General features: G+C 40.9%; 3 protein-coding genes across 8 annotated transcripts; 2 read left to right on the top strand and 1 right to left on the bottom strand.

Moving 5' to 3' along the window:
• Positions 1-27,560: 27,560 nt before the first annotated feature.
• On the top strand, positions 27,561-69,627 carry LOC114468709 (neuronal-specific septin-3-like). Of its 5 annotated transcripts, XM_028455748.1 has the most exons (12): positions 27,561-27,681; positions 42,976-44,238; positions 57,217-57,576; positions 61,670-61,798; positions 63,334-63,415; positions 64,643-64,780; positions 65,560-65,677; positions 66,402-66,497; positions 67,349-67,445; positions 67,824-67,875; positions 68,179-68,349; positions 69,111-69,627. In XM_028455748.1, exons 1-11 carry the CDS (start codon positions 27,627-27,629, stop codon positions 68,327-68,329), a joined length of 2,541 nt encoding a protein of 846 aa, XP_028311549.1. In that variant the 5' UTR covers positions 27,561-27,626; the 3' UTR covers positions 68,330-68,349; positions 69,111-69,627. The 5 variants fall into 5 exon arrangements, with proteins under 5 accessions (XP_028311549.1, XP_028311548.1, XP_028311550.1 ...); XM_028455747.1 differs by having other exon boundaries at positions 68,179-69,627; XM_028455750.1 differs by lacking the exons at positions 27,561-27,681; positions 42,976-44,238 and adding exons at positions 52,514-52,521; positions 53,597-53,649 and having other exon boundaries at positions 68,179-69,627.
• A 2,301-nt stretch (positions 69,628-71,928) lies between these two features.
• On the bottom strand, positions 71,929-96,380 carry fbxl16 (F-box and leucine-rich repeat protein 16). Its single transcript, XM_028455965.1, has 7 exons — positions 96,038-96,380; positions 85,722-86,442; positions 79,499-79,741; positions 78,099-78,364; positions 76,355-76,439; positions 76,068-76,131; positions 71,929-75,305 (listed from the first exon to the last, which is right to left on the bottom strand). The coding sequence occupies exons 1-7, from the start codon at positions 96,061-96,063 to the stop codon at positions 75,157-75,159; spliced, it is 1,554 nt and encodes a 517-aa protein (XP_028311766.1). The 5' UTR covers positions 96,064-96,380; the 3' UTR covers positions 71,929-75,156.
• An 8,114-nt stretch (positions 96,381-104,494) lies between these two features.
• On the top strand, positions 104,495-143,647 carry smg1 (SMG1 nonsense mediated mRNA decay associated PI3K related kinase). 2 transcript variants are annotated; one of them, XM_028454439.1, is made up of 64 exons: positions 104,495-104,729; positions 106,904-107,046; positions 107,677-107,829; positions 108,300-108,436; positions 109,185-109,243; positions 109,399-109,612; positions 109,808-109,933; positions 111,027-111,099; positions 111,240-111,337; positions 112,199-112,372; positions 112,570-112,791; positions 113,714-113,815; positions 113,950-114,228; positions 114,298-114,428; positions 115,571-115,732; positions 115,853-115,971; positions 116,692-116,779; positions 116,856-116,957; positions 117,319-117,459; positions 117,540-117,754; positions 117,825-118,024; positions 118,597-118,758; positions 118,831-118,985; positions 119,405-119,538; positions 119,608-119,919; positions 119,987-120,128; positions 120,697-120,847; positions 121,017-121,137; positions 121,645-121,890; positions 122,505-122,656; positions 123,230-123,365; positions 123,489-123,633; positions 125,416-125,554; positions 125,777-125,995; positions 126,063-126,243; positions 126,366-126,527; positions 126,620-126,834; positions 127,322-127,476; positions 128,014-128,236; positions 128,310-128,556; positions 128,945-129,174; positions 129,248-129,493; positions 129,570-129,708; positions 130,675-130,784; positions 131,188-131,409; positions 131,510-131,703; positions 131,783-131,955; positions 132,553-132,832; positions 133,027-133,299; positions 133,379-133,613; positions 134,430-134,641; positions 134,881-135,037; positions 135,239-135,428; positions 135,505-135,785; positions 135,961-136,170; positions 136,263-136,400; positions 136,992-137,144; positions 137,227-137,406; positions 137,600-137,827; positions 137,931-138,142; positions 138,413-138,513; positions 141,138-141,314; positions 141,520-141,626; positions 142,798-143,647. In XM_028454439.1, the coding sequence occupies exons 1-64, from the start codon at positions 104,653-104,655 to the stop codon at positions 142,873-142,875; spliced, it is 10,938 nt and encodes a 3,645-aa protein (XP_028310240.1). In that variant the 5' UTR covers positions 104,495-104,652; the 3' UTR covers positions 142,876-143,647. The 2 variants fall into 2 exon arrangements, with proteins under 2 accessions (XP_028310240.1, XP_028310239.1); XM_028454438.1 differs by having other exon boundaries at positions 126,617-126,834.
• The last annotated feature ends 532 nt before the right edge of the window (positions 143,648-144,179 follow it).

Raw genomic sequence — 144,179 nt, 5'->3', positions numbered from 1 at the left:
TTTTGGAAAAAAAAAAACAAATCGATACAATGAGCGAGCATATCGATAATCAATTGTGCAAAAAATATCGCGATATATCGCTGTATCGAGATATCATCACACTCCTACTACTTACTGCTGTGCTTTCCTTTTTCACTAAGCTCCAGTGAAGCTTCACGACAAAAAATATATTAATTCATTTTAAAAATGCTTTGTAAACTAATATCACACACCATGAGTGAAAATGAACATTTGTGTGAAAAGACCAAAACCAGCCACTAAACAAATGTTCCTCTCTCAGATGTTGGATGCATTAAACAGCATTTTACAGAAAACTATTGACCTTAAAGCTCGTTACTCCATCATCCTTTTAAAGAGAAACAGTTTCTCCATCAGTGGCCTTCCTCTGTGCCCTCAAGGCAAGAATGTACTGACACGCCATGATTACCTAACACACACGCCCGCACGCACACACACACACACGCACACACACACACACACACACACACACACACACACACACACACACACACACACACACACACACACACACACACACACACACACAAGGACTCAGTGTGTCTGCATTGGTCAGCTCTGTGGGGAGGGGGCTCGTCCCCTTTGATCTCGTCTTAGAGACAAACGCTTCATCCTCTTTGAGGGAAACATGAAAAGAATGAACTCACTGCAAAAGTCAACTTTATAAAGAAGAGAAAATCCTTCAAACAGTTCGAGTATTTAAAGCATTTCAATGACCTTGTGTTTGTGTAGCACAGCTAGCTTTGTTAGTGTCAAGTTTTAAAGTGTTAATTGTCATGTGAACAGTAAAGAAACAGGTGGTAGCACTTTGAAATACAGCCCTTGTCCTACAGGGTAACTCCCTCTGTCTTACAGGGTAACTACCTCTGTCTTACAGGGTAACTACCTCTGTCTTACAGGGTAACTACCTCTGTCTTACAGGGTAACTACCTCTGTCTTACAGGGTAACTACCTTTGTCTTACAGGGTAACTCTCGCTGTCGTACGGGTGACTCTCACTGTCTCACGGGGTATCTCCCGCTTTCTTAAGGGATAACTGTTTTATGGGGTATCTCCTGCTTTCTTACAGGGTAACTGTCTTACTGGGTAACTCTCGCTGTCTTACGGGTAACTCTCGTCGTCTTACCGGTAACTCTCACTGTCTTACGGGGTAACTGTCTTACAGGGTGACTCTCGCTGTCTTATGGGATAACTCTCGGTCTCTTATGGGGTAACTCCCGCTGTCTTATGGGGTAACTCTCGCTGTCTTATGGGTAACGCTCGCTGTCTTATGGGATAACTCTCGCTGTCTTACAGGGTAACTCTCGCTGTCTTACAGGGTAACTCTCGCTGTCTGATGGGGTAACTCCCGCTGTCTTATGGGGTAACTCTCGCTGTCTGATGGGTAACGCTCGCTGTCTTATGGGATAACTCTCGCTGTCTTACAGGGTAACTCTCGCTGTCTTATGGGGTAACTCTCGCTGTCTTATGGGGTAACTCTCGCTGTCTTATGGGGTAACTCTCGCTGTCTTACGGGGTAACTCTCGCTGTCTTATGTGGTAACTCTCGCTGTCTTATGGGGTAACTCTCGCTGTCTTATGGGGTAACTCTCGCTGTCTTACAGGGTAACTCTCGCTGTCTTATGGGGTAACTCTCGCTGTCTTACGGGTAACTCCCGCTGTCTTACGGGGTAACTCCCACTGTCTTACTGGGTAACTCCTGCTGTTACCCCGTAAGACAGTGGGAGTTACCCTGTAAGACACGGGCTGTATTATAAAGTGCTACCAAAAGGATATATATAAAACTGAGTGACAAAGGGCATATATAAGAAAAGAGCACAAAAAAATAATTATATATATACTGTCAGAGGTAAACGTATACAGCATGTGCAAAAGTGTTTGATATAAGTGAGATGTGAGATCATAAATTCTTCTTCTGAGAGTTAAACCTTCTGCAGATGTAGCTGTGAATGTGCTCATCCCATTAGAGTTTTCCCTCTGGGTACCAGTCCTAATATTGGGCTGCTGTGACCTGGACCATTGATCCACTTCACACTTTCTCATAGTCTGCAAGCGAGTCAACACTCCAGTTCAAATGCCAGGCCAACTGTAAGTGATTTTAGCTGTGTGCCGTGAACTCGCCTCCGCAGAGCGAGCTGCTGATGGACGACCTCCTCAGCTTTAAAGTTTAATGGAAACGAGCTGTGCAGAGATCGTTTGTCCACATCATATCTTTACTCACATGAGGATTGGTTTATGGGGGAACTGCAGAACCCACATATATTTGTTTTGTTAAAATTGGGATAGTTTTTGCGATGGCCAGAACATGACATCCTGGATGAACTGGTTAATGCTGTTAGGGACTAGTTATACAAAGAGGACCCTGTAGGAGTAATGTCCCTAAACCTGAAAGTGTCACTGAACTGAAACACACAGAGATGTGAGACTTCCTGTATCCTGTGAAAGTCATTAGTTTGGTTTCCTGACAGACAAAAGGTTGGCTCCTCCTCTGATGTTCTCTGAGAGATGGACAAAATCCTCACTTCAGCTCATTCCTCTGTGACAAACACAAGAACAACCTTACTCTGCACTTTTATGGTCACCCTACTCCTCCTGTCGCCCCTCATGGATCTTTACTTTTGGCCTCATGTTTGCGATTGATTCCTGCACTGTGTCTCCTTCAAAGATTAAAACAATAAGATTTCTAGAGAATAGTCAAGTATTGAGTCAATGGATACCCAACTGCATGTGAGTGAAATAATGCACGCTGCATTTAAAAGTCAAATTATCAAATGATTAAAATATATAATCCATTAAAATATGTTTCTGATTACTTTTCACTGCGTGTGGTTAATCAAGATGAAATGCTTTATGTCATGCAAGGTTTTGTGGTTGATGAAAATAAATACAAGGTTATTGCTACGTGTGCACCTCCTTCCTGTGTATATTCTCTCCCATCACAGTCGACTGTTTCCCATTTAGAAACTGGAAACATCAACATGTGCTGAAGTCAAAACAGAGACAGACAGAGATAGGAAACTAAATTAAACACAGAGGCAGGATGTAGAAAGCTACATCACAGGATGAAGTAGATATAAGTAAAAATGAATAAATAATGAACAATACATATTTGCAAAATAGAGTTAAACTATTTTAGGCAATCACTTCACATCGCATTCACATTCTTAAACCAGTCACTTATGGTCAAGAGCGTGAGTTTGTTTTGAAAAGTGGGGGGAACAATTACTTTTAGCAAAAGTGACTTTTGAGAAGTGCTAGGGATGATGACTATAATTGCTTTACTTTAGGTAAGGCTACTATAAAATCTGCAGTGCTTATTTCATATTGTAAGTGATTGTCATGTATTGAATAAAAACCCCTTGAGAGCTGGCCTGACACTTTTACATTAATCACACCAAGGGGCGCTGCCAGGGTTTTTGGGGCCCATTAAAAGAAACCTGAGTCCCCCACATACATTTTAATGCTGTTTTACTCAAAACCATGCATTTTTCGGCATGTATAAAGAAAAGAAAAAAAAAAATGTAAAAAAAGTGAATGTAACCATGTCGGAAATAAACTGAATAAATAAATAAATAAATAAATAAATAAATAAATATATATATATATATATATATATATATATATATATATATATATTACTATTATTGATTGGTAGGAGAAGCACTGAAATTACACAAAAAATATTTGAAATTCAATTATTTGCTGCAAGACTGATGCTCCTTCTTGGTCGTGTGGGCGTCTGTCGTTCCTCACTCAGCACCCTCTGCTCTGCCCAGGAGCAGGGCTTACAGAGCCTCTGTCCACTGCTCATTCACAGAAACTTAGAAAATAGTGAATCACTGACTTACAAACTTAAAAAAAATGGATTTTCACAAGGTTGGAATTGCTCTAAATAGCAAAATAATAATAATAATAGTACAAAACTAACAACAAAACATTAATACCTTAATGCAAATTAATGAAAATCTATCCATTTGTCAGTGTTCCACTTCCCCTTTAGGATCATGACAGACTTTCTTCAGCATTTGGAACCTTTCCGTTTTATAAGAAACGCCTTCCTATTGCTAACAGTGAATCGAGACCACAGTGAAGACTGAAATATACAAAGAGCACATTGTGCATGTGATGCATACGTGTCATCATATTTAAGTACTTAACTACTGCTTGTCTGCTTCCACAGAAGGTTATAATGACAGAGGAGAACAGATCCTCATCTGAGTGTAGCAGGAAGTGCAGGATCATCTTTGAGAAGCTTCATCTTTTTTTTGTTGTTGTTGGTCTTTCCAGATTATTGTGTTACTGTGTTAAAATGGTAGATACTGTATGTCATTATCAGAGTTCAATGGTGAAAAATTTCATGATCAAAGGATTTGAAAATTGATGAACAATAGCCTTAACTGTGCATGAATAAAGTGAAACAACCTTTACTTTATAGCCCTTATTTTACTTTTATATCCGGGCAGGGGTCACTTTAAATCCACAGTGGTCATTTGAGCATGTCCCTTTACCCTAATCCCTAACTCTAATTCTGAGTTCACACCGAATGCGTTCCGCACGTTTTGCAGGATGTAAAAATGTCCCCATTCACTTCATATGCGCGTTTCAAGCAAAGCACCGCCCACCAGCGACACATCAAACCCGGTAAGTTTCACTGCCTGATGAAGCAAGGAGCTGTGCTCCTTTTTCTCCTCTCATAAACATAAACCACCAGTGAAAAAAGCCGGTGTGATTAGCGGCTAATACTACAGAGAGAACTTTTACCTGCTACTACCACCTCCTCGCTTATTCAACTCCACGCCAAATCCTTCTTGGTCCGTTCCTGATTATAAAGGCTGTGTCATACAGCTTCACGTGGTCACACACAGCTTCTACTCCATGGTTGAATGGGTGAACAAACCGGAATCCGTGTTGACAGCCTGACATCATTGTCAACGAAGACCGTTTGGCTTTCGTCATGCGAAACAGTCGCAGGAGTTCAATAATTTCAACTCTTGCGAATGTGCGAATATGACGATAAATCAGGAGCGTGCTCGCACGGCCAACGCTCTTGACGCGCAGATCGCACCCCGCCGCCGCACAGGAAAGATTTTGTCTCTGGGCCACGTTTATCCATTGACTTTGTACGTAATCTGGTTGCACGAACATTTCGTGATGCATCTGGTGTGAACGAGTCCAAATCTAACCCTAACAATTCTCAAGGTGTTGAAACGTGGCTGCACGTACTGCTCCTTAGGGGGTTAAAGCAGAGGTATACTGTAGATGTCTGTGACAATGAAATGGTAAGAAAAACTAAATCTATCTGTTTCCATTCAGTTGAGTGATTAAATATCATGTTTAGCTTCTGCAGTAAATCCCTTGGATTATTAGGATCCCAGTGCACAGACGGAACGGACAGTGTGTGACCTGGATAATTTACTGGGACAGAGACATGCAGCCACTGGTTTGTCACATCTGATTGATTATGACCTGCAAACAGGTTCAGATAGCTGTTGTTGTCGTGGAAATGAGACAATGTGTTGTAAACCCTGAACCAGAATCAACAATTTCACATCACAAAAGCCCAACATGGCTGCTCCACATGGATTGATTTAAGGTACAGAATACTACGATAGATGGATAACTTCACCTGGTTTAGAAGAAGAAAGCATGGGAGTGGGTTTGTGTGTCATTCTAGAAACTAATACCAGCACTCTGACACTGTAAAAGGCTTTATACAGAACGCTTGGTTAAAATGAGCTCTGTAAGTGGCACACATCACTGTGATAATTGGACAGACTCAGAGAATACAAGCAGAGTAAGCGGCTGCAGCTGAATCATTAAGAGGCCTGTCCAGTATTCCTCTTCTTTACCTTTCCCACTTCACGAGCACACTGCACACATCTAACAAAGTGTTAAAACCCCTCACACGCTGCATACAATTATCTCTAACAGTTAACAGATGGGCCGCATCGCTTGAGTGTTTTCAGCCTGCATTTACAGGAGAAGTACACACACAGCAGCATGCACAGAAACCTGTGTGTGTGTGTGTGTGTGTGTGTGTGTCAGTGAGAAAACGCCACGGGCCAGAGCTGTCACGGGGAGTGAGGCTTCATGTGCTGCAGCTGACGTCTAATAAAAACCCACAAAGAAACGTGAACGCAGTAAAAAAAAATTACAGCCTAGATTTCTGCATCTTTTTAAAGTAGCATTGAAACATTTGCAGTATGAGATAAATGCAGAGTACTGTTAGTACTGCTGGAATCTACCAGAGGTGTAAAGAGTACTGATATTTCCTACTCAAGTAGAAGTACTGTTACTTGATTGAAATTGTACTCTAGTATAAGTAAGTAATTCATAAAATACTCAAGTACAAGCAAAAAGTAGCTGAATTAAATAGTACTCAAAGTAAAAGTTACTAGTTACTTTCAGCCCCACGTTTATCTTTGGTAATAAAACTTGCCACGGTTCCCTTGAATATAAAATATAATCTCTTTTTTCCTTCACTATAAAAAGCCACTGATCACATGAGGAAAGGGTTAACGATGAAATTACACGCATGAATTTTCACTTGAACATAAAAGCAAGAAAATGATGACATTGGTTATCAAACATTCATGACTGATGGAGGAGTACCAGAATAGGATGCAGCAAAATCTGCACAGCAACAGAAAAATCTGTTCATATTTATTTATTTCTTATAGAAAATCCTTCTGTAATGTGTTCATTTGATTAGTAGTGCTTGGATTATTATGTGTAACTTTAGAAAAAATCTTTCTAGTTGAAAACAGATTAAAAAGTCTTAAGTCCACATGTATAAGTCCTATTATAGACAATGGTGTGGAGAAAGAAGACACAGGAGACGAAGAGGATTAGAGGACGATGATCCGCCGTGGAGACAACTTAACAGAAAATATGGAATGATTCATTTTATTTTAAATATTATTATTCGTTCACTTATCTTCTGAAACGCTTAATCCTGTTCAGAGTGGCAGAGTTCAGCTCATGTTGTTCTGGACCCAGTCCGTCGCAGAGCACAGACAGACTGACAGACAACCACTCACATTGACTTTGGAGTGGGAGGAAACCAGAGGAAAGCCACGCAAGCATGGGGAGAACATCCAAACTCCACACAGAAAGCACCAAAATAATTATCATTATTAGTATATCTTGTTGTCATTAGTATTGTTATCAATCTAAAACAGACGTTCCTTCCCTTTTTGCTCCAAGAAGGCGTTGCTGATCATTTGCTCATTGCTGGGCTGCATTTAGTTGTCAATCTCACAGTGATTGGAAAATAGTTGACCTAGTTACTAAGTAGTTTGTTGTCACAGATCAATCAGTGGGAAGAAACCAGACTCCCACTATGGACAAAAAGGCTGAAGGACGACCCCTCTCCTAGATGGGTATCCCTCCTTCTGAAGCCCTCCCTCCAGGCTCAGACGCACCATGGCTCCATCACCTGAGAACAGGAACAGGCTGATCAAAAGTTGCCATTGCCAGATGGGGATTTGAGACTGGCCAAACCACCTGTAAATGTGGAGAAGTGGAGCATACAATTCAGCACTGCTTTATCTGCCCACCACTACCCAACCGGTGCTGCGCTAAGGATTATGCATTGTTCAAAATGCAAAGGACTGAGAAATGGGAAACTGCCATATAAACAACCAGCTTCTGAGACATGAAAATAAGAAGTGTGTGTGTGTGTGTGTGTGTGTGTGTGTGTGTGTGTGTGTGTGTGTGTGTGTGTGTGTGTGTGCGTGTGTGTGTGTGTGTGTGTGTGTGTGTGTGCGTGTGTGTGCGTGTGTGTGTGTGTGTGTGTGTGTGTGCGTGTGTGTGTGTGTGTGTGTGTGTGTGTATGTGTGTGTGTGGTTCATCAGCAGATGTTACAGTTCATACAGTCTAGACAGATTCTGGTACACTCATCCTTGATCTAACCAGCAGACACAGGAAAAGACAGATTTTATCCCTATCTGGACTGATCATTACCCGTTCCAACACATTGCTTATAAGCATAAACAATCACATTACACTGGGCAACAAACTGGTGGAGATTAGCATTGTTAGCTTTATGAATTGTGTCATCAGACCTCACTAATTCGCTACAGCCTAATGTGTGCAGTGATATTTCACTTTTACTCTCAATCCTCTTATCACAATGACATTAGGCCTATGTAACTAAATGTGAAAGCTAAAGCAGGAACACTGCCCCCTGGAGAGCAGGTGCAGTACTTCTGCTATATGAACATAGACGTTTGAGGCCCAGTGCAGACATGATGTTACTGCTGCTGTAAGAGTGTAGGTGGATGATCTCAGGTAGGATATCTTTTCCTTCTTTGATTTTAGACCCACAGCTCCACCAGCTCAACATACATGAAGCTGGTTTGTTTATGTCTGTTAGTGACCAGCTGCTCCTCCTGCTAGCTTAGCTTAGCTTAGCTTAGCTTAGCTTAGCTGCTGGTTTGTTTGTTTGTCTGTGTAAATAAACAGTGAAGCTGTACCAGACTCATTAAAACACTCATTAATAGTTGTGGATGATACACTGAGTTCACAAAATGATATTATAGACCAAGACTTTTCAAAGTGTGGGAGATTGAGCCTCTCCATTGCACACATTTCAGAGAAAACGTTGAATGTTTAACTATAGTGTGCGTTTTTAGCCTTTTACAGATTTCAAAACACCAATTTTAATAGGCCTACATTGTTTGTCTTCAGTGGTTCCGAAACTGGGAGGCACGTGGAGGTGGGGGTTATTGTTATTATTACTGTTTTAAAATAGGTGATTGCACATTTTATGTTATTTTTTAGGCTGTTGCTATTGGTCCGTACGCGGACCTCAGACAATCCTGACTATAGTTCCAGCACTTCCTGTGCGCATGCGTTACGTCCTGTGCCGAATGCTGGTAGTTCCGTCACTGCCGGACCGATGTCCTTCTAGCTATAGCTCCGTCAGTTTTGTTTTAGCCCTATCCTTATCCCTATCCCTACCCCTACCCTAACACAGGAAATACCCTAAAATGTTTCTTTTTTTTTTTTGTATATGCATTTTTAAAAGTGGAATTTGCCATGTTAAATATGTAAAAATGGAAAAAAAAATTATCTCAGAAGTGGGATTCAAACCCACATCAGCAAAAGGAAACATCCTTAAGTCTAGCGCCTCAGACCACTCGGCTATCCTAACTCAGTGTTTACACAGACACATTACGCCTATGTAGAAAAGGTCCGGCATGCACACAGGAAGTGCCGGAACAATAGTCAGATTTGTCGAGGTCCGGGTCCGGAATTATACACACTTCATATTTTTTATGATGAAGAAGAAGAATCACAATTTTGACATTTTGCAATAAAGGTAACATTTTTTACCCATTTTGTGGACATTTTGTTGCCCTTAAAATGTTTTATTCTTCAAAGTGGGGTGCAACAGAAAAAGTTTGGGAACCACTGATCTACATTGTTCACCATTTGCAACAATTTTTGGGGTGAACCCATACAGGCTGGAGGACTGTACTTGCTCAGAAGCAGAGTATACTTTAATAATCCTTCCTGCAGAGGAATTTCTTTTGTTACAGTGGCTCCAAACTACACTGTACAATCCAAGGTTAAAGTGAGCAGTCGTTCAGCTGAAGGACAAGGTCACAGACACGACGCTGATTGAGTCAAAACAATTACAACAGAAACACACACTGTTCCTTTAAACAACAGACCGATCGACATGTTTTACTGATCCATATAAGCATGAATCAAGTAGTTGGTCACATCATTGTTAGCATTAGCGATGGCTGTACCATCACATCTATTCTGGGCTTAAAGTCTACATAAAGCGCTTAGTAAGGCTGCAGATAACTACAACACATTTTATATCCATTAAATACTTTTGCGACTGTGGTGCAGAAGAAATCAGTGTTTCAGTCTCAGCGTAAATTTCCTGGCTTTGTTTCTTCCCTCTGTGTTCTTCTCTGTGCTCTGAATATTAAAAGGCATTTTGATGTAAAAGAGGTGGTTTTCAGTCTGTAAAGGGTGACATACAATCTTTTCATAAATCAAACAGCAACGAACGGCGATGAATAAAAATCCAATGTCATTCCTGAGAAACCGTAGTGAATACATATAAAATGTGGCTCTGCATTCATGCATCACCCTAAAGACCATATGAGGTCTCCATTTACATGCACATGATTCACTATGGTTTTTTCACAGTTCTATTCACAGACAGGTGTCTGATTTCCATTGGCTTTTGATGATGGCTCTGACATTTGGGGGTGTGTGAAAACACATTAAGCATTGTAAAGGCCTGGAGGAAAACCTATAGAGCACTGATGTAATTATAAAGCAGGTCATTGTGGAGCGTAGGTGCTCCTGACATGCTGAAATGTAGTGTATGTATGTGTTTCAAACAATGAAGACTCTGTTTGCAGAAAATCATTTAGTAATAGAATACGTCTGCATTTATTTTACACATCACTTTGTTTCTTCAAAGGACATTTAATAAAAAGTTCAGGTCTTCAACTCAGCACACTTTTCTAAATAAATAAATGAATGAATTAATAAATGTATCGCTGTCAGAGCTGAAGACGCTTTGTGCCGACTGAGGGGGCGATCAAAGATCAGAACTCTTTTTGGGTCTCACAGATTTGGGATCAGCGATTCCATTCTGCTTTGACCCATGCCTCTGCTCACCCAATCAGATGAGACACCATGTAGGCGACCTCAGAAAGTAGCCTGACAGGGGACAGTCTGCTCTATAGGATCAAAATCTTAGAAGAGACGCACTGATTGTTTTTTCAATTTTAAAGATTGATTTCAAGCATCTCTGTTTTCTTGGCATTTTCCTCAGTGCAGGAGAGAGAGGTTGTAATTAGGAGGGTAGAACTATGGTAAGAATAGCTTATACAGCAATTAGAGAGAAGAAAGAAAGAGTGGAGGAAAGAGACGGGAGAAAGGAGAATATACATTCACAAAAGGAGAGGCAACACCAACTACATTAACATGTATTATTTATAGATGTTTAGAAGACAAAAGTATAGATACAACATACTCACAACTTCCATGTCATCGTCCCTTACCGGTATCCTCATGAACGCGCACGCACGACTGTGGAGCCCTTCGTGACTTTTTTCTCAATTGAGAATAGTGACAAATATAGGGACTTTATCTTGTGTTATTTGAAAGTTTTCTGGTGTTTTAGAGACATAAATGCATGTATGCAAATGAATTACATCTGTTCTCCCCACCTTGGATATGTTTCTCTGGGCTTTACCATAGTCTGTAAAAAGAAGAAAGTTCTATTTGTACGGTAGCCGTACGGACAACCCCCGGTGCTATTAATATGTTTACCGAAGTACACGTATGTAACGTTTTAGGTTTAGGGTTAAGGTTAGGTTATAACCCTAACCCTAAACCTAGGGTTATCGCATCAATTTCTAGGGTTAGGTTTTCGGTTAGGTTTAGTCTTAGTCACATGACCTAAACTGGCCAATTAAGGACGCTGCATAGGAATAGAATGTTGGTATATTGATACGGCAACCGTAAGGATAGCCACTGCCTAAAAAGAATGAAAGGGACAAGCTCCCCGGTAGAATGAAGCTTTTATTCTAGAGCTCCCCCTGCTGACTGGCCGTGGGTCTTGCGTAGGTCTTGTCGTGGTTTCCCCCAGGTTATGATGTGGACGATGAAAAAGGTGTAGTGTGGAAAAAAAGGGATCGTTGACGAAACTGGCTCGCAAAATAATACGAAGTTTATTAACACAAGCAGAATCAAAAGAACAGGGCTGAGGCAGAAGCCCTATGAGAGCAGCCGGGGTCAGATTTACTCTGAATAAAACCGGCCAAAAAAGGCCTATATGACTTGAGACCAACGGGTGGGGTCTAAGACTTTAGCCTTAAGATAAAGAAAGGAAGCAACAGTTGTCCATTATGGTGGTCCTCACATGACAATGAATGAAGGCCGGAGTTAGATAATTTATGGCCTGATGAGTCACAAGGCAATATCACATGCAAACAGCAGGTCCACAAAGATAACTGTTAAGATAGTAAACCCCATATACTTAAGTCACAGAAAAAGGCTTATACTGAGCTTTTAGATGAAAAGATATATAGCATAAATGGATATCATGTTAAGCAGTTAATACACCTCATTCCCCCCTTTTCGAGGCACCAAGTCTCGAAAAAACAAAGATAACAAAGCATGTTATAAACTGTCTTAAAGGTTATGGCAACCCCTTATCATGTTTAGCCTTAATCATACTGTAAAATTTCAAACGTGAAAAGGATCCTTTCAAATATCATCCTCTGCCAATTTTAACAATCTCCAAACAATCAAAATGGGAAAGCTAGTATTATTTAATTAATGCCTTATTTTATCTGTTATTTATCAGTTTTTAACTCCAAGACTATAGGCTTACTTAACTCTGATTCAGTTGATTTGTCATTACTTGAAAAGAGAAACATAAATATCTAAATGTCTATGTGCATCTACATAAAGTATACACATTGAGAACCTCAGAAACAAACTAAAGGTTGCCCACTGTGAGGTCTGGTCGACCCATCGCACCTCACAGTAAACCGGAAAAATCACAATACCTGAGGTCCAAACATAAGCACTTTAAACTATCTAGCAAACTCTAAAATGTGTATTTGTTAAAATATCTAGTAAAAGTAAAAATCATTAATGAGGTAGAATACAGTGTAATAAGCATATTCCAATACAATAAACATCACAAACATGTAGGACACATATGAATACATTGGACAATTGTTGTTGTTGATTTTCCTTTGGCAGCATCAACTTATCATTCAGCATCACAGTTCATGACGGTTTCTTTGGGGGAATTGCCATCCATGTTTTTGTCCTTCAGTGTCCATGACTGGAGTGTCCATGTTTATTGTGTCAGTTCGTTTAGGCAGGTAGAATCATCTAGCCCCATCACTCCCACACTTGTTCTGAAAGGTAAAAAACATCTGACCAGTATCTTGCACAAACATCAAACACCACATGATAGCTAAATGAGATGTGTGATTTTCTTCATTTTTAAATAGAGTATGTTTAGATATGAGTTGAAATAAATTGTGGTTTTGTACTAACCTCTATGATCTGAACAAGCCATTGGCAGAATTTCCAACGGGAAAGATACTTATGTTCTTGGCGTAGCTGGGCTGCGTAAGTCATCAGGGCAGTAACTAAATGGGTGGGGCGTGTTACCAGGGCTTCTCCTTCCCCTACTGCACCGACTCTGGTTCCAAATCACGTCAAATTTGCAAGATGAAAGCAACCCTAAGTGCTGTATTTTAGCTTCAAGAACGTTGCTACAGTGCACGCCCACTGGGCTTTACACGTGATGTGTCCTGTCTGTTTTCCTGTTTTCACTCTCCCTCTGAAGCCAGTGCGTGGGGCAGACCCTGCATGGTCAGTATGTTTGTGCCTTTAGACTGTGGCTTCACCTCGTTGATCTTCCTTTCTGCGCTTGCTTTGTCGTGTAACCGTTGTGCCTAACGCCACGATGGGGACTTCTCCTCCTGTAATGTCTACCATTGCACTTTTACTACAGAGGACAAAAACGCGCATCAACTTTAGTCGAGCAGCCAATAATTACACCCCAAAACAGCTCATGGAGCACTCTGATTGGCTGAAAATTTACTTTCCTGGATTTATAAAGGTCTTATATCTGGCCAAGAGAAGCTGCCGAGGTCCTGTTTCCTATCAGAACACTTTGAATTACAATATGTTCATAGGTGATTATGAATTTTTTTTACCAAATTAACTAAAATCATCTTGCGTACTGCAGCTTTAATATCACTTTGTACAATTAAAGCCCCTCCCCCATTAAACTGGGGTTTCTTACTGTCACCTAATATATACCCTGCTCTTTTTTTTGTCTTTCCCTTGTCTTTTTCTAGTATGAACATCACAATACAGACGGGAAAGCCAAATATATACTGAACGGAGCATCTCTGTCAGAAACCATGAGTGTAGATGTCAAGCCTGTTGCTCATGCCAAACATTTACTTTCATAGTATGAATGAGGGTTAGACATCCTATGATTAGACCTTAGCAAAGTTATACTAAACCTACTGTAATCACAGGGTTTGTGTGTGTACGTGTTTCAGGCTTCCAGGCGTTGTAACGAAAGGACAGAAGTAGGAAAGGTAGAAGAAGTAAAGCTATATGTAAAACAGAAGAAGATCTTTCTCTTACTGCAAAGGTTTAAAGCATCCTCACTATTTAAATTCCAGAATTTATGGAGCAAAGGGAGATTTTTTTTAGCTCTATTTACTAATATAAACTTCCCTATCAAATGATTTATGAATTATTTATTCAGTATGATCACCCAATGCACAGAAACCTGCTCCATTGTTCTAACTGTGACTTGTGCTTTAAGGGATGGCTTTGTACAGTGTAAACAGCCTCTGGTAGAAAACAGAACATCATTGCACAGTGCCAAGATATCATTTTGTGAGGTAAACAACAATGAAAGGAAAACACAAGTGTGCAGACAGTTGGTGATGTCACTTTTATTCATAGGAATAGAGTTAAAAAACAAGCATGGCATGACTTAACAAGTTGACATGCTGTCTGACAATTTAGAGTAGACATGGGCCACATGTACTTAAGTCAGTCACTGCGCGCCTTCATCCCAGTTACGCACTTTGAGTGGAGCAGCCCTGAATTGTGGGCGTTCCCAGTCAAATCTGACCTAACGTGCATTCTCATCTGCTTGAGCTCTTTGCCTCCTACGCGCTTCTGAACCTGGAATAAGTGCGGCACCCTGAGAAGGTGAAACATTATATTGCACGTGAAGTTTGACTTATGCACATGGGAGTATAGAGCCCTAAGTCTTTATCGGATAAAAAAAAAAGATTTCCAGCAGCTTTAATTGAATAAAAAGCTGCTCCTTCGCTCCCTCCTTTTTCCTGCTTGCTGGTCTTTGTCTTGTTTTTGTCTGGTCTTAATCTACTGGAGCCTCTATCTGCATCCCGATCCTAAATCTAAATCATGGAATTGATTGGCTAGTCTATGTTATTTGTCAGATTTCTCAATGAGGAGGTCGGGCAATGGGAGAGCCCGTATATCCTGAGGATGTGAAAGACGTCCACAAACCAGAATGGAATTATGATAACAAATCTTCTGCTGTTTGGAACTGGCATTTTCCTGATTTATTGCAAAATTAGGATTATGTTGGCAGTATTATTGGAATCCGCTAGTCAATGATGGAAAGGGGTCGAACTCTCAGAACTCTCAGATGGATTCCGCCGTGTGAACTTTAAGAGGAGTGAAGAGTTCGTGTCAAGGGAAAAGGTCACTTTATTGGATTATCGGAATGACCAGGAACAATTGAGCTGCAGTCAATGTTGTGTCTGGCCTGTCTGAAAACAACTTCTCTTATCTCATTCGGCCCCTGAGATGAACAGCCTGTTGTCAAGGTCTGTTTTTTCTCCACACTCTTCCATGGATAGATGTTGATTCGACGCTCTGACCTTTCCCTTACTTTCCCATGAACACCTGGGATCTGGCTCGGCTAACAAACTCTCGAGGTCATCTCTACGGCAACGTCGTCCCACGTCATCAGCTTTTGAGACGGACTGTGGAGAGACTGTAGCAGAGTCTCAGAAAACAGGCTCATACCTACACGTCACTGACTCTTACATTACATACACAACGCGTTTTGTAACCGTCTCCTCTGGCCCCAACCCAACCTCCCTCCCTGCAGATGGCAGCAGGAGGAGAGCCATAAGGGCAGCGTCATCCTGTGGCTGACCTGCGAACTACCCATCCTACGACCCATCCCCTGTGCTAATGTGCTGTTGTATTGAATTGAATGTTGTGTTTGTTGGTTTTTGTCACAATGTTTGCTAAGAAGTTTTTTCATGATCCCAAACTCCGCCCCTCTCTACAAGGGCCTAGTTTGGTTTTGCCTTTTTTACCTCTTCTTCTTACCCATTGTTCCATATTTCTCATCTAAGAAACGGAGCGCCGCCCTGCTGCTGGCTGCTCCACAGTTCTCCCGTTCCTGTCCCCCCATGTTATATGAGATTGTCTTTTCATGTTTCTTGGTCGGGATGTAACTGAAACTGAATTTCCCCTCGGGGATCAATAAAGTATAGTCAATAATCAATCAATCAATAAGCATCTGCTCTTACTCTGTAGACATAAAGGACATGTCTGATAAGGTTTGATCATGCCTGGGTTTTATTATAAACATTATGACAATGTTTGGCAAAATAACGGATTATTAAATCCCAACTTTAGCTGAAATGTGTAGAATGTTGTTTTGTTTTACAAAACGTCATCCCCTTTCTGACACATTCTTCCTGCATGTTATCTAAAGCTCAGTGTCTTCTGTGGAGTCCTATCTAACTGCTTCCTTTAGCAGAAAAAGAGCAATGCTATATTTACCACATTACGCTGTATAATTTGGTGTGGGAATCACTGGTTGCTAACAGTGGAGCACAAATCCACTGAGGAATTACACTCGTTTGCAGCCTGCTTGTCGATACACAGTATGACATCATCGGTCGATTCATAAACAAACGCTCCCATCAATAATAGGAACAAACCACACAAAGACAATCACAGGACCATCTCATTGGTCAGAGACTCCAACAATCCCAACATAGGATTATAACTAGTCTGAATGACTCGTGCTATGAAATATTAATTGCTTCATCATTTGCGCCCAGTTAATCCAATACAGTAGAGATGTGCAACTGTTATCATAGGGGGCGGGGCCACAAATATGTCATTGTATCTGATCTGAGGGTCACGTGATCAATATTCATGTCAGCATTAGAATAAAATGACCAATCAGAGCATTAACAGTCAACAACAAAGGATTTTGTGTCTTTTTGTTGTTTTTATGTTTGTTTTTCCGTTGTTGTGTATTATTTTTACTAGTCATCTTGTGTGTTTTTTGTTCTCGTGTGTTGCGCAGAGTACCACGGGGTGGCTAAACAGTTTAACCCAGAGTCAAGAACCAGAAGCTCCAAACATTGCCTTAGCATTGATGAAACATGCTGTTACACTGTAAGTCTTTGTGTTTACTTCCACTAACTGTGACAGTGGATCAAAGTAATTAAGTTGAAACAGCAGTGAGTTTAGGCAAGGTTAATTAATTCATCTTTATTAGAGTAAAGAAACAAATGCTTTTCTAGGCACAGAATCTTTCACTGGTTACAGTGGAAGTGTAAAAGAAACCAAGTCATGAGATTTAATTCACCATGAAAACTGTTTTATTTCCTCAAATCAGAATTTTTTTATACAAACAAATAAGATCTAGGTTTCCTTTTTTTGATGGGATGACTTATTGTTGTATTTGGTGCTATATGAATAAATAAAGTTGAAAAAGAGAAATGTGTAAATAAGGTAACCTCTACTAATGCGTACTAAGAGGTACTGCCTGATTCAAAGCACAACCAATGTGATTGCTTTTAACTTAACAAGATGAATGGGGAATGGATGCTTTACCTCCCGTGACACATCCATCGATGCTTTATTAGACTTTGTGCATTGATCGGATGGAATAGATTAGGTTTTTAAAAGGTGTTTGGTTACAACAGCTGAGCCTCAGCAACACATCGACTAATTATGAGTGAAAGGAGGAAATAGAGGTCAAAGGTCACACACACGTTGGAGGATAACTGGAATTATAGAAAAAAGAAAATATGTGAAACCAAATAAAGGTACAGCAATCTTTGGTCTTTGCATTTTAGTTATCAAAATCCCCCAGAGATATTGTCTGATTTTCCAGACTAAGAAAGAAACACTTCTAAACTAACTTCAAATAGCACCAAACTGAAATGATACCATACGTTTAAAGTTAACATCCCACAAACTGACATCCAACCATTCCTCAATCTGCTTCGTCTTTGTTTTTAATCCACAGACATTCCTAAACCTGACTGGAGTCTGTAGCACAGCATGATGTCTGTTTGACCTGAAAACTCTGCATTGTGTTTAGAACTCACATCCTGCAGTTAGAATCCATTTCAGTTTATCTACAGAAGCTACATCTACACTCACTACAGATACAGTACATGAAGTGAAGCTAACACTACGTGAAAACCTGAAGGTTGTCCAATAAGACATACAAAAACATACAGTGTCTACGGGGGGGGCTGCACAAAAGTAAAGAAAGATATACAAAATGACACCAAAAATACCACTAAATGAAATAAAGAATGTACAAAATGACAAAAAATATGCAAAAATGACTCCAAAAACACAATATGTCAACAAAGACACAAACTAAACAACAACAAAAACGCACAAAATTAGAGATAAACTCTCAGAACAGATACAATCACACGTTTGTGTGCCCCATGATAACAGTTGTCCCTCACTGCTCTAACTGTAGAGGTTCTCGACCCCTGCTGACTTCCTGTTTTTTTATTGTAATGTGCAGACTTTACATCCTGAATATCATAAAGTAATCGTAGTTGTTGTCCGTATCATCACACTGGCAATGTTTATGGCATATGTTTACTAGTTTCACATAACTTATAAAATGTGTGTCACTTTTGTAAATGAGATTAAATAAACCCTGAGGTGTAGCTGCCCTCACCGTGTGTCATGATCGCTGAAAGAAAACTCAGGAGTGTGTGGCTCAAAGTCATACAGTAAAGTGTCTAGTGCACTAATGTTTCTCTATCTTAATGTTTCATGTCGTTATCACGACTGCTCGCCTGTCTTTGTGTCACGGTTTGGATTAGCTTTGAATCAAAAGTTTGTTTTTGTGAGTGAAAAGAAAAAAAAAACTCTTCATATCTGCCCTAGTTTTTGTATTACAGACACATCAAGTGATGCATTCAGATGTTGCTGCAGGTGGAATACAGAGGATATACTTTCACAAAGTGCTTGAAGCAGAAAACACAGCTTTAGTTTTTGACATTTGGAGAAATCCTTTGTGTGCAACAAACAGAGCGTACGCACACGTTCTCTGTGTGTTTTTCAGTGCACGACTCGAGACCTGCTTTAAGTCCTGGAAAAGCCTTTTCAGTTTCAGTTTAGACTGTATGAGCCCTGAGTTAGTGAATTACTCTGAACACCATTAAGACCAGTGTGTGATCACTGCAGGGGAGAAGGACTCACAGGAATGGGAGTATAAATAGGAAGAGCTCCAGGCTCTTTGCTGATGTAATTCCAAAGTAATGTTGTGCATAAATGATTCTCCTTCACTGCATGCTAAGATGCTATGCTAGTCTTTGAATGTCTCCTTGTATGAAACCTGCGATTAGGTGAAGAGTTGTTAGAAGGAGAGAAAGAGAGAGAGAACAGAGTACGGTTCTTTCAATACTTCATTTCCCTCCATCATTGTCCTGAACCAGGTCAGCTGCCTCATTCACCCATTCTGCCTGTTCAGCTGTCCTGCATCATGAAAGGAAAGCATGACGATGGCAGGAGAAAGACAGAGTGACAAAGAGATAAAAAAGGGTTTGAAGACACAAATCTTTTGAGGAGGAGAACGATGGCAGGGACTCACACACTCACTGATGTTCTTTCTAATGTTCCTCATGTGTGGGCTGATCCCAGATCTACCTCTAAAGCTTCAAAACCCTGAACAAGTATTCAATTCCCTGGAGGTGGAGGGTTTGGGGTCCCAGGTTGTCCCTGGGAGTCAAATCTTGATCCTTCTTAGTACAAGTCAATATACTGTAACATCTGTTCCCTGCTGCTGGATTACATAGTGACGTACTGTAAAGATTTTTCTCATGGGATGTTTGAGTGTATTTTTTCCACTGACTGGCTCTTTGCTGCTTATGTAATGTCAAACGTGATAACACCCCCTCCCCTCTGGGACAGAGGGAAACACATGGACCTGCTTTCATGGGTCGTCCTATAATGAGGCTCCTTAGAATGCAGTGGACTTCAATAATATCTAATCACTGCTACATCCAAATAAATCTACAGTGACATGAGCAGGTGGATTAGATATGAAAATAAATCCAAATATATGTGTATGTAACTAAACACATTGATTGTAATGGCATATGTGGGGAAATCCGTGGTTAAATTTAACTTCAACCAAGTCAGTGCAATTGATTTACTATTAAAAAAAACACACAAGAAAAAAACATATTTTGTTAAGCAAAAACATTAATTGAGGTCATTGAATGCAACTGACTGTAGCATTAAAGGCAGTGAGAGCATCTGGAAACAGATTATTATTGTTAAATGTTGTTGTTGGAGCACAGGCTTAGTGATGCCTTCCCTGCAGGACTTTTTCTATTCTGAAAATATGCCTGTGGTGAGAAAAATTTGACGCTGGATTCCAGAACCATCTTGGAGTACTGGTTTATTGTGGATCAAACACAATCACTCTCTGCAGTCATGTTTCCTCTGACATTGGTTCTTAACTCCATCCCAGGCTAAAAGAACGACTGGCTGTGCTCTGATGTGGAGGCAACAGAAGATGTTACTCTGTAATGACTGAAGCACGCACACACACACACACACACACACGCACACACAGAGAATGGCTGTGAGTTTTTAACCACATCTCTACTAATGATTAAAACATTAAAGATGTCAAACTCAAGTGGAGATTGTCTCTAAATGTCACTGATATCAGAGCATTAGTTATTCTACAAGACAATGAACTACTTTTTAAATTGTTATTGAACCGTGTTTCAAACCAGGTGATAAATCTGGTTATTTATTTGACCTCTATTGAACCAAGTCAATCATTGAGAACCAATTCTCATTTGCATTGATGACCTGGCTCAGTGGCATTAACCAGAGTAATGATGCACGCAGTATTAGTATCAGGACCACAACCTCATCAAAGAGTGAAATCTCCTACAACAAGGTTTTTAAATGATGCAGTCTGCAGGAACTAAGTGTTTTATAGGAGGAGCTTTGTCAGCCTTTGGTCACAGGGAGACATCTAGTGGCCTCTCACAGGTATTACACCCAAAGACCTGGAACTCTACAAGAATGGGCCAAGTTCCCACTCATCTGTGCTAACAACACATCTGATAATAACAGATTTTCTAGCAACAGAACAAAGCTGCTCCTCTGTATTCTCCTAGAGTTCATTCAGCATGTTGAAGAAGTAACAGTAACCTCATCAACGCTCTGCACAAGACCTGAGTATGAGGTCGTACTGACTTCTCATTTGTTGGAGCTGAGAAACATCTACAAAGTTCAGAAGCAAACATGCTCACATCTAGGGTGACCGTATTTTGACTTGGGCTGACCTCATCATACTCAAAGTCCTCAACGTTGTCTTGAATCTACCTTGCAATGGCAAAATACAATAGCTTATAGTAGATAGATAAATAACAAAGGTTTAAAAAAAAAAGTCTGAAATCAGTGGTGGCTCAAGTTAATCACTTTCATTATCCATTAAAATAATCTGTCCTTGAAAAATCATATATAATCCTTCAATCATATAAAATCTCTCAATCATTGAAACAATGAGAACATTCTTCTCCTAGAAATTAAAACTATATATAAAAAACTCAAAGCTTATAGTACATTATAGAATAAATAAATGTATACTTCTGTAAATAATCACATGGTCTCATGCTGACGCTTTATTCTGTCTGATGTCTGTGGAGACAGGGAGGTGATGAGGTCTGGACCAGAAACTGGAAGGTCAGCTCATGGTTTTCATGTCCACTCTCCATGTGCTGAAATAATTAAAAATATATACCGTCATTACATTGTACATCTTTAGCAAAAGGAAAACTAAAAGTGAATTTCAGTTTCTTACTTCAGCGTTTGACTAAAATGTGATTCCCAACATAAAGTGTTGTATTATGTATTAAAATGTTTTGGTTTTTTTGATTGAACATTTAAAATTTTGGTTAAAGCCAACAAAGACACAAATCTTCCTTCATACTTACCACCACTTAATTGTAGCCATCCATCCTCTCAGTAGACAGGAGGGCGGGCTCCAGGTTAAACATAGAACCAGGTGCTGTTAGAAGATGGTTTAGTATCTAAAGACAGCCTGAAATGTTCACAGAGTCTATCAGAGGTAATGTTCTGCAGGTGAGGATCTCAGAGTCTGGTGCATTATGCTGGTTTTGTTGTGTTCACTGCATCTTGTCCTTTCAGAGCTGGAAACACTTGTCCCTGTGATGTAATAAGTTCAGGTAAAACTGTGGAGTATCTCTTTACTAAGAGCTCGTCTCTGTGCACGGACACATAACATACACAACATCTGATCGCTTTTTAACATTTCTACACACAGAAAGCAGACAGCAGTGGTTTTCAGTCAATTCCAGCTTGTTCACTGGGAGACTTTATCTGTCCCAGTCCATCCATCCCATTTATCTGAATTACTGAGGAATGCAGAGCCTCACTTCTTTGGCCCCAACAATTCAGCACAGACATCAAGTAGTGAGCAGGAGGATTCCTCTGGGCGAGTTAGAGCAGGAGCAGACACACACACACACACACGCACACACACACACACACGAACACACACACACACAAAGCTGCTAACATTAATCCTCCTGTTCAAAGCTGCAGGGCTAAGCTAATAGCTAATGAGAGCTCTGATACAATAAAGCCTGGGAAAGCAAGGAACAGAAAAGGTTGAAAAAAAAAACACCAGAGAGTGGATTTTCAAACAGTTTCTATGAGTGCAGTGACTGCAGGTCTATAGACATGCATAGGTCCCTCATATTTCCTGCTCCAAGTTGTTTCCACACTCACTTCATAGAGAGTCAAATAAAAAGTGCTGATTAGCATGGTTTTTTATAGTACAGGCACTTCTGGCTGCAAAACAACGGATACACACACTACTGACATGTCTGTTCTATTATTTTATTGATATGGTTAAATATAATCATAAAATTATGGAAATATTTGAATGTTCGGTTTTCAAAGCTTCTTACTGTGTGTGTGTGTGTACATCTCGGCTACATATAGACCCTTTCCAAAAAATGAGAATATCATGGAAAAGTTGTTTAATTTCCATTATTCCATTCAAAAAGTAAAACTTTCATAGATTATAGATTCACTGCCCAAAATTTAAACGATTTCAAGCATTTATTTGTTTATTTTTACATAATTTGGGCTTCCAGCTCATAAAACCTACGAAAACAGGAATTCCAAAAATTTGAATAATGAGAAGAAATCACCATTCTCAGTTTTTGCAGAAAAAAAGAAGAGAAGAAGGACTGGACTGTTGGCCAGTGGTCCATGGTCCTCTTTTCCAATGAAAGTAAAGTGTGCCTTTCATTCCAGAATCAAGGTCCAAGGGTTTGGAGGACGACGGGTGAGGAACAGAACCCAAGCTGCTTTTAGGCCCTGTGTGAAATATCCACAGTCAGTCATGATTTGGGGTGCAATGTTTTGTTCTGTTCCTCACCAGTCTTTCCTCCTTAATTATAGAAATTAAACAACTTTTCCATGATATTCACATTTTTTGGAAAGGGTTTGTATGTCCCAAATGAGCATGTTTCTTCAACTTGTCACGAGTGGGTGTGGTGGAGGAGGACCCAGGTGCAGAGAGAGATTTAGGTTCGAAATGAGAATCCATGATTTATTGTAAAAAAACAAAACAAAAAAACAACAACCCCAAAACAAAACCCAAGGTACAAAATAAAGATCAGACACAGGGAAACTGCACATAGGGAGAAATACCACAGGATAGAAGAGCTAAACTCGATACAACAGTGAAACAGCAACCATTCAGTGTCCAAACACTCAGCTACATAGTGAGGGAGGCTTCATTAGGAATGGGTCACACCTGAGTGGAAACTAGGAAGCTAATAATCACTCATGACCCAAACGCACTGACATGGGAGGTGGAGACATGAGCAGGAAGACCTGGAAACACAAAGACACAAGAGTTAACAGAGAATGTAAGTATGTGCAGAGTTAAAGTCAAATAAAAGCTTGGTTATTTATAAACTGCATTTTATTTTTTGTGTCTTTTTTCCCTTCAAAAAATATTGGCCCGTATCATTATCGTGAGCCCGGTATTGCATTTGTTGCAGGAGACGTACAAATAGAATAAGTAACTGGACTCTCAGAGTCTGGATATGTCTTTATAAATGTTTGTCTTTTAGCCTGTGATAGACTGGAATCCTATTCAGGCTGTACAGTTTTTATTTATCGTAGCCTTTCCACCTAAACATGGACACCTGACTTATTTTGACACAGGAGGCAAATGTGGAGAGTTCATTGAGGTCAAAGCAGCTGATATTAACAGCTAAAGGCTGAGGAAATCTACACATACCAACATGAGAGCATCATTCCTCCTGGTGAGTAACGGCAGAAGGAGCGTCATGATTTGTAGCCGCTCTGCTGCCTCAGGACCTGCACAGGATGGAGGGAATAATTCATCAAAGAATACAACTTGAGTGTCAGCATTTAGGATAAGGAGAGGTTTGCTGCTGCAGCTGCATGCAAAAATGATTTCATGTTTTATTGTATATGTACATGTCTGATAAATCAGAGTTTATATAGCAGGATCAAAGACATTGGACTATATTTAAGGCATCACTTGAACTGACATCTAAATATGTTTCTTCAACTCCTGAAGTGAGAAACATGTGCTGCATGTAACTTTTAATCCAGAGTATATCAACTTTATGTCATAACTGGGTAGTCAACATTAAAGTAAGATAATTATTGAAAAAAAATATATTAAAAAAAGACTGCCTTGGCCTGTTAAAAACACTGCAGTGCATCAATCTAAAACAGAGTTTCTCAAAATGGGGGTACATGTACACCTAGGGGTACATGTTGGTACTACATATGGTACTTGAGAGAGAGAGAGGAAAATTAACAAATGAAAGCATGAAAAATAGGGAGTTTATAATGTTTGTTTCATTAAAAATGATAATCATAATAATGATGGAAATTATATTGATAAGAACATTAACAAAAAACACAAGGGTCAGTCTTGGTCCCACACCAGGTATGATAAAAACTCTCTAAATAATCTATTCCTGAAGCACTAAATACTGTTTCATTTCATTTATTCACAAAATTAGATTTAAAATGTGTGTTGTTACTCATTTATTCCTGATTATGCCCAATAGTTGTTTTTTGAGTAAAATGTTGTAGTCGGACAAAGGGGGTACTTGGATTCAGAATGAAGAGAAAGGGGGTACTTGAGCCAAAAAAGTGTGAGAACCACTGATCAAAAACATGTCCTTAAAACACTTCTTATATTATTCATTTCATTCAAACCCTTGGGAATATTTAAAGAGAAAGAATAATGTTAAACTTGTAGGAAGCTCAAGGTTCAAGATCTTGTGAAATGGTTCTCAGATGAAGCCCAAAAAGACTCACGAATGAAAATGAAAATAGAACAAAAGTAACTTTAAATATAAACCTTCTCCACTTAAAGATAAAAGAACATGGATGTGATTGTGTTGGGATGAATATGAGCCTGGAGGGACACACCTCAGTCTGTCACATGTTCAGCAAGACTGATAAGCAGGTGGAGCCTTTGGAATCCTCCTTAGATGAATGATGTTCAGCAGCAACTCAAAACTCTTTGATTGATAGTATTAGTGCAAATGAAGCCTTGACCTGCTCATAAACTGGGGTTTGGTTTCCTTTGAGGATAAGAACGTTTAAGAAGTAAACAGGTCACACATCAAACCAGTGGAGTTTTACTGTAAACACATTTAGCATGTTTACAGGTGAAAGCAAATACTTCATTCACAGCCAACGCAGAAAAACATCATCATAAAGCTACTAGAATGATAATGAAAAGGTTGTACGGTGTTACTATCTTACTTTATGATCTTACATTTACTTCTTCCAAGGTTTGATGTCTCTTAAAACATCAGTAGAAGCTGCCCCAGGCTTTTGGACTACAGTGATGGTCTTCATTAAACATCTACATCTGGTCCAGAACAAAGAGGTCACAGCACATTAGTCCAGTTTGGTTCCCAGTAGAGACGTTAAAGTTTATTGGATACCATTCAATAACAGATTACTCAATGAGGATTGAATATTTAAAGATGCATAAACTAATATGCTTTACATTTTAGGAGACTACATCTGTAACAGATTTAGTCGACTAAAACTAGACTGTAACTGAAATAGTCCTGATGATGAAATTCTGGCTAAAATTCCATTTTAGTTAAAGACTATGACTAAAACTAAATCAAAGTTGGCTGTTTACTAGTAGTACTAGTAAAGCAATTAGATTTGCTAATAGTTGTAGTAAACCTAATGCAAATGAAGTAGGGATTATAACCAAATCCAGCTTCCTGTTTGTTTGCAATATTTTTGAAAGCCAATAACCCTGTCCCAATACTCGCACTTCCACCCTCGTGCCCCTCATTTGTGCGTTCCCGATGCTGGGTGCAAGTGAGTAGGTTGTACCAATTCTTCAATTGCACAAGTCGATGACTTAAACCTCATTGTCCCAATTCTGCAATTTTTGCGTGCTTGTAACCTGCACACTCAAACCCTTACTTGCACTTCTAACAAGTGCACACTTCGTAGAGGAGCGTAGGGTGTAGTGTGGGTATTGGGACAGGGCCAATGATGAGCCTGAATTTGCTTTCCCCGCCCCCTTATATGGCTGACTAGTTGTTCCAGTGACACTTTTTGCTTCACTAGTAAAGAGTACTTATGCACTAGTAAACCAAAGTTAAATACATGTACTCTAAATGTGAGAACTAGTAGAGCTCAAACAGGCTTCTAACAGAATGTGTATTTGAATCATTCTGATCTAAATCTGATGTCATACCTGCAGCTAGCTCGTGATTCATCGCCATGATTAACTTCTGAAATGTAAAGAAATATAGGGAGTCAGTCTTTGAAAGGAATGTTTAAAGTGCCATAAATCAGTCTCTAGTTTAAAATAGTTTATTTATCAATGGATTGTGTAGTACAGAAAGATACTAATGACTAGACAACAATAAATTATAGGTACATTTGTTACTGTACTTAGCTTTTTCTGGTGTCTGTATACTTGAATATTTATTTTTTGGCAACTTTTACTTTTTACTCCTTACTTTTTTAAACAAATATCTGTACTTTCTACTCCTTACATGACCTTCAAAGATGATGTCACAATGTAAAAGCATGCCAACATTTTCAAGTTTTTGGGATTCTGGGTTTTATTGAGCATTTGCACTTTTTTTTTCTTGATGCATTTTATTTACAAATTGTATTTTTATGAGTGCTACATTCTCCAGATGTTCAAAGGTAACATATTGATCTTTTTAAGTTCCTTTAAAAAAAAAAAAATGGAATTTGCTGGTTTAAAAATCCTGTCTTATCATTGATGGGACATTTGTTTAACTTTTCTTTTTCTCTTTTTTTTTTAAATTTTTTTTTTTTTTTTATTACATTTAAGCATGTATTTTCTTACTTTTACTCAAGTAAAAGAGCACTTTCAATAATTTTACCATAGTAATTTTTTTACTTTTACTTGAATAGTGAAGACTAGTATTTTTATCACCTCTGATGAATGGATCACATTCGGTCTGATTAGTGCTGCTGTCTCCGGCCTCACTGGGTCCGCGCACCGCTGCTTAGTAAGGGCCAAGAGAAAGCAGTGGGCGGGGTCGCTGCTGGTTTCTTTCCAGGTGTTGCAGGGCCCCGCCCCCGGCTATCCGCCCCCGGCTGTCCGCCCCCTGTCCCCGGCTGAGGCTGAGGCTGAGCGGGGGATGGGCTTCACTCACACTCGGAGCTGCACCGGAGACCCGCCAGGATGTCGGAGCTGCCCGTCAACGACCACCTGGAAGGCATTTTATCTGATTTTGAAGGTCAGTGGACTCACCATGTTGGACTACAGACGGCTACGGACGGACAGACGAATGCATTCAGACTTTAACAACAAAAGTATTTCAAATATGTTCATTTTAAAAAAGGCATTTCCCTTGGGTTAAACCATTTTAATCTTTTTTTCTGGATGTAAAAACAACTAAAAGTAAGTGTTTATTGTAACTTACCTGTAAAACCGTTCAGTGTTTGCAGTAATGAGTTATTAAAGGAAACACACAGGGCAGTAACATGAGGAGGTGGGAGACATAAAAGCAGAAACTAATATTAAAACCAATTAGAAACCACTTTAAAAAAAACAAAATGAGGAAAATTGGAAAAACTCCCTCAATCCCAATTAAACTACTTTAAATCATTTAAGTAAAGCAAGTCCAAAAAGCTGTGGAATCCTATTTAAATCCTCTCCAAACAGCAGCAGCAGCACATGGAGACATCAAGACTTACATTCATAGCTTTGCTGTGGTTTATTTGTGTTGTTTTATTTGAAAGTTCACACACAGATGGAACAACAGAGCAAAGCTAAGGTGAACTACTGACAGTGTCTGACCACTGACCATCACTGACCACTGGAGCTAGTTTGGATCCTTCAGTCTGTGCATTAAAGTCAGTAACAGTGAAGTGTTAGTATCAGTGATGATGTCTGTTTTTACACACATTACACACACATCATTACATGCACAGCAGCTGCAGACATCAGCACTAAATGATTGCTTTGATTGGCTAATGAAGTGCCCTTAAAGTCAGTGTTGGCTGCTCATGTGACATGTTGGAACTGTGACTTATAGACAGAAGCTTAATGTGTGCACAGAGAACAAGGTGCTTACCGTACTGTGTGTGGGTGGTAAAGATCATGGACCTAACTACGGTAACTAACCAACAACTAACCAACTACTTCATATTTGTCAGAATCTGTCATCATGTCCAGTCTACGCATGGATCCAGTAAATAGTCGTGTGTGTGTGTGTGTGTGTGTGTGTGTGTGTGTGTGTGTGTGTGTGTGTGTGTGTCACTGAGGAAGTGTTTCCTCCCAAAACACAAACAGGAAGGTACGATAGTAAAACCAAAGGCACAAAGTCTTTCTCCAACGCGTAAACAATCACAAACTGACCCACACTTGTTTTCAAAACCATCCATAGTCTACAATTTAGATATTAGTGTGTTTTTGTCTATTTTGCTCTGATTTTGAGTGTTTGGGGGTCACAGAAAATTAGACTGAGGGCCACATGTGGCCCCCGGACCACCAGTTGTTTATTACTGATCAAGATGTCCTGCTGAAGGTCCAACGTTATGAGTAGTAAGAATTGAACATGCACTTTTTGTTACAACAGAGGCTAATCCTAGTAATCAGATCATCTGAGAAGCTGCACCCACCAACACTATGGATTTTAATTTCTGCCAGATAATCTAAGAAATGTTTCTTAAAACAACAACTTTTGTAAAACATTATTAGATTGAGTTATTAGTTTAATCTTCAGCAAACGTTCTTCCAGTTTTCATTTTCCCTTCTTGTTCTAAGATGCTCCATCCTGTGACGAACCATATGTAGATACTCGCCAAAAAAGACAGAAAATGTGGAATTCTGAACCTTTTTTGTCCTTTATTTAAAATCAGCCTCCAACATGACACAGAGAAACATCACATGCATGTTTTGGGACAATGTCACACATTTACAACACATGCTATTTTTCACTGGAAAAAATGTAATTGTCAAATGAATTTGACAATAACTAAGGCTCATTGTGCTGGCGGCATCGATGAGGGGTGATCTGGGGTACTTGGCCGCGGCGCTCGTGGGGAGACTTGCAGCGTCCTCTTGGAGCCCTGCTTCTGTTCCGGTTCCTTCTGGCTTGGGGTTCAATTCCTGCTGGCTCTGGGCCCACTGGCGGGTGCTCACTGGCTGCCTGTTCGGCGCGGCTCTGGCCGTCTGCAGGGCGTGGGCCTTTGCTCCTTCGCTGGGATCTCGGGCGGGGGGCCCTTTGGGCCCTGCCCTTAGGGGGTTTGGTGTTAAAGCGTGGGTGGGGGTAGAGGGGTGTTGGCAGGGGGCCTTTGGGATTGGGGTCGGTGGCGGGTTGCGCTGGGTCCTCGCCTCCTTGGGGCTTTCTCAGGTGTGTATGTGGGGGCGGTGGATGCCTCTCGGCTTGGTATCCGGGGGGGGGGGGCCTGCGGCTCCTTGGCCCCAACTCTTTCTGCTGGCCTGGCTACATCCTGGGCCCGTGGCGGCGCTTGGGTTCACAGGAGCAGTTCTTGCACAAACATTGGTCATGGATGAACTAGCATGTCTTGTACTGTGGGATAAACTCGTACTGGGCTTAACCTTAGACACGTTGATCCCAAATACCATTTTTAGGTTTAACCTGTCACACCTTCCCTCTGTTCACGGCCACCACCATTATACTTAAGCTCCACTCTTGCCACAACACAATAAGCACAATATGCACAACTATAACATCACATCTCACTCTCACTATAAAGCTGTTAACTGTTCCCCACCCTTTCCATTTCATACCCTTAGTCCCTCTTCCCAGTAAGTGAAGCAGATGGGCAAATACTGTATGTCAAATGTCACACTACATAATCACATGGCTTTGTGGGATTTCATGCAAAACCTGAGGGTAATTCACAGGTTGAAGACATTTCACTGTAAATGAAATGTACTGCTAAATACTGTATCTCTCTGACATGGATTAAACCCTCACTTTAATACACTTATTTAATAGTGTTTTTCCTGTAATATGGAGTGTCTACAGTTGTAACAAACGAACTCTAATTTCTTCTAATAACCTTCCTAGCTTTAATTAAGCATTTGAGCCACATTAATATAAAATTAATAACTAGTTGAATCTATTAACCCCATTCAACGTTTTCTATTATTGTTTCAGGATGTTTAATAGCAGTAAAGTCATCTAAACGGGGAAAGGTGATGAAACGGAAACAAAACAGAAATGGATAAACTAAAACAGAATCAGAGAAGTTTAGTAAAGCAGAATGTGTGTGTTGATCACACTCCTAACATGTTCTCTGAGGTTTCTGCACAGATAGTGTTAGATCAGCTTAGACTCAGTACTTAGTCCCTATGCTAGATGAGAACTTTTCAGACTGCACTAATGCCACTCTGTAAATTTTCAAAATAAAGGCTTGAATGTATGACTGGCTCCCATCAGGTGGACAATGGTATCTTTTAACAGAATGAATGAATGAATGAGCTGGCTGTCTTCCAAAGACAGGAAGGCTATGTTCAGACTGTGGAGACAGAATTCCTGCTCTGAGGATCCCAGTCCTTCACAGAAGTGGAGCTGACTTTTAGCCACTCGGTGTTAAAGAGGTTAGATGATTCAACACTTGGATTTCAATCTAAACTTTGTCCGATTTAACTGGCTCTTTTATTTCTGTGGGCTCATCATGGCAATTTGAGCAATTTTTACAAAATTATTTAGAATTAAAAATGATTGGAGGTTATCTCTTGAATTTGGTCTGATGTTTTTTGGCTGCATTTACACAGTTGGTGGGTGAGTTTAGTACTAAACAATGGCCTCCACTGAAAATGGATGGAAATCAGATTTCACTTCTTGAAATGTAAGTAGTAATGTTTAATGTTTTAAGTTATTTTGTTTTTTGTGAAGGACTGGTGCCTGGTCCAGGGTGTAGCCCTGCCTAGCACCCAAGAGATAGATAGATAGACTTTATCTGTCCTGAAGCAGAAATTATTTTTTTGACACGGCCACAACAGCAACACATTCAGCACAATAAAACACATTCAGCACAGTAAAACACATACAATTGGCTAGGGATGTCACGATACAACTTTTTCACTTCCGATATGATACCGATATTGCAGCCTTGCGTATCGCCAAAAAGCTTGATCAAGTGATGTTACTCAAACAGAGAACAACAGTCATCAACAGTAGGTTACTTTGTTGGAGTGTGAACCACAGTCACCTATGGATAGAAATGCTGGAGTGGAAAATTTTATCTGAGTGCTTATTTCAGTGATTTTAGATGCAGTCTGATAAAATTCGATATTTGTTTTCTGGCTGATATCGGACCGACATCAATATTGGATCGGAACACCTCTATTATTGGCTTAACACAATGAGGATCAATGACAGCTGAGATTGTCACCAGAAGACCTGAAAAAGAGAAGGCGGGTCTGAAAATGGATGAATGAATTTTAGTTAGTTTTAGCAGCAGCATGTTTTGGGGCAATATCAAACGTTTCCACAGTAGTAGTAGCCTTAGGGTTTCACTAACAGACAGAAACATACTAAACAAAGTGAACTTGAGTTCATTAGTGATTGTGTATCTGTTCAGCCTGAATAAACTGGGTTAGAGTGCTGAGCCAATGAACAGAATACAAGAGAAGAGCAACAAGATGATGACACTACAACAGCCAAGAGGCCAACGTTTATTTCTTTATTATAGTAAATTGATCTATGAGACTGCGAAACAGATGAACAAAGTTTTGTTTTTTTATTGCCATGTATGTTTGCATATACAGGGGAATATTTGTTTTAGTGGATTGATTTCCATTTCTATGTTGAAGCAGGGGTTAGGCATCAGATTTCTCATGATTTCTTTTCCTTCTTTGAGTCCTTGGTTTGAGGAAGATTTAGCAGTTGGTGAAGATCTGGCAGATGTTTGAGCTAAAGGACAAACCCTGGTCCTGGGCTGTGATGTGGAAGCTACAGGCTTGGGAGGACCTCCAGCTGCAGGCAGAGTTTCACAAATTCTTGCCATTTCTCTCTGATGGATTGAACTGAACTCCAGGGAATGGTCTTTGACTTGGAAAAGCTGTTGTCATCTTTGCCTGACTTCTTCCGTTTCAATGTTACAAGATGGCTTTTCTGTCACTATCAAATGTTTCTACAGTCACATACTTTGCAGTATATAAATTACTTTGATTATAAATAGTGCCTTTAGTTTTGAACATCGAAACCCTTTAGAGACAAATTACCTCAGATGTAATTGCTTTTTTGTTTTTAAGTTTATGAGCCATCATCTACTTCTGGTTCAGGCCCCCAGCATGTCAAAGGGAAGGGAGGTGGACTTGGGCTCTAGTCATATTGGGATATGTTTATCCAGCTTCGTAGCATAGGGCTTTGCTTCTTCTTGATCTTGAATTTATGAACAGAAAAAGCTCTCTGGTTTCTTGACTGGTTTTCCTCACAGTGAACATGGAGCTTCTGTTGGCAACAGGAAATTAACTTTGGGATGCTGAGCCACGCTGTTGATGATGCTGCGATCAATGAGCCTTTTCACCTTCCATCCTTAAATCAACAGCTGAGATACAACTAACATAAAGAAGTTCAGTGTGTGTTTCACTAAAGCTTTGTATTTGATTCACTCGGCAAACAATGTACAACGTTTGACACATCGGTGAGAAAATCCAGAGCTCACCTGTGTACTGTTGTTCTTGGTAACTTACCCTGCTAACTTTATATTTCATCCATCTATCCTGTTTCTACAACAGCCCAGGTCCATTTTGTGCAGGACTCTCTCAGTCTGTCACATGGAGCTTGATGGTGCTTATGCTGTTGCAGCATCCTTGTAGTTCTCAGTTGTAATGCATGGGTGGCCTCTTCGTGCAGATATATTGATTATGTCATTTGTCACTAGGTGGCAGTAATTAGTACAATAAGGTTGGGATCTGTTACTTTATGGATTGCTTGTTTGTCTGAGGACGCGATCTCTCATGGCTGAATATTTAGCTGTAAAATGTGAGAAGGCTGCTCAGCTTTGTTCACCACGTTTCGTCGGCAGTTTCAACAAAAATTCTCGACTGAGAGTTTGTTGATGTGTTAGTTCCCTGTGAGCCTAAGGGGAGGGTCCCTTAGCATTCTGGGTGGTGGATTTTTGGAACATTCATGTCAAGTCTGTAACTGCTTTTGTACTGTTATCTTCCTCACCGAAAAGGAACGCAAACTCTGTTTCTGTGTCTAATGTCCCTCGGGCAGCAGGTGCTCTGAAGCTGCAGACATGTGAGCACAGTGATGTCACAGGTTTTGTTCTCTCAGCATGTGCAAGCGCTCACTTGGTTATGAGTCGGAGCACTGTGTTATTTTCAGAATGACGACATTACAAACAGCTGTTTGGAATGTGTCTTCCAGATGTGCGTTTTAAAGCCTGTGTGTGTCTGTCTGTGTGTGTCTGCAGTCTGTCACAGGGTCAACATGATTGACCCAGAGACAGATAATAACCCACTCCTGATAACGAGTCATTAATGAACTCGTCGTGCACGTCTTCTGTGTTTAGCTGAAGCTCCTGAAGGCAGCACGTCACTTGGTTTACATCTTCAAACCACAAACCTTTCATTGGATCCAGGAAACTTGTGTAAACAACTCCTTCTCTGATCCTAAGGCTTCACCTCTTCATGTGTCCAAAATTACCATGTGTCTAATTGTCAGTATGTCCAAAAGTCCATGAGGAAGAACCAGGTTCCTCCCAATGATTTCCTGTCACAGTTGTTGTGTGAATGGGTGAATGAGGCTGATATTGTACATTATGTTTCACACTTTGCCTTTTTTTCCTTTCATTGTTCTTAGTTTCATGGTAATATCTTTTTCACGGTCCGAATTTCCCGTATTAGAACTAGTTTTTTCCTGGTTCGTATCATGATGTGTTCACCCTCCTTCTTTAATGATGCATGTCTCATGTGCATGTGGACCGTTGCTTTTTTGTTGTTTAACTTGCCTCGAGCTTCAGCTCTATAACTTTGATATCACCTATGATGTGTACATTTCACAGAAAACCTCCTCAGTTTTTTTCCCACACTCTGGTGAACAAACAGTAGGTCAATCATTTTACTGTGGATATTGTAATAAATAGTATTTGTAGTTTGTTCTTTGTGTAACGTGTGGTAAATTAGGCAGATTGTGTCCCTTTTAGAGTGGTATTAGTTTGTTCCTGCACACTCTGGACATGTAGCACATTATCCTAAAAGCTCTGTAATAGGTCCCATTGTTAAAGCAGAACTAAGTAACTTTTTCACCTTAATAAATCCTTCTCATAGTCCCTGTGAGGGTAATACAAGTGTTTATGGGGTGATTGGGGGGTCTTTCATCTCTCCCTGCTGTCTCTGGCCAGAAAACAGCACTTGCAACTTTCCCTGCCTCCGACCCGGTGGCAAGACATACTGCTTTACAGCAGCCTAATGCAAACACTGTTGTCACGGCAACAGGCACACGCACACACTCACAACCCAGTGCTCCGTCAGGCAGCACACACACAAATATCCATCCATCCATCAATCCTTCCATTTTTAGAGCTGCTTTGTCAGCAAACAAACACATCACACACATTTCCACACTCCCTTACGTATTACTCCCACATCATTCTTTTATTTTACTTGTCTCTCTTCCTCATACTGTTCGCGTGGGACTATATGTGTGAAAGCACCCTTAGTGTCACTGTTGTATTAGGATTTTTCAGTGATCGGTTGCTACCGTCTTGGGAGAGCAAAGGTGCTCATGTAGCTGTGGGGTGGGGCAGGCGGCGGGGGGTGTGGAGTGTTTACGACAGTGACATAACCAAAAGCGACCTTTAGGGGGAGCGCTAAGCGCAAGTTACTTAGTTCTGCTTTAAAGCTTTGCAGGGATGTGTCCTGAGACCTTATAAAGACCTTATCAATGGTTGATGGGAGTGATCTCTAGTGGAGATATAGACAGACCTGATCATCTATTTTCTGAAAATCAGGATATAAAATGATAACACTGACTTTAAAGTTATAAAACACCAATAATGGAAATGATCTGTCCTGAACACTGTATCCCATTGTGTTCTGTAGAGATTTTTTGACCGTTCAGTCTCGTAAGAATCAGATTTCAGAGTCAAGAATGTTCTCAGACTGTGGGATGGTAAGAGTGCTGATAAGTGTAAGTGTGTAGCGGTCCTCATGCTGTTACGTAGCCCCTAAACGTGTGTGGAATGTAATGGTGGAGGTGGTGGGGTCTCTGACATGCCCAGACTAAGATCCTGTCCCGTGTCTTTACTGGATCACTGGTCACTAATACCAGAAGGACAAAGTCATTAATGAGCCAAAGCTTTGCAGGTCGTCCCCTTTTCTGGTAAACCTTAATGTGTGAACATTTACAGATTGCTTTTAATTAGATTTTTAAACTATTTTCCTTGCTAGTATAGCCTTTGATTTGATGGTTAAAAATATGAATATACTTATTGTTCCTATTGCTAGATTTATTGCGAACTAACTTTATTGGTGTAGGAGCAGTTGCAGCAGAATGCCAAAGAAAACATTGATCAGAACAACAATCACCTGCATTGTAAAGACAGAAATAGGAAACGTAGTTTGTCTGCTTTCTGCATGTTTTCAGAGTAAAAGTTCATGCCTTTATCTGGAAAGTGGTTTGTGACCACGCTCCAATGAGAGATGTTATAAAGTGAACAGGAATGTGTTGCTGCAGGTTATGCTACAATCACACCTCGTAACACCAAACATTTGTCGTCCAAATGCTGATCTGTAGGTTTTATGGCCCCTTAATACTCAGGAAGCTCACCTAGATCAAAACTAGAACGAGAACAGGATTTGTCAGTTGAGTCGTTGTCCGCTCAGTAATTAATGTTTTTTTTTTTTCCAATATTGCACTGTATTTTGGAACTAAGGTTAATCATATTGGCTTTAACATTGTGCAGATTATTGTACGTAATCAGCCCTTTGGCAAAAAGGCTTTTCTGCAAGAATATATCAGAACCCAAATGTCTGTTTGCTGTTGGCAGCAAAAAAAGGCAAATTTTAATTAAAAAATGTCAGCAGGAAGATCCTCCTGGATTATAAACCTCCATGGGGAATCAGAGAGCGATTTGACAATGAAGGAATCAAAGAAATAATAAAAATCCAGCATTGAAGCGTGGCGATCACTGAGGTCATTGACACGTTGACATCTATCCATAGGAGGGGCAGTTGTTATTAAATGCATGTGAAACACACACACCAGGGTCCATCATTGTGTACGTCACACACAGACTCTGGTCTTTTAGCAGACAAGGCATTGTGTATTTGGAGAGAATTAGTAAAGGCACAACTGCAAAGATGAATGTACACAGCATGTACAGCATGTTGAAAATTTTTTGTTTTCACTATTGGAGAGAGCACAGTTGACCGAGTCAAATTCCTCGTGTGTACAACATACACTTGGCGAATAAAGATGATTCTGATTCTGATTCTGATTCTGATACATGAGGCGTACCATAAGTCTCTGGTCTTTGGAGAGAGCAGACGTGTTTTCATTCGCTCCGATAACACGACCTTGGCTACAGCTGGCTACAGCTGAACAGCCTGAAAAATTGGGCCCAAGACTGAAGGAAAATGGTGAAAAAACCGCAGGGAGGCCCTTCAGAACCCAATTCGGGTTTGGAAGAGGTCAAGGAGATGATAACGCGAGGGTCTACGAAACCTATCTGCCGAGATAAAGTTGTTGGAAAAGACGCTGGAAAACTCACTGGAAAACCTACAAAGCGAAGCAAAGGTACTGAAAGAAAAGAATGAAAGAAATGCTGAAGAGATAAAATTGTTGAACGCCTGGAATAAAAGGAAAGAGAGAAAGATGTCATCATCACAGGCCTAAAGATAAAACCCAGGAGTTACGCGAGTGACGAAGAAACAAAATCGATTGAACAACAGGTCATTGACTACCTGGAGTCGAAGGACATTGTCCTGAACCCTGACAACATCAACTCCTGCCATCTCCTGCCAAAGAAAAATGATAACAGAGCTGTAAAAATAACCTTCACGAATATGAAATTCAAAGGAGAACTACTGAAGCAAGGAAGAAAGCTGAAGGAAACGAAGGTTTTTATTAATGAAAGCCTGACAAAAAAAAATGCAAGCATCGCATGGAAGGCACGCCAAATAAAAAAAGGAGGAAAGATTTTAAAGACGTGGACAAGGAACTGCAGAATTTACATCACACCACTGGGAGAAGAGAACGGAAAACCAATCCTCATCAAAACGATGGAAGACTTGGGAAAATACGAAGGATCCACCTAAACAACAACATTACTGATGGTAATCATGGATATGGACCCAGATCTATATAAACACTGGAAACAAAACTCAGACTGTGATTATTTTACGGAGACTGAATTAAATATGGAAACTAAGAGTAAAAAAGGTCCGTCATTTATTCATTTCAATTGCTAGGTGGTGGGGTGATTAAGGATTACATTAAATTTAAATTCAAAGTGTTTATTGTCATATGTGCAGTTAGAAACACGTTTTCCTGTACAATGAAATTAATACCTTGCTTATGAACTAAGATATAATAATGTGTTTATACAAGTTAAATCTAACAGTGGAAAATACAACACTGCCAATAGAACTAACAACAGCTGGATTAATCTTGATGTAGAGACAAAACAAGCTGCAAACTTGTGTGTCCAAAAGAGACATTCCCGAGTGGTGACACTATGGATGAAAAGGGAAAAAAACTTCCAAACACCTTCGAAAGAGGAACTTTTCTTGCACTGGAGGAATGCTAACAACGTCTGGCAGGGAACAAGGCCAACATGAACAACGATAGAGAGGAGGAGGAAAAAAAAAAGTCGTCAACACTGACTACAGATGAGAATACACAAAAAAGGACTGTTCAGAACAACTCAAGAATGTTTGACCAGAGACCCATGTAAATTTGCGATGGTAAAACAGGGGACAGGACCCAGATAAGCAAACTGCTTCTCTCGTCTCCTTTTTCGGCATGTACAAAAAAAAAAAAAAAGTGAATGTAACCATGTCGGAAATAAACTGAATAAAATAAAAAATAAAATGTATACGCACACATGCACGCCCACATAGACACAGACACGCATGCACACAGAGCAGAGACGGCGAGGTGAAGCTGCCCTGTCACACTAATTATTTAGTTTGACAGGGTGTTAGCAATTACCTGATACCAGGACTCCTTATCTCAAGCATAAAGGGCAGGTTTATACTTGTAGCCTCAGTGAACCTCGCCAAGTCTCTACCTGAACACACACACACACACACGCACGCGCGCGCGCACTCCCAGCCTCCCTGGAGCCTGCAGGGTTTGTGAGCTATTAGACTCTGCTCGGAACTGAGTGGGTAAATGATTTAAGAGCCACGGCCCCTAATGACTATTTTAGGTTTGTTCTTTTAAACTCAGTGCAACACACAAAGCTTTTCATAACTAAGGATTGGTTGAAGTGCATCAGATTCATGTTTAAACTTGTTTAAAAGTAGCACCAAACTATACATCTCATGTAGCATGGCAATATTAACATTTCAGTCAGATTCAGTCTACAGATGAAAGTGTGAGCAACATTGCTTGGAATTTTCCCTTTTCTCAGGTTGAGCTTACATTAGTTACATTAGTGTCATCCATGTTCTTACAGAGTGATAAAGTATTATTTACAATGACTTGAGTAGTTGGTTGATTTTTTTTGTGCATGTAGTGAATGTGTGTTTGGTAAACCGTACACCGGATAAGTTTGGAAAAATAATCTAACTCTATAGTAACGCAGCACAAATGACTGAGCTGATGGAGGAGTTATGAAGTTGACCTACAGTGATGAACATATCTGTTTGCTAAGTTTACAGGTATGAACAAACTGCTTTCACACATGAGTCAGTAAGAGAGAGATACATTAGATGTCGCATGTACAGGCAGCTTTGAGGCTTCAGAGCAGAAACATGGCAACTCTGACAGTTGACAGAGATCAGACTTCCACACACATAAAAACCAGTGAGCATTCTTAATATAACCTCTAACAATAATTAAATAGGTTACAGAATAAACCATTTTAGTGTCTCAAACTGCAGACGCGTCCCGACCTGTGCTCAGTGATACGACGACCACACACATTCATACTTCATACACTGAGGCAGGTCTCCCATGTTACCAAAAATCAACTCTACAATTCCATACAAGAACAGAACAAACAATTGATTTAATTAGTGTTTTCTCTTTTCATCATCATGGATTAAAGACAAAGGGCAGCGCAAAGACAAGAAAAGATGAGACTAAATCCGTAATTACAGAAATCATGGAATTCGCTTCCTGAAGTGGAAATTTCAATATGACACAGAATGAAGTCTCACATGCATGTCTTTGCACAATATCATACAAATATACTGGAGTCTTTTTTTTCCTGTCAATGGGTTAGCAAAAAGACGAAAAAGGTTCATTCACAAAGAACGTGCTATAGTGTTCTACCAGAACTCAGGAAAATTGAATAATTCACCCTGTTTAAGGTAGGGGTGGGAACCTCTGGGTACCATACGATACACAATACAAAGCTCACGATAATGATTATGTCATGATATGAGGACACTGCGATTATCGATATATTGGTCAGAAATCAATCTACGATAATCTATGATATAACAGAAGAAAAAAAAGATTCAGTGAAAAAATAGATTTTTTATTTTATATGTCTGAAAGACAATAAATTGAAAAAGTGTCCTATGAACAGTGACACTATTTTAGTGCAACATTTCTGTAATCAAGTGTCAACATACCAATGTAAACCAATAAGTATTTCCAATAGTGCTTTCTGTCAACAAAAAATAGGGTCTTTCTTACCAGTGACACTATTATAGTGTAATATTCCAGTAAACAATATATTGGTTCCTTCAAAAGTGACATTTCTGTGAATCCAAAAAATAAATAAAAAAAATAGATAATCGATACTTAGTGCGATATATCGCCGTATCAAGATATCGTCACACTCGTAGTTTAAAGCCGCACTCTAAACTCACCTGTTTATCCCACCTGAATGCACCTGCTGTCTTCATTTATCTTTTTTTATTTTGATCCTTATTGTTGTGTGTCAATGCCAGAGTAAAGGCCAGTCAATGTTTCCTCCATGTGTGCATCTCTGTGATGACTATAGCTACATGTAAATATATAGATATAGAGTCAATAATACATTACACTGGATGCTGAGGCTTTTAGTTTTTAAAAGAGGGATTGGGCACAGAATGCTTTAATATGGATACATCACGTAGAAAGAACAAATTTGGCAACGAAGCAATATGATGTTTGTGTTTTTATGCGTACACATTTTGAACTTTCACTGTCTGTAGGAAAGAATGAAGTACTGATGACTCGCATTAGTTCATCTTAGAAGAACAGCTCAACCATTTTGTTGACTTTTTTAAAACTTGACTCCAGCACCCAGTCGCTCACAGTGGATCACATTACTGTACTTGGCTTTTGTAACACACGAGTCCATTCCTCATGGTTCCCCGTCTCAATCCACCCATTGTGTTCACAGCTCTCTGTGTGTGTGTGTGTCTGTGTGTGTGTTCGTTCTCATCAAGCATGTAGGGTCACAGTGTGATGTTCCCATCTTTTGTCTTTGTGGAGTGTTTCCATCACCCTCGGCCTCTGCACTGAGCTGACACATTTGTCAGGAGGAGATTTACTATTATCACCTTTCATGGTTAGTGTAGCAGTGGCGTTTTAGCCTTTAGCAATCCTGCTGCATTCCAGGGGTTTTTATATCAGGTTGCTACTTACCTGTCTGAACTGCTGCAGCAGATAGAGGCTACGAGTTTACACGGAAAACCGAAAGGGAAAATGAAGTTCACATTTTGAAACGGAAACAGCAATCTGACCTGTTTTTTCTTTTCTTCCTCATTTGATTTAAAATGACACGGAAATACCTCACATGCATGTTTTGGGACAATATCACACTTTTACACACTAATGTTCACTGGAAAACTGGTGATTGAATGTCTAGAAAGTGATAAACAGACAAACATGTGCAATTCCACCATAATCTAACATAATGTAATGTAACAGTTTGTCTAGTGATCATGTTATCCTGTGACTGAAAATGAATGCAGAGCTTCATCTAAAGTGGCTCAGAAACAAAGGTTTAGCTGATATTGTATTAGCTGAACTGGTGGTCGGTTACAATTACACCGGTTACAATTTACTCAAGTGAAAGTAGAAGTAGTCATCCCAAATGCCTACTTCAGTAAGAGTAAAAAAGTACTCAGTGGAAAAAGTACTCAAGTACTGAGTAACATCTTATTTTATCAAAAGACATCAAAATCACAACATCTATTCTTAGAACTTATACATTCAAACTAGTGCTGGGCCAAAAATTGATTTTATCGAATTTGTAGATAAAAGCAATTTTTATTTTGCAAATTCGAGTCTGTTTTCCCCACCACAGTTTTTCTGACTTTTTTGCGTTCCGATGTAAGCCAGCCCCTTCTATGTTTACATTTGTTTACCCTTTGAGTAGGCTATATGTGTGCCACAGACATGTTTAATTTTTTATTTGTACTATGCTGAGATGCTAAGGGAAGAGTTTATTATTTTTTTATTGTAATGTTATATGTTATAAAATATGAAGTTATCTGATTTCTTAATCAGAAAGTTTATTGTTACTGTTGCACTTTTGCTTAAACCTGGGTTAAAGCTTGAAATAGTTGAATGACAGAGCCTCATTTACTTTTTATTTTGGGATTGTTCTCTGCATTTTAACTCTTGAGGACAATCACAGCAATAAAGTTGCACTTTTGACAATATATCTGATGTCTGCTGTCATTTTTAAGTGCATAAAAAAATTTAATCGAAAGTCAAATTAAAAAAAATAATCTCTCTATCTCTCTTCTGCACCCCTCTCTTTACCATCCCATCCCCTCTTCAAGCCTTCCCTTGCTCTTGATGCTGAACCTCATTTTCCTATTGACTTTATATCAGTATTAATTTTAAATAGATAAATGAACTGAAAAACCAAAAATAACTGCTAAAATGTAAGAGTGACTTAAATTCAGGCTTTCCAGGGTGACCTGCATTTTCTGCGGCAAAAGAGTCACTTTGTGAAGTGTCGGTTAATTTTCAACAGGAGTTGATTCTCAGTAGCCAAAAATGGTACTGTTATAGGTAAATGAAATTTACTCAAGTAAAAATAGAAGTATGCCTCAATAAATTTACTTTCACGAGTACATTTTTTTCAAAAAGTTACTCAACTACATGTAACGGAGTAAATGTAACTCGTTACTGCCCACCATCTTTTTTTCTTACTTCATTGCAAAGGGAGATATTTTTTGTTTAGATACGGTACATTAGATTCAAGTTCTACATAGAACTTAACCTCAGGAGGTTCTCATCACTTATTTTCACATAAAGATGACTACCACGACTGTTTTGGGTGTTTGAACCCTTAAAAAAGCAGTGTTTTTATTTCCAGGTGGATGTTTAGGCCTTTCATAGTGTTTCAATTTTAATTATTGATGCATGGATGGGTTTGTTTTTCTAACAAACATTTCTCTTTCCTCTTTCTGTCTACAGCACTGAAAAGATCGTTTGACATCGACGATGATGACAATGACATCCCAGCGTCCCCTGTGCCCACCCCCATCTCCCCCTCCTCCTGCCACTTTATCCACAGCCAAAGTCCAGCCAATGAAGATCATGGAAAAGTGTCTCATTCCTTCACCTTCAACAACAACCACAAGCGCCTGGGCTCTGCAGTCTTCCCCCACAGCCGCACGGGTTCTAGTCCCAGCCCAGTGCTCAAGTCCCGCTCTGTGGTCGGCAGTTTGTCTTTCAACAGAGGAAGCGTGAATAAGCCGCTGGTCCATAACAACGGCTCCTCCGTGAGCCGAGCCTCGTCTTTCCAAAGCAGGTTAAAGCCCAACACCTGCACCCTGCTGTCTGCCGCAGGCAGCGACGACGACAGCCTTCACAGCTCCACTTCCAGCCTGGAGTACTCAGGGGTGAGTGCTTACACCATGCACCTGAAGATGGCCTCTTATCACAACCCTGCAGCACAGCCTCAGCTCCAGCAGCTGCAGGCAGACACAAACCTGAAGAGGAGCCCAGTCCATGGTCTGAGGGGGCTGAACCACGGGGGAAGAAGTCCTGATGGAGGGGCTTTCATGGGGATTCAAAGAGATGCTAATGGAGACAGGTTCTCTCCAGGCTTTAAGTATGCTGATGCTAATGCTAACTGGAATGACCATTTTACCAACGAGAGCTACAGTGGCCAAAGAAACGTGAGACCCTCCCTTCCCAAGGCTAAAGACACTCCACGTCTCAACAAGTTCCCTCTGGACTTGGACAGCTTGGTGAACAATATCTCAACCAACAATGAAGATGTGACCAGGTGCTCCAACCACCTGAGTGAGCCTCAATCCTCTCCAACCAGCCCCTCAGCTTCCCTCAGCAGCCTGGACAGTTCTTCAGACACACTGTCCCATCTCTACTCCCACATCCCTCCATGTTCTCCCACTCACTCTCACAACAATGGATCCTTTTCTCCTGCTCAGAACTTCCATCTTGACATTCTGCCGGGGCCTCAGGTGGCCCACGTGAGCCACGCCCAACCCAGTGCCTCCAGCCCGTCCAGCACCTCCAGCACCTCCAGCCCCAGAGCTGTGGGGCTTTCAGAAGATGGGGAAGACATCGGCAGAGACAGTGTAGGTTTAATCCTACAGAGGATTGCTTCGTTCTCCTGGCCTGCTCCAGCTGGTGGGGCCCAACCAGCACCACATGTTCCCTGTCACACTGAACCAGTGGCTGACTGGAAACGGGAGAAGACAGTGAGAGACGGTGAGTGGATTGTTTACAGTTTATTGCTCAACGTATCACTCAATATAGACATGGGTGACAAGCGAAGCCCAAAGCAATCGCACAAAATGACTCCAAGAACACACACACTGAAAATACACAAAACTAAGACTACAAATATACACACATTTTTTTATTATTTATTAATTTTTTTCCCTTTATTTGAGATGGACATCACAATTACTATAGTTACCCTGATGTATTGTTTTGAGTGTGTTAGCACATGTGCTAATTTACAACACCTGTCCACAAGAGGCTTTTGAAAAAGATTAAAAGTAACAGAAAATAATAATAAAGTAAATATCCACTGCACAAAACATTACAAAAAGAAAAGCAATATTCAAATTTAAAAACTGTCATTGGTTATAGGGCAGAGGCAACATGGGCAAGCGCGAAAACGGGTAAAACTATTGATGTCAACACTGTTGTTTCAATTTCTAGCCATTTTGTATAGACCACAACAAAAACCACAGAAAATGACTAACGTTCAATGTTAAGATTAGTGTTGACAGGATTTACATTCAGAGAGTCGAGTTTACGTCCTTTCTGACTTTGAGTTCTAGCGACACGAGTTGTAAAGTGTTTTCTGAATGTTGGGATTGGAAACTTTCAGCACTTGTTTGTCCGTCTACATATGTTCTACTCATGGGATGAGACACCAGGATGTTTACATGGAATTCTTTTCAAGTGCAAATTAAAAGCAGCCTTTGGATCAGAGGACAAACAAGGTGAAACACCCTCTTTAACACCTGTTGGGACTTTCCCCTGTCTTCTCCAATCACCTCACAGGATTAATTACCTTCCTGGAATTTCTGACTCCCATGATGAATAAAAACACAAACAATTTTTATATCCCCTTTCCATATTTCTTCAGTTTATTATATGTCACTGATTCCAACACTTGGAGCCGAATGTTTTGCATTTCTTTCTCCTGTTTTAATGACTAAAATCACTCCAAAAATGAATTAATGTCATTAACTCGTGAAAAGTGAATTAAAGTGTCATCAGGAAACGTGTGCAGACATGCAGAATCGTTGTACTAGTGATGTCTAATCATGAGCTGCTTTAAGAGCTAACGCTGTGCGCGCTCAATGCTGACTTCAGTTTGTGTTGTATTAGTGCACAGCTAATGAAGGGGGAGGAGCTAGCTTCTGTTTCTGGTGATGAGTTTCACTGTGTTTTATTCATCTTCCACTTAACTTTTGATTGACGTCATAAACTAGGTACATGTCAATGCTTTATTTTGAAACAATGATTAATATTTGTGGATACTTGGCTGTAAAGGTTGATTTACATGACTCAGCTCTTAGAAAAGTCAATGTAGAGTGGACAGAGTGTGGGCAGCCCTGGTTTACGACCACAGAGGAAGCTGTGGAAATTCACAGTATGCTTTTTTTTTTTCCTTGTCTGTACATGCTGTCATATAAATAAAATAAATGAATTTATTGCATAATTGTGACCATCACCAGTCCTCCCTAAGGAAGGGTAAGAAACACTTTATTAAAGGGAAGACATAAAAAGAGTTATTCCTGAGTGAGGGGGTGGGGGTGGGGGGCATATTCACAGTGTGCTGACTTGAGCTTTGCATAGTGACCTAAACAGACCATCATGCATGCATCACAGCCGTAGACACTTTAGGCATCCAGGCTTTCTCATTCCCAGAGCACGTTTGTTGTTTTTTCACGTCAGCTTTCATCTCATTCACAAACTTTGAATTGACTTTGCACAACTTTGAACTTGAGTGGTGTGTAGTTTTTCTCTGGCTTTAGATTGTGTCGGAAATGTCAGCATTTCTGTTTAAATGAAATACGAATAGAATGAGGCATTCTAGGCTGATGTTTTTTTTCTCAGACTTTTTTTTTTAGAACATATACAGTATTTGTGTGTTGCTTCTCTCCAGTTTCTTCTACATTTCTGAAATTAAATGATGCATGTAAAGTTCTATTTGACCGCCCGTTTCTCTCACTCTTCTACACATTGCTCATCATTTGTGCAGTTTGGTTTAAATCTTGCCTCACGAAAGTATTGAAGTCCTTTGACCTATGGTGCTGCCATTAGACCTATGGCTCTGTTAGCCATCGTGATAGCCTTAAGCTAGCTTAGTTCCTGCATACAAAGTCATGTTCAACAATGTGTGGGTCTCATAGTGACGTGTGCATGCTAATACCCTCTGCTGTGTCGTCAGGTGAAAGAGATGTGAGCGCAGATGCAAAAGTGACCATTTTTAAAAATAAAATTTCTAGAACATGACAAATTCTTTTTTTTGGTTTCTGGTGGTTGAGGACCATTGGTGTAAATGACGAGTCACATCTATGAGGTGTTGAATCAGGTTTCAGGTGTTGTCTACTTTTATAATGAAGGGTTGGGTTTCTGTCATGGCTTCGGTCTGACCGACTCTTCCTCCAACAACATTCCTTGTTGCAGACCTACGGACCTGAACTTTCCCAGTGTGGGTGTGTCCACACCTCTACAGCCTGTGAATAGACGCAACTCTCTGATCAAGTTGGGACGTCTTGGTGCAGCTTAAGTCTCACATTTCTGTCTGTGTACATGTTGTAAATTACAGGCTGATGCACACTAATGGATGTTTACAGTGCTGATCCATCTCCGCACCGTGAGGGTCTGTGGCCCATAAAAAAATGACTGAAAAGTAGCGAAAAACCCAAACAGGATGGATGTGCGTCTCTGTGTTGCTAATGATTGATATCATTGGATTCTCTGAGCTCTGACGTACGCTACCATGAATGTAACCCATGGATCCACTGATCCAGGCACTGAACCATCATTGGGTCTGTGGCTCAGGTAGGAGGGGGCTCACCTTCTGATATAGAGGTTGTGGGTTGGATTCCTGTGGAAGTGTTCTATTAGCTTGTTGCATGGCAGCGGTGTTGAAATTGTGAGACACTATTCTAGAGGACCAACTGGGATTGGAATGGAGTGGAATCAATGTGTGGGACCAGTTTGATGATGCTGACTCTCTGCTGGGGCCTAATTTCTTAACATTTCTACTCCAAACATCCAAACGTTGATGTGCTGCGCTGCATTTTATTCAAAGGTCACAGGAATTTGTTGTTTTAAAGCTGACGAATGAACAAAGGAAACTGGTTTTGAACTTTTTAAAGGGAAATCCCTTTCTTCTTCTGTTTAGCCTGCCAGTTTTTTCCTCCCCATTAGCTGAGATTGGAAGCCTGTTTCCTGCTCAGTTGTTTGGTTCAAGGCCCTGAAAATGTGTTTCCTGCTGCAGATAAGATTAGCTCACTCCGACTGTTAAAGCTTTGTTCACAAACAACCCAAACAGACTCAGCTTTGGAGTCACAGGGACGGACACATGAAGGGAGAGCATGAGCCGTCTCATCACGTTCACAAACATCACAGCAAAACAAAGTCCAGCTCTGAAAGTCTTTTAGACACAAATTAATAAACATCTGTCTCGTGTGCGTCAAGCTTGAAATAGAAAGAGAAGGTCTGTCCTTTGAAAAAGAAGCAGTGGCCATTCATGGTAAAGCTCTTCTAATGAAGAACATGTGATTGCGGAGAACAAAAACTTTTTTCTTAGTGGCACCGTGGGTAGGGTTTGCTTGTTCTCCATCCAGTCACATACTAACCAAACCAAAGAAGTTCTGTGTGATTTAAGGCTGCAATCCTGACCAGTGTTGGTCAGTAACACATTACTAGGTAATCAGCTTACTTTGGCGGTAACGCAGTAATCTAACGCGTTATTTTTTTCAAATCCAGTAATCAGATTATAGTTACTTAGTGACTCATTTATAGTTACTTAGCCGACTATGCGTTACTTGATCGCCATGTTTTGCTGTCAGAATAAAGCGTTATTTACACTTTCACTGTAAATTTAACACCAAGACCAGTACCGTGTCTCATTCAGATGACGTCACACTAATATGCGACGTCATCTTAATGAGACTGTCTACCGCAAGCTGCTAACTTAGCAAAACAAATGCAGCATGGAGCCGTCAGAAAAGTACGCTTTCACGAGTTGGAAATGCAACCATTTCGCGTTTGTTGGCACTAGTGGAAAGAATATTGTTGTCCTTGACTATCTGATAAATGATTTGAGGAGCTTCTTTCAATGAGGTACAATCACTGTTTCACCTGTCACAATGTTCCGTAAATCGTGAACAGTAGGAGCAAAGAGCAAACTCTGATTTCTGTGCGGTTGCCACGTCATATGTTTTGTTACTATTATGGCACTACAAGGGAAATTTAAAAGAAAAAAACAGCAGAGATTTTTATTTGTTTTTTGAGTGTAAGATAAAACAAGATAAAGCAAGATTTTGCTGTACACTGTGCTTTATAGCTGCATATTTATTTAATTTTATTTAATTGTGGATCTGTGGCTCCTACTGTGTATATTATTTGTCTATATTTTTTATTTAGTAGGACACAAAGCAAAAAACTAATTTTTGTATAGAATTTTGCAAATGTACCATTGTTAACGTAAAAATAAAGTTCTTATTGCCATACATTTGTGTGCTTCTTTAAAAATACAAGTACTTTGTAATCAGTCGTTAGATTACATTTGAAATAAAGTAACGAAAGTAATAATCTGATTACTTTTTGAACAATTAATCTGTAATCTGATTACTTATCCAGAGTAACTTGACCATCACTGATCCTGACTAAGCATTAGTCAACAATTCACCTTACTAACCAGGGTTAATTTGGTCGACTAAAGGTTTTCTTCATAGATTTCGTCAACTAATTCTTTGTGATTAGTTGACAAAATTCTTTGTCAACTAAGTGATATCAGATATATTTATATTTTGTCGACTAATAAAAACACAACTATAGTTTCATCACATGGCATGAAATCTAATCAGAACTCATGTGAACATGTGATCTCACACATTGATCGCATCAAATCTATTGTATGTTTATTACAAACATTAATACCTTTCAATATCAGGTTGATCCAGAGATTTAAAAAAAAAAAATTGGCACATTCTGATTTTTTTCAATAAACTTCAATAAACTTTTTTTGCCCCATTTTTTTAAAAAGTCGTCCCCTGAGAGTTTTTCTTTTTTCAAAGGGGGGAGCAGCAGAAAAAGTTTGGGAACCACTGGTTTGATCATGGAAATTGAATCTTTAAAAAATGCATAATGCTTCATATTTTAGTCGACTATATCTTTAACAGATTTAGTTTACTAAAACTAGACTATAACTGAACTAGTCCTGATGACTAAATTTGAACTAAAACTAAGTTGCATTTTAGTCAAAAGGCTATGACTAAAATTAAAACAAAGTTTGCTCTTAAAATTAACACTGTTAATCTATTTGTTTGATGTATAATAAGTAAAATGTGTTTTTAAAAGATAGATAAACATCATTAAAGAATAAACCTTCACGTGTCAATAAGCCTTTCATGCACTTTCTTACTTATTTTGTAATTACTTAAATGAACAGAAGGAGGAGACAAACTTCCATTTACAGGTTTTTGGTCCCTTTGGAGCAGAAAGTTGTACAACTGTGAGCTGTTTGAATAATAAATGTTTTGCAGGTTATTATTAGCTGGGGGATGAATGTGTGTGGCTGCACGTGTTGGAGTTGTCTTTGGTTTTGTGCTCAAGGCCATACAGTACTGTACTTAAGTCCGCATAAACAGGAAGCTGTAAAGCTGAAGTAGCACTCTGAAGCTTTAGAGCCTGACTCATCTTTAATAAACCCTCTGTCTGAGTGAGTGGGTTACGTCCACTGTGTTCAAGACAAAGTGGCTCTGCTCTAAAACAGCAGTGACTGGCTGAAAAACACTTTCCAAAAATTTACATAAAAATGGAAAAACATGTATTTTATTGTTTTCCAGGGTCCCCACGGTCATGAAATTCCTGGAAAAGTTATGGAATTTGAAAAAAAACGATTTTCTAGGCTTGAAAAGTCATGGAATAATGAACTGTTTTGGAAATATAGCCTAATTTATTTAATGTTTAAAATCCAACCTTTGCTATTACTATGACACGTTAAGCAAGTCCCTTAACCCTAACACATCGCTTTGTATAAAAGTGTCTGCTTGTCGAAATTGTCATCTTATAATTAAACATGGTAACACTTAGTTGTTGTTTAATGTTACATTCAATAGCTGATGCATCGTTATTTGAAAAATATTGCAAAATGGGTGTCAAAGGAAATTGCGCCATGTACGATGCTATATGATAGATAAGTGATGGGTCTGCAACTTGCATTCCCTGTGAAACATTTTTGCTCCTAACCATGGCACACTGTCAGACCTCTGTTACATTAGTACGGACAGTCCGCGCTCTCTCCATTGTGGGCGGGGTCCGCCCGAGTATGTTTGAGCCTTAAGATGGGAGCATTAGATTGTCCAAAAGCTTTGAGGTTGGCCTTTAGTGGAGAGGAGGAGCTCAGCCCAACTTTGGAAAACAAATATTTTAGTTCGTCACTTTTTACTATTAATGTCCACAAGGTGTTTGAGGACATCCAAACACAGTATTATTAAAAACATTGTTTTATTCTATGCAGTCGACTTTGAGCAAAATTCATACTTCTTTAAAGGTAGGGTAGGCGATTTTCAAAAGCTAGCATGATTTTGATTGTAGCCTCCCTGATGGCTCCGCCTTTACCCCCTCGCCCCTCCCCCCGTGCTCCATCTCACTCACATGCATGCACAACAGCTGCTGCAGAAGAGTACCTCAGCTCATCCCTTGTATTGTGTAGAAACTTGGTTGTCTCAGGTCTCATTCAGCAGTAAGTAAACAGTAAACTTAACCATAATATATGTTAAAAACGTGACCAAAAACTGTTTTAACTCTGTCAGCGGTGACGCGTTTTCAGTGTGAGCTTGTGCATGCGAGGGGTCGAGAACGAGCAGGGAGACGTGATTGGTTAAAAAAAAGCGATTAATTTTTTTCCATTGGTTGAAGTTATTATAGGTTTACAGCTGCTACAGTTGATGGATTTTTTTTTTTGTTCCTTTTTCAGAGCACATAAGATCTTAATTTCTGTCAGGACATAAAGAAAATTTTAACCAAAAACTTAAAAAGTGTATCGGGAGGAAATCGCCTACCTTAGCTTTGAGAAGCTGTAAATGTTAGCGGGTGGTAGTGATATTCACCTGTATCTGATATCTCAGGTTAACAGGAGGCTGAAGGAACAGTAAAAGTCTCCGTGAATGGCGGCTCGGAGCCTCCCAGGTCAAAGGTTATCAGCTCGGAGTCTGTCTGTCTCCTCTGTCCTTAAAGGGACACCCAGCCCTTTAAATGCCTTTAAAGGTTCTAGATGTTTCCTTTGGGCAGCTCAGAGCTAGAACCTTCAAATAGTACCTCATGTTTAAGTACAATCTCACTACAGCAAGTGTGTGGCCACAGGTACACAATCGCCCGAGGAGGGAGATGAACTAAATGTAATGAGCACATCATCAGGTCGTTCCAAATCTAATAACATACTTCGACATGTTTCAGCGGAAGCTTCCACTCTTCTGGGAAGAGTCACCTGAAGCTGTTGTGTAACATATCTTACATATAGCTTCTATAGACAGCATAAGAAGCTTTCCATGTGCAAAAACAGACATTCCTGTCACAGTGTTTAGCCATCAACAAACACAGGGGAAATGAACTGTTGGAGTATTGCACTTGTATGTCGCAGAGCTTCAAAAGTTAAAATAAGAAGCAGGAAACCCACATTATCTACTCCACACTAGTGGTTTGTTTTTATTTTTATAGTCGTATAAAGGTCATACCCACAGTTAGTATGTTAGTAAGTCAGATAAAAGCATGGCTTTGTTTACAGCTCGCATTTATTTTATCTTTTTTCTTTCCACAAATATTTTGAAAAGGTTTATGTGAATGCAGTGTGAAAGACATTTCATATCAAAGATCCTCAGAGTTAAAGGAAACGTTCTCCTTTGCTCTAAGATGTCGTGATCCTTGACTCATTTTCTTCTCATTTATTAAACTTTTACAAATACATTTCTGATAACTTTATCATTGCCTGCTCTGTTTGTATTAGGTGAACGCTTGTTGCGTTCGCTGCAGGGAGCTGCTCCTTTTTATCTGTCGTTTTCAATCAGCTGGAGCTCAGTGTAAAGAACTAAAGAAATGTTTCCAAATATTTCTGACTTGAGCAGCTTTGCTCTGTTGGTGAGCAGCTTTCCAGTAAAATTACTGACATCACATCAGCTGAACAGCAGCCAAAAGACAAGGAAGTGTTTCCTCAGCACACATCAGGAAATGCATCATCCTCTGATACACACACACACACACACTGACAGCACACAGCCGTGGCTCGACAAGCAGGTACAGAGCTGTTGGTCCTGTTTTCTATCTTTCTAACTTACACTGTGTTTCTTTGTTCAATACTGAACCACTGGGTTTGATTTAAAGTTGAGGAAAACAACAGTGAAGGATTTACACTGAAGAATCAAAAATGTGATGACGTGTTTGTGGACAATGCTGAAATATTTTTACATTGTACAGTAATTCTTAGTTAACATTGAAATAAACTAACTATATACATTTTTTTCTTAATGGGTAACACTTGTCATAAATAAGATGTCATTAAGAATGTCCTTAAAGATATTGTGGATGATGTCATTTTGGCTTCAACTTGCGGGTGGATCATCCTAACTTTTGGTCCTCCTAATTGTCAAACATTCTGATGATATGTTTACGTAAGGCCGTCGTACGTGCTCGTGCCCGGTGCGCGTTGGGTCCTTTGAAAATTGATTTTCACTTATTGGTGGCAAGTCTGACATAGTGGGAAAAGTGCAAATCTTCTTTTGGAAGGTAAGCTTGTATGAGCGATGCCGACTCCAACTTGTAAAAAAGAGCTGTGCACGAGAAAAACCTCTGCAACACTTGTTCAGAGGTCGTTTCTTTTCTAAACTTCGGGAAAATCATCCAAAAGCGTACAAAATGACCAACGATTGGTTTTGTCATGACATCTTGTCATTAACCAGGGCAAAATACCCTACTAATTCTTACATTATGACCACGACAGTAACATGTCATAACAGACCTGATTATCAAACATTCATCCTCTGACCCACTCAGTGTCATCACAGAGCTTCATGGATGTGTCTGCGACGTGGTGACGTCCCTGGTGTGACAGCTCAGGCGCTGCAGGATAAATGCTCCTGACAGGCTCAGTCCTCCCAGTCCTCCTCCCCTCATGGATTAGTGGAAGCTCCTTGGCTCATTTGCATGTAAATGGCTCCTGGTGCAACAGGCCAAGGACTCCCCCCTCCTTCCCTCTCGCACTCTTTCTTTTATTTCCTCGCTCTCTTTCACTTCCCCTGAATTGGGGGTAACTCGGGGAGAGCAGCGGGCATCACTACGACCAGCACCAACTTTACGGCTGTGTTCCTCACAGATCAGCTCTGCTAACCTGGGACTCACACGGCTGCCATCTGTGCAGCAGAGCAGGTAGGTTTCATTAGGATCATATCTGTTGGTCTCCCCGTGTCCTGTGCTAACAATGAGAGCTCAGATGAAGAGTCCACTCTGTCCTCTGAATGGGGGTGGGGCCACTGTGAGGCCCCGTCGGCTTTCTCACCAACTGTTGAATCAAACTGACTAAGGCCTGGCCTGTGTATGTGATCGAGCTCCTCATTTCAACCTGTTTATTCCACAGCAATCAGGAGCACTAACAAAGTAATCCATGTTTTAACTGCTTTTCTCTTCAATAACAAGGCAACTTGTATTTGTAAATAAAGAAAAGCATTTCTAGAAATGTTTGTTAAAATGTTACAATCTGCTCTGTTTGCTGAGAGACTTGCATGCTTTGGATTTCCATCAGTTCTGCATTTTCTGTTTCGTGCAACGAACACACATTTATTGTGGAACAATTACACTTGTTACTGTATGAAAACTCGCCTTTAACAAGAAGTGTGTATCTGAGTCCAATCAACGGACATGGTTTGGGATTTTGAGGATGAATAAATAATGTGAGCACTTGATGGTGGAGCTTCTCTCACTGCTACAGAGCCTCAGTTTCACTCCAGAGGTGGACACTTTGCATGTTCTTGGCTTTTCCTACGGTCCAAACACGTGTGGCTTACCTTCATTGGAGTCGTAAAAGTGAACATGTGTGTGTGTGAGAACTTGCTTTTCTATACAAGGTTTAACAAACTCATTGGATTTTGTTAAAAACCACAAAGATGTTAGAATCAACAACACATAGACAGTTCAAACACGTCTTAGGTAGATTTGTGACTCACTGGACCGAATCACAGAGTGAGATTTGGTTCATCATGTGGTGTTCTCCTCAGGACTACCAGACAAAACGATTTAGTATCTAATGATGGAGCGCTTAATGTGACTGTGGATAGCATTGGTTGTAGGTTCACGTCCCGGTCTTTCTATAGTGGAGCTTAAAGGAACTTAGCTCAGATGCTTGTCTGGGTCCTCCAGCTAATTTTCACTGCCCAGGAACATATTTGTCAGACTGGAGGAGGTCCCACTGATCGTCTCCTAACTCTTACCTGGAGTTTGTTCCTGGTTATACCTAAGCTGAGGGACTACAGAGGAACAAAAGAGCAGTGCATGCTGGGTAAAGAGAAGAGCTTTAAATGACTTAGCAGCAGTTTGTCTGGAAATATCTCCATCACTGACATGTTTTCACTGAGTGAATGATCAAAGAAGAGCAAAGAAGGTCAGAAGGTGCTGCTCTGTGTGTGAGGAGCTGCAGTAGGCTCCATGGACACGTGGTCAGTCCAATCAGCTGCCACTGATCCAAACATTTAACCAATGATGGTGCGAGGGGCGTGTCCAGCTCTAGTTCTGTTTTAGAAGATGACGAGCTACTGCATCACAGTCAGTGACTCATTTATTTAACGTAGGAGTCAAAGCGTCATTTCAGAAGCTTCTGGACATTGTGTAGAGCAGCGATTTTGAGATGGTGGGTCGGGACCCAAACGTGGGTCACGGACCTGTACTGGATGGTTTGTGGATAGCTGGTCAAAAATAAATAAATACTTAAAGCTGATATATGGAGTTTCTGAGAAATCTATGTTTATGTATGATTCTTTTAAAATGTGAAAACATACCTAACTGGTCTTTTACTATGGTCTACTGCCGGTGGTCATTCATATACATTAATGTATATACAGTAAGTTCCTCCTTCACCCTATAGACCCCTATACAAATGGAAACGATCGCCGACTGTGCCCTGCCAATAGCCTTCCACTTCCTGTTTTTGAGACTGTCAATCAAAGTGAATGCGGAACTGTGCACGGAAGCAAGGCCGTGTCACAATAGCAAACAGGTAAATATGAGTTTGGTTCTTACCTGACCCATAGACCTATATCAATGCGACCTTGTTATGTTCCGTGATGCACGTGCAGAAAAGTAGAGGCGTGGCTTCTGGTAGATTGCAGAGTCGGGGAGGAAATGGAGCTGTTGGGGGGCGGGACATTGAGACGTCCTCTCAGAAACTCCGGATATCAGCTTTAATGTCTCTTATGTTGGTCTTTTATTTTGAAAGAAACTTTACTTTTGACAGGTATTCTGTGAAGTGTGTGTTTTTTAAACAGCTTTTTTTGAAAAATTAAGTTTGGTTGGTTGAATTATCAAAAAAAGTGGCCGTGGGTACCAGGGTGAGACCAGTTGAGAACCACTGGTGTAGAGCTTCTTCACTCTGTGACCACTGGCCACAAAGCTGAGTGATGGTGCTGGTTACCTTTAGCTGATCAGATTATGTGTGTGAGTGTCCGTCTGTGACTGACACACATAATCTACAATGTTTACAATGTGAGTGACATGTTTGCGCATTTCTGAACGCAATAAGCTCCAAATTCACACAAAGGCAGACACACGCAGAGTTGTCTGGCAGATTGTGACTGCTGTCCAATCCTCTTACCACACACACACACACACACACACACACACACACACACACACACACACACACACACACACACACACACACAGACACAGCTATGTGCACAAGCATTTATCCTTTAGGTTTCATTGGTGGAGGAATGAGTTAATCAGTATACGTATACCAACTTACCCATGTTATCCCTAACCATATGATCACACAGTAACTAATGCTAGTTTAAGTTTCTGAAGTGAGAAAAACCCTGAACAAGCAAACTGTGAATGTTAACCTGTATCACATGGTGTTATGCTAATCAATAGATTCCATATTATATGAGCGTGGTCTATATGAGTATATATGTAAGGGCGTTTATGAATCAGGTCGATCCTACCTATCACCAAATAATCGACATCAGCCACGGTTCCCTGCTGATTAATCGATCAGACTCTAATGTATACCTGATGTATGACCTTTTTTTTTTTAGATTCTGTCTCTGTTCTTTCTGTATTATAATCTGATACTTTAGAATCATCAGTTATAATTACTAAATGACAACACTGAAGAAGTCGCTCATTCATTGTTGACATTATTGATCCATGTTTACTGTTTGACATTTGAGATACTTTATCTTTGAATATTTATTTACATTGTATTTTGGAGATACAAGTTTTCCTTTTCTTATTGATCAGTGTCTTTATAGTCTGTATGTTGACAGTGTTACTTATTACAGTTCCTTATTTTAATTTAGTAGTGTTCTGCTTCTTTGTTTTAAATCATATTTCAGAAATAGAAGAGTTTGTCTTGATGTTTATATACTGTATATCAATATTCTTATTTTATATATCAGTTATCAATTTTTAGAGAAAAACAGTATCGGTATCTGCCCTAAAAATCCAATATTGATCGGGTTCTAATAATAATCGTATATTTGGGAAAATTCACTGTTCATTATTTCAACAGAAAATTAACTCAAAAATAGACTCAGAACAAATTCTGCTCTAACCAGAGATGTCACATGCAAGACCTGCATTTTGTTCATGACCAACTAAATATTAAGGCTTCATTGCCAATCAATATGTAGTATGTCTGTGTTTCCCTTCCGCTTTAAACCAATGAGGAAACTGTTTCCCTTCTGCTTTAAACCAATGAGTAAACTGTTTCCCTTCCAACAGAAGCAGCTGAAGAGAGAGAGAGAAAGCAGTTCTCACCAATGGAGGAGAAGGACGAGAAGGAGAGAATGATAATAGGAGGGGAAGAAGACGACGAGTGCATCATCAAAGAACAGGAAATCATCCCAACATTTGAGGACGAAAAGGAGGAGAGCTGTGTGCGGGCGGAGCAGGAAAAGGAAACAGGAAGTGAGGTGGAAAACCTGAGGAAGGAGCTGGAGCTCTACCCGTCGGTGCCTGGCCTGCAGATGAACTTTGTGGGAGGGGCCGACCTCTTTGGTTATGTGGGTATCGAGGCCGTGCTGGACCAGATGAGGATGAAGACTATGAAGGCTGGCTTTGAGTTCAACATCATGGTGGTTGGTGCGTCGCGCACACTCAAACACAACACAGAGTGAGAGGAAGCATTTTCTCGAGTCCCTTTGAGCATATTGTTGAGTAACATACACACACACCTAATGCATGTCTGTATAAGAGTAGTTCCTCCATCTTTTTATGCTTGTTTTCTGCTTCAATGGCACTTTGTGACGGCTCTACACTACCGGACACACTGACAGGCAGGGGGCGCTGTATAGAAGATGGTTGTCTGGGCCAAACCAATTCAATTCAATTCAACTTAATTTGTATAGCGCAAATTACAACAAAGTCATTTTCAATGCGCTTATCAAAATATAAAATTCATAATGAGAAAAAACCCATCAACAACCATATGAACAAGCATTTAGCAACAGTGGGAAGAAACAACTCCCTTTTAACAGGAAGAAATCTACAGCAGAACCAGGTTCAGAGGTGGCAGCCATCTGCTGCGACTGGTTGTGGGTTAGTGGACAGAAGGACAAACAGGACAGGATAGAGAGATTGAACATCAGAGTGTCCCAGACTAGTTGAGCCGTGAACCACAGATCAGGAACTGTCAACTCCAGCTTCACGACACCTGAAACAGAAAAAAGAGAGAAGGGTGAGGAGAAGGCACTGACTACATAAAAATATGATACAGGAATACAGTGGAATGAGAATGAATATGGGGTGGACATCAGTGTAAATGGTGTGTGATCAGAGCAGTGTAATGGGTATAGAACGCAGTGCAGAAGTGGGGGATCAGCTACAACCTGGCACAACTGTGTCTTTTTGGACATTGCAAATTGCAACCCATTAGAGCTGTGTGTAGAAAGAGGATTGTGTTTGAATATAATGTTGGTGTTCTACTATATAATCTTAGTTTTAAGTTCCTATTTTTAGGTTTAGGGCTTTGTTCCCAGTGGTTAGGTTAACGCTATCATACGGTATACGCTTTATCAAATAAGTAGGTTTTGAGTTTAGCCTTAAAGGTGGAGAGGGTAGCAGCCTCCCATACTAAGACTGGGAGCTGGTTCCAAAGGTGAGGAGCCTGGTAGCTGAACCCTCTTCCACCTGTTCTACTTCTAGACACTTTAGGAACTTCCAGAATACCAGCAAACAGAGAGCAAAATGTTCTGCCTGGACGATAAGTCACTAACAGTCCCATATCAGCAAAATACTAAATAACAACACAATGTTTGTTTGAATCCATGAGCTCAGTTTAACAAAGCACAAACCAGAGCAATACAAAAGTAATCGCAGCCCTCGATCGTGGCATGAAAGTGCTTCAGTTTTGATCAAATTAAATGAAATTACAGGTCATGACCAAAGTTATAATAGTTTTAGATTTTTCCCATTAGTTTTAGTTCTTATTTTGTTTTGATGTTTTTCGTTTTGACGTTTGTTTTTAACGTTAGTTAGTTTGTATTAGTTTTTAGAACAGCTTTACATGTTTTGAAATTGCTTAATTTTAGTTTAGTTTTTATTGTTTTTTTTTTTTGTTTCCTTTTCTGTAAATTGTGGTATTCGTCAGGTGCAATTCTAAAATCGTCAGAACATACAGAAAAGAAAATATACAATTTTATAAGATTTATTGAACAGACTGATAAACAGCTTCCCACAAATAAATTCAAACAGTCCACACATATCAACCTTAAGTCCAACATGTGTGACACACTGCACTGAGGTTAGTGTATAAATCACCAGCATTCACTACAAGGAATGCAAATACATTGAGTCACTCATCCATCCATCCATCCATTCATCCTTCCATCTGCTGGTGTCTATCTCCAACTGTCATTGGGCGATGGGTGGGGCTACTCCCTGGACAGGGCCCCAGTCCATCGCACATGACTCAGTCATATTCAAAGAAATCCCAAATATGACTCTGATGCTTTTTCTAATTTTAGTCGTAGCCATTACACGAGTGGACACAGAATGTCAACACGTGACGTCACTGACCATGAAGTTCAGTACAGTAAATGGATCAACCTCACAAGATTATCAATAAAATACATTTACAAAAACTAAAACTAACTACATCATGGCTATCATTTAATTTAAATATAAAACACATTATACAGTTTCAGTAGTTATTGTTTAAAAACAAAACAAAAAGAACACAAATTTTTATTTTATTTTCAGTTATTGAAAATGTTTTTTTTTTTACTTTAGATTTAGATTTTTTTGTTGGTTTTAGTTAACACTGAGCACCTTGGTAGTGACTGCATCCACGTTTAAGCAGTGAGAGACACTGCCATGGGAGAACATGCAAACTTCACACATGTTATACATGTGGCTTTGCAAAGTGCCAGCAGAGGATGGAAAGTTCTCCTTCTCTGATGGCAGTTTTGTCTTAATATTTCAGCGTCATGGTGTTTGAACATCTGGTCTGGTCTTCCATACCTGCTTATCCTGTACAGGGATGCTTATCCCAACAGACAGAGGGCGTAAGGCTTGTATGAAGCAAAGCTCACAGTAACAAAGTGCTCCAGGCTTTCTTACAGCACTGTTATTGTTGTCTCTGTCGAGCTGCAGCAGACGTTCCCTCTGTCCCTCAGAGAAGATGAGCCTGTCCCTCATACTGAAAGAGGAAATGCTTTGAATGGATAAGCGGATGTGAAAGCTTCCTTTTCAGTTTAAATGTCATTCAGAGTGTGATGACAGAAATAACATTAGTGATAAATAATAGAATAGAATGCTTCTAATTTTGCTGTACCTTATGTCTAAATGAAAATAAAAGACAATTCTTGTGGTGCAAGATACAGAGAAAATTAAAAGATATATAGATAAGTGTATTTACTAGAAGAGCCACTAAGATGATAAATAAATATATTGCACAATTACAAATTGTCTGAATTGACTGAACACCTTTTATGTGTCCAGTAACCATATTGCACTGGGATAGAACGTGTTGTTGAATCTGGTGGTACGGGCCTGGATAGATAGGGTAACAAAGAGAACAGCATGTGTCCTGGATGTGAAGTGTCAGAGGTGATGCTTCTGGCCCTGAACTGACATCTGTTGGAAGAAATGTCTGACAGAGAGGGCAGCTGTGCTCCTATGATGTCCTGTGCTGACTTCCTAGCTCTTTCCAGGGCCTTTTTGTTAGCATGAGAGCTGCTGCTATGCCACACCAGGATGTCATAGATGAGGGTGCTCTCTACAGAACATCTGTAGAAGGACAGCAGTAGTTCCTGGGACAGGTTGACCTTAGAAAAAGTACAGACGCTGTTGTGCCTTTTACACAATGGAATGGGTGTTGGTGCCCCATGTAAGAACGTGAGAGATGTATGTTCCCAAGAATTTAAAGTCACTGACCCTCTCTACAGTGTCCCCTCCCCTCAGATGAGAAGATTGGGGGGTCCTCCTTCTTCCTCCTGAAGTCCAGCACCAAATCCTTTGTTTTCGAGGAGTTGAGGGCCATGTTGTTGAAGGAGCACCAAGTAGTGAGGTTCAGGACCTCCTCTCTGTAGGCCATCTCATCGTTGTTGTGGATCATCAGTAGATTTGACCAAAGTGTTGCTGTGGTGGATTGGTGCACATGTTTTAACTCAATGTCTTTGAACTTGAGGTAACGCCACCATTTTCTCCCTCATACTCACATTAATTTTCTGACTGAACTTCATTCTTTGAGTTTGAACAGATTTTCATCCACATCACAGAATCACATGGTGCAGTGGGAGACTTTAGAGTCGTGAAAAACTGTTTCGTATTTGTAGATTGGAGCAGAACAACATGTGGAACAGCCATAGTCTGATCTATGTTTTATATATAACTTTATACTACTGGTAACTAATCTAATCACTGGTCACAACTTGTTTCCCTAATAACTATTGGTGTGAGTCATTCGAAACATGAAGTATAAAGAGTTTTTCTCACTTCTTCATGTCTGAAGAACAGAAAACTCATCTGACTAAAATCTCATCTTTTCTGAATTGTTATATTGTTTATCATCTCTGCACATATGTATAAATGACCAATTTACTCTGAAATGATTTAGTTTCTTTAGATACAGAAAAGGTTAGTTCATAAAAGCTGCAGCAGATCTTTTGGACATTCTTTAGCTTGTTTTGGTAAAATGCTGATTTGATTTGAACTGCATTTCCTTTTTCTTCAGGTCAAAGTGGTTTGGGGAAGTCGACACTGGTCAACACTCTGTTTAAATCCAAAATCAGCCGTAAATCCTGCACGCCCAACTACGAGGAGAAGATCTGCAAAACAGTGAAGCTGCACGCGGTCAGCCACGGTGAGTGCACGGACACGTGCGCTTGAAGACAAGGAAGACACAGTTTACACTACAGCACCTTTAACAGGCTTCCTTCATCACATCAGTGCAGCTTATAATGTCCCCTAATGGACCTCTGCGAGCCGCTCAGAACAAGACTGACCCTGAGCCAAAAATAACAGGAACTATGCATGGGAAAAAGGCTTATGACTAATGACTGGTACAAACCAGGAACCACAATGTTTTCTTTTGAAATGTTGAAACAGAAAATGAAAAAAACCCCAGATATCAGCACTTTTTTGTTCCACTTTAATTCTCAGTGCTAATGAAGCAAAACCATTGATAATGGGATGAGCCGCAAAGTGTCTATGTAAGCTTTGATTAGTGAGTACAGATCTAAGAGTACCACAGTTGTAGAAACAAAGATTCAGTTAAGTGACGTGTCAAACTCGAGGCCCGGGGACCAAACCTGGTCCTTTAGAGCAGGGGTTCTCATCTGGTCTCATCGTGGGACCCACATTTTTCCATGGTCATTAAATCACGACCCATTTATTTATTTATTTTAGAATTCAACCAATTAAATTTAGTTTTTCAAAAATAGCCGTTGAAAACATACACACATATATATATATAATATTTTTTTAAACATAAATCTATATTTTTTCCTTGCAACATGCATTTTACAGCATGCTTGTCAAAAGAAATGTGTCTTTTAACATAAAAGACAAGTCCAACATGAGAGACATTAAGTATTTGTTAACTTTTGACCAGCTGTCCACGACCCAACCAGTACAGGTCTGTGACCTACTTTTGGGTCCCGACCCACCAGTTGAGAATTGCTGCTTTAGAGGATCCAATGTGTCCTACAGGGGGATTAAAAATGACAGAAAAAAACATGAATCATTGAGTAAATCACCAACTAATCTCGTCCCTCCAAATACATAAAGTCAATTAAACTCCACATTATTTGCAGGATTCTGTTTTCTATTGATTATATCACATGGTGGAAGTCAGTTTTAATCTCACATTACAAAACTGTTGCATGGAGTGCTGCATGGGTTTCTTGTGTTAGGAAGTTGCTTGAAAAAATGTGTATTTAATCATAAAAACATGCCAACATGTTTCAGCCTAACAGGCCTTCATCAGAGCTCTGATGCCCTGATGAAGGCTTGCTGGGCTTTGTTCAAAGAACTCTGAATATTTCCAAAATACTAGCACAAATATTCCCACATGATTCCCCAGAAAATGACATAGAAATTAATCACAAAATAATTTAATTTAGAATTACAGATTCTGCAAAAACTGATAATCTGCTGCTTGGATGATGTCAGTGTCTTACATACTGTTTACTTTATAATAACTTCATAGTTTATAAAGCCTTTCTGTTTAAAGCAATATTGGTCTGTGGGTTTAAATCATAGCTTCTGTCCTGCTGTGATCATCAAACATTGTCTCTTCTTTGGAAACCAATAGTTTTCATGTTTGCATGTTGGTTCTCCTTTCTGCTGTGACATCATCTGTGGTCTGTTATTACAAGCTCCCTTTTCTCGTTACAGTGATTGAAGAAAAGGGCGTGAAGATGAAGCTGACGGTAGTTGACACTCCAGGATTTGGAGATCAGATCAACAATGAGAACTGGTACGTGTCAGTTTATTTTGGATCAGAGACCATTCGGATTAAAAGATTATAATAGCAATTAAAAACACAACACAGTGAGAGATATTCATCTCTGTCTGAAGCTCAGTAAAACCTCTCCTTAACGTTACATCTACTGCAGGACTGTGAACCTCCAGGACCTGCTGTTACCTGTTGTATTTCACACAACTTACTTCATTATCTCAGAGAAAACTAAAGGAAGTTTTCTCTTAAAGGGAAAACTTTAAGAGAAAGCACCCATTAGTGCGCTGATAAACTAATCATTAAGGGCTCTATTCTCCCGTCTGGACTTAAGCACTTTTTTTGCGCTCCTGCAGTTACGCACTTCTCTCCTACTCGTATTCGCCGGTCCAGGTTCCTGACACGCCCACCGTGCGTAAGTAAAGCAAAACCGCATAGTATGTCAATGAAGGCGGGCTGAAGGAAAGGAGGCGGTTATGTCATTTTTTTTTGGGCTGTCTAGAAATCACGGAACATGGAGTTTTCCTAACGCTTGTAAATGTAAATGAAATCCGAGAAAACGATAAAGTTCACTTTTAATTTGAAATACCTTCATTGATAAACAATGTAACAGGTTGATTTGATCCGATCATTGATCAGATTATTGCAGTGTGACTGAGGATTGGCCGCATTCTTCTGTCTGAGTCACAGTTAAAATCTCTCTCCTTCATCATCATCATCATCGCTGTAAAGCGTGACCGAGTTAGATGCGCTGGAGATATGAGGAAATAACGCAGCCGCAGAGCGTCCTGCTTTAATACAGAGAGATGTTTACATTGAAACAACTATTGGCTTCTATAATACGCAGTTTTAAATATAAAATGTTTAAAGCAACCTGAGCTGAGCCTCATTGATACATGTGGGAACAGTTTGTGTTCCATCCTCATCCATATATGACAGTTTGTTTCATTCTGTAGTGGATCAAACTGTGACTTTACGTTGGACATAGTATGAAAACATGTCCCACATTGTGCATAAAGTCATGGAGGAATAGAAAGTCTAGATGTTTGTGTTGAATTATGCTAAGTGCGTCCTCTGATACTGATCACATGAATGTTTTTCTATGTCTGTGCAGACATGAATCAAATGTATCTGTAGTAAAGACCATATCATTCAAGCTGATGTTTGGTTCTGTGTCTGAGTTCAGCCTTTTCTTCCTTGAGTTTTCACTCACATTGTGTTTCTGATCGATGGGTGGCTCGTCTGCAGCTGGGAACCCATAGTGAAATACATCAATGAGCAGTATGAGAAGTTCTTGAGAGAAGAGCTCAATGTGAATCGTAAGAGAAGAATCCCAGACAGCAGAGTGCACTGCTGCATCTACTTCCTCCCTGCCACCGGACACAGGTCAGAGCCTTAGTGCACGCTCTCAGTGCACGTGTGTTACAAAGTCCAGTAGTGTTGGTGTGATGGTCAGAGCAAAGGATTTGTGACTAAAGGGTTAAAATCTGAACAAAAAGACAGTGTTGATATGAAATGATAACCATACAGTAGGACACGATGGTGTACACCACCTGGAGGAAATGTGAAATCTGGATGTAATTTTGATGAAACTATATATTATATCGGCTAGTTGAGGAACCAACTTGATATAAAACATTTGGTCAATTTTGAACCGAAATATATGAATTTTTTAAATTTCACTAATGATAACAGAATGTGAAACTGACTCTACGGAATAAAATCACCTTTACACATCACACATATAAATAACACTTCTTATATGTACATCATAACATGTACTTCAAGTTAAATATATGCATAATAAACGCATTAGCTTAGCGGTTAGCCTTAAGCTAGTTTATTTTGTACTGTGTTAACATCATCAACACACACAGAATAGACATTTGAAGTTAGTCCAAACAGGAAATGTCCCGTATTGAAAGGTTAGGTCAGAAAATTCAAACAACTGTTCTTTTTCACCACTAGTCAGCGCTGTACCATATCGATTAACAAACCAATACTGATGTTCATTGATGATACATTTTATGTCAAATATTGGTCGATCATCTCAACTAATCAATATATCTTGACATTTTAACAATGAGATTATCTGACTAAACCAACCAGAGGATCATTGTCTATCAAAGGAGGATGTTTTCCATGATGTTTGTTTGTCTCTTCAGGTTACGACCCATAGATGTTGAGTTCATGAAGAGGTTGGGAAAGATGGTGAGCATCGTACCTGTCATCGCTAAAGCCGACACACTCACTGTGGAAGAGAGGCAGGAGTTCAAAGAGCAGGTGAGCAAACGGCTTTCCATTGGAGCATCCCATAATACTCATACATTAACCATCTCTGTCTACGTTGACTTAGTGAGAAGAATCAGTTCTAGTTTGTGGTTTCATAAACAGTTTTACTGTTAAAAGTGTGACCTGATTGTTTGCGTCATGTTACAGTTACTGCAGTCTGTAAATGTCCTACAGGGGGCGTGTTTTTCCTGTGTGTGTGTGTGTGTGTGTGTGTGTGTGTGTGTGTGTGTGTGTGTGTGTGTGTGTGTGTGTGTGTGTGTGTGTGTGTGTGTGTGTGTGTGTGTGTGTGTGTGTGTGTGTGTGTGTGTGTGTGTGTGTGTGTGTGTGTGTGTGTGTGTGTGTGTGTGTGTGTGTGTGTGTGTGTGTTTCCTGTGATGGACATGCAGATTTGTTCAAAATGTACAAATGTTTTCTTGTGACTTTGATTTCTGATTGACAAATGGATAAATATGATGTCATTTATAAAGTGTTTTTGCAAAGCTGCTTCATGTTGATTCAGTGAAAACAATAACTTTTAATTTGACCATTAAATAATTGTTATTATTTGCTGCAGTGAGTGAACAGAAAGTCAGTTTTGGTTGATCAGATCCTTTGATGAGCTGGTGTCTCTCTGTCTTCTCCGATGATACGTATTACAAACGGAGCCTAACTGTGGTTGGAGTAACAGGAAGTCATTTTGGAAGCATTTCCAACTGATTTGAATATTTCTCTGCAGATAAGGAAAGATCTGGACGCCAATGGAATCTGTGTTTACCCCCAGGAAGAGTTTGATGAGGACCCAGACGAGCGCCTCCTCAACCACAGGATCAGGGTAACCGTGTACTCCTGCGCCCCCTACAGGGCGTTTTATTAGATCAGTTCATGCATCGCCACTGGTTAGCATCAGCTTTAAAGAATAGAGATCATTACAATCCTTAGTCCAATTAATATCCAGGTAAATGTGGCCTCTACAGGTCTTAATCCCAGTATGTTAAATGGTTTCTGTGTTAAATCAAGATATTACACAGATTTTACCTAAACTCAGCACAAAAAGGAAGAAAATGTGTCTTTGGTAGATCCTCACTTTGCTTAGTTTTTAGTAATACATCTGTAACACATCTGTAAAAGGGGCAGCACAGCTGAGTCTGTGGGTTGCACACATGAAAAACATCTCTTCTCTGCCACTGACAAACACAAACAAATGTCCTCGCTGTTTATTTGTGCCGACTCAGCAAAGCCGTTCTAACAACACAAGGATCATGCTGGTGTTATGCCTTAAAACAAGGAGAATTGGATGGATTCAAATAGAAAAACTCAAAGTGAATGGACGTAGTGAGTCTGTGTACTGGGCCCTGGACTGAGACAGGGACCTCGTCACAGATTTACAGCAGAGCTTTAAAGCTTTGAAAGGATTCAAACTACATCAACTTTCTTTTCATGAGAGCAATGTCATCATCTGTGGGAGAAGTTAAAGTGTCTCTCTGTAAACCTCAGTCTCTGTGAGTCAGTGCTTATCTAAAATGTGAAACAAACTTCCAGTCAGTGGGATTAGTTTGACTACTGGTTCGAAAACAAGCTCAACATGTAGTAAGCAGCTTCAAAGTAACTCCACTGAAGACTTGTTTGAGTGTTGCACATGGTGTTGAAGGTGTGAGATGATAGATGATGTTCTACTCTGTGCAGGAAAGCATTCCCTTTGCTGTGGTGGGAACTGACCAGGAGCACCAGGTGAACGGGAACAAAGTGCTGGGCCGTAAAACCAAGTGGGGAATCATTGAAGGCAGGTTCACCCTCTCACACTCACTGGATCAGCAGCAGCTGGTTGTGTCAAAGCAGAGATGATGGATGTTCTTCTGATAAAGGAACTGTTGGAGCAGAGCGAGAGGCTTTGATTATTAACACATCTGCAGCAGCTGTGTGATGCTCTGTTAGTAATGCAACAACACATCGTCAGTGGGTAACAGCATGTTAGAGCAGAGACGCTTTACATCTCAGTCAACTTTGAGTCTCTCCCTTCCTATAAGTCTTAATGTATATTCTGTGCACTTCCATATATAACCACACACTGCCACGGCTCCTCCCACTCTAACCATGTATGTCCACGCTAATCACTGTGTGTATTTACCATTAATATGTTGTCAATGTGTTTCTTTCCCAGTTGAAAATGTGGCACATTGTGAGTTTGCCAACCTCAGAGATCTACTGATCAGGTTAGTGTTACATTACCTGTGTTTATGGATTGATGAGCTGATGAATGGATGGATGTACTGATTGGTTGAGCGATGGACTGATAGATGAATGGATGGATGAACTGATTCATGGATGGAGTAATTGACGGATGGATGGATGGATGGATTGATGGGTAGCACGATGGACGGATGGATGGAGGAACTAATGGATGGATGGACTGATAAGTTACATGATGAACTGATGGATGGATGGATTTTTATGAAAAGTGCAGCAGTATAAATAAACGGTGCAGGGTAAAGTTGCTGAATGTTTTCATGCTTCAGGTCACACCTGCAGGACCTTAAAGACGTGACACACAACATCCTGTATGAAAACTATCGCGTACGGCGACTCAACGAGAGCAACATCACCTTTAGTGAACTGGAACTGTCCTCCTGGCCCACGGAGAACGGGACGGACAAAAGTCAGCTGTGATGGACGGAGGACGACACGGCGTCAGTCTTTTTCTTATTCTTTCTTTTCAATCCATGAGGCTGTTCTTCATCACGTTATCAATGAGTGACATTTACAAACATCCAAAGTGGAAATGTTTTAACAATAGTCAGACTTTAGGCCGTCAGACCCTCCCTGCCCTTCTCTGTGTATGTGTGTGTACACTGTGTGTCAGTGTTTGTGTGTCCACTGGTCGTTTGGTTTCCCTGGTGTCTGTGGGAGAACTGGAGCACAGCAGAGGAATGAAGTCACTTGAATGTTGGCTAATGTGTGTACGGTAACATGGCTAATGTGATCACTCAATGAAACCATGATCCACTCTGATGATTCAGGCCTTCATCAGTCACATGATCATTACGTCACAGCTGATTGGTCCCTGACTGTGGCGGGATAAGTCGGTTTAATATCAGTGATGGTGTGTAGTGTCACTGCTGATACAGGAAGGCTTTAACACGCCTGTAATGCAATAACGAGGATTCATTTACAATCTGAATAATAACACGTTATAGATCAACATTTTGAAGTTCCTTTCACGTCTGCTACACTCACTTTGTAAGAGTCACATTACACGTTTCCACCTGTGTTTTAGGCTGAAAGTGTCAAATGTTGCAGCTACAAAATAGTAAGTGTTAATGAAAGCTGTGATGAGCCTGTATGGACGAGAGCAGGAGCTGTTGTGTTTTTATCCATGTGTGTCTCAGAACCATCATCCCAGCTCAGCGGTGTGTGTCAGTGTGTGTTTGTGTGTGTGTGTACCTTCCAGGTGACATCACGTCTGTCCGACATGTTTATTCCAACATTGAAGCTCCATCGGTGTGAGCTAAACGAACTGCTTAGCTCCTCCCCTCTCTCCCTGTCGTCTCAGTAAGCTGTGTGCTGATTGGACGCTGTTGCAGACTGAAGTCCATCATCTGCCTTCACTTGAAGCTCATGTTGGAGGATCCAAAGTTTTCTGCTTGTTCTGGATTATGAAAGTCTTTGTGTGTTTTTTTATGATTCTTTCTGACATTCTTTTGTAATCGTGATTCTGATCAGTGAAAGCTGAACCAGGCTGTATGTAAGGATTGAATGACATTTCAACGTTGTAGCTTTTCTCCATGTTTGCTAGTCCTCGCTGTGATGGATGTGAAGTGTTGGGCTAAGTCTGTGTTTGATGCTTTTTTAAAACAAGCAGTCTTTATTAAAGTGCCAAAACAACACACAACTCTCACAGTCTGCATTTCTGTCTCTTCAATAACTTAAACTCCTACTTTATCATCAATCGATGAGGTGGATAAGAAAGCCCCGCCTCTACTGGACATGTCGAATACGAGCGCTTTTTATTGTACTTTTTGTGTCACATCACTGTACAGCCAAGATTATTATTGAAAACAAATCTTAATGCATTAAAATAGTTTTGTAGGAATTTCACTTGAAGAAAGCTGCAATATAACTAAATACTGTCATTTCTTTAAGTTAGCGTTACACAGAATCAGCCTGGTTCTGCGGATTTAATCAACTTTATTAAGTTCAACCTAAAAATAAAAAAGCAGCATGTAATCATATTGTAGAAAAACATGACCATCTAATATATTACACAAACTGTTTCCTGTTTACTAGTTGTGTTATTTAGTAAAACTAATGACTTCTATTTTTACTACTGTAATAACACAATTATAGCTTTATTATTAAGGGTGAATCATTTGATTTCTATTTGCAAAGAGGTTTTTTTTAATAATATGTATAAACCCGATTTATTTGAAGCACATTTATTATTCACTGCTCTGAAGTTTGTCTATTTGTTTGAATGTTTCCATGTCCATGAGCTGCACAGCAACATTTGACCACTAGATGGCAGAAAAGGTGTTTTATCGCCAGTTGAGTAAACTCCTCCCACCTTCTGCCTTTCCAATTCTTTTTTTTTAATTTTTTTTTTTATTTATTGTACGAAATGAAATTACATTTTAAGAATTGTGGTTGAATGAATTTAATAAAAGAACACCAACAGAAAGTTGGAGCAGATGTTCCCAACCTTTTTTGGGTTGCGGAGCGACCCCAGACACATTTTTTGTCTATAGTTAGTGTTTGGCCATGTTTATTAAAGTGTGTTACCAAAAAAAGAGTAGTCAGGATTAGTGCACAAAATGACAAGTATATTTTTATACTGCATTTCATTTGAATTGGATTTATATTTGAGAACATTTAGGTAAAGGATAGAGTTATTTGATATGTATTGTGTATTTGAGAAAGAACTATTCAGAAAATTTTAAAATGTAAGTTTTCTTTTTTTAACAATTACTAGACATTTCAGATGACCGCATTTTAATTCCAGGTGACCCCACATGGGGTCTCGACCCGAACTTTGAAAAACCGTGAGTTAGAGAGAAAGAGAGAGACATGGTAAGTCTCACTGCAGCATTCTGGAACAACTGGACAGTAAAGAGTTACAGTAATGTAATCTAGATTCCACTAATACATGGATTACTTTTTCACTCTCAATCTGAGTAAAAACGATTCAGATTTTAGAGATTTTACTAAAGTAGAAGAAGACAGTCATTGAGCTTTGCTTGATATCAGAGTAATGTAACAGTCTGAGGTGTTTTTAATGTTTATTATGCGTTGCTGATGTTTTATGTTGATTAGCAAGTAGAAAGCTACAGTTTAACTACTTCAGTGTTTGAAGGTGTTTCTCTTATTTCAGCTACATAAACTAATACATACAGACCCTTTCCAAAAAATTAGAAAATCATGGAAAAGTCATTTAATTTCCATAATTCCATTCAAAAAATTAAACTTTCATAGATTCAGGGTCCACAATTTAAACAATTTCAAGTATTTATTTGTTTATTTTTTACATAATTTGGGCTTCCAGCTCATAAAACCCATGAAAACAGGAATTCAAAAAATGAGAATACTGTGACGAAATCACCATTTACTTCTCAGTTTTTGCAGAAAAAAAGAGGGACTGGACAGAACATTGCACCACGACTGATACACTTGGACCTAAAAGCAGCTTGGGTTCTGTTCCTCACCCGTCTTCCTCCAAACCCTTGGACTTTGATTCCTGAATGAAAGGCACACTTTACTCTCATCAGAAACCACTGGCCAACAGTCCAGTCCTTCTTCTTATCTTTTTTTTTCTACAAAAACTGAGAAGTAAATGGTGATTTCATCACAGTATTATCATTTTTTGAATTCCTGTTTTCATGGGTTTTATGAGCTTGAAGCCCAAATTATGTAAAAATGAACAAACACTTGAAATCGTTTAAATTGTCGTCCCTGAGTCTTTTTGAATAGAATTATGGAAATTAAACAACTTTTCCATCATTCTCTAATTTTTTGGAAAGGGTCTGTATATATATCTATTTATATATATATATATATATATATAAATAGAATTTCCATTTCCGTCAGTGCCATGGACGAGGTCTGTTGGACTTCAGTGCATGTTCTTGTTCATGTGTTTTGTAAAATGGTGTTTCAGTGTAAAATAAGACATTTACTGAGGATACTCACGTCTATGAACCACATATTCGTTTTGACGTGGTTGTTTTGTGTTGATGCTGCGATGGCTGAGGTTGGTGGAATGAGGAAACAACGTGTCACTCAGTAAACTGTCAGTTTTTATTTTAGCGCTCACTTCAAATTGTGCTGTACAAGGGTCGTAACAAAAAGGTGACGGATGGAGAGCACAGACTATAGGCAGGATTAATAATTAGACTCTTAGAAAATGACCTCCAATGACTTCTGTTAGCAGTCTTTAATGGACGACTGTGCATGTGACAGGCCATGATATGTAAACTTGCACGGAGATCCTTTGGAAGCTCATCAAAAGCAAAAACACTGAAACTGAGAGCATCAGGCCCATTCATTTTAGAGCAAAGAACAAAGCTGAAGCTACACAAATGTTTGTTTGTAACACTGACACGGATGTGAGGGGCTTCTGTCAGACTTCATTAACCCTGAGATGATTAAAAACACGAGGTGAAAAGTGATTGGACTGTTAATTAGCCTGTTCTCACATCTTTAAATGTTTTAAACACAGTAATAACGTGTGAGGAAAAATCATTTCTCCGACCATCAGTGATGGAGGACGTCCTGCAGTGAGTGCACAGAAGCATCCGTCACAAACTGTGTGTCAAGACTGGTTTCTATAGTAACAATCCTCACATGATCACGTTAGCATTCAGGCTACGTTAAGTAGCACTTTTTCCTCGCCTCAGTGTTTTAAAGACATTCATGATTCCTGTCTGAGAAGCTGAATGATTATCACTGATTCAACGACTCCCGCAGTGTGTGTGTGTGTGTGTGTGTGTGTGCGTGACAAACTGCTTTAGTTTCAATAGTTTTGTGTGTAACAAGCTTCCAATGAATCCTCTGTAAACAGAGCAGACTCTGGATCTGTGCCACATTCAGGACAATGAAAACATCACAGCTGCTTCTTCTATTCAGCAACGCAACCACGTCAAGGATGACCTTTGACCTTTAAGTCCCCCTAATGAGAAATAACCACCAAGGACTAACTGTGTAAGCCTAATGTGACCTAAGTGGATTTATTTATCGAAGGGCATGAAAAATGACTCGTAATCATAATGATTATATTAATAATAAGATAAAAACAAGTGTTGAAATAACAAACACAAAATGGAAAAGAGTGACTCCTCTATAAATAAATTCTCCAAATAAGTCCTGGCAAATTAAATAAATAAATTAATAAATTAATTAATCAATGTCATTATGTACATTAAAGAGATGCAAGACACATCTAAGAAGAGCTGAAACAAAGAAGGAGAACATTGGCTCCGTTCAGCGTCTCTTCTGTGAATACGTTTGGCACAAACCCGACACGTGCACGTCTGAAGACACTTTGGGGTCTTTGCTCATTTTCCTTCTAACCTACAACCGGAACATTTGAAACGGAAACAACTTTGCCACATTATATAAAAGGTAGAATTGGAGGCATTGGCCATTTTCTGCTGCATGTGACCATCTGTCTGCAGAGGACGGTGTTCCCCATCAAAATAAGAGATTGGACCAACATAGGAGGGACAGTTTTCCTGGCCTGAGGGACGTGATGTTGGCCCCTGACCTGGACACAGAATGAAGTGTCTTTAATGATCACCTTTGTAATGATTCTGATGTTATACTTCCCTGCATTTCGGTAGCTTTGCAACAGACTTCAGAATACAACTTTACCTATACGTATAATTAGGTTTTAAGATGCCAGGATGAACATGCTAACAGTGCTAGCACACTGATAGCATGCTCAGGCTGAAATCTGCAGCAGCATTTGAAGAAATTCAATAAGAAAAGTTGCGGATTTGATGTAAACGATGCCTCCAACAGTTCATCACAGATCCTGAGGACGGCTGCTCGTGCTTTCATTTGCATATTTACTCCCCTTAATCATTCCATTCCATATATTTACATGTGCCCACTTCCCCTCCACGTCTAAGTAAAGCTTTCTTATCCAACTTAACCTCACGTCCACATTTTCCATACATTACTCTGACACAAAATTTCCCCTAATAGTCATATTTTCCATTGAATCTTGAATCTGCTCTGTAATCAGATCAGTAGCACAGTTTGAATAATCATGTGTGTGACTGTAGGTCAGAAGGAAATGTAGTCAAGTTCCCCAAAGCTCAGTGAAAGTTTCAGTTGCATCCTCCCGTTTTGTCGTCAGTCGTTCTTCACTTGTTAAACAGAAGCTGCCTTTAAAGCCACACCAGTTCAAAACGCAGTCGCTTGTTGTCATCAGTAGCAACAGTGAAAGAATCAAGAGGAATGAGACTTTGTCAAAATAAAAGCATGTCACTTTTAGATCAAATGTTGTCACCAAGAAAATCGAATCCTTCCTAAAGACATCCAGAGTTCATGTGATTCATCTCGTGTTGAACTTCTAATCCGATCCATTGGTTGAAGAGAAAAGTGTTTTAAACCGTGCAGACGCTTGCGCTGCATTTGTCTCACGCACAATATTCACCACAATCATCTTAAACACTTCTTCAGATCTGAGATGTATTAATAAGAGCACAACAACTAAACTGAACTCGCTCAGGTCGACCAAGTGTGCGAGCTCTGAAAAGCAAATGTAAACAGTAGTTTTCACATTTACTTCCCTTTTTTTTCCTTCCGCTGGGTGATTTCTGACAAGACAAAGGAATGGGCGTAAAGTGGTTTTCTCCCAGAAAATTGGAAAGAGGCGAAGCTGCAAGTCCACGAAGCTCATGTTATACACAGGAGAAGAAGAAGAGAGAGATGATTGTTTTTCTCTTTATAACTTCCAGAACTTAGATATGAGTCCTTTTTCTCCAGCTGGCACATAAAGACTTTCATCTGAAGAAGAAAAATCTGAACTTTCTGCAACAATTCTTGAACAAAGTGATGAAATCCAGGCCTAAGAACTTCCATGAGCTTCAAACAGAATGTCAGTGAGTGTCTGTAATGTGTATTTGCATGTGTGAGTTTCAACTAAAGTCTTTATCCTTTACATATTTCCAAACTTCCCAAGAGGTGGATCTTCCCTTCAGGGTGAATGAGTTTGTTCTTTTAAAAACAAATCAAAGATCTTAACGTCACCAAAAGCCTTTTAGTGGATTGATAAAAGAAAGTTGCTGTCAGGCCAAATGTTCCCACATCAGGAGCTTCCTTCTGGTCTCCTCCGGCTCTGACTCGGACCATCATTCTTCCACCTCTGGGTCTGCCTCGGGTCGCTCAACTCAATGGGGTGTGGAGGAAGACGGGGTCAGGTCATGTGGTACAGAGGGAGCCAATCCAGCTGAAGGACAGAGTGAGGAGGGGGAGGTATGAGCATAGCGTGGATGGTCCTACTCGATGACCATGCAGTGGGGCAGATGCTGGGAGTAGTATTTGAAGAGCTCAGCAGTGGCTCCCGGGCAGTTGGTCAGCTCCAGCTCTTCTAAATCGTGTAGTTGGATGAGACCCGACAGCCCGGTCGTGGTCAACAGGGGGCACCCTAACGGACAGACAGCAGGAGAACAAGGTTCAGCTGGAGAGGAAGGACACAAAGACAAAAATCCAACAAAAAAAAGCAAAGAACGAGTTCTTTTGAACGTACCAACACCAAAACTCAGCTCATCTCAACACAACAATACTCATATTATACCTTTACACTTCTAATATTAAAGCCATGAGTATTGGCCCATAACAAAATCATTCTTTTAGGACTGATGTTATAGTGTGGAATGTTAGAAAAGGATTGATTGGGTGACATTAGTCAAACAGAGAACAATAGTCAGCAACAGTGGGGATGAGAAAAACCGACCCATTTATTATTAACCAATGGGTTAACCTTAGACAGATGAATATTATACAATTAAATTAAATAAATATAAAGAAGTATTAGTAGACTTAAAAATAACCTTAATAAATCCAATAAAAACAACTGGGTGGAATTGATAGAGCGGAGTCTGGAGTGGACTGCTTAAGGAAACAGTGTCAGATTAGAATCTATTAGACTAAATTAGAATAATTAGATACAACAAGATGAAGAAACGAGAGGCACGTGATGAACATTTTCGCAACATTGATTTATTTCCTGGTCATTTAAAGCGCAGCTGGAGAATAATCTAAGTGACATGGATGCCGCACAAAGACCTCCAGGTATAAGAAAAAGCTTTTTACCTCAAAAAGTAAGAATAATCAGAGAAAAATAACACATTGCTCACATTTAGAGGTTTTATTGTGGAAATTCTGAAAAAAAAAAGTCTGAACAAACCTGCAAGAGACAGAAGACGCAGACTTCTCATTCCAAACAAATGCTGAAGACCAAAATCCTGGACCTGCAAACACACGCGCGCACACACACACACACACACACACACACACACACACACACACACACACACACACACACACACACACACACACACACACACACACACACACGTCAGGCTTCAAAAACTGCAAAGAATCATTGATAACTCACAGAATGTCTAACATCTGTGTGTGTGTGTGTGTGTGTGTGTGTGTGTGTGTGTGTGTGTGTGTGTGTGCGTGTGTTACCTGGCAGCACCAGCGCAGGTAGAGGCTTCTCAAGGAGGACATTGTGGACAAGTATCCTAGTCCAGTGTCTGTGATCCGCACACACCTGCAGACCAACAAAGGACAGCTTTACAACAACACACAATGGAAACATGCATTATCTTACATTGACAACTGGTGGTCTGGGGACCACATGCGGCCCTCTCTGTAATTTGTGGTGAACCCAAAAACAAACACAAATAAAGTGATTTAAGAAGTTTGAAGAAATATGTAACCTAACATTCAAAATAAAAGAATATCAAAAATACAAAAAACAAGTAAAAAAAAAACACACAAAATGACTGACAAATGCGCTAAATCCTAGGTTCCCAAAATGGGATATGCAAATTCTCATAGAATTACGTGAATTAAAAAAAACAGCTTGACAACACTGGAAACTGGAATATAAATCGTCCGGCAGTCAGAGATGTGTTCCAGAAAGGAGGCTCAACAAACCCTGAGTCTATCCATAAATTTGGGTCAACATACCCCGCGATGGGAAACTTTGGGTATCTAATTCCATTACAGCTGGTATTAAGTGGGTTAATCAACCCATGTATGTATGTAAACCTTGGGTTACTTACATGCACGAGTGCCATGAAAAGCCATCATCAACTGAGCAAAGATCCCACAAACTACCATGGCAACCACCCTGAAGAGAGCGATTTATTTCGTCTCGATGGGTGAAATAAACGCATCTCCTTACGCGCTGCGGGTCGGGCCTTAAATGTGTATTCATTTAAATTGACATTTTCCCTGTTACATTTGCCACTTAACATCATTAGGCGTTTTAATGCAGATCAACCTCTGAGTGTTTTTCCCTAAATGCTCTGCATCCACAATGTTATAAAGAAAATTGCCGTTTGCAAAAAAAATGTGAAGTGACGCAACATTTGTAATATGAGCACGTCTGTGGTGTGTGATGTTACTAAAGTGTGTCAGAGAAGAGTGTCAAGGTCTTCCTTGAGAAGTGGTGTTCAGGTGGGCGGAGCCAGGTAGAAACCTAGAGTTTCTTGGACAAAACCTGCCAGCAAGCAGGTTCACGGAGAATGTTACCATGGTGACATACTCAGAGAAGAACATACCTCGCCTTCAGGAATGGAATACTCAGAGTTTCCCTCATTTGAGCCTGAACATACTTTACTCTGAGTTTGAACATCCAGCCTCCACGTATTGCCACAAATTACACATTGGTGTATGTAAGACTTCCCTTTAGTGGTGACAGAGACACAATCTCATCAAAAAAGTGCAAGTTGACATTTTTTTCCACTGAAAATGCCAGTAAGCTAATTTTTTAAATAAATTGAGTGATCATTCTGAAAAAGATATTTTATTGTGTGCTTCCAGGTTATTATTACTCAACAGGATTGGTCAAATTTAGAGACAAAATTTCACTGTATTACATCATCATGTCATGAAGTAAGGGGGTACACGGCTTCAGGTTAAATGTCTGAAGGGGTACGGGACTATGAAAGTTTGGGAACCAGTGCACTAAATTTCAAAAATACAGAAAATGACTAAAAAACACTCAAAAAACAGTGTTGGAGATGGTGTTGGACCATGTCCCCTCAGACATGGTTCTGAATATGATTCTGATTGAATATTTATGAGCACAGAAACAAACGTCCATCACGTTCAGTGTTTAAGAATCAAGTGTAAGAAGAGAACAGTGAAGGTCCAATGTGTTCTCTGCTCAGTGTGGATGAATGAGAGCAGCTTCACTCACCTGTCCAGGACCAGCTCCTCCAGTTTGTGCAGGTCACAGGCGATGTACTCCAGAGCCATGTCAGTGATCCGAGGACACCAGGACAGGTCCAGGCTGCGCAGCTTACGCAGGTTCTCGGCGACCAGCTCCACGCCGTCGTCGGTGATCTTGGAGCAGCCGGAGAGGCTGAGGGCCGTCAGGTTGGGCAGGCTGTGCACCATGTTGACCACGCCGTGGTTGGTGATCTCCCAGCAGGAGTGAAGCCTCAGAGTGTGTGTGGTGTAGCCCTGCAGATGAACACATGAGGAGAGTTACTCTCAGACTGATGACAGAAGGAGCAGCAGAGGGAGGCCTGCTGCTTCTCTTCTCTTTGTGCATCTTTAAAGCTGTCCATGGATTCTCACGAGTTAAAAATAGCAAATCCCACATGTTGTTGCAGCTCCCAGTGCTTCCTGTGCATAGCTCTTTGTGGATCAAAGTGGGAGCCTCACATCACATGTATTTAGTTTAGATTTTTTAATGAAAACTGACTCTACATTCACTGAGGATTTCCTTTAGTCCTGAACCCATGGGCCGAGCTACCCTCTGAACCCCCCACGGCTGAAGGAAAACGTGGCGCAAAACACTTTTTTTCTGCTGACAACCCATGTATTTGGTATGAAATAGTGCTATTAATTGATCCTGGTCCAACATTTTAGTCAAAGTATTTCAATTTGGCATATTTAGTTGTAAAATGTAAGAGTGACTGCCCTCTAGTGGTTGAAACCAGACTATTACAATTTAATTTTGTTATTGGCTGAAAATTAGTTTCTGTGATGTTTGGGACCATCTCATGTGACTGTTAGTTTTTATAGAAGGGGCGGGGCTATCACCTGTAGACTACAATCTGCGGTGAGTAGGTTGGACTGAGAGGGTTGTGAATAGTGAGGTATAGTGAGTATTGAGTAGCTAGTTAACGTAGCATAGATTGTTCTTAGGAGATTTTATATCATAGGTCGGGCGTGTCTTAACTGCTCCAGAAGCCCATCAAGGCATTTTTTGAAAGTCAGCAAAAACAAGGGGGTTTATTTACTCATTCAACATCATCAGTAATATTTCATTCCCACATTGATTTACATCAGTCTGTAAAGAGTGAAAACTCTCATCCAGTCTGTGCTTCAGTATTTTATAGTTTCCTTTAGTGGTAAGCTGAAATGAAAAGAAAAAACCATCTGCTTCTAATTATTATTATTTTAATTATTATTATTGTATCAGTCATGTGTATCCAGGTGTTGTGCACTGTATTCTTCACACGTTGACTATTAAACGTAGCTATGTAGCACTAAAACAATAAATGAATCAACTGCAGTAACAACACATCTCAGCAATCTGCTGACTGTCACCCCCGTGTGAGGAATGGTCTGGCCCCGCCCTGATCCTACCTGTTTGGCGGTGAAGTAGGCCATGGCCGTGTCAGTCACGTGGTAGGCCTGCAGGCTGAGCTCTGATAGGTTGGGTAGGAGCTGTGAGATGGCAGCGATGGCATCGTCAGCCACGTTGATGCAGTCGCTGACGCTGAGAGACGTCAGCCGTGCGTTCAGGCTGGACCACAGACCGGCCTCGGTGAAGTCGTTGCATCCGGACAGTTCCAGGTGCATCAGGCCCTGCATCTGTTCCAGCATCACCTGCAGGAAGGGGCGGAGCAGCAATTTTAAAAGCGAGGGTGTTCTAAGCGGAGGGCAACCGTTGACTCCCAATTTAGTTTCTAAAATTAAAACCATGATAAAGATGTTATTAAGTCAGTGATACCCAACACATGGCTCTTTATGTCTTCATTTGAATTATTGTTCCCCCAGAAAACCTTAAAAGGGAGAACTTTTTAATCGCTTTTTACCTTTTTCTTTGGCCATTTTGCAACTTCCTTTGACACTTTTTTGTTTTTTCAGATTTTATTTTCCTTTTGCCGATAAATATCAGTTTTTCCTTATTTGTATCCATTTTTCGAGTTCTTTTTGACAATTTTATCCTATTTTTATTGATTCTTTTTGCCACTTTTTATCTAAAAAAGCGACTTTTTGCCCATTATCTAATTCAGTGCCAGCCATTTTCAAAATTTCTACCCACTCAGTGCAAGCTGTTTTAGAGCATTTTGACTATTTTTTAAAGACCCACAGAATATTTTGTACTATGACAATCTGACATCAGTTTCATTCTTCTGTAATCAGCAGTTGAATAGAGGCAAGTTTCACACAAATCACCAGTTTGTGACAAAAAGATGAGAAAAATGTCTTTTTCTGAAAAAACCTATTAATGACTTTGAAGAATTGGTTTCAACATTGGTTTCCTTCAATAAAACTACAAAAACAACGCTGAGACAGGGCTTTTGATGGCAACATTATTATTATTTTGTTATCTGGGTCAGAGTTGAATGGATTTCTTACTGTATTTTGGCCATCCTCCAAGTCTCTCCCCCCGTCATTCTCCACACACGCATCTTCCTCCTCCTCCTGGACATGCCGAATGTCAGCGCTTCCCCCGTTTTTTTTTTTCTTTTTCTCACCATCACGACACTCTCAATAGTCCACTTAGTTTTACACATGCTCTGGTCGAGTGTGCGCTGCTGTCGGCTGCTGGGAACTTCAGCATCAACTCTCGTAGCACCATTTTCTGTCTTGTAAACTCCTTTCCTCTCCCTCTGAGCTCTGCCCATCACTGGTGATCTCTCATCCAAAGCTGCACTGCCACCTACATGTCACCCGTTGGTCACTACATCATTGTACAAGTTAGATATTCACCGGAGAGCTTCGTCACACTGTCTCCTAGCAACCCCAGCCGAAGAACACAAATCGTGTCTATAGACGTGAATGGCACTCAACGAGTTAAATACCACTCGCTTTTTGTTCCACACGTTTGCCCTTTTTCACTATTGTTCTGCCACTTTTGGATAATTTTGTGCCACCTGTTACTCACTTTACTTACACTTTACTCATCACTGTTAACTCTTTGTTTCCCTTGGCTTGTTGTGATTGGCTTGATCACCATTCAATCAATCTACTGTAACTGGACCAATACGTTTTCAATCCCTCTGTGAAAATTGAGGGGGATGAATTTTAGTTTTTATGAAAGTGTGGGTGTAACCAGAGGATGCAGCTACATCTGTCCACTGTGTAGCTGTTTGATCACAGTCTCAACCTGCTGATAGAAATGTTCAAACATCTTATTCTGGCAGATCTTCTCTGTATGAGTTGCGTTCATGATGATCAGAGACAAACACTTGGAGCTTTAACTGAAACATTAGCATCTCCTCTTGGTTTCGCTTTGTTGGAGCTAAAGATTCACCATTAGGAAGGTGGTCATCATCAGTGCTAATTAAAGCTACTCTCCTGTGTGTCCAAAGCACCAAGCACTCCTTCAAAACAGGAACGTCCTTATATAGAGAGAGCAGCAAACAATTCAGGCCTTCTCCATGGCAACCTTCCACTCATCCCAGAATAGCAGCCAAGCCTAGAAGGTACGAAGAGCCATCTGAGCTCTGTTCAGTTCTTACAATGGTTGACATGAAAGCATTGCTGTGACACAACTGACCAGATCAAACATTACACATGGCTACACAAGGAGAGCCTCTACCTTTAACTGCTGCTTTCTGCTCCTCTCACCATGTTTATGAAACTCCTTTCTAAGGATTGTTGAAACGTAATCACTCATAGATGGACTTTGACTCTCGTTTCCAGTAGTGTCTATGAATATATAGTAGGGATGTCCCGTACACTACTTTTTCCCTTCCGATACGATACCGATATTGTAGCCTTGAGTATTTGGCAATACCTATATCAGGTCAATGCAATACCAGCACAAATCACAAATACTTTTATTACTTATTTTGTAATGTGGAATGTTAGAAAAGGCTTGATCAAATAGATAATAATAGTGAGCAACAGTAGGTATGAGAAAACTGACCCATTTATTATTAACCAATTGTTACATACATTTTAACCTTCAACATAATATCTACAGTATTCTACAAATGAATAAATATAATATATATCAGAGATATTAGATGCAGTCCGAGAAAATCCGATATTCGTTTTCTGGCTGATATCGGCCCAATATCCGATATCAATATCAGATCGGGACACCCCTAATATATATATTGTACTTTTCTGAGAGTATCCTCTAACCAGAATGAAACAGTATTTCGTGCCTTCTGAATAGATTGATTTCTATAGTTTTTTTATCATTTCCTGTCATTTAGTATATTTTTCTCTTACTTTGTGTGTTTTTGTTGTCTTTGTCGCGTGTTGTTCGTATTATTTCAATTATTGTCTCTCAGTTTGTATGTTTTTGGTGTTGTTTGGTTGTTTCTTGTGTTTTGTATGTTTCTCTGTTATTTTCTAGTGTTTTTCTAGTGATCTTGTGTATTTTTCTCTCATTTAGTGTGTTTTTGTGGTCGTTTTGTGTGTTGCTGGTAGCATTCAGTGTGATCATCATTTCTAACTAAAAATAAATGTTACAAACACCAATATTTTCAATGCTTTCATTTGTTCATTTTCCTTTCTCTCAAGTACCCCCTGTAGTGCCATCGCGTACCCCCATTTCAGAAACACTGCACTAGAAACTCCACATAATGCATAATCATCTAAATGTGAAATTCAGGATATTGATCCAAATCATCCCCAAAATCTAAACACTTGTTCCTGATTCCATTTCCTGAAATTTTCAACAAAATCCGTCCATTGTTTTAGTCAAACTGTTCACAGACAAATAAATGAACGGCATCATAAACAGAAGCTCCTTAACAAAGGTCAAATTTGGCAGCTGAAGCCAAGAAAACGTATATGACTTCCTAGAGTCACAATAAGTGTGTTCTGATCTGACGCGACCTGACTATGAGTGTGGCTTAATGCTGCATTGTTACAGCGTATTGATCTAGTTAGTCCATGTGGAAAAGGCCTGTCTAGTACACATGTGTCAAATTGAAGGCCCGGGGGCCCAAATACGGCCATTTAGAGCATTCAAGGTGTCAAACAGGAGAGGACCAATAACAGAGAAAACATGAATCATTGCGTAAATGACCAAATAATTCAGTTCAGTTAAGGGTTATTTTAGTAAAAAAAATTAAAAATTAATTGAAATAATTATAAAATTGAGTGTTAAAAGAAGAAAAAAAGATCACTAACTAAAACTGTATTGTGTGTTTCATATTTAGAGATTAAATAATAGTGAAAATGTCCTTGTTTTTGGTCTTTGTAAAGATATTTTTATTGCTAATCATGTTAGGTTGATCTATTTCTATCAGCTCCGCTGGTTTACAGCAGCTGTACTGAACCTCATGGTCTGTGACATCACGTGTGACATTCTGCGTCAGCTCGTGTAATGGCTACGACTAAAGAGTCCTATTTGGCATTTGTTTCATTGAATCTACACTAACCTCGTGCAGTGTCACACATGTTCTTCTTCAGGCTGATATCTGTGGACTGTTGGAATTGATTTGTTCATTAGTCTGTTCAATACTTTTTATGTATATTTTCTTTTCTTTATGTTCTGATCCTCCATATATGAATGTTTGGAACTTTTTTATATCTTATTCGTGATGTCATGTTTTTAGGTGAAACTATTCTCTAGAATTTAACACAGCAGTGTTTCCCAAACAGGGGTACGAGTACTATCAACCCACTGCAGTCGCAGGATGTACTTAAGTAGTGCCTGAAATTCTCTGTGAAACTGAATTCTCATTCTAAAACAGAAAAATCCATCCAAATTAGGGCTGGGCAAAAAATCGATTTAATCAATTTGTCGAATTTGTAGATAAAAACAATTTTTATTTTGCAAATTAGAGTTTAAAAAAAAAAAAAAAAAATTCATTATTATTATTTTTTTTTTTTGTTTTGCTCCACAGTTTTTTCGGACTTTTTCGTGTTCTGTCCTTGTGGGTTACCGTAGCGTGATGTGAGCCAGCCCCCTCTTTGTTTACATGTGTTAACCCTTTGAGTAGGCTATACTGTATGTGTGCCACAGAAATGTTTCATTTTTAATGCGCACTATGGTGAGATGCTCAGGAAAGAGTTTTTTTTTTTTATTGTAATAATATTTTATTGTATAAAATATGAAATTATCTGATTTCTTAATCAGAAAATTTAAGCTACTGTGAAGTTGCTGTTGCACTTTTGCTTAAACCTGGTTAAAGCTTGAAACTGTTGAATGACAGAGCCTCATTTACTTTTTATTTAAGGACAATCACAGCAATAAAGTTGCACTTTTGTCAATATATCGGAGGTCTGCAGTCATTGTTAAGTGCATTGAAAAAAAAAAATCGAAACTCTTCTTTAAAAACTCTGACATTTTTTTTTTTTGGCAAAATCGCCCAGCCCTAATCTAAATCATTTCTATTTTCTCTCTCTCTCTTTACCTAAAAATGGGCCCAACATGACATGTATGTTGCATGTTTTGGGACAATATCACTTATATACACACTATTTTTGACTGAAAAACAGGTGCTCGAAAGTCTAGAAAGTGTGACAAAGTGCACGTAATCTCGTGATTTCAGCGTGAACATCCTGAACATCCTGATTTTGTAAATCTACTGAAGTTCATAACATGTAACAGCAATAACAATTGTTGACTATCGTATTTAGTATGTTTGAGTTTAATAGTCAGTAAAGTTATCTAAACAGGGAAAGATGATGAAACACTGAAACAGAATTTGGGACATTTTTAAACTGAAAAACTTAAGCCCTACTTAAGTGCGTCCTGCAGTTCAAAGACATTAGCTCAATGTTCATGGCTAGTGTGACTCTGTAGTCATGTGAAAGTGTGGCTAACATGATCCAAACATCAGAAACACATCCAATAAGTGGCTTAATTTCCTAACTTCTGTTATTAATCTGTTAATGAGCATCGGTTATAGCAGTTCTAGCAGAAGTACCCCCTTTTTCTTATTTCTGAATCCAAGAACCCCCTTTAACTACAATCTTGGAATGAATGTATGAATGAATGATGACACACATTTTAAAGAATCTCATTTTGTAAATAAGTGGAAAGAAACAGTTTTTGGTGCAGTGGTTTCCAACCTTTTTTGGATGAGTGATCCCATTTTGATATCAAGAATTTCTGGTGACCCCAAAAACCTTTTTTTTTGTAGAATTACTGTAGGTTTTGATCATGTTTGAGCTCACATATTTTTTAAACCCCATTTCAGTTGGACTAGATTTATATGTCACAAAGTGAAAGTATAGAAAAACTTTTGATTAAGATTGTGTGTTTTCATTAAAAAATATATAATATATATAATATAATAATATGTTTTTTCACAAATTTCAAGCTACCCCACATCAGGTCCTGAACCCAGGGTTGAAAAACACTGATTTAGTGGCTCCTGAATAAATTGATTTCTATAGTTTTATCATTTAGACTGACACTTTATTTGTTAATTTTCTACTCTCTCTCTCAAGTTTTCCCTGTAATGCCATCGTGGACCCCGAACCCATTTGAGAAACACTGGGTTATAGAATAACAATTACAAAGGAGCATCCCTAGTTGCTTGCTCCTTTTCAGGGTCACTGGCTTAGGAAACAATGGCATACAGAAAAGACTCCCAATGACTGAACTTGATTTTGTTGCATGTACATCTTTGCCAACCCTTCAAAATAAGAGTCAAAGCTGACTTACCTCTAAACCTGCATCTGTGATGGTGGACCTCTTTAGGCTGACGGAGCGAACTCCTTTCTTCGACAGTGGGTAGTTGTCAATGAACTCACAAATGTCAAGGTCTGACACTCCAACCAGGCAGAAGGACTGGAACCCACGAAGGGCGAAGGCCTGCAGACTTACAAACTCCTTCTCGCCGTTAGGTAGCAGGGTGTACAACTCCTTGGCATGCAGGATGGGCGTCACACCCTCCCAGAACTTGGGTTGGTAAAGCACTTTGCGCCATGTCTTGCACACTTGTGCCAGCACACATTTCTCAGCTATAGTGAAATACCACAGCAGTCGGTTGAGCAGCTTCTCGTCTAAGACAAGCTGACGTTCCAGAAACACGGGTTTAGGCAGCGTGAGCGGCGGAAGGTGCCGCAGAGATGGCTTTAGGCCCACCAAGGGCTTTCCAGGTTCTAGATCAGAAGCCAAGAGAGGGGACGTGGAGAGGGGCATGCCGGGGCCGTCCAGGTGGTGGTGGTGATGGTGGTGGTAGGGGAGCGATGCTGGGGGCGGAGGCAGGATGGAGGGGACAGACGAGGACTGGCACAGACGGTTCTTGGCAGCCGGCGTTCCCTTAGTGATGCTGGCACTGCCCAGACCGTTGGGCTGGCTCGGTGGCAACTTCACCATCCCATTACGAGTCACACAAGGAGGCTTCAGCTCACTGGGAGTGGACATGTTCAACATTGGGAACCTGGAAAAGAGGACAGGATTGATGAGTCCACTACAAACAGAAACAACTCAAGTCTAATCCAGGAACAATACAGATCAAAGTGCAGAGAAACCTCTTGTAATGACTCAACACACACACACACACACACAAACGCAGATAATATTTACTGACTTAATGACAATTTGTTCCACTTCTTTGCAGCATAACAACTAAAAGCAGCATCACCATGTTTGCTGTGAACTCTGGGCTCTACTATCTGACCTGTGTACATAGATCTGAGAGACCAACTGGGTTCACACCTGACTAACATCTCAATGATGGATTCTGGACACATTTACACATGTCTATTCTGATGCAGACTGGGAAACAGTGGAAAGACTTAAGGTTACAGACTTGGTCATCACTGACAGCAGTTCATGGGTTAATGCTTTCAAACTTGATAGCAACAATAAACACTAACAGTAGTGTTATTGAGATGCTACAGTATTTGCAGGAACACTTTCAAATAGTTTTACATAAACTATCACAGCATCACATCAAAGAACCAATCTGTCTCATTCACCAATGTGTCACACTTGAAGCCTGGCAGTATATCAAAAACAATTGTCTGTAGTTTTATTTACATGATTACAGTCCTATGAATACTAATGGAGAAAAACAACTTGAAAAGCAATGTTTACTGTGTAACTGTAACTATCACCAGAGACGTCACCGACACATTAATGTTCTATAAACATAAAAATGTATTATTTTAAGGATAAAATCATGTTATGCAACATGTACATGTGTTATATAATAGATAACATATCTTAATACTATATAATTCATAATATATACTGTAATACATTATTAATATATATAATATTATAATGTGATTAAATAATAGTAATCATTATTATTATATAACTACTAGACAGTTTTGTCGGCTTCTATTTACAGCTGTTCATTGTTTTATTGCACAACAGTGAATAGTGCAAAATCCTAATTTGCCAGTTACAGCTAATATAATACAATAGTATGTGTTTTGGTGCTACTTACACACATGGACCATAACACGCAGGGCCTGTACTCTGAAACTGGATTAATATATCCTGATATCTCATCGTTAGCTTCACTAAACAAACATTCTGTCACAGAGCAGCTGTGCTATGAAGCTGGATATCAACATGCTCACTGGCAACGTGCATGGTCCCATAAAAGGGGTGGAGTTTGCAGCATCTGACCAATTACTAACACACAGTGATTGGGCAGAGCAACTTACGTAACAGTTTTCAGCAACGTAGGAGGGATTTTCTGTTGTTTTTTCTTTTTTTCCATCAGTACCATCGTAATAATTGTTCCACACTTGGACACAAAAGGGACTTCCAAGTGTGCACGGGTTATTTTAACTCTTGTTTTAATCTGAATAACCCAGAAACACATTCCTCAGCCGCACCTATTTAATACAGGCAATTTGCTCGGATACCACCGTCTTTACCAAAGGACCCCTGCAGCCATTTAGCTGCCCCCAATGCTGCCTGTGTGCAATGCATCCTCTGCTTACGTAACCGTAATAACCGTCCACGTATGGAGTGCGGACAGTCCGGACTCCACTGGAGGCTCAAACATACCGTGGCTCCTAACTAACCATTTAATTGGGACCGTGGACATGGTTACCTCACTGAGCCCACTCCGCTCTCCGGTGGGCATGGAGCCCCCTCACCGCCAGCATCCGACGCGTCTAGAAACGTGGACCGCTGTGTAACTGCACAGCAGAACACACTGAATTTTAAAAACCCATATTCCACAAGTGTTATGAGAGTTGATGTTGTAGGTTTTTATTAAAGCTGCTTTGATTGTGCACAGCAAAATGTTTAGTTTCTTGTGGGACCCCCATGCTGTGAAAAATTACTGGTGAGAACCCTGGATTATACAATATTAATTGATGGGATGATATTACAGCACAGACGTTTTTAATCATGTCTCTGCCTTATTTTGGGTGGAGTCTGTGGCTCTGATGCTGCGTTCATAGAGCTCAGCTTACATCATAAGGTGGGCAATATTTGTGATTTATACAGCCTGTATTATGTCACCAACAGACTATGAATACATGAATGAATGAAGTCATGGGTCAGAGAGCGCCCTACGCATTCAGGCTTTATTAGCTGACTAATGCAGGTCAGTCCATCAGATAAACATCTATTTGTTTCCTATAGGATGTCATGGGTCATGGTCATTGCATCTATCCCCATTCTTCAGCTGTCACATCAGATCCGCGCAGTAACGTGGACAGAGAAGGACCCAAATATTACTGGACAGGTCGTTTTTCGTAGAGAACTGATTGGTCAGGAGGCGGAGCTATATACTGGCTCAGGTCGTATCCTAGTACTTAACATGTCCAGGTCATCTGTTCAGCCCAGAGCCATAGAGAAAGAGAGTTGCGTCAACTCCGTTCACTCCAATGGTTCAGCTTTTTCACAGCAATGGTGGCTCATGGAGACTCGCATTCGTTCCCCGGAAGTAAACAGTTCACTGATGAAGCCTATTGAAGCCACAGCAGAGAGAGAGTTTGTGATGCATTTTTGAACGGTAAGACGTTTAAATAATCATATTGGATATTATTATTATCAACGTATATAAACTCATTAATGTGTGCATTAAACCATGTTAGTGGATTATCCCCCGCTAAACTAGTAGATTAAGGGATAAACAGCAGATAACGGGTAAGGATATGCTAACGTTACTGGATAAAGTAACACACAGCGTTAACCTCAAGGTTCAATTATTTTAATGTCATTTCATCCAACGATTTGGAATTAGAAATAAATAAAATACTTTTTGAAACTTAATTTATTTTTTCCTGTAGCAAATTAAATTAATGAATTAAATATTAGGACATGATTGTACAGTGATGAGTGAAAAATGAGGAATGGAATTTTGGAGTACGAGCGAGGATGATAAATTTAACGTTAAACAACTATTTTTGTGATATTGCTATGAATTTATACTGCATATTTGAGATTTCTAAACAGCAAGCTTAAGCAAAAAGGTAACTTATGGATTCAATTTTTTAAGCTTTGAGTTTCTCCTAGCTGTAAATATCATGTATAAACTCAGCTAATTATGATCATGGCAGAGGGAAAGGGAAGTAAGAAGCCCTAAGTGAGATTGAAAGCACACAGAAGTTTACAATAGGCCAACAATGTTAAAAAATATTGTCAATAATGCAGTTATTGATGCCAAATTACCAAAAATTTCAGCAATGTCAATTGATATGAATAGGCCGCCAGTGACTTCCGGGGTACAAATTCAGTCTTACATGAATCACGTGACGGCGTAGGATTTTGGACTTCCGTTGTCGCAACTCTCTCTTTATACGGCTCTGGTTCAGCCTAAGTTTCCATGATGGTAAGAAGTGAACCAGTGTCGCAGTACAGCGCACACAGAATAAAGCGCGATAAGAGGAAATCCAGCTTCAGAGTATAGGCCTGCATTGTCTTCTTATCAAGAAAACAATGACATCAACACTGAGCTTAGGCCAGAGTTGTGTTATTTCTGTTTTTACTTCCAATCTGGATTTAGCTAAACTCGTCTCAACCTGTCCATCACAGTATAGGGACATGACAGTGGCTGAGTACGAACACAAAAATGATCCTGTGCTTTTCTTTAGGTGGTGATTAGAACAATGTGAACAAACATTGTTCTAAAACTGTCATTACGGCTAATGACAGTTCATAAATTACTAATATCACTGCATCATTTTTCTTGTGTTGAGAATTTCAAATAATTTCCCCCAAAAAACTGTGTGTGTGTGTGTGTGTGTGTGTGCGTGTGCGTGTGTGTGTGTGAACATTTGTTTGATGCTCTGATTTTCAGCTTCAAAATTTCAGCATTTACCCATTTCCACATTACATTACACTTTCCTATTTCCTTTCTGTTTCATAAGGTTTCCCTATTTAGATACTTTACTGTCTATTAAACTTTGTGAAATAATATCAAACATGTTAAATATGACTATTAATTTTATAGTTTATATGGTTTAGATATTTACAAAAACATGAGCAACACTGCAAACCCTCAGCAAACCATTTAACTGGAAAAATCCCATGTAAACGTGTGATATGGTCCCAAAACAGTTTTTGTAAAACCTTTAATTACCTCCACCCTCACTTTTTTCACTAAACTTTGTGCAGCGCATGATTGGAGATGCTTCTGCTGTGATGTGTCACCAGGTAAAGTGATTACCAGTTCAGCTAATAGACCTGTCTTTATACCAGAGCCTTTTCACACTTGAGTGCAGTCATAACAATCTAAAACAACACATTAGAAACACACTTCAGATGAAGTTTGTTTTTGGCACCAGATGAACTGTAACACAGAGTGAGAGATTTAGACTGAGATTATGGACAAAATTTGACATATTTGTCCATTTCTCAAACTTTCTACTAGACATTCAATCACTCTTTTTCCAGTCAAAGATTTTAAATAAAGCAAGGAAAAACTGTTCAGATTGCTTTCTCTGTTTCAGAATGTAAATTCTGCATTTTCTATCCATTTTCCGTAATCACTGAAAACAATATTTTCCAAATGTCTTATTTTGTTACTCCTGTAGTAATATAAAATGTTATTATCATATACTGTGATAGCAGTTAAAGACTTTTGTTTAATGTGAAACGATTACTTTTAATTAACCACAGTGACGTGAGCCAGTGTACACAGTGTTTGTTCAAAGACACGTTGATGAACAGCTAACATCAGCATCAGCCTGGTGCCTGTGTGCACAGCAGCCAATAGGAAAGCAGTCCAGTGTAAATGAATGCTGGCCTCATCGCGCTCGTTCTCTCTGACCTCACTGTATGAGTTATGTAACATGCTGACTATACGGCTTCACTCCCAGCGCCATCGCGTCGTGCCACTGTCCACAGACAAGCTGCTGCTCTGCTGACGTGCACGGGACACGAACGCTCCTTTTAGGATGGTAGCACTGGATCTGGTTAGCTTACTTTAACAATTTTGTGTTGCTCAGCAGATAAAGAGCGTTCACACAAACAGAAACAGGGTTATCATCATTACATGATGCAGCTCCAGCAAACCCAATGAGACTGAGAGGCAGGAGGACCATAAGCTCACACATTCCACTGTAAAGAAAACCATTAAAGTTTAAGGTAAAGCAAATTTTCAATCAGCGAGAGCAGGACTTTCATTTACTCTGCTTTACTTTATCAATGTCACGTGTAGGGCCGGGCAAGATAGGCAAAATAAAATAGTGATATACAATATAAATCTTGATATTTATAACTCCAAAAACTCTGACCAGAAAGACAATTCTAGGTCAAATTTGCTTATGAAAAATGCCACACAGGCACATTTATTAACAAACAGCCACACAATATGTGCCACTTTTGGCTTTTTCTCCTATAGGGGACAGCACGTGTGAGTGAGTTCTGTAGTGTGGCTTGTTTAGGTGAAGGTCTGGGTTAGGACGCACTCAGAAATCCATCTAACTGCGCTTTTCATGCTGTTCTGAGAAGTAGTGAAAACAGTGGCTAGTAACATGTATTATAATCCAAAATAAGCTATAAAATCAAATTTCATCGATATAGGCGATATTGTAATTTTCTGTATCACCAAAATGGAAAACTCGATATAGTGTATCTTGAATATCGATATATTGCCCAGGCCTAGTCACATGGCTTTGTTCTTTTAGTCAGGCTCTGCTCATAAATCAAATATATTCACATATGTCCCTTTTCCAGGATTTTAAATGTAAAATTGGTGTTTTATAATAATCAAAATCAGCATTGTATTGTTTGTCAGGAGCAGGAAGGTCCAGAGTTCAACTCTACAACACCTCAGCGGAGTTTTGGATTTTCCCTGGGCTATTTCTAAAATCTAAAGTTACCAAATGGTAAATAAAGTGTGTAAATGTAGATGAGTATGTTTGTCTCTTAATGTGACAGACTTGTCCAATACAATAACATACATCAAATGAAATCCAGCTGAAATATTTGTCAATTCAAATATGCTGCTCACAAACACTATCCCGATCACGCAGTGAGAGCTTTGCTACAGTCAGCTGAAGAGGAAGACTGGACATTTAGGGTGAGAGTGAAGACTCAACATTTGCACAATGAATAGTTGATGTGAAGGACAGAAGGACAGCATATGGACTAGAATGTGGACAGAAAACCAGGACCAGGGGGAGAGAGGTTCAGGGTTCAAGCTGTTTTACTAGAGAAAGAGACGAGGCAACTTTCAGGATGGAGTGAGAAGGTAGAAACATACAAGTTCTTTAGAGGAATGAATGTAGAGGTGCAGAACATTCATAAATGGAGATATTGGAGGAAGGATGCAATGGAGAGGGAGTGTTTCCAGATGGTGTCAGAGCAAAGAGAGAGGTGGCTAATGCGCAGGAAGAGGAACATCATGAGTTCTTAGAGAGATTGGACACGAAAGAAGGTCCAAATGACTTGCACTGGTTGAAGGAGAAGGTTTAACAGAGAAGGTAAAGTACTGTGGAAGGAGAGGACTGCTACAAGAAGCTGATGAAAAAGGAAGAGGACATGGAATTGTTCAGATAGTTTTAGATCTGGAACCAAAATCAATGAAGATGGAGAATGGAAAGACAAACCAGAGGAAGCATGTCCGTGTTCAGGGAAAATGATTCTCAATCCTGTGTAAGGAGAGAAGAAGAAGTAGTCCCAACTTCAAGAACAATGGAGATGACCTTCAGAGGAGTCAGTTCATTAGTCCTAGCATTGAGCTTTGGGAAAGAGTGGTGGAGGAAAGGAGGAAGAAAGAAGGTTCAGCTTCAGGTGAGAACAAGGTATCAGAAGGTTCCACTACAGCTCAGTATGACAGCAGTGAGGTGTGATGTAGCTGTGACTGAGCTCTGTAGTGCTAACATCATGAGTGATGTTTGCACAGTGATTTGTGGTGAGACCACAGGAGCATGTTGAGTAGAACCTGGAAGTGAGTGAAGGTGATCAAGACAAGGAGAGAGAAGTTTAAACACTTTAGTAAATTGTCCAATACTGTGGAGGGAGTGACTGAAAGGTGAAGAGAGCAGATCTAAGGTAGAAGGTCCAGGTCTAAAGAAAGAACTGCCTTTGCTGATGATGCACACAAAAGAGTTCTGATATAGTTTCAGTGGCTATCTATAGCTGCTAGCACTAAAATTAGTCAACCAAAGGGTTTTCACGAGCAGGTTTTTTCAGATTGAATCTTCTTCACGCTGCTTTGGAAGCTCATTAAGAGGGAACAGGCCTAAAATATCTCGTATTCTAGTTTAGTAGGAGGTCCAAGAGTGTTTGGGAAATAAAAGACTTGACATCACACAACATTCTGTTTTTTCTTTGCTTCATTAAAGTTTGTTTTGTTTTCACTTTATCTTAGATTAAGAGTTGAAAGGAAATGCAATGCTTTCCATGACAACCCTTCACTGTATCTTGTTTGAATTAGAGCCTCAACTTGACACAGAAATATTCACAGTATGTCGTTGTGTTTGCTAACAAGCAAAATGAATTCCCTGCTTAATGCCAGCATATATTACACAGAGCTGATGATTCAGTAAGACACCACCATCAATGATCGCTGCTCTTTTCTTCTCCTGACCTTCGTTCCTTGATCACTATAAACAGACTTTCAAAGAATAACCTGAACTGCTTTCATTGGAAACGCCGACAAACAATTCATTTCTTGTGAAGACATTCTTGGATTATATGGACCAATAACTAGAACAACGGCATCGACATTTATCCTAATAATGTGTTTTTGAGAAATCCAGAACAGCTTTCAAAGTTTAAAAGAAACCGTTCTGAGCTTCACGTGAGCTTCTCTTTGACTGCAGATCAAATACAGCAATCAAAGGTTAAGAACAAATGATGTCTGTGATTGTAGAAACTCTCTAATTATGACTCTAGAATAAGAAACACCTCATGGAAAAGATCAGACAACACTTTTTCAAAATAAACACTTTTACTCCATCCACATCTACATCTGTCAAGTCTCCTGATTTGGCCAGGAAATATACCGTATTATACCCCTCAGAAATATAACATGTTTGTAATGAAGTGTCTATAGTTCCGGATCCGGACCTCAGACAAATCTGACTATTGTTCCGGCACTTCCTGTGCGCATGCGCAGTTCCGTCACTGCCGGACCTTTTCTACATAAGCGTAATGTGCCCGTGTTAACATGTTAGAATAGCCTGGTCTCAGGCACTAGACTTAAAGACGTTTCCTTCCGCTGATGTGGGTTCGAATCCCACTTCGGACATTTTTTTTTATTTTTATTTTAACATATTTACCACAGCAACTTCCACCTTTAAAAATACATATACCAAAAAAAGAAACATTTTAGGGTATTTCCTGGGTTAGGTTTTTTTCTTCTTTTCCTTTTAACATATCTAACATGGCAAATTCCACCTTTAAAAATACATATACCAAAAAAAGAAACATTTTAGGGTATTTCCTGGGTTAGGTTTTTTTCTTCTTTTCCTTTTAACATATCTAACATGGCAAATTCCACCTTTAAAAATACATATAGAAAAAAAAGAAACATTTTAGGGTATTTCCTGGGTTAGGGTTAGGGCTAAAATAAAACTGACAAAACTATAGCTAGAAGGACACGGGTCCGGCAGTGACGGAACTACCGGTGTTCGGTTTACTGCGAACAACAGCCTATTTTTAATGCTTACATTTGGTATGTTTCCTCTCTCTCTTTCTAAAGTACCCCTTGTTGTGTCATTGTGTACCCCTAGGGGTACACATACCCCCATTTGAAAAATAGTGATCTCGAGAACCTTGTTTTGTTGTTTTGTGATGGGGTAGTTATGTATAAGCCTTGCTTCAATCTACACCATTTTGGCTGAAGAATTAAAAAATTGAGTGTTATTTGTTCTATTTTGTTTTTCTGAAGATTGTCGAAAGAAATTCAAAATTCACCTCATATTGTCCATGTCTGACCCTTACAGCGATGGTTTTATATTTCCACTTTCTTTACTAAACACCCTAAAAACAAAGGCTGATCCAAAGTTTTCCAGCATTGATCAGCCTCCATGACTCTGTTGGTCACTTTTTTTTTTTTTTTTTTTTTTGATGGATCCAGTGAGTGCTTGATGTGTCAGTGGACAATCACGTGGTACTGAACTCCAACATGTTCACTGTTCATCCGGCACAGGCACTTCTGATCACTCCACAGCGTGAGAGAGGATGTGCACTGAGCGGAGTTTACATGTTCTCCCTGACCATGGGTGCTGATGACAGCAGGCTCTGATGCACGGGGAGTGAGAAGAATGAGGCTCTCACGCACACGCACACATTCCACAGTGAGACTGAAGCCAATAAAACCCAGAAGGCTAGAACACCATGCAGTGTGAGGACAGAGGTGACGTCACTGACGGACGGTGACGTCATGCTGTTTTGCTAATAATACGGCTCAATGCGGCCGATGGTCTCCCAGAGGCCCCCAGAACCGCGCACCGTGCACGGTGCACAAAGAACCGTGCAGCCGCCCTCAGCTCCGGAGCCTCTGCAGTCCGACACACACACACACACACACACACACACGCACGCACGCGCACTGCATCCCAGGCCTTCCCATCCTCCCTCCGCAGCATCCTTTATTCTGATCTTACCTCTCCGATGAAGATCCTCTCAGCATTAATCCATGACCGACCCGCTCGGATCCCCGTTTCTCCTCTCGCACACGCACAAAGGCCAAGGTAAATACCGAGGAGGGCGCAGCGGCTCTGCGTCCTGTCCGTACGCCGGAGGAGAGCCCGCCGAGCCCGGAGGAACCCGAGGAACAAGTAGAACCAGAAGAACCGGAGGAACCAGTAGAACCAGGAGGAGGAGTCAGAGCCCAGTGGTCCACGGTGGAGCGGCTGCCCGTCCTATCGCTGCCCCATGACAGAGCGGCCTCTCCTCTCTATCGCTATCGTTATTCCTTCTGCTCACACGCGCGCGCGCACGCACACACAGCTCTGCCTCTTTTAAAGAGATAGGCTCGTCTGCTTCTTACGTAACACGAGCCACCATCGGCACACGCTGCGTGCATGTGTGCGTGCGTGCGTGTGGCTGTGCTTTGCATTGTAATGAAAAAAAAATAGAAGCATCGTAAAACAATGGCTGTCCTTTGGGATGCTCTCATCAACTCACGCTTTAGATGTATAAAACTGTATTTACTCATGTTTTACTTCATTTATTACAACATTTATTCTCTAATAACATTTACAGTTTGATTGATGTATTTATTTAGAACATGTAAAATGATAAAAGAACAACAGAGTCAACTCATTTAATCACTACCGATTTTGCTTTTTTAAGTACAACTATAATACAATTAATTATCCATATATCATTAAACAAGCACTACATCCTCACAAATAGTCCATAGCTAATCATCAAAACAGAAAAAAAAACAACTGGTGATTATTGATCAGATTCATTCCTGTACCTTGTGAAAATCAATTCTTTATATCTTTGTTAAAAATTGAATTATGTTCTGTTCCACAATTTTAGTCCACAAATTGACATACAATAACTTTTCAAAGTTGTTCGGACACTTAAACCTTTAAATTTAACTTTACTCTTAAAAAGTTCATTCAAAACGGTCAACTTTTCATGACTTATTTTAAAGAATGTCTCATTTAAAGTCCAATATTTTACAAAACCAGTAACTTTGATAAAGCCACAAAGCTGACTTTGTTTGTTTTTTACATTGCATCAGTTCAGATTAATCACTTCCTGGTTGACTGTTCTCAATCTGAGTCTCTGTACTTTACCTATTATTTTTGAGCAATGCTCACAACTTTCACTGAGTGAAAGACAAATGTACTTTTTACTTTTCTACAGATCATTACTCACTACCTTTAATACGTCACACTCAGTGCAGGAGCCAATCAGCAGGAGGCTCAGGTCTGTTGGTGTTGTGGTTTGGACCCTGTGGAGGATGAAGCAGCAGCTCGAGTCTGAGGTCCATGTTTGGGATTTGGGTAACACTTTACTTTTATACATAAGGTTGACACGCTGTCATTATTTTGACATGACACCTGTCGTTAGTAGGCGTGTCCCGATCTGATATCGATATCAGATATCGGTCCAATATCAGCCTGAAAACGAATTTCTGATTTATTTATTTTTTCAAATTAATTTTTTATTTATTTAATTCAATTGTAGAATACTGTAGATATTATGTTGAAGGTTAACATTCATGTAACCAATTGGTTAATAATAAATGGGTCAGTTTTTCTCATATTGCTGACTATTGTTCTCTGTTTAAGTAACATCACTTGATCAAGCCTTCTCTAACATTCCACACTACTAAATAAGTACATTTCTTTTTTCTTTTTTTCTTTTTTTTTTTATTAACGGCTATTCATACTCTTTTAATTTTAGTTATCTTACCAGGGATTTTAAACTTAAGGGTAACCACTGGTGCAAGGAAAGTCAATGGTCTGTAGATGTTTCAGGAAGCGAAGTAGGAAGATGGCAGAGTTATTGCACAATGTCATTTATTTTTAGGTTAACAAATTGTTTTATCAGAGTTTTATTTGAAGTTAATGACATTAATCATCAATACTCTCTGTAAGAAATAACAATTTATTTTTAAAGTATTTTTTAAAGCTACAGGGAGCCATTGCAAAAGAGTTAAAGAGCCACATGAGGCTCCAGAGCCGCAGGTTGCAGACCCCTGGTTTAGGCTGATATTACTCAATCAATCAATCAATCCAACTTTATTTCTATAGCACCTCTCAAACAAATTCAGTTGTATTCTAAAGTGCTTTACAGATGTAATTGACAAAAGGTAAAATGATAAAAAGGTTTAGAGACTAATGCACACAAAAATATTTTAATAATAATTTAAAAAGATGACAAATAAGAAGTAAGAGATGAAGAACAAAGCAGAAAAGGGAAGAATTTATAGAATGTAAAACATTAAAAATTGCACAAAAAACAGTACAAGTTAATAACAACAATAATAGAATATTTAACATATCAACTAATTCAAAGCATAAAAATGATAAAGCACCCAAAAGCCAGACTGAATAATTAGGTTTTCAATTTGCATTTAAAAATCATAATATTCTCGGCTCCTCTCAGAGCCATGGCCAAAGCAGTTCCACTGTCATAGTGCATAAAAACTGAAGGAGGAGTCTCCAAATGTTTTAGTTTTGCTCTTTGGAACAACTAAAAGAGCTGTAGCAGAAGATCGGAGGGTCTCTCTGGGTTCATAAACTTAAACCATCACTGATAGTCTGGGGCGAGGCCATGTAGTGCTTTATAAACTAATAAAATAATATTCAAATCTATATGAGTTTAACAGGCAGCAACTTTAAAATAGGAATAATATATGCGCATTCCTTCTGGTCTTGGTCAGTACTCTTGCTGCAGAATTTTGAATGAGCTGGAGTTGATTTATTGTTTTTTGTTAGATTAGAGAGGTGAGCATTACAGTAGTCAAGTCTGTTAGTGATCAAAGGAAGCATTAGTCACTCAGTTTGGCTTAGAGAGAGAAATGCTCTGTTTTTTTAAATGATAAAATGCTGTTTTCGTGAGCCTTCGCACATGAGCCTTACTGCATCACTTCATAAATACCTGCAGCAAGCGTCCTGCTGGAGCTCATCAGGAAGTGACGACATGCTTGGTTGGCCTTCACCGCCCCCCCAACATCTCTGTAGCTTCCAGGCAGAGCCACTCTCTCCATTTCTTCTTTTCTGTGTCACTCTCAGTCCAGAGATGCAGAAACCAAAGTCTATTTATAGCATCCACAGGCTTGTTTCAGCCTCAACCGTCCTCAGCAGACACACACACACACGCACACACACGCACACACACACACACACACACACACACACACACACACACACACACACACACACACACACACACACACACACACACACACACACACGCACGCACGCACACACACACACACACACACACACACACACACACACACACACACACACACACACACACAGGAAAGAGACAGAGAGCACACACACACATACAAATATACTCACAGTAGGCACGTTTACATGTTTAAAAAGAACACACACATCACAAACACACACAAATATATAAATATATACACACAACACACATACACATTATTTACAAGTCACAATCACACACAAGGAAGAAAGACTGTAATAGAGGGGAGGCATTCTCTCCTCCATTACCTCTTTTTCATTTATTTGTCAAGTGTGTGTGTGTGTGTAAATGGGATAATGGGATAAGGAACATGTCATTCGATTTTAGGGATGATCCGGATCAATATACTGATTTTGAATCAGTTTGAAAAAATCAATAAATCCATGCTGTAGTTATAAGTTAATTTTTACTTCCTGTTTTGATAATACAACGGCATAACCACGTGATGTAAATATCTTCCATGTCTTTAGATTGTGAATGATCCTGGTACCATGATCAGGATTATTGCTCATAAAAAGGAGATTTGGAGCTTTCTGGTGGTTTGTGTTCTGAGGGGGTATTTTATGAATCTAGATTATCTCTTATCTTGCGAACTTCCAGGATTGAATCAGTATGCGCTGTCCTACGAAGCTCGCTAATGTCTTACGGAGCTAAATCACCATGGAAACTGATGCTGAACGGCTAGCCTGGTCGGGAGCAGGTTTTTCTCTAGCTTGGATTTTAGCTAGTGACAAAGTCCCGCCTCCTGACCTGTCAGTTCGCTTAGAAAGCGAGCTGTCCAATAAAAAGTGATGTGTGAACATGTCACCGTGTGGATCTGATCTGACAGCTGACAGCTGCTCCCAACCAGGCTAGTCGTTCAGCCTAAGTAACCATGGTGTAACTTAGGCTGAATATGAGTGCATCTCACTCATATTAATCAGAGAACCTGGGTTAAATAACCTAAAGTTTTTAGTTGGATTGTTTTTTTTTCTGTTCTGCGACGAGGGTGAAGGTTGTGATAGTAATTTAAGCATCAACTGGACTGTTGAGATAACACTGAGCTGAGAACCATCACCTGCACTGCTTACATTATGGGCTTCTGTTCCTCAGCATTTTGTATCAGGTGCAGCCTTGTACCTGTTCTGTCCAGGACATGTGACATTGATCTTAGTTGTTGGTGTGTGATCTTTCTGCTGCTCTGGGTGTTCTATTGGACATCCTGGTCAGAGTTTAATCCTTTATTTGTACGATTACAGTTTACGAACAAGGATTCAAAACAGCTTTAAGAATGCATTTAGTTGTGACTCTGGCTGTTCTAAATGAAACCATGAAGATTAAAATGAAGACTATTTTTGAAATCAGCATGTGATTAATGTGTTTGTAGGTTTTTACTGCTCATATGAATGAATCTATGTTAATTCACAGGCGAACACGTGCAAGCTCGTACAGGAGCGTGCACTGCAGAGACGATGACTCAGCCTCCCCGTTGCCATGGAAACACTGCCTCCTAGCAATCAGTCTCTTAGTAACTGTGCTGTTGCTGAGGAACCAACCAGCGTGCAGGGGTGTGTTTGTGTGTGGATCACAGCAGAAAACCACGGACGAAACAAAGTGGTCTGCAAACAGCTGGTTTATTGCTTTGGTTTAAATCATTGAAATTTATATATATCATCATTCATTCATTAATCTTCATTAATTAAATCATCATTGATGACAAACAATTTTTTTTTTTTTTTTTTTAATATATGCATCATTCTTCCATTTCTGAATTTCCTAATCCCATTCCGTGAAAGGAGAGGAGCCGAATGTTTTCAAACACACCTACCCCCAATGTTTGCAAAGTTGCCAGTATTGTGTATTTCTTTACTAAAAAGCAATAAATAAATAAATAAATAAGGCCGCATAATTGTGCTGGTTAAAAATAGACTGCTTATGTACGTCAATTGCGACCTCTAGTGGCATAGTCTGGTAGCAAATGAGTAAAAGCACCTCTACTTTGGAGTCCTGCATTGAGTTTGCATGTTCTCCCCGTACTTGTTCTCCAGGTACTCCGGCTTGTTAGGTTGACTGGAGTTTCTAAATTGTCCATAGGAGTGAATGTGAGTGGTTGTGATGGACTGGCCCACTGTCCAGGGTGTACCCCAGTCTGGAGAGAGTTTCTCCCAACTTTCATGAGAAAAACAACATTCAAGAACACAGTTCAAGTTAGAAGAAATGTCAACCATCTCCTTGACAAAACGCAAAAGCGAGCTTCAACTGCCTGTGACTCCCACTAAATCTCCTAGCACCAAAAGAAGTAAAATGGCACAAGATACGGCAGACTCCGTAATAGCCCAGCTAACGCTAGCTATTGAAAAGCAAGGCTCCGCAATCGAAAAGTCAATTGTAGAAAACGACAGTAGATGTAATTTCTGGTGATTTACAGTTATTAAAGTAAAGATAGATAAAACAGAAAGAAGACAAAATTCAGCAACTTGAAAACAAAGTGGCTGAACTTGCACGTTATAAGCGGCAGTAGAATCTTGGGCTGCGCGGATTGCCAAAAAAGGAGGGAGAAGATGTGAGGATGGCTGTGATAAACATCTGCGGTAACAGCTCCAGGTTATAAGTAAAAGTTTATGGAAGTTATTGACTCGGTGCACAGACTTGGGAGACCAAACCCAACCAAAGCATATGCGCGGGATGTCACCATGCAGTTCTCCATGAGGCCCTGCCGCGATGCCATTTGGAAAATGTCCAGGCTGTGGCCCCTCATCCAAAAAGCTCGGGAAGAGAATAAGATGGCCTATATGTCCCCCAGTTTTCGACTGCAGAATTTACAGACTTTGCTCTGGATTACGACTTCACCACATCACCAGCAGCCCGCACTATCCTCACAGTAATGAAGAGGCTGAGAGGGCTGTCCGAACAGTCAACCCTCTTCTAAGAAAAGGGGAGGATCCACACAAGGCCCTCATGGCTTACAGGGCAACTCCACTTTCACATGGCTCATGCCCTGCTCAGCTGCTGGTGGGGCAAAACATTAAGATGCCCCTTCTAGTCAGTCAGGAGAAGCTGAGGCCAGATTGGCCTGACCTCCAAGTTCTTCAACAGAGGGATCAAGATTTAAACATGAAACAGGCCTTCTGGTTCAATAAAAGACACAAAGTGAAGGTGAACCAAGAGCTCAGACCAGGACCAAGAGTCTGGGTGAAGAACATTCTCTAACATTCTCATCCTGGTGGGCTCCTTTCCTCATCTTCTCTATGAGCCCCGTAGATTGAGTTCTTTTGGAGGCGGATGCTGACCCATCCACGCAGTTTCTCAACAAGTGCTAGAAAAAGAAAAAAAGAAACAAATCTAAAATCTGCAGCATTTTGTTTTAATTTTGCAAGTACCCACTTCTGTCTTTTCTTGAGACGCAGCGTCCTCACAGCGGAAGTGTCCGAATCCTGTCCAGGAGATCAAAGGAGTTTTATTTAGCAGAATGATCAAAGTGCAGCACCAGTGCTGCACTTTGATCAGAGAAGAGGTCTCACCTGAGAATAATCAGTTTAATCGTAGCTGAAATCTGACAGGATTTAGCCTAAATACTCATCGATGGTCTTTCGTCTGTGCAGCAAAATGTGGGTTTTAGTAAATATACAGGACAGTGTGGGAAACTTCCAAGATTAGGTTAGGCTTAACTAATCCAAGAGGAATCTCAAAAAAAAAAAAACATTAGAACAGAGATGATAACTCACCTCTGGCTGGTGTTTTCATTGTCTGGTGCTGGTGCTGCTGGTGCTTTGTAGTTGGTTTCGAGGAAATCAGAGAAAACTCAGTCAATAAACTGCGTTTGATGCTCTGCACACAGAAAGACACAAATTCAAGGTTTGGACTCTTTAGTCAACTCAAAAATGATGCTCAATGAGCAAGCGTGAAAATTTAGCTTGTGTGCAAAAGTGATGTTTATCACTACCACAGTTCAAGGTTTTGTTTAAAAAATAAAAATAAAACTATGTTTCATATACTATTATTCATATTTTTCTTGTTTCTACTGATTAGAAAAAAGTTTTTTTTTTTTTTAAGTTGTCAGCGCAGCTTTTGTTTTGTATTTTAATAAATGAATTTCATCCCCGACATTTATACAAAACGACAGAAAATAACCCCAAAAGGAGACAAAAAAATAAATATACACAAAGGGACAACAAAAATACACAAAATTACTCCAGAAAGGACATGGCACCTACATAATGACAGAAAAATTAACATAATGACAACCAAAATACAGAAAAAAACACCAAAACTGCAGAAAATGACTAAAAACATACAACAAAACACAAAATGCCTAAAAAAAAACAATATATAAAAATTACAGCAGATACATAGATCGGGCCATAGTATATAATAATATTATTATTGGCTGAGATTTATATAGCACTTTTTTCAAAGAGACTCAAAGTGCGTACACAATCCATTATTAATTCACACCGGTCAGAGATGTAAATCCTTGTTTTAATCAGAAATAAAAATGAATTAAAGTGACCAAAAATGGTGGAAAAGGTGGCAAAATGGGATTTTTAAAAACCGCAGGAATTGTTTTTTTTATTGCTTTTTATCGTCATAATGCATTTTCAAAACCACGCATTTTTTTTAAATTAAAATATGTTTTTTAAATTACAAAAAAACAACAACTCTGAACGTCAAGGGCCCCTAATAACTCATTGCCCATTTTGCCCATGCCGTAATCCATCTATGCCGATACCACGTTTACGCAAAATATCTTAGAAGGAATCAACGCTCCAACGGGTGAAATAATTGAAATCTCTGTCAGACTCGCTGTCAGCCAAGGCGAGTTTATCCCTCTGGACCTTTGAACGCATGCGCGGAAACTGAACGAGAGCGACATTTCCGAGAGTGTGAAGAGGCTTATTGTGAATACATCAAACACATTTTAAGTTATTTACTTTTACAGGTCCTCTTTAACCTAATTTTATTCTGTAAGTGAGCTTATGTGGTTATTTATTCAGTTACTCCTCTGATTTTCTATATTATTAACCTCTTGTAAACATTCCAAAGCGTTGCCTGCATGAGAGTGTATTAGCACAATAGCTAAGTAAGTGCTAGCATGGTTCCCGCCTGTGTGGCGCGCTGTAGTGACCGTGTCCTCACGCAGGGGGCGCTAAAAGTATACATTCATTGTTAGACTACTGCTAATAGCGGTGAAGAAAGAGAACTTCTATTGTTAGCTAGTTACCCCAACGAACAGTAGTGGATTTTATTGAGCTCTGATAAGGCCGAGTAGTCCAAATTAACGGGTAGAAGAGTGGCGGCACCGCTGCTGGCGGGTCATGCAGGGCTCCAAAAGGTAATGAGCCGTAAAGCCCCGGGGTTTCGGCTCAGCGGCGCCCACAAACTGCGGCCACACTGGAACGACTGGCAGCCCAGGTCGGTGCTACGCTCACGGCTCTTCTGCTGTCCTGTTGGCTTTGTGCAGTGTGACTTTAGACACACCACAGTGGTCTGATGTGCTCTGTTCACACTGTTTGTGTTTTAGCTTCTGACGACTGAGCTCGTGGACTGGTTAGCTTTAGCTTTCTGCTGCTAACAGTTGGCGCTAACACGGCGCTCCTGCAGCTGTTATCCAATGTCAGTCAGTGGTATAAGTACGATGAAGTGATACAAATGCACACAGATGATTGGAGAGCTGTCCGTGCTTTGTCAGGGCTCGGCTTTGTGGTTAACAGGTTATCAGTCTAAACTTGCTAGCTAATTGTAGCACGCTAGCAAAGGAAGTACGCCACCCAGCTAATAGTTAGCCGTGAATAAATAACTCACTCAGAGATAACAGTGATCCGAGGGGCGCGTGCGGGGGGCAGGTGCAGTGCTCGGTGTTTCACCTGTAACACCTGAGCAGGTGGAACACAGAGCTGTGGATCTTAGCTGGTTTACTACAACATGTAAAGACACACTCCTGATTAAAGGTCAGTGAAGGGGTCTGTAAGTACAGGACTGAAGTTGGGCAACACACACACTGTCTTCCTGTCACATTACATGAATGAGCACCTAATCTATAAAAGCCAAGTTTTTTGGAAATCTCCCCTAACAATGATCCCCACTAACCATTTAGTTTGTAAGGGAACTTGTATTTAATATTAATAATTCATTTGATTATATATAGCGCTTTTCCATTGACATTCAAAGTGATTTTTCATTGATGTGCATTATTCCACACACGATGGTGGTGGTGGTAAGCTGCTATTGTAGCCACAGACTGACAGAAGCGTCTCGAGGCTGCCATAGTGTGTCATCAGTCTCTGCAACCACCACCAACATTCATGCACAATTCATACCCATTCATATTAGGTAATGTGGGTAAAGTGCCTTGCCCATGGACACAACGACAATTGACTTGGATAGAGCAGGAATCGAACCCCCAACCCTTAGGTTATTGGACAACCCACTCTACAACTGAGCCATGGTCATCCATTTAACATAAATACACAGTGATATTTATTTATGCAATTGCTAGTTTTCAACACCTGTCCACGCTTTGAAAGGTTCAGGATTTAAGAAGAACAAAATTTAGTAGTAAAATTAGTAAAGACAGGCACTTTAACACAGTAAAAGTTAAAACATTAAAGACAAATGTGAAAACAAAGTAAGAAAGTATACTGTAAAATTGTAAATGGTTCCTTCAGCGCGTGAGCAGGTTTGTTGCTCCTTCAGCCATGTATTAATACCTTTGTTAAATTAATTAAAATCATGTTAAATTTTCAGTTTTTTTGCTTTGGAATGTGACAGTTACCATCTACTGAAGCTCGTGTGTTGACTTGATTTGAGGTCTAAAGTAATAGATTCTCCAAACATAGATGGAGGCAAACACTTGAAAATCAGCTACTGTAAATATTCCAGTAGATTTCCAAGTTTAACAGATTGTGCTTTTCTAGTCCCTAGTGGTAGTTATTAAGCAGTGCTAATGATGATGGTATTTGAGTGAAGCACAGAAGTTCTCACACATTTAGTCCTGGTGCAGGTGTCAGTTTTAGAAAATTCTGAGCAATGTTGAAACACATTTCTAAATATACATTTATTCATTTCTCCTGGAGATGTTCAACCATATCTTTAAAAAGTTGAGAACTGAAACATTCTACATGCGTGCAGGCACATCCTTTCACTTTCACTTCACACTAAAACTGCATATAATGAAACCTAGTTTGTGCTTGAATAGTTTACTCATTGAAGGTCAACGAATGCCATGTTTATGAAGAATTTTCTTCCTTTACTACCAAATAATAACAGGTTTGTCAGTGAGTTTTATATGTTTTCAGATAGAAATGAGTTGGAGGTCTGTCGACGTCTTTTTGTGGCAGAACTCTGTAGTGTGTGTGTGGAGTGGAGAAGGTTAATGGATGCAGTGTTATTTTATGATGATGAAGATGGCGCTGAACTAGAAATGAGACTGCCAGTTAGATTTGATAAGATACTACTTCACTGAATCCAAAGGGAATGTACAACATGATGGCTCCCATGTCACATTAAATCAGAAATAAAATACAATTCCACATTACAAACTAAATCTCTCTCTTTTTTTTTTTGTGATTTCTTCTCTTCGTATGAAGAGTTGACAGCGTTTCATCAAGCCAGGACGAGCTGAAATCCAGAGATCTTGGTTCAGGACCATCATACGTCACGTTGCCCTGCCCTGAAAGGCCAGCGTTGCCCAGTGATGCCTACACTGCTGCGGACACCTACCACGAAGAGGGTACAGTTACATCTTCAGGGTTTACCCAGCTTTTAAATGCTTATTCACACCAATAAATTGACTGAAACCAGTCCTTATTATTCAGCTGCTGAAATTCATTAACGTAAACTAAACTACCGCATTTTCCGGGTTATTGAATGCACCGCTGTATTGGCCGCATTCCAATAATACACATTGGTCGCACCCTATTGGCTGATGGGGGTGCCCTTCAAACAGCCAATCAGAAGGGGCAGGTAGGCGGGTTGCTGTACTCTGGTTAACGGAGGTTCTATTTCATATTATTTTGCCAGATTTCTCACTATGGTGAGGAAAAGTGTGGTTTTCTAAACCTTCTGACCGGTTGTGTATTTATTCCATGAAACACAGGAAGCTCGGAGCGTTTGTAAAACAATTGGCAATTGGATGAATATTTAACAATTTCCAAGTGTCTTGTGCATTAGTGTTCCCTGTGGCTTTTTGAGCGGTGTATTTTAATGACTGAAAATCTTTGTTGTCTTTGCGTGTCGTCTCTTTTGTAAATGCTCTTAAACTTTAGCTGCTAGGCAACATTTTAACTCCTGAAATATATTCACAAACATTCAGGTTACACCTGAACAGTTACTTTTAATGTTGGTGGTTTGTGTTTTTCAGGAGGCTATGAAGCTAATCACGGTGTCTGTGATACTACATTTGGTTGGAAGTCGCAGGGGCAAGAGTTGAGGCCCAATGACGTGACATCGGATTTGATACCTTTTCAGCATGGAAACCGTGCTTTTGCTTCTAAAGAGATGAGGAAACAGCAGGGTAAGTGGTAAAGGACAGTGATAATGATGATAACGGAATGTTCAAGGCTTTAAAACAGTAACTGTTGGAAGTGCCTGAAAAGTTATATTTGGTTTTAAGATATTTCTACATTTAGTTTACAGTTTTTTCATTAGAAAACTTCATATTCTCTGCAGCTTTAAAGAACACACATGTTGATTAGCTATAACCTAAGCACCCCTGCTTATATCTTCTCTCAGATGTTAATTACTGTTGAAAGCATCCTCTTTCTTGAGAGCCCATAGTACTAATGTGTAAGGAAACTAGAACGTGAACATCTGGAGTTTCTATCGCTAATTGTTGATGATTGAGTTGATTTAATCACATTGCCCCCACATCACAACTTCTATCCACTGTAAGTATTCATCTTAAGACGAGGAAAGACTTTTGACCACTTTGTGACATTAAAAAGAAACAATAATTAACACACCCATATTTATTAACGTCTGCAGACAGAGGAATGACGCACTCGGAGGAGTCTCGACTGGCCAACCTCCTGCGTCGAGTCTCCAGGGAGGACGACCGAGACCGGAGGCTGGCCACCCTCAAACAGCTGAAGGAGTTGATCAGCCATGGAGAAATCAAAGCGGTAAGAGGCCATCGGAGCTGTGATTAGACCCTGTCTGTTTTAATACTCTAGATCAGTCTCTGTTTACATTAATGAGCACATTTTTGTTGCATATCTTCTCCCAAACAAACATCCTGCATCTCATGGTGGAAAGAATTGGCAGTTTGCACTAAGGGTGTCCCGATCCGATTATAATATTGGTCTGATATCAGCCAAAAAGCGAATATCGGATTTTATCAGACTGCGTCTAAAATCTTTGATATAAGCGCTCTGATAAGTTGTTGTTCCCACCTTATGTATGATTCATGCTGATATTGTATCGGCTCAATATTGGTATCGGCCAATACTCAAGGCTGCAATATTGGTATCGTAGCGGAAGGGAAAAAGTTGTATCGGGACATCCCTAGTTGTCCCGATGCAACATTCTGTTCTAACCTGGATTAGAATAGAATGTCTCTTATTGTCATTATCCATCATATAGTCAATAGCAACAATCACTACAATACGAACATTACCAGGCTGAGTCGGTGCATGTGTGAATTGTGATTGATGGTTGAACGGAGGAGGAAACTGTTGGTCCTGGTGTTGATGCATGTGTAGCTGCTGTCAGAGGGATGTAGGTTGGTGTGAGCTGTCCTTCATCATGATTCTGGCTCTGCTGAGGAGTTGGTGTCCATCAGGGAGAGGAAAGCCCATCTAAGCTCAGCTGTCTTTGTAAAGGTAATATTCTGTGCCCACTTGTCCTCAGACAGTTTCCTCTCCTGCACAGATGCTGGTGAAGCAGCTGGACACCATCCTGAGCACCCTGAATGACATTCTGAACGAGAGGTAAGAACATCAGCCTGAACCACTGAGCACTTGTGTTCAACGTTGCTCAGTTATTGTCCTACTGTTCATAGTTCACCTTGTGTTTGGTGGTTGTGATAGAGAATGTCTGATATAGAGATGTAAAGCTGCTGTTCTTCCTCTTCTGCCCCCTGCAGCAGTAAGCTGCTGTGGGAACTGCGTCAGGACGCTGCAGCCTGCCTGGGCCTCCTCTGCACAGTCCTCAGCTACGAGGCCGAGCGCATCTTCAAGTGGCTTTTCCTCAAGTTCAATTCAAGCAGTCGGGACGAGGTCAGGATGTTGTACCTGGTGGCAGCACAGCGTGCTTTAGAGGCTGCAGGGGAGCGCAAAGCCTTCTCCCATATCATGCAGGTAAACGCCTCTCTCCTCTGTCACCATCACGATTTATAAACACTAGCCAGTCAGGGATTAATCACAGTTTTATTTCTTCATCAACGATCAGGAATCGTTGATAATTTAAGACATAACATTTAAGAGTTACAGACAAGTTAAGTGCAGAAAAAAAAAAAATCAATCGGCAATAGCAAACGGTGTTTTGTGTTTCAGCTGGTGATGACCAACCTGCAGTGCATCCTGGAGAATGTGGACACACCGGAGCTGCTCTCCCAAAGTGTGAGATGTATCCTCCAGGTGGCTCGCTGCTACCCCCACGTCTTCAGCACCAACTTCAGAGTGCGTAGTTAAATATTCAAACATTCTTAATGTATGTTTTAACTGCACTCTAAAGCTCTACCTGCTGGACCAAAGCCCAAACATTGGGCAGGGTTCTTGTTTTCTGTGACCAAACAAATTAAACAGTAGGTGATGGATAACATTTTACTTACTGGATATGTTCTACTCTTCTTTTTTTTTTTTTTTTAATTATTTCTGGTGTTATTATGGACACATCTTCCTGTGTGATTTCAAAAAGTAGCAGGGGGAGTTAAACTTTGGCCTTAAGAAAGGATGTTGTGTTCAAAGTGAAACTAAATACTGTATAAAAGGAAACGCGTAAGTTTGACGGATCTCATTCTGAAGGCTAGCCTTGTTAACTCAGAATATTGCTGGCTCCTGTCTGTTGCTGCTGGTCTGCAGTCCTCAGGATCTACTCCATGTTCAACAACTTCATAGGCAAACCAGACTCATTGATATATGTGAGGATCAATGATTGACTCCCTTAGTCACTGTCAACATGGCCTCCTCGACTGTCAATCACTGCAAGCGCCAACAGCAGAACTGGATCATGGATCAATGAAAGATGGTTGCTTAATGTTGGAAACTCTCCTTCTGGGAACGAAATGAAAAAATAGAATCAGTTTGGAAACATGTTTCTGTCGTGATGATATATAGTATGCATGTGGAAGTAGTGTTACCTGTTGAATAATAATCCTTACAACAAAGCTACATTGGTTCAGGAATGAGTTAGGAGGACACATAGTGACATAACAAGTTTCAGGTGTTCACTTGGACTTCAAGTTTCCATACCTCAGTCACATCTAGCATCTGTTGACAAACATTTTGTGACCATGTTGGTCTCACCTCACAACTTCTAGGCCTCATTAGTTTGCTTGATGTTGGTCCAAACACAACAGCTCAGTCTCAGTGGTCAGACCTGCTGTGGATGGAAACGAGAGGCCAGATGCTTCCAGCATAACCACACAACTATAGTTTGCCATAATGCTTTGTGTGTATTTCCACCCAGTTTATTAGAAAAACGTATAATGGATAATGAGGAGTCACATGGTATGACACAGACAGTGTTGTTGTGTTTGCTGCTATTTTACAGGACACAGTGGACATCTTGGTGGGCTGGCACATTGACCACACACAGAAGCACTCCCTCACTCAGCAGGTCTCAGGTACGGCTAACTAGTTTGGTTGGATTAGTTCAAAGAGTTGAGTTGGATGGTGCTGCCCATCAGTTTGTGATTTTTACCCATAATTAAAGCTGTGTGTGTTGTGCGTGTGTGTGTGTGTGTGTGTGTGTGTGTGTGTGTAGGCTGGTTACAGAGCCTGGAACAGTTTTGGGTAGCAGACCTCACCTTCTCCACCACCCTGCTTGGGCAGTTTCTGGAAGACATGGAGGCATATGCAGAGGTGAGACACCTCAATGTGTCTTGTAGCTCAAAGATGTGCTACACACCCAATTGTAGAAAACAAAGGTCTTAAGGTCAAAACTAGGGGTGGGACAAGATTGCACTATTGCAAACCTTCACATGAGGCATTATGATCATTTTTAACTAAAAATAAACAACATAAACCCTCATATTTATAATGCTTTCATTTTTTTAACCCCCCCCCCTTCTCTCACTCTCTGTTTTATTTTCTTCTTCTTTTTTTTTTTTTAATATTCAGGTCGAAGTTTTAAAAGCTCATACAGAGTTCCAAATCAAAAATGTTTTAGAATATTAAATAAATATACGTATATAAATATTATTTTTATTACAAGATTGCAATTTCATTTATCAGACGCTTTTATCCAAAGCAAAGTACAACACAAGCAGTTAGGGTTAAGGGACTTGATCAACTCAGGTTGGTCTGATTACAAGCCCTTCCTTAACCATTAAACCACCACCGCGTGTCTTTCTTTCCTTATTTAAAACATCAAATTGCATTGATCATGCGGACCCATACTCGCCTATCTGTATCGTCAAGCGTTTGTCTTTCAGGTTTGACCTCCTCTGGACTCAGTGGATGTTACCAAGTGTCCACAAACATGGATAGGGATATGGAATGTGTGAACAGATAAACACCTGGTGTGTAGGACACATTGTGTGCCAGGACTCAATGGGACACATACATCTGTCTTATTGGCTCTACATGCTTTGAATAAAGGAAACAAATCCTAGTGTAACTTAACACTAGACAGCATCCAAATAAGCCAGTGTTTGTGTGGATGTACAGTCTGATCAGGAAGTAATGGTCCTCATCACCTGGGTGTGTGTGTGTTCTATGCAGGACTTGAGTCATGTGGCTTCAGGCGAGGTGCTGGATGAAGACATCCCTCCTCCTTCTGTGTCGCTGCCAAAGCTGGCAGCCCTGCTAAGGGTTTTCAGCACAGTGGTGCGCAGCATAGGAGAGCGCTTCAGCCCTTTTAGAGGACCTCCAATCACTGAAGTCTACGTCACTGATGTAAGAGTCTCCATTTCACCCAATCCTATGGAACCTATGGTGTCTGGGTGGCAGATGGCCATTCATTCTGTTTATTTGATTGACTGACATTATAACAAAGTCATAAATGACGAAGAAACAAACCGCTCACATGTTCTCCTTTCTTGGAATAGCTGAGAAGCCATGTGTTAGATTTGTTCCCTGTGGGTTTTCCTCAGGTCCTGAACCGTGTCCTGGGTTGTGTGACTGCGGCCAAGCAGGTCCAGTTCTCCGAGGTCGTCCTCACTGCGGGCAACGAGTGTGTGGGTGTGTTACTGGCCAGCGTGGAGCCCAAAGGTCAGCTGATGGAGGCGGTCCTCGCCTACGGCCTGGACCAGCTGGAATGCTGTCAGGCGTGCGGCTCCGACTACAACCTGGCTGTGCTCAGCCTGCTCACTCTGGTACAGTCACTGTGGAATGAGGCTACGCTTTGACAGGGAACCAGAATTCTCAATGTCACACTAAGGAAGTCACAGGAAAACAGAGCATTTTCTACTGTTCTGCCAAGTTTCACTGACTTCCTGTTTGCTTCACGTCTGTTGGGTCCTTCCTACACATTTGAACCCTGAAGTGTTTTAGTTTTAATTTTTGTCATCCTCTCGAAACAAATCCCACCCACTAACTGTGATAAACACCCGAAGTTTACACAAAATCAGTGTCGTTTTTTGCCTGAAATGCTGTACCAGGGTTCACCAACACGGTGCCCGCGGGCACCAGGTAACCTTCATGGACCATGTGAGGTGCCTTAAGGAGCTCTCGTCACCAATGAGCTCCATTTAAAATCTGATTTACTTTTCAGGATTCAAACTTGCAAAGATAAATACAGATGAGAGATGTAGTTAGTACTTAGTAAAGTTAATAAATTAATAAAGTTTTAGTATTAAATTAACCATCTTTAAATGTTTATTTTCACTGAAACATTGTGACAATTGTTTTTAAGTGTTGCAGCTCTGGTGTATGGTCAGTGGTGTGTTATATATACTGTGTAAGATTATATCTTTAAAAATGCAAAGTGGATTTTCTATAATATTTATTTAAAATGAATCGCATAAATTAGGAGAAATTTCAACATTCCTTACCTTTTTAAGTTACTGCTAGTCTTCCTTAATATCTTACCCTCTAAAGTGAAACTGTGATTTCAGTATTTAAGAAGTTATTTTCTAACTTTAGTACTATACAGTACCTGTGAAGTAGCTCACAGTTTCAGAAATGTTGGTTTTAATATTTGGGTTTAAAAGTACATCATCTGCATTTGTTGGTTCATCTATCTTCGTTCAGGCAACAACTGGATTCAATAAATATTTTTTAATGTTTTCTGAACAGATTGTTGACCAGGTGAACACAAAGATTCCTGCATCTTTTGTTGAGAAGCTGTTGGCTCCACCCTCCAAGCTGCTGAAGTTACGCTTCCATCAAGAAAAAGAGGTGTGTGCTTGGACTCTCCTGCTGGGTTCATTCATATCTGCTCTAAAGCTTGACAGTGTAATAGTGTAATGACTGTGTGTTATAGCAGAGCTCCTGTTTAATGGAACCCTTGTTTCTTTCCCTGCTATCTTCAGGTGATGTCTGCTGTGCATAGTGTGTACCAAGCTCTGCTGAGCCTGAAAAACATTCCAACCCTGGAGGCAGCTTATAAGATGGTGCTGGGTGAGATGGCGTGTGCTCTGTCCAGCCTTACAGAAGACCTGGATCCCAGTGCAGCAGGCCCCGCTGTCCCCAACATCCAACACCCAGTCTTCAGCTCCCTAAGACTGCCCGTGGAGACGGCCCAATTCACCCTGATTTTTGACCTCAGCACCCTCACCACCATTGGCAACACCAAGAACTCCCTGATCGGGGTGAGTTAGTGCTGCTGAACATTAAACGCAACATGGATGCTGATGCTCTGTGTTTTGTGTGCTTTTCAGATGTGGGCGCTGTCTCCCACTGTCTTTGCTCTGTTGAGTCACAGCCTGATGCTGGTCCACTCTGAGCTAGCTGTGTATTACCCTGCCATCCAGTATGCTGTGCTCTACTCCCTGTTCTCACACTGCACCAGGTAGGACACTCCTCTATGATCCTCCAACAGCTTTCCAATCACATTGATCATTTGAAGATTTGGATAGTTAGCCAATAACAGGCATTTTTTTCCCACACAAGAGAAAATTTGAATGTGTGATAAAACATTATATTTTATCCCTATGTTAAATCATTCATTCCACCTATTGTTGCACTTTGAGATTTTGCTTTAAATCTAAAGTGCATTATAAATAAAATGTATTATTATTCAATTTCTATTTTGTAAAATATTTTTGTTTGATAACAGTCACAGTACCTACCTTTTCAATTTGATGACGTATTTAGGTTTATTAGATTGAGGTCATCAAAGTGGGAAAGTTAAGTGAAAGCTGATGTTTGTTATGCAAAACCTTTGGATCCTGTTGTTAAACTTAAAGCAGGTGGTTCATAGACGTATAAGGAATTTCAAAAAAATGGGCATCATCAGCACATGAATAGTAAGATGGAAATAAACATAGAAATACTTGAAATCTTATACTGGACAATAATATAACTGAAATAGGACAGAAAATAAATTAGAAAAGATTTAGAGGAATTTTAAAGATTTTTTTCAAAACGGCAGTCATGGCCAGAAGGTCGCACTACATGATATTTTGACACTTTAACAGAATAAATGATAGAAGTAATTTGGTAAGTAACCTTTAATTTAAAATAAAAAATCAATGTTCGCGCATATTTACTTAGTTAGTACATAGTTGGTATCTTTTTATGCCTTTAAATCGTTTTTTACTAAAAGAAATGCAGTTGGACAGAATCTTTAGGTGTCATTGACTGAGGCACTAACCAAAGCTACTTCCTGCTTTAGTTGCCATACATGATACTTCCTGGGATGTCACATGATACAACATCCCATGACTTACGAATGTTGTAGTTTTGTAGTTCCTGGCCATGGAGCTTCTTTCCAGTAGGTCATGGTAGTTTTCCTTTCCCTGACAGAGAACTAAAGCAGGTCAGAAGTGCTTCTACCACAGTAGTTAAATAAAATCTGTTCCACCTTTGAGACTCCACAAAGTTATATTTTTTTAAGTTTTTCTTTTCTGGAGGACTCCTTGCTGTCGTTCTATGAACATTAAATACATGATTGATACTCTGATAAATTGGGCTCATTCCATCTGTGTGCAGGCATGATCATTTTATCTCATCCAGCCTGTCGTCATCGTCTCCATCCCTGTTTGACGGCGCCGTCATCAGCACAGTGACTACAGCGACCAAGAAACACTTCAGTACACTGCTAAACCTAGTGGGAGGCCTGCTGCTGAAGGAGCAGCTTTACTCTGAGACCAGGTTTCAGCTTCTTCTAACCTTTGGCCTTCATTCATAGTGTTTTCATCAACCTACAGATAACCTTTGCATTTGAAACGCTGCAGAAAACGAACGCTGCTCTTTTATTGTGCTGCTGTGCAGGAAGTTGCTGCTGACCTGGGCACAGGAAGTTTCTTTACTAATGAGGAAGTCGGACACATACAGCCCTCTGTTCTCTCTGCCCTCCTTTAGCAAGTTCTGCAGAGGCTTGCTCGCTAACGGTGGGCTCACAAACACTGTCTGTGGCTGTGCAGTTATTTTTCAATCCCTGTTTGTTTATTTTTAGTTTTTTGATTGAATTTGATTCATTGGTTTAATCTAATTCAGCTCAGAGTAGTGACAATCTACATTAGAAAAACTTGACTTATTCTAAACACTGATAAATGAACACTTGTTCAGGCTTTCATATCTGTTGGGATCAGATTCTTGTTTTGAGTCACTTTGGCCTGGACCATGTTGTGATGGACCATCCTGGTGCCAGATATCGCAGCACATTTAAAAGGTTCTGGTAGAGTCCATGATGAAAAACAGTCTTTTGGGAGCTGTCAGGCTGCTTCACAAATAAATGTCAAACTCTTCATAAACAATTCCATTGTTTTTAGTTACTTTTTGATTACCTAAACCAAGCCTTGATAAAGGACAGTGTTGATACCCAAAGACAATCAATCATTCTTAACAAAGTTTGACGACTACAACAATCATCTATTACATAATTTCACCTTACCACAGCACCATGTGGTAGCAGGATGTCAACACCATCTCGCATTGTGGGAGATTGAGTAATGTCTGCTGGATAAAGCAGCTAAACCTGTACAAATAGAGAAGCCATAAAACCTTCCAGTTGTTTTTCAGATGAGTTTGATATATGTTAAGTGCAGGACTACTTACTGTTTGGTATTTCTGATCAGTGTTTAATTACCGTACTTCTCCCACTGACTCAGCTATGAATGAAGATCACAGCATCTGTCTTCAGACCTGCCACAGTTTACAGGTTCTCTCATCGTCTCTGACCACCGAGCTGCTGCAGAGGTGAGGCCTTCAGCTGCTTTCCTCCCTGAAAACCTTTTTAGATCCAAATCTGTATGTAATGTGTGGTGTTTCCTAGGTGTGTGGATGTGTGCAGAGTGCAGTTAGTCCACTCAGCAGTGAAGGTGAGGCAGGCCTATGCCAAGCTGCTCAGGACCATCCCACTGGATGTAGCTCTGAGGTAAGACGTTGGCAAATTTCAGCACCAGTGACAAGATCGTCATCATGATTATTCACTACTTCGATTGGTTAAGCAACAATCCATTAAAATTAATGGGAACTGGTTGATAAACAGTCATCATTTGGATACACCGTTTTGTTCTAAATGTCTGGAATGTTTCAGAAATAAAATTGTCCAAACATCAGAATTGTTTGGTCCTTGAATGTGTTAAATGGCTTCCTGATGTTGCCTTAAATCGAATCAAATTGCGGCAAATTTTGTTGTTAGGAGCAAACATTGTAACGCTGTACAAATAATTAATATTGTGTGATTTCCACTGGATTGGTGTGCGTTGTAATGCCGTGGCTTTGTTTGTGGGCAGTAACCACAGTCACTCTGAGATCAGAGAGATCTCCATGGCCATCCGTCATCACATGAGCCGTGCACCCAGCAGCACCTTCCATCCACAGGACTTCAGCGACCTCATCAGTTTCATCTTGTATGGAGTGTTGCACCGAGGAGGGTGAGGAGCTGCTTCATCTGCCAACATGTTTCTTCATCAGTGTGTGCATGTGCTGCAGCTGTCCCGCTTTGTGTGAGCAGGAAGGAGCCCTGGCTGGAGCGTCTTTACTACAGTTGTCAGCGGCTGGACAAAAGAGGCGCTGACAGCAGCAGGTCGGATCTGGTGTCGCGGGCGCTGCTGAAAACAGAGGTGGTGTTGTGGCAGTGGGCTGTGTGGGAAGCAGCTCAGTTCACGGTGCTGTCCAAGCTGAGAACCCCTCTGGGTCGAGCCCAGGACACCTTCCAGACCATTGAAGGTAGAATGATGAGCTCCTGAGTGCGTTTACAGAGCTCTAACACCGCTCTGTGGCTGTTCATCTCTTCAAGGTATGATCCGCAGCCTTGCCGCTCACAGTCTGAACCCAGAGCATGACCTGGGCGCCTGGGCCGGCACTGGAAGTGATGGAGAAGGTCACCACTCCAACCAGCTGCGCCTAGCCCTGCTTCTTCAGTATCTGGAGAACCTGGAGAAGCTCATGTATAATGCCTACGAGGGCTGTGCCAACGCCCTTACCGCCCCACCCAAGGTACACTAACCATTCCTTCCTCAGTCAGAACAGTCTCTGCTAGAGATGCACAAGTGTTTTCTATCCAAACAACAGCCGGATTGTGGGAATGAAACAAGTAGTTCATATTTCTGGTTACCAGTCACACGTTGAGTAGAAAGTCCTCCAGTCACACAGGGATAACATGAGGGAATCACTTTTGATTTTAAATGTAAAGCTGGGGTTTATTTGCACATCCAGTGTAAACTTGACCACCATCTTTTGTGTTCTAAAAACTAAACAAATATTCTGATCAAAACCTAATAGACTGAATAGATACGACCCAGTTAATGATCCTCATTGCTTGATCACTAGTCCCTGCTGCGTCTGTATCTAGAGAAGCTTCTGAGTTTGAAAAGTTCTTTGATTGGTCAAAAATGATTAGTTATGCATTTTATTTATTAATTTTTTAATTGTCTTTGCCTAAAACACTGCCTCACATTAACATTGATTATTGATATTGTTGTCCAAAATCATTGGAACGCAATTTCCAAGTGAGATTCTGAAGTTGTTTTTACGAAACATGTACAGATGATGTGACTTTATTGTTTCAGGTCATCCGGACGTTTTTCTACACAAACAGACAAACCTGCCAAGACTGGTTAACCAGGATCCGCTTGGCTTTGATGAGAGTGGGTCTCCTGTCCGGCCAACCAGCTGTGACCATTCGTCATGGCTTTGACCTGCTCACTGAGACCAAGAACAATGGCACACAGGTCAGTGATTGCTTCTGTGTGGGTTTACATAGCTATTCATATGGCTTGATGATCAGCATGTTTCCTCAGCAGGGTCCTGACCTGGAGATTTCTCTGTCGCTGCTGGTGGAGGCTCTGTGGGAGTTGCGCTGCCCTGAGGCCATACAGGGCCTGGCAGCCTGGAGCCTCAGCACCACAGGGAAGAATTTAGGTTGGCTGTCAACAGTCGCTCTGCAGGCTGAGGGACGGTATGCACCACCACTCTAACCTCACCCTGAGTCACATCTATTCAACCTTTGTTTGGACACATTTTTCTACTGGCCAATATTCAGGATCCTCCATAGAGACAGATCTGAGAACGTCTACACCTTGTAGACTTTCCACTTAGATGGAAGGCGCGGATAAGTCCAGATAACAGCAATCATAAACAATGTAGCCATCCTGATGATAGCACTATGTGCCAATAATTAATGTAGTACAGATATTCATATTAAATGCATTCAAAGGGAAAATGTCAGCCAAAAAACTGAGTAAACAAACATTTAAAATAGCAGAGGGTCACCATGAGCTGTGAACTCACTGCTAAACACAGTAGAAGAACTCCTTGATCCACTTGGTAAGTCTTACCAACATATTGTTAGAACTGTATGTGGTATTCTGTTTGTAGGTTTGAGAAAGCAGCTGTGGAGTACCAAGACCAACTCTCTGCAATCACTGGGATGGACTGTAGCATCAAAGCTTCTGAGAGTTGTGTGCACAAACTGTCCAGCAACACCAGCAGCCCCAAGCACGCTAGCAACGGTAAGCACACTAAAGCCTGATGGCAATGGTGTTAGAAAGCAGCTCCTGAATGGTCGTTCCTCCAAACAGGAGACAACAGGAAGACTGTGCTGCTGAAGTCCAGTGAATGCTCTCCTGAGGTGATCAACTTCCTGGCCAACAAAGCCTGTCAGTGTTACGTGGCTCTTAGCGACTGGGCCTCTGTTAAAGAGTGGCAGGCCACCATCAACTCACTCAAGCAGAACTCCACCAATCCCATCAGCATCAATCTGAGGACGGATTTGAACTACATCCAGGCTCTGAGTCATTTTGAAGAGGGAGACCTGTCTGAGTGTGGGGCTCAGCTGGAGCTGCTGCCTGGAGAGGACTACAGCTCTCTGTCAAGCAGCAAAGACAAGCTTGGTACTTGTTCAAAAACAGCACTTCCTTTGTCTTTTTACTGTTTGCTAAGCATCCTTTGTGTGTTCAGATCTAAAGAGGCTTCTGCCTTCATTGAGTCCTGATCCCTCAGAGCTGCAGAGAGCCATTGAAGTGCAGCTGCTTCGCAGCGCAGTCAGTGCCATGAACAAAGCCAATCAGCAGCAGGAACAGAAGGCCACAACAAACTCAGAGTGAGCTCTCCTCCATCTCTACTGTTTGAATGGGACAATACTTTTTTAATTTGCTTATATTGCTTAAAAAAGGATTTCATTTGAAACTGCAGGACCCCCGCTTTTCCATTTCAAAATTTCCCAAATTCTATTTCAGAGTTTACTCATTCTCACGTCACGTGACACTTTTTCATTTGGTTTCTGTTTCATCATCTTTCCCTGTTTCAACACAAAACTGGTTATTAAACTTCATGAAATCAATCCAAACATGATAAATAGGGTTAATAGAGTCAACTATCGTCATTATTTTGCATTTTATATGCTTCAGATGATTTACGGAAAAGGGAGGGTTACGTTGAAATGTGATTTTAGCTACACTGCTAACCCTCAGTCACCCGTTTAACAGGAAAAATCTCATGGAAATTTTTTATATGGTCCCTAAGCATTATTTGTGAAACCTCTAATTACTTCCAACCAGAGAATCACCCTCACATTAAATCCCACACAGCTGTATGGTTGGAGATGTTTCTGCTGTGCGTGTCACATCATTTAAATCTTTCCTTCCCGGTTTTTGACATTGTTGTTTTAGTACACTGGTGCGCTGCCTGAAACAAACGGGTCGGATCTGCTTGGGTCCTCTTCGCCTCTCAACCCTCACCCTCTCTGACAGTCTGCCCACCTTACCCACCCTGCAGCTGCACTGTTCTGCTACGCTGGAGAACACACTCAGCACTCAGGAAGTATGTAAACCTACCATTAATTCCCTGTAATTTGAGTAAACTTATGTAACGTGAGGTATTATGGTCAGTGGCTGTTGGTTAAGATGGTGTTTGTGGAAAATGGGTAGGAGCACTGTTTTCTTGCTGCCTGTGAATGAACGTGGCATGGTGGATTCCTTCTTTATTGCAGGACTGTGTGATTCCTCTGAGCAGTGAAGCTCTGAGCTCCTGTAAGCAACAGGACGTCCAGCTCTTCATCCACGCCCTTCGATACACCATGTTCCAGAGACAGCTCCTCCTCAAACTACGAGGTAAACCTCACATGGGGATGGTACAAAAAGCTAAGATGTCTGATGATTGTAGTTCGACTGCACCAATACCAAAGCTGTATGAATGCCTTTAAAGATAGCCACTCTTTTTAAAAGTGAACATTATACTCATTAACGTGAACAAGTATCACAAGTAAATAAAACTGTTAATTTGATCAATTTGTTAAGATATAGAATACATGATTTTTGTGCTATTTTTAAGAATGTTGCCATGATTCTTTAGATTAAAGTTGCATATTTAAATAATTGAATGTAATAGACAAATTGCTCCAGGTTTAGAAAATTTGAATACTTTTATTTATTAATGTCATGCCTTTTCTTTGGACATAATGATGATGAATAGATGTGTTGCTTGCTCACATCAATTTAAAGCCAACATGCAGCAAAAAGCTTTCAGTCTTCACAGAAGGAACATTTAGTTTCATCAAACGACTGTGAACTGGTTTGTGAGATGAGTTCCGTTGTGTTCTTTGTGTCTTTGTGTGACAGGTTCCTCCTCCACAGTAGACGGACACCTGATGGAGCTCTGCCTTACAGCGGTCAAGTTTGCCCGTAAGAAAGGCAACATTGCGTTGGCGTCGCGCCTGCTCAGCCAGTGCAGTGACGGCACGCATGACAAGAACCAGACGGACGAGCTGAGCCAGGCCTTCAAAAACCTGAGTCTGGAGGGCACCCTGGGGGAGAAATGGGGCCCTGAGGTCCAGATAGAGAAAGCCAAAGTGCTGAGGAGTGCAGGTGAGCCTCCATGGAGAACTAGCCTCAGTCATACTGTTCGGATCTTTGATTTCAGCCCTCTGAAAAGGATTGCCAGGCAGCACACAATGTCATAACTCATTTTTGTCTTTGTTAGTCTTTATTGAAATTTCATTGACCACAGACCACAGGTCATAAACCAACGGGCTGTGTGCTCCTGGCGGCGGCCTGGTTCCGACCGTCTTAATTCAGTCACCTTTTAGCAACTGGCTGTGCCCAGACACCAGAGCCTAATTTATGTTTTTTTAAAACATGGCGTCATCACTGCTCTTGAGTTACTATGTCTACTTGTCAACAGAGCTGTTCCAAATTATCCTCAGACTACGGGTCAACATCAGTTCTTTCCATTTTAACTGAGATTAATAATTAGCACTAATAATTATTGTCTAGACCTGTTAATTTCATCAAGTGGCCCCCGGGTCGAACACATACGAAGGGTTAGTCAGTTTACTGTCCTGGATTCTATAGATGCCTTAAGATTTTTACATTGGGCTGTAGTGACGTGCGGGAACAAACTGCTAATGAAGCAAAGGATAAGGACTATAACTGATCAATCAATGGATATTGATTGATTTAATGTTAATGTATGTTCACAGGCCAGTCACTGAAAGCAATGGAGATGCTGAGTGGAGCAGCTTTGTCCTACTGCAACGTAAGAAAGAACGAAGGCGCCGCCTGCCGTTCCCTGCTGACTCTCTGCAAATGGCTGCTGGCCGACTGGAAGGACATGACGCCACAACTCAAACAGGCAGGCAGTCCTTCAAAATATCAATACACAGGTTCATCAGTGTCGTTATAGGATTAGGGACTGCAGCAGTATATTGTAGTAATCACCTCTTTGGCTTTAGAATAAAGGAATGTTTGCAAAGACTGTGTCTTTAGGTCTGTAAACAAGCTGTACTTGTGTATAGTTATGTACATGTGATCACACAGCAGACAGCTGATCATTCATAGAGGAAATGTCAGCTGAGCTTCTCCCTGAGGAGAAATATATTTTGTGAAAGCTCAGTCGTATCTCTATTGGTCAATTAAGATGCTATTTCTACCATGCCTTGTACAGTTTTATTTATTTATTTATTTATTTTTAGAGCACACTGTTTGGAGCTTGAATAAAACCAGAACACATTTCATACAAATTTATGCTGAGGATGATGTATTTCTTCAGGATTCAAACACTTTTCTTACAACCATGTGTGTTTAGATGCTTTATTAAGATTTTGAATTCTGCTCAAACAATAATGAATAAATGATGTATAGTAGGCTTAGAATTGAATCCACTCCTATTTATGAGGTAATGTAAAGAGAATGTTGATGTGTATAGGTGCTAAAGAAGTGTGGAGCAGTCAACTCGTCCTCTGCTGCAGGAAGCATTTCTCCCCTCAGTCACAATATTGCAACATTGCTGGAGCTTCACTTGGAAGATCAAAGCATTCCCCATATCACTGCTGAGACCTCAGGTAACCTCAACAAAAGCAGAATGTCTGATTAACGCTACAGAGTCTTGTATAAAGCTTTCCTTAAGCCGTCTTCCCAAAGATCTTGGCCTTTTTCTGACTCTGCTCGTTTTCCTTTTTGAACAGTGAGTGTTGGTGTGGGTGAAGCAGACTTTGTCTTAGGTCAGCTCTATCAGCTGTCCGCCAGTCTGGCTCCAGAGGTTGCCAAGTCCTGGGCAGCCCTGGCCAGCTGGGCTTACCGCTGGGGAAGGAAGGTGGTGGACAACGCAAGGTTAGTGAATGTTGTCCAATAAAGCTCCACCCATACTGGCTGATATCTGGATATGTTACATATATGTACTGTATATTTACAAATCTTATAATACCCAAAATATGATTAAAGATTACTAAATTAGAATAAATAACTGTTTAATGTTGACAGTGTCCCTGATCAAAGACACTGATGAAAAAGGAAAGGCAAAGTTGCTTGTAATACAATGTAAATGAATTTTCAAATGTAAAGTTAGTCAAATAGTAAACATGGATAAATCATAAAAAACAATGAACGGGTGACTTCTCCAGTGTCATTTAGTAATCTTTACTGATGATTCTAAAGTATCAGAAAGAACAGACACACAGAATCTACTCACAGCATCCATCAGTTACACATTAGAGTCTGATTGATTACTCAGCTGTTGATCAATGTTGATTAATCAGTGATGGCAATGATCAGGTGAGGATTAAGGAGGTTAGTGGGGTGACTGCTGGTGCTGAAATCTCACCCTGTCAATGCGTACGTGGTCAACATCACTTCATGTAACTAACTCTCTGTATTTACACGCTGGTGTAAAAATTGCTCACATTAACTATGAACTCTGTGTATAAGGATTGGGGTCAATTACATTTTTCAGTAACAATCACATTTTCAATTACCCATGTTCAATTACAATTGAGTTATAATTACAGTGACCAGCATTTTTCCCAATTACAATTATTTTTTTATCCTCGGAAAGTCAATTACAATTGCATTCTCAATTACTAAAGTTCAATTACAATTAATCAATCACTCAGCCTGAAATAAATAACCTAATAAAAGTTAACCTTCCTCTTGTGTTCGCTTTCTGTTAGCATCTCTTATGATAACGGGTCCTAAATATATATCTTGGTTACCTTGTTAGGCTTCCTAATCAATAAAAGATAGGTTTTAATATTTTTTGGTGTGGGCGTCTGAACCTTTTTTGTGTCATTATACCCTTTGATTTAATTTTTTTTTTTAATAGTAAAATATGGGAAAGCTTGATATGAAACGTATTTTAATCATTCTTAACTACATATGTGTAGAACTGTAACATGGTTCCCCAGTTTTGCGTTAAATTATATATAATTGACAATTTTTATAGAATTTTCATGGCAGTTACAATTACAAAGTCAATTATCTAAACTCAATTACAATATAATTATAATTACAACAGCAACAGATTTTTAAATTTACAAATACAGTTGTAATTACTCCATAATTGTAATGAATTATCAATTACGCGATTACAGTTATAATTGACCCCAACCCTGCTGCGTGTACACATACACTTTTACACAATTACGGAAAACTTATTTAATGGAAAAATCATCATCAATTGTCCCTTCAAGGGCTCCGTAGTTTCCAGTCCCTGTTTGTTTTTTAAATTGCCGTGTTGTCTGTGGACACATGATCACCTTCTGTAAGCTCAGGACTAAAGCCAATGCTCTTTATTATCAGCAGATGTGTGAAAGCGAAATGCATTTACAAGCAAGTTCATTTGATTCAACCAGCTTCTCCTTCACATTTTGACACATTAGGAACAGCACATTGCTCCATCATCACCTGCTCTGATATGCAGCCTTTGTGAAATATACGACAACCTATAGTCTAATTAAAAAAAAAAGTGTGGCTCCTCCCTCTACTCAACCATCATTCTAATATAACCTTCATCCAGCACTTGCAGCCAAGAGGAAACCTTCCATTGGCAGTCGAATCCTGTTTCCTATACTTGATGCTTTGCAGGAATGTCATTGATCTGAAGTGTGTTCTTTTTAGCCAAGGGGAAGGATTGCCTCTTCTACCAGGAGAGCGGAAGGAGGTCGAAGATCTGCTTCCCACAACCACCAGTGAAGAAGACAAGAATGCCATTTTCAGCATTCTGGGACAAGCAATGTGTCGACCTACTGGCATACAGGTAAAGTGTGTGTGTAAAGATCGAATGAACACAGCTGGAAACTTCTGGTTTCACATGTTTTTAGGATGTTTAACCCCATCAATGACTCTCTGTGTGTGTGTGTGTGTGTGTGTGTGTGTGTGTGTGTGTGTGTGTGTGTGTGTGTGTGCGTGTGTGCGTGTGTGCGTGTGTGCGTGTGTGCGTGTGTGCGTGTGTGCGCGCGTGCGCGCGTGCGTGTATTAGGATGAAGACATGGCCCTGCAGCAGGAAGACGATGAGGATGACATGGTAGACGTAATCTGGCGCCAGCTAACAAGCTCGTGTCCCTGGCTCGGAGACGCAGGACAGCCTGTGACGGACGGTCTGATCCGGGTTTGGAGGCAGGTCGTGGATCGGGTGTTTGGGCTGTACCGAGTCTCCTGCCAAGCGTATTTCACCTTCCTCAAGTTGAACGCAGGACAGGTGAGGAGGTGTTTTAAACCTTCAGCTACCCTGCCCATGTGCACGTGCTCATGGTTTTTACCCACAGATCCCTGTTGATGAGGATGACCCCAAACTCCTGCTGTCCTGCCACAGCGTCAAACAAAGCAACGACGATGTCATCGTCATGGCAACCCTGCGCCTTCTCCGGCTGCTGGTGAAGCATGCTGGTGAGCTGAGAGAAGGACTGGAGCTTGGCCTGGCATCCACCCCCACAGCACCATGGAGGGGTAGGACACACACACGGACACACACACACACACACACACACACACACACACACACACACACACGGTTCCTGTCAGTCACAGCTGACCTCAGATATGGCATGAACTGTGTTCCTCCTCCTCAGGTATCATCCCGCAGCTCTTCTCCCGCCTCAACCATCCAGAGGCTTACATCCGACAGAGCATCTGCAGCCTGTTGTGCAGAGTGGCTCAGGACTCCCCACATCTCATCCTCTATCCTGCCATCGTAGGCTCCCTTTCCCTTGGAGGGGAGGCCCAGAACGCAGGTACACTCTCATTTCCATACATTTGTTTTGAGTCATGGTTGGCACCACCTCCTGCTACACTGTGCTTTATTGATGAGGAAATGTGTTAGCAGGGAATAAGCTGCCATCAGCACTGCCCACCTTCCTAGGCAGCATGCAGGGAGAGGACATGGGAGGGGAGGATGAGGAGCAGCTGGAGAGCCATGAAGCAGGAGGAACCATGGACGAGCTGACCACCTGCTCCAGTCAGGACCAGGCCATGATGCAGGACTGCTACAGCAAGATAGTGGAGAAGCTGTCAGCAGCAAACCCCACCATGGTGCTGCAGGTAGGGGGGCTCAGGGTGCCTCATTTATTCAGTGACTGTGTGTACCTCTATGGTTCTATGGAGTGACATGCAGAATTGTTTTTTTTTTTACACAATACGAGCAATTTGTTTTAATGGAATGAATACAGAGAATTAAGGCCCAAGAACAAGGACAAATATAAAAAATACCAGTCGAAAAAATAAAATAATGATATAATTTATATAAATTAATAATATAATGCAATAAAAACACATATGGAGACATTTGGAGAAAAAATATTGCAATATGAGTTGTGTTGGTCCATATTGCCCAGCCCTAACTAACAAACTGAAATCTATGATTGCTTTAAGAAGCCCTGAGTTATGATAATGTTTAATCAGAAATGGAACCAAAGGAATAAACCTTATTTAATCAGTCTTACTCTGTGCTGTTTCTAAATTCAGGGCTAAATCAAAGCTGTGTAGTGAAGCTCTCTGTGAACACATTTGATGAGAGTGCTCTGTGCAGGTGCAGCAGCTGGTGGGTGAACTGCGCCGTGTGACCCTACTGTGGGACGAGCTGTGGCTCGGAGTGTTACAGCAGCAGCACATGCAGGTCATGCGCAGGATCCAACAGCTGGAGGATGAAGTGAAGAGGGTGCAGAACAACAACACGCTGCGCAGGTCAAATGTTTAATCATATTGCACAAATGTAAAGAGTCACAGCTGTTCATAATAGGACAAGAGCAGATAAAGCATGACATCACATAACCATCTCAGTAATATGAGCACTTATTTACTAATACTGGTTATTTGATGGATTCCAAACAATATCAGTTTAAAAAATCCTTGAGTTATCCTGAAAGTACTCATAGATCATGTAACAGAAACAGGAACAAAGTCAGAACTCTGTAGCAGCTGGAATCCTGTAAAAACTCTGACTAGTCCCTGCCATTCATTCCTAATGGAAAGAACCAATCAGATGCCAGGTACAAACATTGCAGACAACGCCTTCAAGGCTGAGGTGAAATCCTTGGTGAATATAGGATGTAATTAGTAAATGTGACAGATGTTTAAGAATGTTTTTGACATTATGGCCTTTGGATCTGTAATAGAACGTTGCTGAAAACCATCAAACCAAAACCTTTTGGAACAATGCAAAACAATTTGGCCAGAGTTTAAAGTGTCAAAGCATGAACTATGTGTCGTTTTGTGCTGCAGGGATGAAAAGATTGCCATCATGCGTGAGAAGCACTCGGCCCTCATGCGCCCAGTGGTGTTTGCCCTGGAACATGTATCCAGCATTACAGCAGCCTCAGCAGAGACCCCCCATGAGACGTGGTTCCAGCAGACCTACGGAGACGCCATCACCTCTGCTCTGGAGCGCCTCAGGAGCCCAGTGAACCCAGCTAACCCAGCCAATAGCTGGCTTCCATTCAAACAGGTGTGTGCGTGCTTCTTCTGCAGTGCATGAGCTTCAGTGCACGCTAACCGGGCTTTTCTTGTGTGTCTTTAAGATAATGATCAGCCTTCAGCAGCGTGCTCAGAAGAGAACCAGCTATCTGCTCCACCTGAATGAGATTAGTCCCCGTCTGCTGTCCATGACCACTACTGAGATCGCCCTGCCAGGTGAAGCGTCTGCGTCGGAGGCCGTCACCATTCAGAGCGTCGGCAACACCATCACCATCCTGCCCACCAAGACCAAGCCCAAGAAGCTCTTCTTTCTCGGCTCAGACGGAAAGAACTACCCGTACCTGTTCAAAGGTAGGACGATGTAGAGACACGTGTTAGCATGGTAACATTTGTGTGTGAAGGAGGAACACATACATAGAAATGTGATGTGGTAGTTGGTTAGTTTCCATCTCCAGTCCCAGTTGAAGGCTCACATGAACAAAAAGCAATGACATGGGAAGATTAGAACAAAATACATTGGACAGACAACCTGTGAAGAGTTCAGGAACAAGTATTAATTTTAGATTTAAGATGTAAAGGGGAAATTGACAGCTAACAGTGTAGCTTGTTTTTGGTTTCCCTTCAAACAAATAAACTACGTCCTCAACTTAGTTTTAAGAATGAATTTAATAAGAAACAATAGTTCAATGGTTTCCTGTCCACTGTGCACGTGTAACGATGCAGTGTTCACCTCTCTCAGGTCTGGAGGATTTACATTTGGATGAACGCATCATGCAGTTCCTGACAATAGTGAACACAATGTTTACCAAGATCAACCAGCAGGAGCAGCCACACTTCCATGCACGCCACTACTCCGTCACGCCCCTGGGAACCCGCTCTGGGCTGATCCAGTGGGTCGACGGTGCCACGCCCCTTTTCGGCCTCTACAAACGCTGGCAGCAGCGTGAAGCCGTCCAGCAGGCACAGAAGGTAGCTAGCTTTATATTAGCTGGCTTTAGATTCACACTGTGGTCCAGAGCTGAGTTTCTGTTCCCCTCCCCAGGCCCAGGACTCCTTCCCCCAGCAGCCAGTGCCAGCAGTACCCCGTCCCAGTGAGCTCTACTACAGCCACATTGGACCGGCCCTGAAGGCAGTCGGCCTCAGTCTGGATGTGACCCGACGGGACTGGCCTCTCAGTGTGATGAAGGAGGTGCTGAAAGAGTTGATGGAGACCACGCCCTCCAACCTGCTGGCCAAGGAGCTGTGGTGCTCGTGCACCACGCCCAGTGAGTGGTGGAGAGTCACTCAGGTAATTCCTACAGCTTAGCGCCTCTGTTCAATGTGATCAAAGGTCAGCTGCTTCACATCATGTCTGTCTTTCTTAGTCCTATGCTCGATCCACTGCCGTCATGTCCATGGTGGGTTACATCATAGGCCTCGGGGACCGTCACCTGGACAACGTGCTCATTGACATGACCACAGGAGAGGTCGTGCATATCGACTATAACGTCTGCTTTGAAAAAGGTTTGTCAGGAGGAATTAGGTAGATGTCAACATCAGAATTATGTAGACCAACAGGTTAGTTAGTGTTATTCAATGGCTTAGTAGATATTAAATCTTATGTAAACAGTGGAAATAAAATGCTAGAGGAACAGGAAGTCATAGCGTTACTGCAAAGATGGAATAACAGAGAAGGAGCTTATTTTCCTCTTTTTTTTACCTTATATCTTGTGCTGTGATGGGATTTAGAAATACAGCGGTGCAACAATTTTTGTCAAGTTTTCACATTTGTGTTCTTGGGGAATAAGAATATGTTAATCGAGTTTTTCATGTAAAACCAGAATCAATTAAAGTAAGAACTAAGAAAAACCTTTACAGGGTTTGGTTGCATTAAAAGGTCTAAATAATAATTAATAATAGAGTAATTGTAACTATTTTGGAGATTATTTGTTTCACCCATTTCTCCCCAAGCTTAAAACTACAAAGAAACATTTTTGATTAGTGATTTTATTTTAGCATTTTGTTTTAAATGTTATGCTCCCCAGAAGCACTTACAAAGTAAGGAGGTTATCTCTGCTAAAACCTCCACCTCCTCCTTTGTGTGTGTGACAGACGATGAAGGCAGAGTCAGTGAGATGAGAAATAATTCATTTTTAATGGCCTTCCCTGGTATATAATGGGGAAACACTTCCCTTGTTCAAGCTGTTGAGTAGCATCACATGTAATGTACAGACTGGAACGTTGTGGTTTATTTCTATCTTCATACATTCAAAGTTCTTGAGTTTAATGTTTCCGGGCATTAATGTTTCTTTAGGATGAGATTCCAGTGAACAAAGACTGATTAAGTTTATATGGAAAAAGTCCTCCTGAGTAGTTTCAGAGCGACCCATTCTCCTACAAACTCACGGGGTAGAGCTGATTTACGTGGTGACCGGTAAGGTAAAGATGATCTGCTCAGCTAACAGTGAGCGTTCCTTTGTGTGCTAACAGGGAAGAGCCTTCGGGTGCCAGAGAAGGTTCCCTTCAGGATGACGCACAACATCGAGGCTGCTCTTGGAGTCACGGGGGTGGAGGGCATCTTCAGGCTCTCATGTGAACAGGTCACTATGCACTGAACAAAGGACTACTAACTAACTCCAGCACACGTCACTGTAGACACGAACCGATCTATGGACAATCCATTTAAAATATTTTTAGTGCTCTGTTAATGATGATGAAATACATAAATACTGATTTTTTTTTTTCCATGGTTTAATCTGGTTCAAGTTTCACAAATGTATTTTTCTATTTCAAAAAGGTAATATTGCTGCAGCTGTGTTTGTCTTTATTTTATTTTCTGTTAGCTTTGCTTCTCAGCGATAGTTTATTTTGTCACTGTTTAGTCTGAAGGAAGCAGAAACGGAGGCTCAGGGTCATCACAGTTCAGTTTTTATCACTTCATAACTTCTTCCTGTTATGATGTAGCTCAGTGACGAATACAGAGCATCTCATGTTGTATCTCAGGTCATTCAAATCATGCGTCGGGGCAGAGAGACTCTGCTAACCCTGCTGGAGGCCTTTGTCTATGATCCCCTGGTGGACTGGACTGCTGGGGGGGAGGTGGGCTTTGCTGGTGCGGTGTATGGGGGAGGAGGAGGCCAGCAGGCCGACAACAAGAAAAGCAAGAGAGAGATGGAAAGAGACATCACTCGCTCGCTCTTCTCCTCCAGGGTGGCTGAGATCAAGGTGAGATCCTGTTAGCTTGTTCCTATCAAGTCTGCTTTCACTAAGAAGGGAGGGGCCAAGCCCAGAGTATTTCCTTCAGTGACCAGGGTCCTGTGTGCAGGTGAACTGGTTCAAGAATCGAGATGAAATGCTGGCAGTGCTGCCACAGGTGGAGGAGGCCGTGGACGAGTACTTGGTGCTGCAGGACTTACTGAGCCAGGGAGAAAAACTCCAGGTCAAACTGAGGGAGGAGATGACCTTCTTAGAAGGAGCTGAGAACCATCCAGACCACCTGATCCTCACTCTGGAACAAAGGTCTCACACTACTTCCATAATGACTGCATCATCCCAGGGTGTAGCACCTCAGTGTAACACCTAGCTCTCCTTCTCACAGATACTCTGAGCACACACAGCTGCAGTCACGCCAGCGCACAGTGCAGGAAGCCATCCAGAGCAAGCTGGCTGACCTGGACCAGTGGATCTCCCAGTACCAGGCAGCGTTCTCCAGTCTGGAGGCCACACAGCTGGCCAGCCTGCTGCAGGACATCAGCAGTCCCATAGACCTGGGTGAGAGGAGGAATCAGCATCATTAGTGTAGTGAGAGTGTGACCATACAAAGATCAGCTCAGCCGTCACAGATCACTTTCATATCTGTGCGATACTGCTAGTAGAAACCCACCATTTGTCACTCATTTCAGAAAGGTTAGTCCATCTATATGATATATGCTCATGACACATAGTGAAATATTTCAAGCCTTTTTTGAAATTTTGATGATTATAGCTTACAGAATATGAAAAGCCAAAATTCAGTGTGTCAGGAAATATCAATATCAGGAAAAAGAAATAAATATCAGGCTTGTGAAAGGTCTATTAATTTATATACACTCAGTATGTGGTTGGGCCTCTTTTAACATGAATTACTGCATGAAAGGGGTGTGGGATGGAGGTGATCAACCTGTGGCACTGCTCAAGTGCTTTGATAGCAGTGAGACATTTTCTATGTTAAGTAGCTGATTGCCATTGTTGTGCATCCCTTGTTCTATACTCACTATTCAGCTTCATTGTAAAGACCAATGCTGTATCTTTGGTAAGATCTTGTCAGAATGCTCTGTGTGACATTAATTGTGCTAATCCATCATTCTTCTGGGTCCTTCCACCTTCCAGGTCCTCCGAGCTATGTTCCAGCCACAGCCTTCCTGCAGAACGCAGGCCAGGCCCACCTCATCAGCCAGTGTGAGAGCGTGGAGGTGGAGCTGAGCTCGCTGCTGCAGCAGCGGCGTGCCACCCTCCGCGGATGCCTGGAGCATCTCCATAGCTACGCCACTGTGGCCCTTCTGTACCCGCGAGCCACGCTGCTGTTCCACAGGGCTCACCAGTGGAAGACGTGGTTGGAGGACCTGATGAGGGACATGACGGGGGAACACTGCCAGCATATCTACAGACAGTAAGGGATGCACTAACAGACATGTCACAACACAATGTTCCATCTCTGGCCTGAAGATAACGATTGTCCTCTGATTAGGCAGAGGTTCCTAAGCTCACAGAAAAAGCATCGTCTTGTTTTTTTCTCAGTAGTTTATTTTGAAGATACGAGTAGAGTTGAGTCTTTGATTAGATGTGCTCGCTCTCTTTGTGCAGGTACGAGGTGATTTTCGCTCCTCAGCCGACGCCTTCCTCCTGCCGCTTCTTGTCCAGTGTGGAGATCAGCCTGCAGCACCAAGTGACCGACACCAACGAACGCGTGCTGCTGCAGGCGGAGCGGCTGCGGGCTGAGGGCACGACGACCACCGCCTGCGAGGAGCAGCTGCAGGAAATCGAACACTGCATCACCGTTTTCCTGCGTGAAAACGACGACAGCGGCTCCCACAGCCTTGCCGCAATCATCACATCTGCCCTCTGCACGCTCTGCAGGTTCGATTCAACATTTTGTTCAGCTGTGACGAGTGAGAGCCACAACAAGCCAGCGTCACATTCTGTTCCTCTGTTTTAGGCGTAACCTGGTGATGGAGGGGGCGGCGGCCAGTGCTGGAGAGCAGCTGGTGGACCTGACCTCACGGGACGGGGCATGGTTTCTGGAGGAGCTGTGCAGTATGATGGGAAATGTTGGCGCTCTGATGACTCTCCTGCAGCGATGCCCCTTAATGCCCCACGACCTGGAGCTGCCTGCAGCCTCAGCCACCATCCAGGCTGTGTACCTGTCCAACGCAGTGTACACCTGTCTGCAGGTACGAGCCTAAGTCAGTGCATAGCACTGTACCTAACGAGCACATACATGCTTTAAGGCAGTGGTTTCCAACTTTTTTGTCCCGTCTACACCTTTAGCATCATGTGTACCCCCTCTTCATATGATAAATGCCCCCTCCATACTTTCATATGCTGTTTCATTTCATTTGTGCTTCATTTGTGATTCCAGCCCGGTTTCTAAATGTTTAATCCAGAAACACAAACAACACAAAAATAATGTTTTTTTTTTTTTTTAAATGCAACTTCAATGTGATTACCTCATTAGTCAGTAAATACTGTCAGGCCAACTAGTTATTGTCTGTCAGACGTCTGATTAAATGACCTCTACAGCATGAATTAATCCTGTTTCAACAAATTAGAAGAAAATATTGTATTTTGTCAAAAGGCTTATTATTCACCTTTGAACATTTAAATCTATATTGTGGAAGGTTAAATTGGTTTAATTTTACTGATAAAATATCCATAGTATACCATATATTTATATTATATACTTGTATTGAGGTACAATGTACTTTAATACACTTCCTTTTAAATTACACCACTGTCTTATATGAAGGCCTTGTATTTACCATATTTAAGACCTCCTAAAGCGTCAGTATGTGAGTTCCTCTGAGGTCAGTAGGTCAGTTGTTGGTGTGCAGACGATTTTTGTGTGAGCACTGGGATGGCAAATATTCAGACAGTCTGTTACTCAGTGATTTCACCGATCACAATGTTTTAACACCATTTTTGCATTATTTGGTGGATTATGATTAATGAATGTCGGTAGAGTGTAATGAGCTTCTGTCTGTACACAGGAGCTGAACACCAACTTCCGTCAGATCATCTTTCCCGAGGCGCTGCGCTGCATGATCAAGGGAGAGCCCACCCTGGAGGCCATGCTGGCTGAGCTGGAGCAGCTGGTGGAGCAGAGCTCTGATGGACTGGGTCTGCAGGGCCTGGTCGACAGCCTGCAGGCCTCCACCAGTCTCGACCACGATGGACAGAGCCACTGCCAACACATCACCAGGTTCAGTCTTTGCCACCATCAAATGTTTCTTATTTCCTGCTGTGTGTAATTGAAGAGTGTCAGGGAAGCAGTTTGTATGAAAATAACTTGGTGAGGTGTTGATCTGAAGACTCATTTATGACTATTAGCATTTGACCAGGAGGTAGCTGTGTTCACTGTAGGTTTCCTATGAGGATGCAGAAGGATTAGAGCCGGTCTGATCACTAAAATAGATTCATTTATTGATTTTTAAATGTCAGGATGCTGCGAGCCCAATACTCAGAGCTTATCCAGCCTCGCAGCATGGACGGCCAGGCCCAGGACACACCCAAGATGTCTGCAGGTCAGATGCTGCTGGTGGCCTTTGATGGGATGTTCACGCAGTTGGAAACGGCCTTTGGACAACTCACAGAAAAGGTAAGTCCTTTTTATTTAGTTTCCTCACAGGAGTTAAAAACTAATATTTTCTGAAAAAAATGTATGCACATTTCTGAAAAAACTGATTTAAAAAAAAATGAATGTGGAAAACACAGAATGGAAAAAATGTAATTGATTTTATAGGGCTCTAATTAATATGAGCTCACAGACCCTTGACTATGGATGTGTGCTTGTTCTCAGCTGAGCTCCTTGGAGGTGCCTCCGCCCTGGAGAAAGGTGGATGTTCTGAGGGAGTCTCGGGCCACACAGCTCCACTTCTTTGACAACCCGAGTCAGCGGCAGCTCATGGAAGATGTGTTTTTCCTCAAAAGACTGCAGACCATCAGAGACTTTTTCAGGCTGTGTCTGTCCTTCGCTCAGAGTCTGGCTGGTATGAGCCACTCTCACTCACTGATCCTGGAATTTGACCTGCTACAGATCCTAATATGTCTGACCATCGTTTACAGGCACCTACAGCTCAGCTGAAGACTTGCTGCCCACCAATGGGCCAGTCGGCCTGGGGAAGCCTCTGTACCGTCGGCCAAGTAGCACGGGCTCTGCTGGGCCGGTGGTCAGTGAAGATCAGATGATCCGCCCCATCAAGGCCTTCACTGCAGAGTTTGTTCGACAGATGCTGATGGGGCTGCCCAGTCAGGCTCTGGGCCGCGCCCTGTGCAGCACACTGTCTGCCCTCGGCCTGGACATCATGGTCCAGGTGGAGGCCAAAGACTTTGGAGCAGAGAGCAAGGTATGCACTTTCCTTTTTCAAAGAAAGAGCTGCCTGTTAAGAAATGGATTCATCTTGGAGGTGGTTACCATGAAGACTGAATGTGTGACTGTTTCTCTGGATTTCTTTGTGAATAATGAAGTCAGAGCACACTCTGAGGTATAAAGTAGCTCAGCTCTCTGTTCCTGTTCCTCAGGTTTCTCTGGATGAACTATGTAAGAAAGCTGTGGAGCAGAGTCTGGCTTCAGGTCAGGTGTCTCAGCTGCTGCTGAACAGGGCCACAGTGCTCGCCTCCTCATTTGACACAGCCTGGAAGAAGGTGGACCAGCTGAGAAGGTTGGAGACCAACCTAGAAGCAGCCAAGGCCAGCTTGCAGAGGAGCCAGCTGCACGTCGCCATGTTTCAGGTACAGTCCAGCCTCTGGATGTATGTTAGCATTAGCTGTAAGCATCAGAGCGTCATGGTGTTAGGTGATTGATGTGTGATATCCTCCTCCAGTGGCAGCATGAGGATGCTCTGGGCCCCAACAACCAGTCTCTAGGGGTCACTATTCCCCCTCGCTCTGCCATCCTCAGCAACATGAAGAAGAAACTGTACAAACTGAGCCAAGACGAGGGAGCGATCGTTGCTGTTCAGGTCAGAGAAACATGACACACTAGCCATACTGCTCTAACATCACCACTAGTGCTGTGAAGCAATTTAAAATGTTATTCATTCATTGTAAATCAGACTGTAATTAATCATGATTTATTACATCTTGTCAATTTGTAAAGGACACAATCATCAAGTTATTCTGAAACAGTTACATTCATTAAGCTGAAATGTGTCATAATTACATTTGTTTTCACAGAGAGTGTGAACAATGCAGACTTCAGAGGTTACTTAGGTATAAACTTAGATATAACCAATACAGTCTATTAAAATAAAAAGCAAATTATCTAACTTACTGGTTTAGTAAATCCCAGTGTGAATATGAGGGGTGCAGAATGTGAACGATGAACGTTGAAACATTCAGCAGTCTGTGGAGAACTTTTCATTGTGTTTAAATTGAGAGTAAAATAGAGAAATTATGCTTTACTAAAGAACAAACTGGAAACCAAACCAGTGATCACGGTGGGTTTTGTTCAATGGTTCCACATGTTTTGTGTACTAAGAGCAACTCAAGTTCAAACAGCTCGTAGCTCTATGGTTTCTTGTTTGGGCTTAATTGGAAGTGTCTGTGTGCAGGAGAAGCTGTCGTCTCTAGAGGGCAGCATCGAGCAGCGCCTGAAGTGGGCAGGTGGAGCCAACCCAGCACTGGCTCCGGTGCTGCAGGACTTTGAGATGACGATCAAGGAGCGACGCTCCACAGTGGTCAGAGACAACCAGCGCTCCAGCCAGGTAACTACCTCAGGGCTCCTCCCACACACCCTGTTCACTGCCCCATTCTGTACTAAACGGGTTTCCCCACCCTCCTTTTCAGGTCACCTTCCTGTGCTCCACCATCCTGAACTTTGAAGGCCTCCGCACTCGGACCGCTGAGGCCCTGAACATGGACGGCGCTCTGTTTGAGGTGCTCAAACGTTGCCAGCAGACGTGCTCGTACGCCGCCCAGTTCAGCAGCTCCGTGTCTGCTTTGGAGCTTCAGCTGCTGCAGAGACTGGTGGGTGTGGCCTAAACCTAGTGACAGATGCATGCTGGGAGATCTTGGCTTCAGGCGTTCTTAATACTTCCTGCTTTCAGGACTTAAATTTTAAATGAATGTTATTGGATGTTTGTCTTTATATTTACATGGTGTTTGAGACGCAGCTGTCCAGCCTGCTGCTCATCTTACTCTGTCTCATCTTACACAACAGCGTCCAGTCCCAGACTTGTCCATCGGCAGCCCTGATTGGCTGAGCTATGCCCAAAGGCAGCTGGAGGAGGAGCTGAGCGTGGAGCAGAGGACACAAGAGGAGCGGGAGCAGCAGCTCGAGTCCTGTGGGGAAACGCTGCAGCTACTGGTGGACACTTTAAAAACCATTCTGTCCAATCACAACAGGCAGCTGGCCGACGTTAAGCACCTGCTGCGAGCCATGGCCAAGGTGAGAGCACTCTGTGATTAACTTGAGCCAACAACATACATCACTATGAGGGAGTCCTGTTAGAGTGTCATGGACTGACTGTGAGCTAATGTTGCCTCCACAGGATGAGGAGGCAGCCCTGGCAGACGGGGAGGAGGTGGCCTATGAGGGCAGTGTGCGTCACTTCCTGTTGGAGTACAAAGCCTGGCAGGACAACGTTCAGCTGGTGCTGTTCACCGTGGTTCAGGCCAGTGGGCAGCCACGCAGCCAGGAACAGCTGGAGCTGCTGGAGGAAATCCCTGCTACGCTGAAGGAGCTGCACACGCAGAGCCAGAGGTGAACACACACAAACGCTACACGTCCCACATACCATCAACAAATGTACATTTGTAAAAGTTTGTTTTAAATGAATAACACTCTTTCAAATAGCATTTAATGCTAACGCAAAAACATCTGAAACTAAGCTAAAACTGGGCTTTTTCAACCTGCAGTTCATCCACACACACACGCAAACTCTCACTGACCTAGTTCTCTTGTGCATCTCTCCTTCTCCCTCTCTGTCTGTGTGTGTTTCTCTCTATTTCTGTGTCTGTGTGTGTGTAACAGTGTGTATAACGGCCTGGTGGGCTTCGCGTCCCCCCTGGTGACAGACAGAGACAGTGAGTGTGTCAGTCCTCTGTGTGCAGCTCAGAGCAGCTTTGCAGCAGGTAAGGATTTATTTTTTTTCCCCATTCAGTTGTAGTTCAGTCTCAGTAGATTATTCATCCCTGCTCGTCCAATGGTGTTTCAGTTTACAGCCTAGTGTCACATTTCTCTTTACACTGATTCACTTTAGTTTCATAATCCTCACAATTGATTGTGTCTGTATCTTCTATGAGACATCCATGTGTGAGTGTGACGGGGTGTTTCAGAGACAGACATAAGTCTAGGTAGGCCTGGGTGATAAAACTATAACGATATATATCGCGATAGAGATGTAATCAAGATCAATTGAAAATAAGTGTGATAGAATGTTCGATAATTTCACTGAACTTTGTTCACCCAGAAACAACCCCTGCCCCATTACCGCAAGGCATAAACTGTGTACATTAGTAATTTCACGTTTCACCACCTGAAAAAGATGACCCGAGCAAACGCTGCGGTCAGTGTGCCCTGCTGCCGCTCACCCTCCTGCCATTCTCACACACGCACAGCTCTGCTCGTCACACAGGGTACCTGAAGCTGCCGTGCACCGGTACGTAATTTACCGCTACTTGGTTAAAGACCCCCGACAAAGTGAACCAGTTAAAGATCCTCTTCCAGATCCACCCAAAGCTCCCGCAAACACGGTGACAGACATGCCCGCTACCAGCAACAATTATAAACTGGAAACTCCACTAAAGCATGCTAAGCTAACCCACCGACACACAATATTGTGTTAAGAGCTAACGCCAACCTCTTCATAAAAGGAAGAAAAGTACACGGCTTACTGTCATCAAACCACAAAGAGTCACTGATTTACTTCATGGTAAGGTTTAACACTTGTATGGAAGTATAAAAGCTAACATGTACACGTGTGAAATAAATGTTTAGCCTAAAGGTGCTTGCACACCGAACGCGACTGAAGTCACTGAAGCAACTCGATTACATTAAAATCAATGTAAATGTCAAGTTATCTCCCCTAAAGCGACGTGACGTGTAATTTGAGTCGAGCGCTACCTCGTCGCTCAAAGTTGAAAAATCAGAACTTTTTAAGCGACTTCAAGCAACAAATCCCTCGTCCTTCACTGTCTGTAGAGCGGAGGCTGCAGCCCCTCCCTGCTCCCTCCCGCTTAAGTGCAGACGACTGCAGCAGAGAGCTGTACAACTTCCTCAATTTATCGAGGCAAAATTAAAGCGGTTTACTTCTTGTAAACCACAGTAACTACTGATCATAACACATTCTGAGTGAACTCATCCTTTAATATCTGCGTAAGTTGATCATTTAAACCGTAAAAGCAGAGCAAGAAGGAAAAGAATTGATCAACCCCCTCTCTCTTTCTCTCTACCCTGTCAACGGCTCAACACACACACACACACACACACACATTGTTCCTTGGTGATCGCATCACTGGAGCGATGAAGTGATGGAGTAACCATAAAGCACCACTATGTGCAAACGACACATCAGGGGCGATGGAATTTACTGCGGCGCTGCGGTCGCGTTTGGTGTGAACGCACCTTAAAACTAACGTCACTGTTCATCCGCCCCAACATGTGAAATGCAATAATTTTTTCATTGTATTTCTCGTGATCACAGACAAAGCTGGTCCCATTAGATAGTAATGTAACTATTGTGATTATTACACCAGAATATCCTGTTAGTACTGATTTCAGTAATTAATGATTAAGGGCTCTAGTCTCCCGTGCTCGTAAGTCCAAAAAGCCACATCGTGGCGCTGTTTTTGGCTGCGTGCTATTCAGCCCCTGTACTTAAGCCAGTCGCTCCGCGCCTCCATCCCAGTTATGCACTCTGGGTGGAGCAGCCCTGAAATGTGGGCGTTCTCATTCAAATCTGGCCTTGCGGTTATTCTCTCGTCTGCTTTAGTTTTTTTTACTCTTACACGCTTCTGAACCTGGAATGAGTGCAGCGCCCCAATAAGATGAAACATTATATTGCACTAGAAGTTGGGACTTAGTTACCCGTGCCATCGACTACTTGTCCTGGAGGGTGTGAGAGCAGCGTTGTGGAGCTGAATAGTTGTGTGCCGCAGTAACAGCCTACACGCTTTTGGTTGATTTACTCGCGGTGGGCGTGTCAGGAACCTGGACTGGAGAGAGGTGCATAACTGCAGGGGCGTAAAAAAGCGTCTAAATGTCTATATTTGTACATTAACAGTTTTGGGTTTTTTAAATTGAGGTTTTTTATATTTTTTTCTCCATTGTTTTGTTAACCTCTTTTAAATGTTAAAGATTACATTTAAAATAAAAGCATTTAGATCACAGGCATCTATATGCTTTGTTTTTGTATATGTTAAATTGTGTTGTACTATATGCCACCCAATGTTAAGTCTATGTGATAGTTCAAACAAAAATACAGAAAAATAAAGAATTTTTAAAAATAAATAAAATAAAAGTATTCAAATTTGTCCTTTTTTTTCTGGTCCTTATTTTGAATAGGTAAAAAATCAATAATTATCGATATCAACCAATGTGAAACACGTATATCGTGATACAGCCCTAAGTCTAGATCACACAAATGATGGTAAAGACATTTCTTCTCATGCCTGAATGTTTTTAAGGCTTTATTGATATTTTATTTATAGGATCAATCCACGTGATTGATGAACTTTGCTGTGCTCTTTGTGTGTAGCTGTACGCTGCAATGCTGTAAAAACGCAGACAGACTCCATGTCCCAGAATGCACGGCGGGCTCTGCCTCGACACCTGGGAACACCCACTGAGACCCCTCCCAGCACCCTGATGGTGAACAGCAAAGGTCTGAACCCCAGCCCCAAGAGAGCCGTACGAGACCCCAAGACAGGAAGAGGTGAGTGTGATTTAGTGTGTGTTGAACCCTTGCTCCTCCTCCTTTTTCTCTCCCGCTGCTTGTAGCTTTTAAGAATTTAGCTTGTTAGCTTTTAGCTTGTTAGCTTGTAGCCCTTTAGGATGCATTGATAACTCGTCATCATAGACTGTGATATTCAAAGGTTGAATCATCCCCTTTTCCACATTGCGTTCTTCTGTTGTTACAGCTGTCCAGGAGAGGAACTCGTACGCAGTTAGTGTGTGGAAGAGGGTGAAGGCCAAGCTGGAGGGCAGAGACATCGACCCTAACAGGAGGATGAGCGTCACAGAGCAGGTGAACTGATCACACACCTGCTTATTGATCTGCATTTTACAAATCTGATGTTAACATTGACATTTAAGCAGTTTTTTATCTGTATCAGACATGTTGATTTACATTTTGTTTCTAAAAACTAAAATGTTCAAATGAATTAAAAGTAAGAGCATGTTTGAGGAAAGATTGTAGCTGTTGTTCAGCCCGGTGTCATGTACTGAGTTCACATAGTACTGAGATTGTATATGTGCATGCCCACACATGCGCACTATTGAAAAATTAATTTTTGCTATTAAAAAAAATTCAGTTTTGTTTTCAAAGTGAACAAACACGTGCTTTATTTGTTTATTAGATTATGTTAGGGTTAGGGTTATAATCTCAGTACGGAGGTAAACTCAGTACGTGACACCGGGCTAAAATGTCTTTGGAACTTTACTCTGACAAGGCTGGTTTTATTTTTAGAAGCAGAAAAGAAAAATCAAAGAAACAAATGCCTTAAATTTAATTCTAAATTTTTACATTTCAAAATAAAGTCAAATACAAACTCCTTGTTTTATTTTTCCAATATTCTTAACTGAAAATCCACTGACCAAAAAATGTATTTAAAAAAAAAAAGTAAAAGTACTGTTTTTCTTCAGAACGTATAAAAAATATCACATTCACATCTTTTATAAAAGGAATAATAAAGTTATATAAGTGCAAAGAACATATTTTTTTAATTTTCATTCTTAATGTTCAGCAAGGACGTTCATGATGACACGCCCCCTAGTTTGTGAAGCGCTGTCTGCAGCTGTAATGCTGACTATGTGCTGATCACATGCTAAATAGTGTTCAACATGTTAGCATGCTAATCTGCTGTCACATGATCTCACATTTTAACATGCTAACACATGGTTGGACATGCTAATGTAGTGTCCAACATGTTGGCGTGCTAATCTGCTGTCACATGCTAACACAGTGTTGGACATGCTAATGTAGTGTCCAACATGTTAGCGTGCTAATCTGCTGTCACATGCTCTCACATGCTAACACAGTGTTGGACATGCTAATGTAGTGTCCAACATGTTAGAATCAGAATGTTTTATTGCCATTGTTGATGAAGAGATTTCACAACTAGGAATTTGCTTTGGCTTACAGGTGTTTATGATGCTAATCTGCTGTCACATGCTAACACACTGTTGTGCGTTTGCAGGTGGACTGTGTCATCAAAGAGGCGACCAACATGGACAATCTGGCCCAGCTGTACGAGGGCTGGACAGCCTGGGTGTGAACGGCATTCTGCTTCATGTCTTTGGTCCAGCGAAGGCTTGGAGGTCCAGCAAAGTCCAGCAGGTCTGAGGTGTCCACCAGCAGCACCAGGCCACAGCAGGGGGAGGTAGTGGGAGCAAGACAGGACGCTTGGTCTGCACCCCCAGCCTGGGTCCGCGAGCCCACTCCCACCCACCGACGGCCTCAGGGCCACCACAACGCTTAGTGGGCTGCACACCCACTTCCTTTCAGAGCGTTAAAGTGGGAGGAGCAGCACCAGATGGGGGAGGGGCAACGAGAGGAAACCCCTCCCCCTCACCTGCATAGCTCAATATGTTATAATCGTCCTGTTGTCCCATCACAGTCCAGCAGAGGGCAGGTTGGAGCAGGAGGGGCGTGGCCCCCCTGTAGAGCGCACAGCTGAACACGCCACTTTCCTTTCCCTCCTTTTTTCCTCCTTTTTGTGGACGCGTGGCGGTTCAGACAAAGAACTGTGAGCAGAGGGAGGAAGTGTTGGTGATTTTGTGATGACGTCAATCATGGACGTGTTGATGTCCGTCTTCTCTCTGTGCAGTGCTCTAGATTTCTTCTTCTGTTCTCCTGCTTGGTCAACGTTGTAGCTTGAACTATCAGTACCTCTAATGCTTGCATTTTATTCCCCTTTGATCTTCTAATTTTACATTTTTATTAAACTTATCAGATGTTCTGTTTTGGTGACGGTCATATGTGTTCAATCGTAAAGGTTTTACTGAATTTGGTTGGAAGCTTAAATAAAGATGGAGCTGAGAAGAGTTTTTAGTTCTACTAAAGTCTGTTTTTTTACATTTGATTATGCCTAGTTTATTCATTTTCTACCTTCTTATTCTGTGAAATTAGTTTACAATCACATTCACACAAACCTTCCTTTCACATATTTCATGTATTTTCACTGATCTACACCCACAAGCATCAAACCTGTTTTATTTGTCAGCAACCTGCTAGTAATAAACACTGCCATGTTTGTCAGTGTTCTCATCCTGAGGATAATACGTGCACCATCGGAGTTGAATATACAGTAGTTAAAAGTCTGCTGAGTCAGCTAAAGACAAAGCATTTGATTGGCTTGGCTGTTATAGTTCTAACCTTTTGAGGTCAGTGTGCACGGTGAACTCATGTACAATAAAATGTGCCGTGCATTGAACACAGCACAGATATAAGAAGTGATTATTTCCTGCAGCTGAACAATCATATTTCTGCGCTGCACACACAGAAAGGTTAGTGATAAGTGTGTATGTAGAGTGACGATAAGTCAACAAAGCTGCTTGGATCCAATTATTCCTATCGGTC

Source organism: Gouania willdenowi, chromosome 8, assembly GCF_900634775.1.
Source record: "Gouania willdenowi chromosome 8, fGouWil2.1, whole genome shotgun sequence".
In the NCBI taxonomy this organism is placed as follows: domain Eukaryota; kingdom Metazoa; phylum Chordata; class Actinopteri; order Blenniiformes; family Gobiesocidae; genus Gouania; species Gouania willdenowi.
This window is presented reverse-complemented; position numbering and strand designations above follow the sequence as displayed.

What these genes read in the sequence shown, in the direction of transcription:
- LOC114468709 (XM_028455748.1), top strand. Translation starts at nt 27,627, where the DNA reads ATGTCGGAGCTGCCCGTCAACGACCACCTGGAAGGCATTTTATCTGAT. An exon ending in CATTTTATCTGATTTTGAAG is followed by an intron (nt 27,682 to 42,975) that starts GTCAGTGGACTC and finishes TTCTGTCTACAG; the next exon opens with CACTGAAAAGATCGTTTGAC. An exon ending in GGCAGGAGTTCAAAGAGCAG is followed by an intron (nt 65,678 to 66,401) that starts GTGAGCAAACGG and finishes ATTTCTCTGCAG; the next exon opens with ATAAGGAAAGATCTGGACGC.
- fbxl16 (XM_028455965.1), bottom strand. Translation starts at nt 96,063, where the DNA reads ATGCTGAGAGGATCTTCATCGGAGAG. An exon ending in AGAGGATCTTCATCGGAGAG is followed by an intron (nt 86,443 to 96,037) that starts GTAAGATCAGAA and finishes CCTCTTTTCCAG; the next exon opens with GTTCCCAATGTTGAACATGT. An exon ending in GCGTCTTCTGTCTCTTGCAG is followed by an intron (nt 75,306 to 76,067) that starts GTTTGTTCAGAC and finishes TCTGTCCGTTAG; the next exon opens with GGTGCCCCCTGTTGACCACG.
- smg1 (XM_028454438.1), top strand. Translation starts at nt 104,653, where the DNA reads ATGAGCCGTAAAGCCCCGGGGTTTCGGCTCAGCGGCGCCCACAAACTG. An exon ending in GGAGTGTTGCACCGAGGAGG is followed by an intron (nt 117,460 to 117,539) that starts GTGAGGAGCTGC and finishes TTGTGTGAGCAG; the next exon opens with GAAGGAGCCCTGGCTGGAGC. An exon ending in TAACGTCTGCTTTGAAAAAG is followed by an intron (nt 129,709 to 130,674) that starts GTTTGTCAGGAG and finishes GTGTGCTAACAG; the next exon opens with GGAAGAGCCTTCGGGTGCCA.